At 41.5% G+C, this 123947-nt stretch overlaps 1 protein-coding gene across 1 annotated transcript; it reads left to right on the top strand.

The window, feature by feature from the left end:
- The first annotated feature begins 14848 nt into the window (after positions 1-14848).
- epha5 (EPH receptor A5) lies at positions 14849-121438 on the top strand. Its single transcript, XM_033646744.2, has 19 exons — positions 14849-15105; positions 22088-22152; positions 35630-36350; positions 63458-63613; positions 63737-64075; positions 81797-81921; positions 83861-83950; positions 84147-84216; positions 84361-84463; positions 90132-90199; positions 92980-93105; positions 93949-94134; positions 94653-94714; positions 100033-100100; positions 100192-100333; positions 103912-104061; positions 111259-111452; positions 113626-113790; positions 115720-121438. Exons 1-19 carry the CDS (start codon positions 15006-15008, stop codon positions 115829-115831), a joined length of 3042 nt encoding a protein of 1013 aa, XP_033502635.2. The 5' UTR covers positions 14849-15005; the 3' UTR covers positions 115832-121438.
- The last annotated feature ends 2509 nt before the right edge of the window (positions 121439-123947 follow it).

Raw genomic sequence — 123947 nt, forward strand, 5'->3', positions numbered from 1 at the left:
CACCATACTGTACGGTGTTCTCCTGAGAGACAATGCACAGATCTGCTTTGTCCTGTTTTGTTTTTCTCACTATACCTGGAAAACTGAAGCTGTGGGGGGTGTAAACGTGTTTGTTATATGTTTCAAATGGCTTATATTGCATTTCGGTGACAAGGTGACATGTTTGTCTTTTTTTTTTTTTTTCACCCAGAGACTGAGATGGACAGATAACAGATGGACAGAAATAGGGAAAGGAAAGAGAGATGCCAGCATTTTGCTATCACCATTGAACTGGACAAACAATTGACTGGATTGCCCTGGACCCCCAGGGCGTGTGTGTGTGTGTGTGTGTGTGCAGCCAACATAATGTGGAAGTTGTAGGTTAATAGGAAGAGGAAATACAGGCCTGTAGAACTGGGTGTACGTGTGTGTGTGTGTATGCCCTTCTGTTTACGAGGATGAAACATCCTCACAATGCTCAAACAGTGACGAATGTCCTCCAAGTTAAATGAAGACATCTAATTTTTTAATACTGCATGAGTTTTAGGTATCAGTACTATCAATTATGACTACATTTTGCAGAGACAGAGGTTTGGTAACACTGCTGCACAAAGAAATCCCTGGAGCAATACACCAGTTCTGAAGTAAGTTGAAACCTCTTGATCAAAACCAATGTAGACACTGCTTTCATCACATTTACTGAATTGGTGCATAACCTCAGCTGTGCTTGCAGAAAAAAAAGTAATGTATTGATACAAAAATGAAGAGATGGAGGAATGGCTGGGGGGCGCAGATGAGAAAGGTTAGCACAGGAGCTAAACAGACAAGCGACAGAGGGCAAGAATGTGCTGTATGTGTTATCTGCGAAAAAGCTGAGGGAGAGAAAAGCAAAGTGACAGAGAAGCGCAGGGATGGGTCGGCGGTGGGGGAGGAGGCAGATTGGAAAAGACAAAAAAGGATGAAACAGATAAAAAGGATGGGAGAGCGGGGCATGCCTTTGGGAAATGGAGGCAATCGATAGAAAAAGATGCCAAAGTGTTTGGGGGGGAAAGAGGAGGAGGGGTTGGTTGTGTTATATAACTCCAAAATGGCAGCTCTGAATCGCAGAGTAGTCTGTATTCTGGAGCAAGTCTCATCTCTCCATCAAGTTGACTTCTGTCTAATCAAACCACAGGCACTGTCTCCTGTGAATTGCCTGAACCTGAGGGTAAGAAGAAGCATTGTTTATGCATCCCGATATGTCACAAATAGCATGCCTGACAAGTCAAGATTCATAGACTGAGGGATTTTTGTGTGGTTGATCTGATCTCCAATTCAAATCAGGAGATGAAAGTTTGGATCTTTTTAAATTGTTCATACTTTGCTATTTAAAAATTGAACAAACAATGAGCTTAATTTTCAATGGACATGAACGTGCTCAACAATTTCCTTAAGGTGCTGTACTTTTACCGCATTATTTTAAAGTTTCATATCGTTATATGTCTGTTATATTGTGTTATCCCTTTTATAAAATATAGAAAATATTACAACAAATGTAATAAAACTGTAAAAAATAAAATGACGTATCCGTTTCCTTCGCCGCCTCTCGAAATCTAAATCAAAGCACTTTGTTTTTGAGTATTTATGCTATGGCTCAACTTGGACCCTCAGGCATTTTTTTCCCCCTCCACGGATTGCACTTAGAATATGTTATCCCACAGCCCCTACACACTCTTTTTCATATAAAGTATATATTCTGTAGGTCCTGAGTTGGGAGATAAAATGTGTGAAAATAGAGCTGTAGGATTTGGAGCAGCATGCAGAGGGGAGCAGCCAAAATAGAGAGAGAATATCAGCAGCGTTGCCTGCCAGCCTCACTGAGCTGCTAAGCAGGGCTTAACGATGCCCAGGGGGTTGTGTATGTGTGTGTGCGTGCATGTCCGTGTGAGTGTGTGTGTGGGTTTTTTTGTGCGCTTTCCTTCTTTATAAGCCCAAAACAAGAGCTCCATGTTTTGGGGTCAGATAGAGGCCAGAGAATATGAAATGCAGAACTTTAGTTTGGGGGTTGATAACTTGTCAAGCAGCGAGTAAACTATAGATGCAGGTTGTTTTAATTGCAGGGAGGTGATAGACGGGAGAGAAACTTTTATGATCCTCGATTTCTACCTGAATGGGAGTCCGCTTGTTGTGGTCCGTGGTGCCATAACAGATGTGAACGCTGACTGAGTCTTTTAGATAGCAGGGCCAGTGTTGTGTATGAGAACATGCACGTTTGCACCGAATGAACTCTTGCAGCAGTTTTTTATGGCACACCAGGAGTTACAGCCCACGGTATGCCAGTGTTGTGTCAAAGACGATTTCCTGTCTATGTGTGTGTGTTCCCCTCACCTAAATCTGAACCAAACCCTGTCTTTTACATACCCAGAGATGAGGCGCTGCACATTTCAACAGGAGAGAAACACACTTCATCAGAGGAACAGACTTTGACGCAACTTCTGTATGGCACATGCGATTCAGACAATGCAGCTACTGGTACCGTTATTGCTGAAGCAAGTTCGTAGGGATATTTGAAAGACTTTTGTGAACAACTCAGTACAGATTCCAACAGAAAAAAAACAAACCTATTTTTATGCAATTTTTGTCCTCTAGGTGTGAAAAAAACAAGTCTGAACATTAGCCACATCAGCAAATTTGATACAACCAGCCCGTTCTCATTTCCAACTAGTAGAACACTGCTGCTTCGTCACTGATGTCGTCGTCAGACATCGACACACAGAGGCACCTTTCATGGCAATATGATACTCACCAGGCACATCAGTTTTAGAGGCAGCGGACAACAACCCTACTCATCAAATAGCTGTGTTTTGTCAATGGATGTTGGTATCTGATATGGACGCACAGAAGCACTCTTCTCAGCGGTATGATACACAGCAGGCGGTGGCACTTTGTAAAGCTGCCAGCAGCTACCCAACACATTCTCACTTTGACCTTGTCACATATCGATGTTTGAACTTGGACTTTCCACGTCCAGATTCCACGTGAAAGGTACCCTGGGTGTGCTGGTTGTTGACATTCTGTCAAGTTGTACCTGTTACATGCATTGTCTTCTTTCAAAATACACTTCTGTTTTGACAGGAAATTTAACATTTACATACAGTCTCTTTCAAAATAAATGCATCACGTCTGTACAACACCACAAATTGATGTTTTGTTTTTTGTCCAACAACAAAAGCACATGGTTAGGTTTGGGAAAAAAAAAAAACAGGGTTTGGCTTTATAATCTTACAGGACACAAACACCACTCTCGCTGGTGAAAGTCGGTGTTTGTTGGGCCCAATCACCACCCCTCCCACCTGCCTTACTTGGACTTTCGGCGCCTTAACTCTCGTTGGTGTCCCGCCATGTTTCCCCATGATGCTGTTGAGCGCTGTTAAACTATAACAGCGACCGGCCGTGTATCATGCCGATGTTAAAGCATGGCTTTTTTCGTCAGTGTCCGACACGACAACTCACTGCCCAATCACCGGATTTCAACTACTTCAGAATGAGACCAGGTTGAACTACAGTAATATAAAAAGCGAGAAAGTCCATATAGGGAGGAAGGAGAGGTGGATGGGTCAAACAAACCCAAGATTTTCACTCGGGAGCCTACTGTTTGTTTCCAGTGTGAATTTTAAGCAAAACCATTATGATTTTGTCCAAACTTAACCACAGAGATTTGTTTGTTGCCTAAACCAAAGGAAATAAACCTGAAAAATTAAATGTTTTACCTATGTTTGAATTTTATTTTGAAAAAGACTGTATGCATGTAATGAGCAGAAACTGTACATTTCCATTGAAAATGGGAATGGATTTAAAAAGACACAATGCATGTGACATGCGTACATTGACAGGCCGTCCCTGAACATCCAAAACTGATGCAAAAGGCTCCCTAGTGCATCATATTTAAACGTGTAGGTCCACTGACAGAGTGGCTGTATTTGAGAAGTTTGGAGATATCTCTGAGTAAATGATGATCACAGGATTTTATTTTATTTCAAAAAATGAGTGAAAACTAGATCTTGTTTTTTGGACCGTGAAGTTCAAAATTCAATCTGTAACCATGAACGTGTACATAAGACTCTTGCTATAACATCCAGCAAAGCAGCTCATTCTTGCTGCAGAGTCATAATAGACTGACAGGAAAGAATTCAACCATTAGATGTGAGCAGATAATGAGGTTCACACTATCACCTAGAACACCTCTTGTCTCCTCAGTGATGCATCCACCTGACCAACCAGCAGGAGTAGCCAGTGCATCAGTCTGCGAATGAGCTCTCTCTCCCTTCCCACTCGTTTTTTTTCACAGCAGGTATTTTCACTCGCCTTGAAAAGCACAGGTGTAACTTACAACATGAATGATGGCTCTTTTTCATTTAAGTGCTCCAGTAAGCCATGCCAGTGAGCCGGCACGCACAATAGCCGGGCCCTGGAATTGGGATGGAAATGGAATGCAGCCACCATTCATGTTAGTAATTAGACACATGCTTTTCCTGCTATGAAATGCCAAAATGTCTGCCAATGAAAGAGTCCATCATCCTCTTTGGAACACCTCAAATCAGGTTTGTAAACGCTTTTTTTTCTGCTGCACCATACACCCAAACATCATTCAGTCAGGCACACGGGAGCAAAGCAGTGTTAGATTCAACTTGTTTCCAGTTGATTTAACTCGGGCTGTGAATTAAAACGTAAGCTCTGAACACTGACGGATGATTTCGGGAAATAAGTTGTCATCATTTTCAGCAAATTAAGAAATAATGAGGAAGAATAAGACGTGATGAGCAAAATGAACTGCACTTTTACAGTTTCAAGAACAACATGCTGATGGTTTCAGAGCCCCAAAGAGCCAGCATCTAAAAGCAGACGTTGCTCGGGAGGCGTCATGTGTTGCGATGTCTCACCACATATTGCCTTGGCGTTCTGGAAAATCTTAGAGTTCCTCGCAGCAGAGGCCAGCTGGTAAAGTCCCAAAGCTGATTATTTTGGGAATGGGGGTGCAATGCGTGTGTGTTTAGGGGTGTGGAACAGTTCCTCAACCAAAACTCAAGGGGTGTAGGGTTATTTAAATATCAGTTCATCACACTCCCCCAATTTTTACCTTTTTATATAGTTAGCAAAATACTGTTTGTCTAATGTCACCTGCCAAATCATATTAGTGCTAGTTTGTGCAGACATTGGGAAAGATTAGATATTATAATTCAAATTTCAAAATGCATTTTCACCTGCAATGTAAAATTGGAAGAATATGCTGTACACACTGAAAATCACACTGTCTGCAAATGACCATAACACTGCACTACCATTGTTGTACCAGTGTGTGTGTTTGCAAGTGTGTGTGTTCACGCGTGTTGCATGGGAAGTGAGATCCTCTCAGTCGGAGTACTGACTCAGTTTTGACTTCCTACTCCTGCAGCAGACAAAGGTGTCTTCACTGCCAAAAACAAGGTACTCCCTGCTACAAATGTGTGTGTGCGTCTGACTCACTCAGAGAGACTGGTGCGCGCGTGTGTGCTCCACTGACCCTGTCTGACCTTGCTTTCCCCCATTCCCTCCCCTACTGTCATGAGTGGGCAGACACAAAATCACAGCTGACTGTTCAGCCCCCAAGGTACCATCACATCTGATTGCACCAAACCATTGGTTTGGGAAAATGGCTGTGTGCTGGTGCTGTGTCCTGTGGTGGAAAAACAAAATCCAGCAGAAATGTTTTACCACCAAGGAAAGGAATACAAAATGGTTCACAATTCTGTTGCAGACATTTTACATCATATTATAGATGTTTAGTTTGTTGTGTATTTACTAGAGTGCACTACTTTAATTAAGGACATTAACATCATCAAATACAGTAGGAAGTAATTAAGTGGAGGTCTGGGTAGTAAAAGGGGGCACAGACATTCACAGCAGCTTCATAATCATGATATTTCACATTGTAATAAAATGGATCAAATGACTCCAGGTGACGAAGGGAAATCTGAAGAGATTTATCACCAGTCTGCTTTACAGCCTCTTTTAGCTCATTGTTTCAGTTTTCCGGCCCACAACTTTACTACTTGGGTTCACTCTCATTGTTCTTTAATTATTTTTGATCACAGCAGCAAAAAGTCTCTGACGTACCAGCTGTATGCTATTCGCTCGGCATCAAAGAGCAGACAGACAGGTAGTGTGTAGCTGGTGAACATTTAGTGGCTAAAGAGACAGATATTTTCAGTTGGTTGAGACCAAACCAGAGCTAAAAGGAGAGTGATTATTGGACGAATATTGGATTTCATATGAACGCTAATGTCAGAATCAGTATCAGAAATACTTTATTGAAGCCCAAGGGAAAATAATGATTTGTTACAGTCGCTCCAATGTAAAAAAATATAGAATTATAAGGAGTATGAATAGAGCTTGTAAGTCACGCCCCTTCTGGTAGATCTCCATCGGACCTCTAGGCTCGGAAAATATGAACGGGAGTCAGTGGAGAGAAAATTATTATTTTCTGGTTCCAGTCATTAAATGCCTTGGATTACACAAATGTTTTGTGTGGGTCTAAATAATATTTTTTCATGTTAAGAGTTTGACAGTTTATTGTATGATTCTTCAGTTAAAGGCTGTGGAAACAACGTAATGAGAAAGACTACATGTCGCCTATGTGACATCACGTCATCACACTTTCCCTCCACTTCTCAACTCACAGTGCTGCTGCTGCGTCCTCTGCCACGATCTATGGAGCTATCAGATTAAGATGCAGGTGTGTTTCATACCTGAAAGTCACCATTCCAACAAGAACAGACTTGTAGTGGTTTTCGCCACGCTTAAGGCTTTTGTCCTGTCCTTGGAAGAAGGCGGTGAAGTGTACCAGAGACACAGCCATGTTCCGAGTGCGAGTGGTGACGTATATCATACGCGTCGAGACCAGTGAAGAGCTGTAGTCCACAAAGCGCTCTCACACAAAACCTAACAGTATCAAACTTCTTCCCGCTAAATTGTAGCCGTCTTTGCACGAAAAAACATATTAAAAATTCACAAACAACATATGTGAAATTCATGGCACAATTCAAACGAGACCAGAAAATAATTTTCATCTAGCCATTGAAATACATTATAAGAAATCGATTTTTAAGGTCCCATGTACCGGAAACGGAAACACGCAACTTACGAGCTCTATAAGCTCTATATGAAATAGAAGTATGTAAATATAAAGCAATACATAAAATATAATAGAAATTAAACTGTTCATTAAAAATAAAAATAAAATGTGTATTATGCCAAAGTTATTAACACTATTACTTAAGATATAAAAAATATTAAAATAAAAAATATGTTGTCACTGTGCTGAGGCTGTAAGTGTGAAAAATTTAACTACAATATATACATTAATAGAATAAAGGGGGGTTCCCGCTTCCTGATTCGAGCCCTGGGGTGGGGTACCCCTTCTGTGCACAGTTTGCATGTTCTCCACGTGTCAGCCTGGGTTTCTCCAGGTACTCCAGCTTCCTCCCACAGTCCAAAGACATGCAGGTTAATTGGTGACTCTGAATTGTCCGTAGGTGTGAATGTGAGCGTTAATAGTTGTCTGTCTCTGTCTCTGAAGCAGGGCTGGACTGGACTGATGAGGCTAGTATTCATCATAAACCCACTACACTTGCAAATATAATTTAGACTGAATCAAATTAGGATTTGCCAGGAGATGTGATGCTGCTCATTAACATAAAAGTGGCTTGGAGTTAAAAGTAACTACTTAAATGTATTTGTCTTTTATACATAAATATCCTCTTTATTCTAGATATGTTGTGTTTTTATCTTATTGTTTTTTTACTGACTTGTAACAGCAAACTCTTGTGGACAATAATTACCTGTATTGTGTTTTTATTGTGGGCATGTTTCCATTCAATTTAAAATATCCCTTCACTTTTTAAAGGTTGCCATGTTGGAGGAAGTATTATGTGTTGCTGTGCTGTTTATTGATGTGGTGAGTACATAGTCTATGAAAATATTACTGAATCTGTCATTTATTCATTTTAATATTCATCAATGATCATGTCTCACCTCTGTTCCTCACTGTCCAATTTTCAGGATCCCATCATACGTTCATTGTTCAGGAGGTTCACTAGACCAAGCAGCCTTTTGGGTTCCTCTAAGTAAGTACTGTATAGAATAATGGGACTGGGAGGATGGTGTAGGTTTAAATTTATTAGACAAGTACATATACACCAACAAGACAGTGTACAAGCGGTGTCACAAGAAAGTTTGTTTTCATTCATAGGCTTCATTGTCTTTCCATCAATACTTGGTGGGCCGGACTAGGCTCAAAATGCCCGGGCCAATTTTTTGTCCCAGTCCAGCCCTGCTCTGAAGTCTGGCGACCTGTCCAGGGTGTACCCTGCCTCACCTAATGTCAGCTGGGATAGGCTCCAGCCACCCGCGACCCTTAACAGGATAAGCTGTTACGGAAAATGAATTAATGAATGAACAGAATAGATTACGGTGTGCACTGTATGTTGAATTAATATATACGTTCAAGAGGTGTTGGTGAGAATGCTTGTCTTATCTGCTAAAAGTGTCATATATACAGTACTGCCTGCTATACCAACTTAAAAAGGTCACAATATGGATGTGGTCTTCGCAGCCAAAACAACATTTTATTGTTGCTTTAACCAGATTTCAGGGGTCTTGTCCACCAAAGCTTTTGACTAAGGCCAGTGTATTTTTTGGAGCAATTGGAGCACTGCATATTTAGCCTACACTGTGCTACAAACGACAGCAGCGTGACGAGGCACTGAGCGTCTATTCTGTGCACATTTGGTGTTTTTTACTGGTCGCCAAAAGTTGGAAATGTTCAGCTTTGGGTGAAACACTGTGCTCATCCCTGTCACATTTTAATCACAGTGGAGGAAGGGCAGGACGAATACCACAAAGACCAACCATCAGATCCTACATGTACACCCGCTGAAGAACATCAACAATGGAGGAAAGACATGCTGTCGGCTATATATTAATACGTTTCCTCTCATGAGCCCTCCGCTCTCCCTTCATGCTTCAGTTTTCCATTCATATAGAGCAAGGACTAGAGGAAGTACTCTATCTTGTGCTGACATTTTTAAGTATGCGGATATTCAGTGTCATAGTAACCAGATGCAACCTCAGCTGAAAAAATGCTACGCCTCCAAAGCATTCTCAAGCGCTCCCAGCTGGGCGTTTCCTGAGGAGCCTGGCATTTTCAGCTGGAAAGAAAAAAAACCCTGTGGTGGACACTGCACCTTAGTTGTCTAACCATAACTTAGTTTCCACATGTGCATGTGGCGGGACTAACCAATTATAACTATTTGGGTGAGGACATTTTGCAGATGTATGTTCAGTGTGAACAGTGTGGTTGATTCATGGACAGATGTGAAACATTTACCCAGAATTCTGTCTTTTACCAGAGCAAAGTAGTAACATATGAAGAAGAATATGAGTGGTATCATCATCAGCCGCTTTCACCCTCTCAGAGGTCATTGGTTTTTGATGTTGAATGCATTTAGAGAAGATGATATGTTGCTGTTTGGTTTTCTGATGCATCCTACGCACATCCTGCATCATCTATTCCTAAGTGAGTTCACATATCTCCGAACTTCCTTAGACACAAATTTGCTACGAATACTATCTAAATGCATTATAGCAGATCTGGAAATATCAAAACTTTGCAAACACTCAAAGGAACAAGAAAGGTACATCACCAAAGGACGAAATTAGAAGCTGTATCACTGATAGCTGACTGTTAGGGGGGTGGTTCGAGGTTTTTTCTTGCACTTTCCTCGGCAGACATTTTATATAATTAAGCCGACGACACCTCCACGAGACAACAACAGTTCCTGGCATCCCAGAACCACCTCCACACCCGCTGTCAGTGCTGATCAGACCCCTACATGTCTACAATCCACCACCATCATCACCACCCCGGCATTACACCTACAGTTATGGATGTGCTTGGCAAACAATGTTCATCATTTACTGAAGAAAAGATGAGATCTGAAGATGATAAAATTAGTCACAAAAATAAGAGTTGGGGATTTGAGCATCTATCAGGGCTGCCATGAAAGATGGCAGTGGGGTCATTAAAGATCTGAATGTGGGTTTCTATCTTGTGTGATTGGGGAATTAATCAATGCATGCATGCTTGTACATATGTGTCTGTTTGCGTACAGGAGCGTGGGAGGTGTCAGCAGGGTGAGCCACAGGAATATCACCCAGAATCCGTCAGTGATCAAAGAATCTAATTGCACCATGGAGAGTGAAAAATAGGCAGGAAATAAATAGAAAGACAGACAGCAAAAACTGGAAGAGTGAGGGGAAGCCAAGTAGAGATGAAGACAGAGAGATGCTTATAGGTAACACTGAGAAAGCGAAAGAGACTCAGCTAGATGCAAAGAAATAAGTGACAAGGAAGATCGAAGAGAAATGGAGATCAAAGCCATCATCATCTCTCATTTTCATGATCCCATAAATATAAATTAATTAAACACACTCCGAAGAATCATGGTGATACAACACTCCTTTACAGCTTTAACTGAGCTGTAAAGGAAAGGATTTGTGGCGAGAATGTTTCACTTCAACACAACCAGAAAGCAGACAAACAACAAATTGTCATTCACAGCTACAGTGTTAAGAGTTGGCGGCGTGTATATATGTGTGTGTGTGTGTGTGTGTGTGTGTGTGTTTGTGCTGGGGGTGGGAGTGTATAGTTAATACATATTCACACTTCAAAGATACGAGCACCTACACTGCTCTGAGGGACTTATTTAAGAGGCCTTTATGGACACATGTAAGAGAAAACTGTTACTATTTAACCGTCTCTGTCTCGACTGTCCCACTTTGTCCTGGTGCAATGAATCAGCCGACAGTGATAAGCCCATATGGCCAAAAGACCACACTCAAGTCATGGAATTTAGCTTTATTTTGAAATAAAATTGCTTTAACCATTCCTATTCATAAAATTTATAATGCTTTGTTTAAATTGGTCATCTCAAATTACGCTTTAGTGAGAGTCTTTGAACCAGGCAGGAGGAAATTATCAGTGAAATCACACCCTGACAACCTGCAGACTCCGTTGCGATGGAACACAACTGAAAGCCACTGCAGCTGTAAATAAGTCAGTAAACGTTTACTTCTACAGCGCTTTATAAACTCAGGATTGCAAAGTGGTTCACTGTCATAAAATAACACTGCTTTGTCAGTGATTTCGGTTTCAGACACCTTTCATGGCTGAATGATACACCTTTAAGTTTTTAATGCAGCCCGGCGGCACATCATACCACAACAAAAGGTGCATCCGGTTGGCGTCAGTTTGAAAATGCCGCCAGTAACGACATAATATAAGGAGCTGGAAGTCCCGACAGGGTGGGAGAGAGGGGAGGGATGGCCACTGTTCACTTCTGGTGTGACTGTTGAGCCAAACCAACAATGTCTTTTTTCAACTAACCTAACCACATGCTTTTGCTGCACAAGGAAATAAACATGATTATGAGGTATTTTAAACTATTAACTTTAAACTGTGTATTTCCAATGAAAACCGAAGTGTATTTTGAAAAGACACAATGCATGTAGCAGGCTATCCTGGAACGTCAACATCAGACACAGGAGGATACCTAGCGCGTCCTGTGTCGATGTGAAAGTCCACTGACCAAGTGGCAATATTTAAGGGGTTGGGATGAGAACATGTTGACACCCAAAGGGAAAAAAAATATATAAAAACATGAGATGTAATACACTCAACTCAGATTACTGACCTGGCCTCCAGAGGGAGACTGCTCCATGACCTGAACCAGGGCAGCAAAAGCTCAGTCACCAGTCTTGAATAGAAAGATGATTATATGAGTGCCCTGGTGGCGAAGATACAAACCATATTGTCTCTTGTTTAATTCTGGCATGGAACCTCGTTGCATGTCATACCTCACAAATTTCCACTAAGTCCTCTAGACTATACACCCCAAGTTCACACCTTGAGTTGTCAGATAGCCTAAGATTGTCTGTAAAGCTCACAATAAGCAGTGAAACAAATATAGAGAAAGAGAACATGCTACCTGACTACAATATGAAAAGGAAATACTTGTGATTTTAACGTGTCGTGTGGCTTCACTTCACTTCCTTGTCATACCTCTTTCCCTTATTGCTAATGGTATGCTGCTTCATGGCCACGACACAGCACACCGCTGCCGAAAAGCAAATCAGATTTACATCAGCGGCTTTTTTTTACATGCCTATTAGACTTATGTATGGTGGCCATGAGAGCTCAATGTGCTGTAAATTAAGTAAGTGCATGTAAATAGACACAACACAGAGGAAATATCTTCACCAATGTGACAAAGCATGTGCAGCATTTGGAAAACCTCTTCACCAAAGTGCTGCAAGATCACAATATAACAGAAACAGTTTCCAGGGGACAATAAAAAGTGATGCACACAATGTCTGTTGGTTGTTGACTATCTGTCTGTGATGTTGGAAAATGACTTTCAATTTATTTATTTGGGCTCATTTTAACATTGTGGTCACAGAAATTATTGCAGAAATTTGCTGTTTTCCTAGCTTTTAGCTAGCCTTTTAGGGTGCGTTCCAAATTGCATACATTTTCTTTTAACTTCTAGTATATACTGCAGCTGCCCTTAAAACAGTATGTACTGTTGCATGCAGTACGCACACAATCGGGACATACTACTTTCTCATAACATTAAACCCTGAGCTTTGACCCTCTTGCATTTATATCTGTTACCTTGGAGATAAACAAACGCCATTCACCAATTTCGCCAGACACACAGAGCTCTGCTGTTATTACTTTGCAATGTGTGTAGCTCAACATAAAAGTTATAACTGCACAGATTGTAGATTCTGACATATTATATTTGCGACAGTTAAATTACGTCTGCAGTTCTCTGTCACTGTAATTTAATGTAATTTTCTGTTTGTAATATGAATTGTGGGTCAGAATATAGCCAGAAAAGCATGCTGGCAAAAAATCGGATCGGATGTAGTAGAACATCCTGGTATTTTTGGTATATTGCATTTCACCTGCTATGTATTGGGACATACTAAATAGTTTTCTGGCATACTATATAGTGTGGTAATGTGGGTGTCGCAGCCACGTGCATCACTTTTTTGGTCACCTGGAAACTGGAAAGAACTTCCTCTAAATGCTGCTCATGTGTCACTAAAATGATATTTTCCTTTGTTTTTAAGTTGGTGAAGGTGGTTTCTTATTTGCCTGTACTCGTACTCGTACTCGTACTCGTCGTCCTCCGCTTATCCGGGTCCGGGTCGCGGGGGCAGCAGCCTCAGCAAAGAAGCCCAGACAGTCCTCTCCCCAGCCACCTCTGTCAGCTCTTCCGCGGGAACCCTGAGGCGTTCCCAGGCCAGCTGGGTGATGTAATCCCTCCAGCGTGTCCTGGGGCGGCCCCAAGGTCTCCTCCCGGTTGGGCATGCCTGAAACACCTCCCAAGGGAGGTACTCCGAGTCCCTCCCGGATGTCCAAGCTCCTCACCCTATCCCTAAGGCTGAGCCCAGCCAACCTGCGAAGGAAACTCATTTCGGCCGCTTGTACTCGCGATCTCGTTCTTTCGGTCACTACCCAGAGCTTGTGACCATAGGTGAGGGTTGGAACGTAGATCGAGAGCTTCGCTTTCTGGCTAAGCTCCCTCTTCACCACAACGGACCGGTTAAGCATCCGCATCACTGCTGACGCCGCCCCAATCCGCCTGTCAATCTCTCGCTCCATCCTACCCTCACTCGTGAACAAGATCCTGAGATACTTAAACTCCTCCACCTGACGAAGGACCTCCCCCCCGAGCTGGTGTGGGCAATCCACCCTTTTCCAGCTGAGGACCATGGCCTCAGACTTGGAGGTGCTGATTCTCATCACAGCCGCTTCACACTCGGCTGCAAACTGTCCCAACAAGAGCTGGAGGTCACTGTTCGATGGAGCTAGACCACGTCATCCGCAAAAAGCAGGGACGAGATCCTCCACCACTCGGCTGCGCCTAGAAATTCTGTCCATTAAAGTTATGAACAGAACCCTCACCGTGAACAGGTCCGACTTACTGCCGGCCACGCGAACCAGACTCATGCTCCTTCGGTACAGGGACTGGATGGCCCTTAGCAAGGGGCCACCAACCCCATACTCCCGGAGCACCCCCCACAGGATGCCCCTGGGGACACGGACCTGCCTGTGTTTTGTCTATTTACATTTGCTTTCTTAATTTACAGTGTCTTGAGCTCCCTGGGCCACCATACCCATGTCTACTATTCTCACCTCTGTCTTTGCAGAGTACAGAATAATGCTCCCTACAGGGGAATCAGTTTTGCATTCACAGTCAGCCAATAATGCTCCTGGGATGGAGGTTACACTCCATCAGGATACTGGGGAATCATTTTAAAGTGATATTCAGATCACTGATTAAATATTAGGCTTCAAAGTAAACCCAGCGGTGGGCGCTGTGGCAGGTTTTAAATTTGGTTAATCTCTTTTAAATGTAAAACGCCTCTTAAATAATCCTAAAATTTACAATTCTGATTCATGTTGTGTGTGTGTAGCAGGGATCAGCATTACAAGTGTAAATGGGAGGTTTTTTAATGACCCGCTCACATAGAAAAAAGGTCTCCACTCTGTTCATAGTCAGAAATGCAACGTGTGAGAGAAGCTTCATAAAGTAATGACGTTACATTTTGGAGTGGTAACGAGCGCGGAGTAATCTGACTATCATGTGGAGCATCAGTGGGGTTCACCTGTGGAGGGTCTGTGATTGGAGAGGCTTGCGCTTCACCCCGCCCCCCCGGCGCGCTGCCCGCCTCCCCAAACCCAGAGCGCACACATCTCTTCACTTGCTTCTTCGACCCGCCGCATATTATGAGCTCCCTTCTCTCTGAGCGGACGCGTAACGATACAGATGGTTTCATTACGGCACCCCGCTTCATGCTGACCGAAACTGCTGCTGTTTAGGACAAATCTCCCCTACCCCCCCTCCTCCTGTTACCCGGTTGTGTTTTTTGGACGCGCCATGCAGATCCGCTGGTGGAGTTGTGGCATTCGGCTGGTGGCATGGACGTGGGTTTGGAGTCTGGCGGTGCTCGGAGCGTGGTGCATCCCCGCGAATGAAGGTAAAACGCGCACGGAGACACTTCGGGGGTTAATGACACCGCTGTGTGGTGGCATGACTGGGCTTTAATTGGCGCTGACAAGCGAGCGGTTAAAGGTCCGTGTTGTACCTCTGGTGCCTCAGACCTGTCGGTCTCCTCCAGGCTCGCCACACGGTTCCGTCGTCTCCTGAGGTCGCCTATAAAATAAATATGTACAGATAATGTTTATGACACCTGTGTCCCACAAATGTGTAAAGACTGTATGTTCCGAAACGGTAAAGGCTGAGATAAAAAAGGACCTTTGATCAGGACATACGTCTCTCCAGATAACCGGTCCTTGGAGGACTTGGCTGGCGGCGCCGACAGACGCACAGTGCGCTGCGAAAACCACTGTACACATCTTAAACACAATCATGTGCGGGGTGTAAGGTGCTCACACTGTTGGGCACTTTATATTGTTTATGATAAAATAAAATAAAATCACAAGATGAGGTCACATTTCATTGACTTGGCTTTGTGGCACAGTGAGCTTTAATTGACCTCAGGGTTTCCCCCTCCTATAATAAAAATGGGAACTTGCGGGCTTTTATTGCGATGGTTCTCTTTATTCCCCTTTGAGATTCTTTTGTCTTTAGGTATTCTGTATTTAAAGATGCTGACTGACTCAGTTCAACTTCTGAATCCTGTTAACATGTATGTCAGTGAGTTCACAGCTCGCACTTATCCTGTTGTTGATATGAACACTTTCATGATTCTGGCGCATTCATTTCCATATGCGCGCAGAGCAAACTGTCAACTAATCATTTTACATCTCAGCTGAACTAACGCACCTGCATTTCCCCCTGCTAGATATCAAATTTGGATGTGTGCAATGTGGATTAAAAAAACAAAGGGAAACACTGTATGAAACTCTGTCAAATATTGTTTCCCACGCTATTGTCCGCAGCCTGAGCAGCAGCATTTTAATAGCTGGAGATGAATGCCATTGTTTGGGGGGCTATTAGACAGCATCATCCGGGAAAGAAAGAAACATTCATCAACCTGCTTATTCTTCACATGGCAGATTTATTTGGGCAAAGTTTAGATTCACAAAAGTGGTTCCCCAAAGTGTGACCATGGGATGCTCTGGGATCCTGGAGCGGTTTGCAGGGCATATAGAATAGTTAAAGGTTAGCCAGAATGTGTAGGTTACCTCTTTGTGTCTGTGTCTGCTGAATTAGATTATCATGCCTGGGGTTTGGGCGTTTATATTTGAGCTCTATGGGATAAATGTTGCTTTATTTGCTGGTGCAAAGTGGCATATAAGTTCTACAGAGAAGTGAAAAGTTCTTTAAAATCACCTGAAAGACGAATTTTACTTTAAATCTATCCAACGCAATCTCTCATGAGGTTTGTTGTCTGCAGCAGCGATGCCTGTAGTTTGAAATACTTGCATTCCTGCCTTGTTAAAGCCGAGCTGTAGGCCCTGAGAATTGCGAATCAATGGGAGACTGGATCAGAAGTTTGTGTTTTGACTGCAGTGAATGAAAAGAGAAAGAAGTCGTGAAAAAACATCCACATCTGAGCTCTCGTAAAATTAGTCGTTTGTTATCACACCTGTCTTGTTTTGCTGTGCAGCATCACACATCGGTTCTGTTTTGTCTTTGTCAGATTTCACTGAACTTCTGCTCAACAAAACACATAAAATTCAACTGTTAAACACCTCACCCCTCAAGGAGTTTGAGCCAGAGGCTGCCATTCGACTCAAATTTTACATTCATTTGCTCCATATTTGCATTGCAGTGGATAATCAAACACTGCATGCATAATTGGAGAAAAGGGTGAATCCCATAATTAAAATAGCCGCTATTCTCTCATTGGGCTAATTTATTGTAATTGAAAAAGTAAGATTAAACCACTTTTTCAGCTCCTTTTAGACATCTTGGAGGAATCACTGGGGATTTTGGCCACTTACCCAATCTCAATTTTTGTCCTAATGGGAGAGTAACATTCTATCAGGCTACATGCTGATGTGTCCTCACATTACACAGCAGAATTACCTCATATGACTGTCTTTCACGTTTCATTTGCATATGTTTGTTGCCGGAATTGAAGTTAAACAAGTGATGAAACAAGTCCTGATCCTACATTTCGCAGTCAGGACATTTATCCTGAAGTGGAGCTCCACCACTCACGAATGATATCAAGGACACACCGTGCCACCTTGATTAATTTCCTTTCTTGCTAATCCATTCTTATTTAAATGGATCCATTTGAGAACATCCTGATGCAGAGCCAGATGCCTCACATCTGTTTTTAGAGATTCTCTTTGTTTTCGATTATTAATAATGTCTGAGTAATGAGGGGTGTGCGAGCTGACACTTCAAGGAGTTTAAAACCCACCACTTTGCCTTTTTGTTAGTTGTGGTGTTGACCGAATGATGATAATGACAGAAATACATGTCCACCTGCTTGCCCGTGCGTCAGTGTGTGAGAGTGAGTACAGGTGAGTCAGCCCAGTGCGATCCGAGCAAACGTATATGCCACAATCAAACATGAGGAGGCACAGAGAGGGAGAAAAGGACCAAAGAGGCAAATGTGTTGAGGAAATTACATGGTTTATACTTTAACCACTAGTCTCAGAAATAGAAGGTAAGAAGTGGTTTCAGACAAGATTGTATTAGGGATCACTGGGGTCGAGCTGGCACTTAAACTCACCACTTACGAGAGCGCTAAAAGTGTGCCGTTGGAGTTAAATAGCAACCCCGTCACTCTCGGTTCAGATTACCATTTAAAATGATTTTATAAATATTTTCCAGGCTGAAAAAATCCACTTACTCTTCAAGATATTTAAAATATTTTGAGTATCTTTAACATCCTTACAAGACTTTAAATCATTCACTCAATGGTGATGAGTTTTAATAATAAGTTGTGCAGATCGTCATGGCTGAGCTGTAACTTGTTAGGTGGTTTGATCCTCAGAGAGCGTGAGAGACGGAGTGAAAGAGGTAACGTATCCCTTATGATCTAGTTCAGCATCACTTATCTCTTCTTTATGGCCTAATTAGATGTCTAATCGCCTCCTAAGGACATCTTTTATTATTCTCTGCAGAGCAGTGGAGACAGTAAGACTAGTGTAGTGTGCGTGTGTGTGTGTGTGTGTGTGTGTGTGTGTGTGTGTGTGTGTTGGGAGGGGTTGCCGAGCGAGCGCGTCTCAGTTGGTGAACTAGCTTCCGCCTCATGTTTTGTTCAGCTTACTCCACCTTCTCACTGCAAATGTCTGTTCTTCTGTTGACACTAGGGTTAGGGTTGATCTGAGGATCGGCTGTTTTATAGCATGGCTTATCATAGTGCTGGACATATTGTACTCGACAGCTGCTTTAAGACGTGGATGGTATTTAGGAGATTAAACCTGTGGATGATTGATTGAATCTCTCTGCAGTATTGGTGTTTGCTCTGTATCAATGTTACTCTCCAGTCGAAGCTTCAAACGGCAGCAAGAAAGTCAGCAGGATTCTCACTGGGTTTTACCAACTTGGTGCTTTATTAGACACAAGGGAAGAAAGAGGAAAACACCTAGTAATGTGCAGCCCTGTGTATTTTATAATGAGCGCTCACACGCAATTTTAAAACACATTTTTTGTCGGTTCATGTAGGAAAAGCACTGATGCATCCATTCCCATAATGTCAGTTGTGTCAATGGTGTGAAATCCACACTCGTTGCCATAGATGGGGCATTGGTCAGGTGTCGCAGTCCTTTGACAGACTTATGTTTGTATGAAAAATGTTTTGAATATGCATTTGAATATTCTGGATTGTTGGGCACCTTTCTTGTAAGTGTGATCGCATTTTATCCCAGGATTTGTCAGCTTAGTGGGCCATGTTATGTCGACAGCTGTGATCGGACAGTGGTTAGAAACCCTTTATATCAGGGGAGAGTGCCTGAACCCTGTCCCTCAACTTCGCATACCATTAGAATAACCCAGAAGTGACAGCATGCTGTTGCTAATTAGAGTAAGACTACATCACATGAGTTGAGTGAGTTCACCATGGGTGATGTAGGTGTAGACAAACCTAAACAGCTTATAATACAGAGAAATGTCCGATCTTCTAAGGGTCCCCTGTTTAGTTCGGTTCAATCGAACTCAAGTTTGTTTGCCCCCTAAGTGTGTTTCATTTGGGCAGGTGTGAACACAGGAATCGCACTCGGGTGTGCACCAAAACAACCAGACCCAGACCTTCTTGAAGAGTGGTCTTGGACCGGTTACAAATGAACTCTGGTGCAGTTCGTTTGTGGTGAGAACATGTTCCGACCTCGATCTGAAATCCTCCTGTACTGCCTTAATATGCACATTCAGCACATCCAATGCATCAAAACATTGTTTTCTAGTTGGAGCCGCGCCTCGTTTTCAAACTGTATGGTTTGACTAAAATGAACAATGACAGCAATATAGTCCACAATGAGCAGCGCTAAAATCAACCTGCGTAGTTGTCCCTCCATTGTGACATTAGAAAGTGTCACATTTATTTTGCAAGTGTACTCTTCTTCAACATTTTGATTACTTCCTGGATTTTCCCCGCATGGAAATTCTGACCAATCAAGAGCAGCTTTCTCACGCAAGGCATTTGATCTGGTCCACTTGTAAATGCTGCCGTGAGAACATGAACCAACTATAGGCAATTATACAACTTTGTATCAAAATGCGTTCCTGATTCGGACCAAAGTAAGACAACTCTAGGTCTGAAAGCACCCTAAGAAGCGGTCATTTTCCATCACCTGGTTTGGTTTTAAATGTCTTGCTTGAAGCTCCCAACTAATTTGTATCCTTGTAAAATTGAAGTGAAGTTTGAAGTATGTAGCAAGGGAATAAAACAGCAAATGTATTTTATTCTAAAGGGAGATTTCTAAGACTACTTAGCATGCTACAGATACTACTTTGCTTCTATTAGTGATGTGCTCAAATGTCTCACTCCTTATCTTCTACCATTACGTGGAGACAAGCAGCTTGACAATGTGTCATTCACTTGGACTTTCTATTTTATTGTTTGAGTACACACTGTGTCAGACTCAGATCAAGCTTAACGTTATCACACTTGAGATAAAGAAAGCTGAACCCCGGCCTGACAAAACTTGAGTCATATTTATGACAGTGCACGTCATGTCAGGGCGAACTCAGACAAGTTTTGAAGCTGTTGCAAGACAGCCTAAAATGAGATACACCACATGTCCACTGATGCGATTTACTGTGTGCAGCGTCTGTGAAAATGCTATCAAGGAATTTGTCACTCTTTGTAACCTGCTGAAGAAATATCATCTGCTAACTGAACCACACTTTGGACTCGAGGCTTCATTCTGTGAAGCTTTAGTCCTGAGCCGCCAAAGAAACAGTTGCAGCCTGAGGACACGCTCGCTGCTTTGACTTTTAAAGTGTGGTAAACTGTCCAAAAACTCCTCTGGGAGCTCACAGTTGTCTCTCTGAGATGCACTTTTGACAACAACTTTGTGACTTTGTTGTAGAAGAAGCATTTGGACGCACTGTTAGGGAAGATAACGCAGAACTCCCGAGACTACCACTGTCACCAGTACTGGAAATATGTTTCCAGGAGTGTAGTGGTCAGGTCACTTGACAGTTTTCATCTGAAAGGCTGGGAAAGGAGGATTGTGGGGATCAGTTTGAGCTTAGACCATTGTTAAAGGTATATTCCACCCACAAAATGACAGTTTGTGTATCAGTTACCCCGTGTTACCTTGAATTCATGAGGTAAACTGTTTTTCGTGCATGCCTCATTCTTTGAACTCTGCTCAATGGAATGCACAAGCAGAGTTTAAAGGCACACACTTGCCATACTTGGTGCTACTCATATGCATATTTTTAAATAGTAAATGCATGTTTTTGGGAAGCACTGAGCACACGATTGAATAAGTAAGACTTAGATTATACTTTGTTAGATATTAGAAAAAGTAAAAAAAAAAAAAGAAGTGAAAATTAGCACAAAAAAATAAATAAATAAAAGTTAAACAAAAAAACAGGAAATGACCTGAAAGAAGGGCTAAAATAAAATAAAAATAATAATGAAAAATAATAAAATTATCATTCCAAACATACAGTGTGTATATTTTTTATTCATTTTAATTCTTATAAATATATTTAATTATAATAATTATACATAAAATTTCCTGGACATTTTTTTTTTTGTTATATAATTTACTAAATATTCTCTCTCTCTCTCTCTTTGCTAATTTCTTACACCTTTTCATAATTTCTTGCAATCTGCAGGATGTTTTATTCCAAATTGCTGATTGCTTTTTTTTTTTTTTTCTTAAAGAATTCAAACCATTTGCTCAGCGATCAAAAATACTTGTCAAAGGTGTCTGAAAGCAGCACAAGAAAAGTGATGTCACTCCGGGTTTCAAAGACTTGCTTGGAGTGTTGATTTGGGCAGCAGTTGTTTGTCAAAAAAAAAAGAGTGTACTTAGCTAAGAGCTGCCATTCTTAATAAAACACTCCATACCGTGTTATGTCAACTCTGACTCATGAAGTGGCATTTAAACTACTTTTGAGATTTCACACGCTTCATTTAAAACCAGTTTAGTATGTTATACAAGTAGAAAGTGCTCATTACTCTGTGGGGGAGAAATGGAATAGAAATTATTGTATGATACAGCACCTGTCTTAGACTTGGTCTGTGGAGCAGATCTGTACAGGTTAAAAGTAATATTTTTTAATTCTTAGTTTGTGGATAAGATTGTGTCAGTCCTCAAAACTACAAACTTCACATCAGTCAGCCTTTGTGATGCACCTCGAACAGTTTGACCTTCATTAGATGAATACTTGTTAGATTATGAAAGGTTTTATCTGAGTCTCATTTGTTGATGAGAAAAAAACATTGCTCAAAGTGCACTTCTATCATTTCAAGCTAGGTTACAGGTTAAAGAGGTCAGCTTCTCAGTACATTATTGATTTGATTTTCCTTTTTGTTTTGGTCTGTACTTAAGACTGTCTGTGTTTTTAATCTTTAACAGTGAACCTGCTGGATTCCCGCTCTGTGATTGGAGACCTAGGATGGGTGGCCTATCCCAAGAATGGGGTGAGTTTAACCATTTTACTTTACAGCCGTTGTGGTGACACCTTGATACTGTCATTTCTTGATTGGTTCTCTTTGTTTTAAGACACAGTTAATACATCTTTTAACAGTTGTACCCTCGTTCATGCTCAGTGGAGCAAGACAGCAAACTAGCTTGACGACATGGCCAAACGCAAGTATGGCGCTGAATATATTAAACTGTGTGGACCTGGAACTAATGACTAAGGAGAAATCTGGAAGCCGTGGTCGGACCAGTTGGGAATCACTGTCTTATGGCATGAAAGCGCACCAAAGCTACATAGTTCAAACATCTTTGCAGTCTTTGAGAATATTCATTAAACCCAGTAACCCCTTCAGCAATGATCAAAACTATGCAGACGCGCCCCAAAACTGTATCCACTATCCACTTGTAAGCACAGTTCAAGTAGTTTAAGTTGTATGCCCACTTTCTGTGTTTGATGAGAGACACCTGTGACACCCAAGTACAGGCTCTTCATTTGTTTTATCAAGGTTGCAGGTTGTGTCATTTCCAAGAACTCTCAGTTCATTATCAGGGTCAATTGAATTCATGAATAAGATATTGAAAGTCACCATGGAATATTATTATTCTCAAGCCAGGAATTGAGTTTCCATTTCCAAGTATTCCCATGGTGAAGGCTAATTAGAGAATGAGTTACACGAGTTGGTGCTATAAAGTGTATTTTAATGAAAGAGAACAGTTTTTAAGAAATGTATTAATGGACTTTCAACTCTACCTCGACGCATGAGACAGTTGTTGACAGACGAATTTGCCACCTTGCCTCGGAAAAATTAAATTCCCCAACCTCCAGGGGTTTGATAGTGCTGTGGCCATTTTAAACGGGAAATAATTTGTGCATCCATTCGATCCACATGGAAAAATCTCTCATATAATCCCGACTCCTGTTGGCAAATATGCAGCTATACACGCCGGACCAATAGTGCTGACCGTGGTGTTTTCTCAGCTCTGGGTATTCAAATCACGGCCCACTCCGTGGCTGTATGTAGATGGGAGCGATAGTGCTGACAAAAGCAGCTGTATGCGCAATCATATTAATGAAGATGTGATTATGGTGTGTGGTTTCTACAATGCAACTGCATAAATAACTGCATTCAGGGTGGACGGAGGGAGAGAAAAGAAAAGACGTGATAAGGCAATGTAAGGACCTCATAATGACATCCTGTCTTATTAGCTGTCATGTTTTTATTCAGCTACAGTTGGTGATTAAAATGTCTTTTTTTTCTCCTCTATTGAACTTGATGTGTGACACTGAAATGACATGTCTGACAAAAAATATACTTTTTTCCCTGTGTGGCATTTTCAATAACAGACGTTATCGTCGTCAGCCATTATAATTCCTATCATGTTTAGCATTTATACGACAGAACCCAATCTGCAGTATGCACTGGCACGCTCTCCCTGCACACTCACACTTGGCAGCAGCAGCAGTCTTCCATGGCTAAATAAGATGTTGAGGAGGCACGGAAGTTTCTATTTTTTTCTTTGTCTCATGTTCCAGATGGTTTGTTTCATCCCTTGTTTTCTCCTCCTCCACCCCTCCTCCATCCCCATCATCATCTCTCCTCTCATTCTTCACTTTTTTTTTCTGGCTCAGCTCCCATCCTTCCCTGTCCCCAAACATTCATTTTCCTCCTTATCCCCGTTTTCTTCTCATTCTTGTCATCTGCTTGTCTTTTTATCTCACCATCGTCTTTCCGCGGCTTTCCTCTCCCAAAGCTTCAGCGTGCTTTGAAAGTTCTTGAAACACGCATTTAAGCAAAAAGGAGATGGAGTAAAATAAGGGATTTAGAAAGTGTTTGAAATTTGATGGATGACCTTGAAATGTTGTGACACATTTCAATGAACAGCATGACGCTGACATAGTAGCTTGAATGTGAAGACTGTAGATTGTAAAACATGAATGTTTTGGTTTGAGAGCTTAAGTTGTCACTGGAAACCCTTCTCTCCTCATCTATGATGAGCTCCTTGAATTTTAGTATTTAGAGTTTCTCTCTATTTATACACAAATACAATATAAACTGAAATTATGAAGGCCTTAAGAAGTGGCCCGTTTATGCCTCTGCGCCAGTGACAGTCGTGGTCGGAGGCATTATGTTCACGAGTTGTCCTTCCCATTCTCATGAATTTAATAGCACAAGAACGCCTCGAGTGAATTGCCTTGAATTTGGCACAAACGTCCACTTGGACTCAAAGATCATCGGTCAAAGGTCACTGTGACCTCACAATACATGTTTTTGCCTTAATTTAAGAATTCATACGCTAATAATGACAACATTTCACACAAATATCTAACAGGATAAAATGGTGAAGTGGTAATATTTTAAATCCAAGAGGCCAATGGTCAACTGTGAAATCATAATGCTTCAATTATTATTATGATTTTTATTCAATGCCATAACTTTGTAAGAGAAGGGGAGACATTTGGTCAAATACCAAATTGGTGACCGTAATCTTGGGTGTCCACCTTATAACTATGCTGACTGTATAGAGCATTTTAATGTTAGTAAACAGTATGACCTTTTTTGGTGGGCGGGGCTTAGCTGGAGGCAAAATGGTTCTCCACAGACATTAGTTAGCGCTGGCTAGCAAGTTCTGTTGGCTTGCTTCAGACAATGGAGGAAGTTGATACAAGTGGCGCATTTGGAAATATTCATTCCAAGTGCCGGAGCACACTCTGGCACAAGCTGGACCATTCATAAATTTGGAGCGCTGTCAGAATGTACCGTTTTGTTATCCAAACTACCGCATTCTTAGAGCAGCAGAGCGCCTAGCGGAGTGAATGTGTGATTAACTTAACCGTTCGTTAATTCATATAGAAATATAACACTCCTTTTCTTCAACCAACAGGGCTCTCATTTTAGTGTAGAATGTCAGACCGAATTTACAAATGCTCCATGTCAGGTCACTCACTCTCTAGGGCCACAAGTGTTGAATAAGTAAACACTGACCAACAGTCCCAGACTGGCCGACCCGTATGCTCTCACTCAGTGGATGAATGATCTGACAGGATTGCTAAAGGTGGGATGGCCAGCTTTGTGGTTGATTACTATGCCAATCTTACAAAGGAGGACGACACTTGAACAGTTTCCTCCAGTTTGTTTTGCTATCGAAGCTAACGTTAGCTAATGCGCTAAAAAGTTAGTGTTACAGAGAAACTGAATATTCCTCTTAATACCTCTCCAGTGTCTGATTAGGGGGACATGATAACCCTTAATACACATAACATTATTCATCCCTACAACAGTAAATACTTTTCTCCTAACCTGATATGAAGTGTGTGTTGCACATGTGAGCATTTTTGATGATCACCTCCGTCCAGTCCTTTCGTCTTATCGCATTTAACCATAGTTGTCTTTGTTTTTGTTGATGGGCAGTGGCAGCTGGTATGTGATACATTTTCAAGCCATGACTGCCTCTATTCCAACACAATAAGATGACATTTTAAGACTCCAGTGTAGCCTACAGCCCTGTGGTGGCGAGTCATGTTTTGCCTCCAGCTAATAAAATGACGTCATTGTGACGTCAGCCCTAAAAGGGTCTATAGATCCTCTGTGCTGCAGAGTTGAAGATGTGTGTGAAGCATCCATGTTTTGGAATATGTAGCTTCTTTGCACCAACACCCATATTTGAAGCACTGTCTGCTGTCATGGTAACATATGAGTCTGGACAGACATAGATGTAAACTGCAACTTGAGCAGTTCACAGAAGCATACAGCCGCAAGGCGGTAACTCTAGTTTAAAATTTAATTCAGACGACTGTCTTGAAGTTATAGCTAGCAGGAGGCAGAAGTATATGTTTTGCCTTGAGGCCCTCTAGTAGGTTATTCTGGCCGTGTGGAGACAGGTGTGGTGTGAGACAGAGGTGGAGAGCGTTAAAGAGAGATGGAGAGCTGCAGACACTAAGTAACAGCTTCATGGACAAGGACTGTCAAAGAAGACTCGGAAGAAAAATCCCTGTGACCTCAAGAATAAAAGTCTCCTTGAATACAAGTTGTCATATGCAGCACGAAGACAATGATAAACTGCAGAAAGAGACAAGTATGTCAAAAGCAGAATTAGCTTTGTCTCCTTGCTATTTGTCATTGACAGCAGCAGAGCTGATTAAGTTGGTGAGGGTTTGGTGAGGGTTTAGGACGGAGACAAAAGAAAAGAGAGAAATAGTTGTGTACGGATTTTGATGCTATTAATTAGCACTTGGGTAGAGTTAGAATGTTGGTTAGTATTCGTAAGTTATTTCACTGATGCAGAGAAAAAAAAAGACGATTAGGAAGAAACTATCCACCAAAGTAAAAGACAGTTCCTTGAGGCTCTACATTTCTGTTGGTTAATTCAAGTTTGCATCCTTAGCATTAACATCAAGAGAGACAAAAACATGACAATTAAGGACAAATCAAGGACTATTTGACTGTGAACCCTTTGTCATGTAGTACCTCCATTACTTCCTGTTTCCACCGCATTGGAGGAGTGCTTGTTCATAGAATAAGTGGGCCGCTGATCATGTGCAATTTGGTGGATGCTTTTATCTGCTGCTACCTCAGGCATCTTCAGGGGACAAGAATATAGTAGGAAAAGCCAGGAAAGACGGTGCCATTAAAAGAATGAATCCCATGATATGGATTATTTTACTGTCCATTTATCTCCATTACCTTCCATTTGGCTCCGTCTTTTTCTGAGCATTAGCAGACAGTGTCCACTGAGCCTGTAAAGACCCTGACGTGGCCGAACTCAAAGAACTGAGCACTGACAAAGACTGACTGATGAAATGTGTTGTGTCACCTTTCGTCACCTCAGTTCTTCTGTCGAGAGCTTCATCAGAAGAAAACACAAAGACTGTGGCTGATGGCTAGCTGACGGCTCACATGCACCACGCTCCGAGTCTGCACGAGAGGAAAAAGTCCGTAGAAAACCTAGAGACTCAGCATTGTACAAAGACAGACAAGTACACACCACTGTGAATCTGTTAAAATGGGCTTGATACATGCTAAGAATATGAACTGAGAATATGTCTGTCCACAAGTTGACAATGGCACTGTGAATTTTTTTTGTTTTCGCTTTGCCTGCTTGCACTTTTCCCCAGGGCTGAGCGATTTGAGGAGACCATCTAATTGTGATTCCGTAAAATGTCAGGAAATAGTGAAAATTGTTTATCTCTATTTCCCAGAGTCCCAGGTGTCGTCTTCAAATGTCTTGTGTTGTCGAAGGAACAGTTCCAAAGATATTGTTCAGTTTACTGTTGTATAAAACAGAGAAAGGCAGCAAATCCTCACATTGGAGAAACTGCAACCAGGGAATAGTTTGTATTTCTGCTTTTAAAATATGACTTAAACAATAATTGATTATTGAAATTGCTGACAGTCTCTGATGACTAATGGAATAATCATTGCAGCTATAATTTACATGCCAAGCCTCTCGTTTTTCCCAGGTGACTCGCTTTTCATTGCCCTCCCTCGGTTTCTTCCAAGGGTCCCAATTCTATTGTATTTCTCCCATTTTATTACCAATTTTCACACATTTTTCTCTTCTTTTGTTAGCACACTATGTTTCTGGCAGTGTTTCCTCCTTGTTGGCACACAGCCAGCTGAAACTGCTCCAGGTTAGAATTCTTTCAGTGTTTATTGTTGAGAAGGTTTTTACAGGGAGCTGAGTTATCTGCAGAGAAACTGAATAAAGCAGTTTGACGTTACAAAACAATGTTTTTCCTACGCTGTTTGGCACCTCGCTGCTATCCCAGTGCCTACTTTTGTGTGCTCACCTTATTTCTGATCCAGACGTTCGGCAGATTTTTACCATGAGTGGAATTATCCACAGAGGTCTTATCCTCTCCACAACAAACACACCTGGTGATTTGAACTGGTAAAAACACTGAATAAAGCAGTTTCACGATCTTAAGTGCTATATCGTAGGCAGCTGGATTTGCCTGAGTTTCTTCAAGACCTTTCAACTCTCATCCAAGAGGCCTCCTTCCTTAGAACTGAAGAAACCTGAAGAAGACGAACTAAACCAGAACTGAAAAAGCCTCTTGGATGAGACGTGAAACACCTTTCAGAGACCCAAGCAAGTCCAGTTGCCTACAATAGAGCACCTAAGATTACCAAAACCCGGATGACTGAGAAAAACAAAAATGAATGCGTTTCTGAAGTTCTCGTTGAAGAGGGGCTGCGAACTACGGAGGCTGATGCCAAAACGTCAATGGCCCTTTCTAAAGCCAGTGCTGTACTGTACAGCAGTGGTTCCCAACTGGTGGGTCGTGGTCCAAAAGTGGGTCCTGGGTCCATAATCAGTGGACAGCATGGGACTAGCAAATGTGTCAAGTTTGTAAAAATACACTTTATTTTTAAGTACCATAAATTTCGAGCACAGAGCTTTTATTTTGAAGGCTGTTTTCTCCTGTAGAAGTGACTAACCGACAGCTACTTGACAGAGACCGCAAACAAGCTCAGCGACATGAAGCTGAATGTGTGAAACTGTGTGGACCTTGAACTAATGATGAAGGAGAAATCTGGACCCCGTGACTGGACCAGTTGGGAACCACTGCCGTACAGCACTGTAAGAACATGGTGGTGCAGCCTCCCTATGTAGATATAAACGGCTCGTTCTAAGGTGCCGAAAACACAATGATTCGTATTTTCGATTCAATTATACACTAAAGAAAACATACTTATTATAGTATACGCCATTTCTGCCAGTACATCTTCCTAAATCCTACACACTGGACCCTTAAGACGATGATGGATGATATGCTCAAACAACAATACCAAGTGTTGAACTGGGAGATTCTTACAACTCTATCTACCAGCTGTCTGTCTTCCACATTCGGCAAGTGCTGAGGTGCCTGGTGTAAGGTGATCAGCAAATCATTCAGCTCTACTTTCCACACGCTTTTTGGAAGAATAAAAAAAGAAGCAAAGCTAATAATAAGGTGAAATCACACTAAATCAGTGTGATTGGTTAGGCTGAGCAGCCATTCAGAAAGCTCTCTTTCATTGACCTTCCCTGATTCAGCACGTTCAGTTGCCAAAGTTTAAGGGCAAGCTAGTATCAAAGGTGCTGAACACGATACAAAAACTCTGGGCAGTGGTCAGCCACAGACACTCAACGATGGCCCAGTGACAGCTAACAGTTGGCTTGGTGTGTCAGGGCCCCTAACTGTCTGTCCCTAATGAGGAAGGGGAGCGGCTTAACAGTTTGAGCAGTGTTTGCTTAGAGATTTGTTGTGCTGCAGCTCATGTGCCATTTAGCAGACTTTTTCCCCCTCGTAGCACATTACAGTGCCATGCGAAAGAGAGACGAGGTGGGGGAAAAGGGACAGAAGAGGCGGAATACAAGGGAATGATGGGAATTAGCTGGAAAAGGTTTGAAAGGATGAAGAGGGGGGGAGGACAGAAGCAGAAATCGGGGACAAGGATGAAGACAGGAAGTCAGGAGCTGCAAATTGAGGGGGTTGATGGAGAAAGGGGGGAGCGGTCGAACAGTGTTTCTAGGTTAGACTTATGATTGGATAATTAAAGCAAGAATAGAGGACACACAGAGGGAAAATGATGATAGACATGGATGACATGAAAAGGCAGAGGAATGAGGCTCGAGGAGAGGGGTGTTGGATTGAATGAGATGGAGGGGGGGAGGGGAGGAAGAGGAGGGGTGTTCATGTATGGATAAGGAGCGAGAGGGACAGTTCTATCACAGTGTCATGACGGTCAGCGGTAATGGGTGGTAATAATAAGTTGGAGACAGCTTTATAGACTTAGAGCCGCGAGGGCACTCAGCACAGCCACGGGGAGTCTGCTGAGGGATGTGACACGCGGACACACACACGCACACCCACACACATTGTAGTCAACAAAACAAACACACACACTAATGAGGAGTTAGAAGGATGCCTGTAGGGACAGTTTAGTGCGGGGAGGGATGTGGAGAGGAGGTGATGCAGAGGTGAAAGAAAGGTTAGGACTGTGTGAGCACGTCTGAGAGGACTGAAATTAAGAGCCTCTGATTATAGGCCTCTGACCAAAACTCTTAATCTGTGGGCTTTTTGATTGCACACACGGAGGCCTCAATTCACCCAAATCATACTGACAAAATATATTGCTAGTGGTAAAAAGCCATTAGGGGTGCGAATCGCCAAAGGACTCACGATACGATATTATCACGATACTTAGGTATGATATCATTGTGATATGCTTAGTATTGCAATATTTAACGATTTATTACCTTTTTTTCCAACTGCAAATTATTTCTCCAAAGGAAAACTTTATCAGCATCAGTTTTACCTCATACGTTTTCAGTCTGTTCATCTGATTTTAATCATTTTTCTTGCAGCAAAATGTGACGCAAAGCAGACAGACTGACCAACACTTTCATAAAACCCATCATAAATGCTGCATATAGCTGACAAACTGAACTGTTGACAGATTTAACACACTTCACATGCAGGGATCCCACTAACTGAATGGCAACACCAATGTTAGTAGCACTGTCTGTTACAACCACAGTCCCCCATTATTGTTCTGGGTGTTGCAGAAGGTCTGCAATGGTTGCGACTTTCGTGCACTGCTCTAGTTTGAAGAATGTGAGACAGCAGTCGCCAGTCTTCGGTGAGATAATGTGTCGTTATAGTCACATATGAATCCACTGACCTTAAAATCCAGACGTCACAAGTTAATGCCAGCCCTTCTCAGCTTTATGCTTCACTTCTCTGTAGAGCTTGGGTACGGCTGTATCAGTGACAAGACATCAGGGCGGAGTCACATACCTGCGTTCCCAAACATGTAACAAAAGCCTTTGTTTTCGTACACTGTATGGGCGCAGATCTTTGCACATGAAGTAGGTGATGGACTGTGTTATTTTCTTCGCTCTCTCGGAGTTGGATGGTAAATTTGTCGAGCTATGTGTGTCCAGTGTTGGTTGTTTTTTTCACCAAAGTGGGTTTAGCGTTAGCTTGGCCGTCAGTGGTTAAGACTATCTTTGGATGGTGGAGTGTGAGGTGAGCCCATTTGTTCGTAGTATACCCAGAGGTTTTCATTCTCATATGACACTGCTTGCAAATTGCACGTGTCTTATCCAAGTCCTCCTTTCCTTCCATGTTAAAAAATCCCAAATAAGTCCAGACATTTGATTTATATGCAGACGATGCATTTCTGTTTTCCGTCTCGAACTTCATGCCAAATGCTGCTAACTGAGACCCTCGCCAGGGGGGGGAGGGGAAACAAAAACATCAGCACTGTCTAGTGGACCGGGAAAAAAATGTTTTTCTTATTCTAGTACAAAAAGTTGTATCAAAATGTGTATTCCCAAAAATGAGTAATGTATAGAATAAAAGATCGATACTTGGCGTCCGTGTATCGATACAATATCACCACGCAAAATACTGCAGTACTATGTTGTATCGATTTTCCCCCCACCCCTACTAGCAATGCAGGTAGATTTGGTTTTATGTGTCAATGAGTTGAGATATTCGCTTGTGAAAAATGCTGCGAAAATGTGAGCAAATGAAATTTAGTTCAAGTTGCTCAAAGCGTTTTAAAGACACCATTGTCCCGCTTACGGAGGATAATTCACATTCCTTGCCGTCAACGATTTACATAGCAGCTGCCCACAGCAAACTGTGCATTTTTTGAGTAACTGGGATATTATGGTAAATCCTAAAGTATCTGTATGGCTAGAAAGCACCAAGGATGACTGGAAATATGTGTTTTTCTTGGAATTTGGATTGCCATTTTAGACAGAGGTTGTGTTGTATTAAAGTGGCGTGGTCACACTGAAGGTGTCAATATCACATTTTTAAATAAAATAAACGGTACATTGCGCTACAGAATCATTGAGAGAAGAGGCAAAGCAGAGATAGATTAACTGTAACGAGAATGACTGCACAAGTAGTTATTAGGTATTAGTGCATGCTTTTGTTTCTAGTGTGTCACATTAGCATGGGTGGTCCTGACCCTGCAGTGTTACTATGTTGCTCTCTGCACTGAGCTTTGGGTTTGACCTCTGAGGCCACCTAATACCATGTACAGTACTTTTAAAGATCCCTTGGAATAAGCACTTGCAATAAAGCAGCTCATTCCTGGAAAACCCATGCTTAAAGTCAGCACAATCCTGTCTGCCCGTGCCTTCTGTACCAATCACTATTTTCTCTATTAATGATAGAACATATTTTATACTTCAGCGATCTCATTTCAAGCCTTGTTTTACAAGAAAATACATCAATAAAGTATGGATATCATTTCATGGATCCTTTAAAGTAAAGGTGTGAAACCGTTGCTAACTTTGATGTAAGTTAGCGCGTTTCATTGCTCTTTTCAAAGGGTGTTTACTACAGATTGCTCCTGTTTCATCATTGCTTGATGAAAGAGTTAGTTTAAGCAAGTGTCATGTCAATTTACATTAGTAGTCAAACACGGTTAGTGCAGTAGAGCTGCAGACAACCACACTTTATACACACATACTGAACCCATTTGGTTCCAGGCAAAACTAGAGAAGGTCGTCTTTTGAACTCCCTGCTGGGCTACCAGTAATGATTGGTGTGTGTGTGTGTGTGTGTGTGTGTGTGTGTGTGTGTGTGTGTGTGTGTGTATGTGTGTGTTAAGCTGTGTAAAGCTCGGAGCAGGCTGGTGGATCTGTGTGATCTAACCAGTAAGAGGCTTAATGTCTGCACTGGGACTGACTGGGCTGGGGTCTGGGAGAGATAGGGACTCAGTCACACACAAGCACCCATGGGATCTGTCTTTGCATCTGCATTGTGCTTGTAAGGACCCCCATTATGCATTGACTGTAACCCTCACCTAGTCTAACCTTAACTCTTAAACGAAGTGTCAACCCTCAAACAGCCTTTTGAAGAACTGAGGCAGGTTGTCCTTTCTCTCAAGGCCTGAAACTCAAAGTGGTCCTTTCAAAGCTCAAAGCACAAGAGTATAAACACACACTATGCTTTTTTTCATTCACAAAATGGCTCAGAAACTGTATGATAATACCCAGAAAACAAAAGAGGCAGACTAAAGCAGGGAGGGATTGGGGGGGGGGGAAATAGACAGATGGAGAAGATGACAGAGGGAAGAGAGAGTAAAGACAAAGACAGAAGGTTGTACACAACGGCTACAGCGAGGATTGATTAATATGGGCTATTAAGCTATAACACCAGATCATAGTCTGGTCCCTCTGGCCATATTACAGTGACATGATGAAGCGCCTGTATTAGCCATGGGAGAGTGCTAGTGATGCAGATAATAGCCACGTCCCACGAGACCTGCAGAGGGAATTAATGCTGCTGTCTGACACACACACAGGCATGGATGCAGATGCTCACACACATGCACACACACAAGCTTGAACACTGACAGGATCATTTACATATGTGCACACACACACACACAGGACTGGATACACACACACACACTTTATAGAGGTATGGCTATACAGTATGCACAGATGAGCACACCTTTAAGTGCACATTAATTCTTTTTTTTTGCTGACAAGAGTTCCTCCCCTCATTCATGGTAAGCGCATATATATCCCCTATAACACTATCTCATTCTTTTCTGTCTGTCGCAATAGGAGGAAACGAGGTGGAAGGGATGAGGATTATTCTGCTATCTATACCTAGCCACACACACACACACACACACACACACACACACACACACACACATACACACCCCTTCTAAAATTTCCTTGCCACTGTTAAGCCTTTTAAAAAAGGTTCATTTCTACATTGTCATGGTTCTTGATTCTCTATATATCTGGGTGCTATTTGAAATTTTCTGATACTAGCACGGATACCTTTGCCATACTTATCTATTCTGATCCCTAAATTGAGGAATGCTACAGCTTAAGCAGATGTTCTTCCTCAAACAAATGGAGTCAAAGCTCTCAAATGGTAAACAGTGTCTAAACAGCCAGTCTGAAATTCTGATTTTAATCTAAAATTGTCTGATCAAAGACTGTAAAGAATTCAAACTAGAGCAAATGGGAAGTTTGTCTTTTCATAAAACGTGGCTGTCTGTGCAGCAGAAAGATGCAAAAACTTTTGAAATTGGTGCTACATGACCAGAGAAAACAGAGGAAAAGGGATGTGACATTCACTTTTGCTCAAGAGGTAGAAAACCTACAATTTCTAGAATGCACTGCACCACACAGAACCAATTAACACTTCCTCTGGTGGATCACATAACGTGAGTTGCGTGACGGAAAACAACATGGCGGCTGGCTGGTAACAAATGATCATGTAATATAGCTTCCGATTTAACAATACAGGAAACAGTGTGGCCCCCACTGCCTGTTCATAAACTCTCACATTACAGCCAAACAGTGCACTAAAATATGCTTCTGAAGACATTTTAGGCAGGAAATAGGTAATGTTGTGTCTATTTCTGTAGTGTCCACTGCAAATCCACTGAATGTGTACAGTCTATGGGCAAAACATGTGAGAGACGTGTCGAGAAGTGCAGTGTAGGCAATCAGAGGCAGAGTAGGGCGGGTCTTGCCAAGAAAAGCCAATAGTGAAAGCAGCAAGCAGAATAAACTGAAGAATTAGTTTGCGATGTCATTCGGAAGTGCTTCGTGCCCGTCGTCTACATGCCTCGGTGTGGTGCTGGCGTCAGTCACATTACTTATCCTCAGTTTTATTATCCATAGACCGCAGAAAAAAAAGTCAGCTGCAGTTCCGAGCTTTTCCATGGGAGAAATAGCTTGTAACTTTTTTGGAACGCTACCACACTACTCTGTCAATTAATTAACTTCGCTCCTGAAAACCTATTTGACTCCGAAAGTAGTGACGTAAATTTGTAAATTTGTAGCGTTGCTACTTGTATTGACGCTACCACCCAATACTATATATTATCCACACTGCTATGCTACAAAGCTGGATGAAAATCGGCAGAGTATTCCTGTAAAGATTAAATCAGTGTTTCCAAACATCTAGGTGTCTCTAATGTGTTAGCAGTTCCACAAAAGAGACCTTTCCCCTTCAGAATTCTCAAACACTTTTATTTTACTAAATGTCTGACCCCTAGGTTTGGAAACGCTAGACTAAACTACCTAGGTGCATATAAAGTAGACAAACGTAGCTCCAACTGGACCAGCTCCTATATAAAGGCAAAATGCTGCTTATGCATGGAGGCATCAGTATTAACAATCTAATATAGTCAGGTATACTATATCAGTCCCAAAGGATGATACAGTGTAGAACAAGCACTTTTACTTTTGACACTTTAAGTACGATTTGCCACGTTTGTACTTTTACTTAAGAGGGATTTAGAATGCAGGAAGTTTACTTGTAATGGAGTATTTTTATGTTGTCATATTGGCTGTTTTACTAAGGTAAAGGAACTGTATACTTCTGCCAACTCTGTCTGTCAGCACCAAATAAAGTAATGAGTTTTATGATTCTGTTGTTTTACACTTCCCTCTTTTGTGCTCTCTCCTCATTAACCTCCCTCTCTGCCTCAGTGGGAAGAGATCGGGGAAGTAGACGAGGACTACGCTCCCATCCACACCTACCAGGTGTGCCGGGTCATGGAGCAGAACCAGAACAACTGGCTCCACACCAACTGGATCCTGACCGAGGGCGCCCAGCGGGTCTTCATCGAGCTCAAGTTCACCCTGAGAGACTGCAACAGCCTGCCCGGCGGGGTCGGGACCTGCAAGGAGACGTTTAACATGTATTACTATGAGACAGACGGGGCCGAGGAGGAAATGGAAGATGGAGAGATGAGCGATGGAACGGGGATGACGGAGGAGGAAGACAGGGCGTTGAAGGAGAGCAGATACATCAAAATTGACACCATAGCGGCTGATGAGAGCTTCACCGAGCTGGACCTGGGGGACCGGGTCATGAAGCTTAACACTGAAGTCCGTGATTTGGGTCCCTTGACTCAGAAGGGCGTCTACTTGGCGTTTCAGGATTTGGGGGCCTGTATTGCTTTGGTCTCAGTGAGGGTTTTCTACAAACGCTGCCCGTTTCTGGTGAAGAGTTTGGCCGAGTTTCCCGACACCATCCCGGGCTCAGAGGCCTCGCAGCTGGTGGAGGTTGTGGGCCGCTGCGTCAATAACTCCCTGCCTTTATACGAGCCTCCCAGGATGCATTGCAGCACAGAGGGAGAATGGCTGGTGCCCATTGGGAAGTGTGTGTGCCAGCCGGGGTTTGAGGAAATCAACGGATCCTGTCAAGGTAAGACTGAGGAGTGTGTGTACTGAGGAAAACAGTTAGTTGATCAGTTATTGAATCAATTGAAAATTAGTCTGATTAAAAAAAATAGATATCAAACAAAAGTGGTAAAACAATTCTTATATGTAAGAATTTCCCCCTTTTTCTATCATCATCTAGTGGTCATATTTTTGGTCTGTTCAGGCTGGTGAGTGCACATGCCTGTGTGTTTGCTCTGGGTTGCAATCTTCATCCTGTTTGTTTATTTTTATATCCATGCACATGTTTGTTTTTAGTATTGTGTGCCTGAGTGTGTGCACAGATCTGTTTTATTCTTCTGCAAAGAGTGTTTCTTGCTGTGTGTGTGTGTGTGTGTGTGTGTGTGTGTGTTTCTCCCTAGCTTAGTGGAGGGTATTCCCCCGAGCCCCCGCAGCACTTTGCTGCTCTCATACAGCCGCTGTTCTGCTCCGACTCAAGCCCAAACATTCCCACCGCCGACCTTAACTGCCATTTCCACGGGCACCCAGGGCCTCTCTATTTTTCTCTCCTTCACTCCTCTCCAATCTTCCCCTGCGCTGTCTTTAAATTACTCAATTTTCAGACTTGCACACTAGACTCTACTTGTGCAACCGAGAGCGGCTCTGAGTGGCATGGTGAAATTTCAGAAAAATTCCAGAGAACAGTTTTTCAGCGGCATACAGTTGTGTGGTACAGTGCTTTGAAATGTGTGATTATGTGGTGGCTCTCAGGTGTTTCATCTCTTCATACAATGGCCTGCAGATCAGGTGTCAGCCTTAAGCGATGAACTGAAAGATAGGCCTCGGATACTCAACTACAGACGGCCAACTGTTGAACACTGCATGCAGATATTAACTTCATTGTGTATGAGTGATCATGTACATGCAGTATAATACATCTGAATCCTATAATCTATTTAACAAAACAAGTCCTTGTCCTCTTCAGTTTCAACTGCGATCCTGCGTCCTCATATGAGGACATTACCGTTTGGGTTTGCTGCACCTTATACTTCATTCTGTCTGGTGTCCTCATTTATGGTCACTTTATTGTGCTAACTGCTGGAAGCAAAATTGGAATTTGTTAATTGGATTAAAAAACAAGATGGCAGCCATCACTGCCAAGTCAAGCGAAATTTATACTTCTGTGTTGAATTGACACCTACCTACAGCGTAGCCTGACGTGCACCTCCCCACAAACCGAACCACACATCCCGGCGTTGCACACTTCCTGTCTTGTTTTGTAAGCTGAAACCATTTCCCTCAGTGGAAATTAAACTTTTATTTACTTTAATTCCACAGATAAGAAACAATACATTGTGGAGACAATAAAACCCCCACAAGAGTAGCATTTTTGAGATTTTTCCTGGCTTCATAGGAGTAGAGGAAATCTCTGCTCGTTGCTAGGCTAATTTATACAATGTAAAATGCCATAGGCTTGTGCTAATAACGTTAGCATGTTATATTTGTTTGAAGAACGTGTTTAGTATAAGACAGTTGTTTTGTCAGTGAGCCTTGTGAGTTGTAATGGAGCCAAATTTTGTAACATTACCTTTGTTAAATGTTGCTGTTGTCCCTGGCGTCATGAGTAGAGAAAAAGTCTGCTAGCTGCTAGGCTAATTTATGCAATTTAAAATACCATAGGATTGTGCTAAAAATATTAGCATGTTGTATTTGTCCTACAGAAAGAAAGGACATTTCTAGCTATCGAGCAAGGAATTGTTGTAGATATTGTCTTGTAGATATGTTGCACTGTTTGCAATTTTGTTTTAGCGAAGCCTTGTTCAAGCATTAATATGAAAAGTTTTAAACAGTTTTAGACTTGAACAGTGACGCATCAAATGCTTGAGTTACAAAACACTGAACAAATGTTGCATTGTGTGTTATTTTCTTTCTACACAACAATGTTCAGGCATTGAAATGAGCAGTTCTGTACTTTATTACACACTAATGACTATTAAAAATAAACGCATTGTCCCCATATGACAAGACAGTGCTTAGTTTCTTTGCTTGTTTTGTTGTTGTTGTCGTTGTTGTTTTATACCTATCAGGTCCGACTAATCCCAAATAAGGAAGAGAAATTAAAAATGCATGCCAAACAAGAGCTCACATCTCAAAAGGCTTGTATTAATATACCAGCTATTGTGCCACAAAGCCTGTATGATTGCATAAACTGGACACTGGTTTTAATGTTAGTCTGGTTGGTAGTGTGTATGGCAGCAGTCGTTTCAGGGAGCACTCCTCAAATCTGATTTTCCAATGACTTCATCACGCACTGCCTCCAGAAGTAACTCTCAGCCTGTTAGAACCAGCACCTCTCTGCTTACTATCAGTTTATTATAATCAGATGGTAAAACATAGCAGCTGTGTAACAAAGTGCGCACTATCTCTAGCTTAACTTCGTCAGACACGGAGTCTCTGTGGGGAGATCATTAGGAAATAGCTGTCAGTGTGCCACTGGCCTGCCTGGAGTCATACTGCCACAGACTGTACAGTCACACACACTGTTACAGATCTGTGGCTGACGAGGCTAAAAAAAAAAAAGAAGGTGTTCTGGTGTTCAGCAGTAATACACGAGAGTTTACGCTTAACTGTGTGTGTCAGGGCTGCGTAACAACAGGGTGTAGTTATGAGTATTAAAAAACACCAACTAAAATTGGGCAGATAAGGAAAGGAGCATGTTTGAGGGTGTCATGCACGGTACATGAGACCACCACTGCATGAATACTTTATAGACTTGTACCTTTCTGTATTAGCATGCATAATGGCTCTGTAGCGACTGACAGGTGGCCTGTCACTCAGTCAGTTGGTCAGAACACCCACCATCTTTGTCTAAATTGAAATATCTCAACAACTATCCAAATGGATTGGCATGGAGTTTATACAGATGTTAAAGGAATACTTAACACCCAGATGACCATTTGTATATCAGTTACTCACCCTGTGTTACGATGGATTTGTTAAAAAAACAATGCTCTTCTTGCATGCCTCCAGTGAACAAAGAATCCAAAAACAGAAAAAAATTTTTTTGATGAATTGATGTCATAGGAGTCTGAATTTAACAACAGCGAAGCTATATCAAAACATCCCTTTACAAACCCTCACACAACTCGTGTAGTATAATTTATGTCTCATTTGTCCAGTGGTGCTCAGTATTTCTCAAACAAGACAGTCCTTTACATTTTTATGCTCTTTTCAAAGCCAGACTCCATTGACAAAAACAGTAATTTTACCTCGCTGAACATGGGAGCTGCTGGTCTACCACTGCTTTATTTTTAGTTTGTTTGTGTTATTGTGTGACTTTGGTGAATACGAACCAACACTTAAAAACACCAAAGTCACAAAATAACCCAAAACAAACTAACCAATTGAGGCAGTGGTAAAATTACTGTTTTTGTCAATGGAGTCTGGCTTTGAAGAGAACATAGGTAAGTTTTACCTTTAGTTCAGAAAGGGCTGCCTATTTAAGAATTACTGAGCATACAGCTGGATAAATGAGACTTTGATTACTCTGCACGAGTTGTGGGAGAGTTTGTAAACAGATGTTTTGATGTAGTTTTGCTGTTATCAAACATGGACCCCGTTAACTTTAATTCATTGAGAATTTTCTTTGTTTTTTGGATTCCTTTGTCACCAAAAGCATGCAAGAAAAACAAAATTTTCTAAACAAATTCAGCATAAAACAGGGTGAGTAATTGATATACAAATGGTCATTCTAGAGGGTGAAGCATTCCTTTAAAGCTCCCCAGAGGATGAATCCTAAAAGCGAATTTTGCTCTACCACCATGCCATGGGGCTGACGCTTGTGGTTCAGACTGAATTATCAATCTCTACATATCTGTAACTGCTGCGTATATCATCATGTTTTTTGGTACAGATAATCATGTCCTCCTTAGGATGATGATGATACCTTAACATTTAATGTAGCGCCATCTTCAGGTTGAAATTTTTATTTGTCCGATACTTCAATTCATGTGCAAGTACCTGCAAAGTTAATGACACTCCCATCACTGTTAGCTGTACTTTATGTTTCGTGCTAATTAGCAAACATGAGATGTTGAGATGATGGTGAACATGTTAAACATTACACCTGATAATTGTCATTGTGAGCTTTGGCACGCTGACATTAGCGTTAAGTAATAAGCACAGCCTCACAGAGCCGCCAGCAGGGCTGTAGACTCCAGTTATTCTTAAAAGCATGATTCTTTGAAGTAAAAGCAACATACTTTGATGGTGCCAACAGTAATACATTATTTACTGCGCATCAGCTTCATTTCTCCAGCAGCATGTAAGCTGCATGTGCTGTACTGCAGTTTTAGAAATGTGTGTTTGAGGAGCACTTCAAAAACCATGAAATCAAGCAGAGAGTATTAGTTCTCACAGGGAAGAGAGACATTGAACTGCATAGTTTATAACTTAATATTTTGTGTTTTCCCTTTTATAAATGTGGGTATATTGACAACTGAAAACAAATGCAACATGGAGGAAAACATTCTTCCAGTGTCCATGATGACAATGTGCTAAATACTGTTATTCACAATGTAGCAAGAAGCCTATAAAGTTGATTTGAAATGTGTTGAAACAGACTTGTTAGCATGTAGCAAAGCAGGTTTGTGCCAGTATGGAGATGGTGTTGACAGCAGCGAAAATCAAAACAGTATTTTTCCGACATGAGAATGAATTCAAAACACAGCTGAGTCCTTTCTGGTGCAGACCGGGCTGAAAAGAGACACCCAAAAAGTGTCAGCCCTATTCACAGAGGGGGGTGAAGGTATTATTTTGATGAGCATGTGATAAAAATCTGACCCTGCCACAATATATTACAAAAAGCTGACAGTCCGCCTCATGGCTTGTTTCACTCTCCTGTTTCAACGGAACAAAGTTGCAGGAAGTTCAACTGATTTTCATTTTAATGAGTTTCAGAGTGTTTTGCATTTCACCGAGATGAAATTGTATGATATGTAAATGCTCTCTACTGGTGAGACATTTTAGAATAAAAACATCTCCGGTGCTCGCGGTAAAACGGATTGATTTTAATTTCTTTTTGTATTGCGGACCATATGTAAAGGAAGTAAACAAACTTAACAGTGAGCTGTCAGAGTGGCACACAGTCCCAGCAATTAATGGAGCTCCAAGATGATTTTTTTCCGACTCACAGTTTCGTATGCAGATGAGACTGACGGCCTTTGAAACGGTCTACAGAGAGAAACATAGCAGGATTTCCTCTCTCGCGCTCAGCTTTGTAACCATATGTGTTCGCTGCAAACAGTTTTTCATGTGCGTTTCACTCACTCACATCAGAGCGTTAAGTGTTGAATTCTGTTTTTGAGACATTGAACAAGTGCCTGGACTCCATACTGCGAGGAGTTATGTATTCAGGGTTCTGAACATCTGCAGATCTGGATTTAAAGAACCCGCACTGGGTGTAGTGGTTTAATTTCCTCTCTCCTGTGTCTGTTTTGCCCTCTCGGTGAATGTCAGTGTGTTTTTTAAAAGGGTAGTTGTTTAAAAAAAAGACATGCAGCTTTGTTGATAACCACATTTTATTTTATAGCCTGTTCAGCCTTTTCAGTTAGCGCTTTGAGCACTGTGAATCAGTGGGTTGCAGGTCAGGGTACAGTACAGTGTGTGTGTATATGAGAGGCAAGTCTGTGTGGATCCTGGCTGTATTGGCTGCATGTGCTGCCTAGTAGAGCATGATTTAACGCAGCCTTTTGTGAATGTAGGACAGAACTCGTTACTGACAGCTCTTTCTTCCCCTCTTTGTCCTTCTCTCCCTCTCATTCTCACATCTCGCTCGTTGTCTCACTCATTTGCTTTCTGCCCATACATCAGTTTCTCCTTCTCCGCCGTCTTTCTCGCTCTTATTCCCCTCTTCCCCTTGTCTTTCTCTCTGTCTCACTTTCTCTTACTGCGACTGCTTATCACTCATTGCCTCTCCTCCGCTTCCTCTTTGTCTTCCTCTTTATTGCTGCCACCTACATCAGCACTCTCCTGTCTTTTACACTCTTGGCAGTTACCGCCACCAACCCCCCCCCCCCCCCCAAAGATCTGTCCATCTTTCTCTATCAGCAATCCAATTCTGTCTTATTTACTCCCCCTCTTTCTCTCGTACACACACACACCTATCTGAAAAGTACATCTGTATTTAAAGAGAACATTCAGCCACAACACACCAGCACCATGTGAGGGGTTTCCACAGTGAGGACACACTGGAGAACGCTGGATAAAACATGCACAGGGATGCATTGTTGCCTGTGCTTGATTATCTTATATGTATAAAAATATGCATAGGATTGATATGATCATGTCATATTTTCGTTACACATCACTGTAGCAAGAGTAAAAGATGCATAAAGTAAATATATTTACATGTTAAGCGTGTGGCGACCCTGTCTTGTTACACCAGAGATGTATGACACATCCAAATGTATTGTATGTGCTTGTGCGAGATGTATAGATGCATGCAAAACTTTAGCTGGGATAATTGGTGCTAGCCTGCAGCATTGTCAGCCCAGCGAGACTGAAAAGGAGGAGAGGGGTGGGGGGTATCCATGGGTAGATGGATGGATGGATAGACGGAAGGATGGGAGGATTACAGGGAGGAGAAGCGATGGCAAAACAAGGGGACACAAGATAAATTGAAGGTTTCTCACCGCAGGGTGTGAGGGCAGAGAGACAGAGAGATGGATGAGTGTTGTTTCAGCAGTGATTGCAATGGAGGAAGGATAACTGAGGATAGAAGTGGGCAGATGGATGAGGAGATAGATGGGGGGGGGGGGGGTATTGTAGATTGAGTTCAGCCTCGCAGATGTGACTTAGTCTGAATGAGCGCGAGAAAGAATGTGGGAATAATGGCTGAATGGAAAATTAAAATTACGTTTGAATTGAATGTGGTGTTCGTGGAATAAGAGCTGAATGAAATGCTTTGGATCACTTCCAGGATATGACACTTGAATGGAATGTTAGAAACCTGCCTATTTAGATCACTTTGTACATTATTCTCTTTCAGTTTCTGCTGTTTCTTTATCAACTGACTTCTCTGAATAGTTAAGGAAGAAGAAGCAAGTCTGTTGTCTGGCTGCCAGGGTGGCATTAAAGGAGTACTTCACCCACTAAATGATCATTTGTGTATTAGTGACACACTCCGTGAGTTGATGAAGAAAACATTGTTTTTCTTGCGTGCCTCCATGGTGAATGGAGAATCCAAAAGTGGTGAACATTCTTCATGCATTGCTGTAATCAAGATCCGCAAAACTATATCCAAACACCCACTTACAAACTCTCATACAACTTATACAACTCGTTATCCAAGTCTTATTCATCCAGCCATATGATTATACAGTGGTGGAAAAAAGTTTTCAGACACCCTTAAAATTTTATACAATCTCAAATATTATCATGAAATATTTGTGGAAAAATCTTTTTTGTGTTTCAAAAGGTGTGGCTGCATTAGACAGATACAAACAAATACAAATTATATTTTTTTGTTTATTGTTTACAAGAAAAACTAACAAAACTAAATTCTTGACAGTTTCAATATGTCAGTTCTCAACATTGTCGGTATCAAAGTCAACAAATAACAGAGAATGTGTTCAAAACTGAACAAAAAATAAATAAACCATCACATCATCAAATTAATATTTAGTAGTCCTGCCATTGGCACGTAGTAGAGCTCTAATCCTGGCTGGCATGTTCCCCACGAGCCTTTCACACTGTTGAGGGGTAATCTTGTCCCATTCTTCTTGAATTACTGCTTTTAATTCTTCTAAATTCTTTGGTTTATGCTTTGAAACAGACCTTTTGATAATCCACCACAGATTTTCAATGGGGCTCATGTCCGGGGATTGAGCTGGCCACTCTAAGACCTGGATACTGTGCTCCTGCAGCCAAGTTCTACTGGCCTTGGATGTGTGGCAAGGGCCATTATCTTGTTGAAACACCCAGTTTTTGCCTCGACGGAACAGTGCACGCGCAGAAGGGAGCATGTGGGTTTCGAGAATGGTACAATACTTGGTAGAGTTCAATGTGCCATCACAGACAGTGAGATGACCAACACCAGCAGCACTCATGCATCCCCAAACCATGATACTGCCTCCACCATACTTGACAGTAGGTACTGTACATGCTGGAGATAATGCTTCGCCTGGCCTTCTGCGTACCCTCACATTAGTAGGAGGAAGATAAAGCTGGAAACTGGACTCATCTGACCACAAAATCTTCTTCCAATTCCTGGCTGTCCAGTTCTTGTGTGCCTGGGCCCAACGACGCCGGGCTAACCTCTGTCTCTCATTGATCAGGGGCTTCTTGATAGCCTTGTAGGACCTTAAGCCATGATCTAAAAGTCGGCCACGTACAGTGCGGGTGGAACACTGGACACCAGTTTGGTTTGACCACTGCTGCTGAAGCTCCTGTGATGTCATTCGGTGGTTTTGCCTGCACATGCGGATCAGGATGCGGTCATTTCTTGCTGAAGAAACCCTTGGACGCCCAGATCTTGGTTTGTCTTCCAAGCTGTTGGTTCGTCTGTATTTCTGCAGAGTGTATCCAACTGCTGAAGGACTGCATCTGCACTTCCTGGCTATCTGGCGGCAGCTGTACCCTTCCTGGCTGAGAATCTTTATCTTCAGGCGTGTTTCCTGCATTAGGTTCCTTGTTTTAGCCATTTTTGTGTCTGAAGAACTTTCAAATGTGCTGGCTTTATGTAGACACGAAGCTTGGCAACAAAAATTGTGTCTTTCAATAAAAAGAATGACCTTCATCACTGGTACCAAAATGACCCAATACTCAAAATTTCTTATGTATTTTTATGGAACCAATCAATTTTAAGTTTTTAATGGCTTTTTTAGGATTTATTTAGTATTTTGGCTGTGACTGTACTAAAAGAAATTGCACTTGAAGACCTAAGAGTGATTCTTAATGCAATATTTCACAAATGCATGGGGTATCCGAAAACTTTTTTCCACCAATGTAACTTCTGAAACACGTTTGTTTTTGCTTGGGCTGGGTATCGCCACTGATTCCTGAATCAACCCAATTTCAATTCCGGTGTCCCAATTCGGTTCGATTCGATTTGATACAATATCGATTCGATTGCCGTCTTATTTCAGTTAGAATACCAATTTTTGCTAGTATGCGGAAGAGATTCTCACAGAACTAATGCTGAAAATTTTACAAGAAATTATTTTTTAAAAAGAATATGGTGTTTCTAGAGCAGCAACAGTAATATTCAAACAACTAAGTCACAATATAAACTTGGTATGTGTCTTCAAACAAATACAAAATGTCAAAAAAGTTCAAAAGTAAGCAAACAGTTACTGATAAAAGAGCCAGTAACGTCGGAGCCTCTGAATGCTACAGTCGTTAATAACTTGGTGCCGCCGCTCGTCAACTACCGGCAAGATTAACAGGGTAAAAGCTTCATACTGTAGGAAAGCGCGTATATTAACACATAGAGACAGACAACCATTCATGATCACATTCACACCTACGGACAATTTAGAGTCACCAATTAACCTGCATGTCTTTGGACTGTGGGAGGAAGCTGGAGTACCTGGAGAAAACCCACGATGACATGGGGAGAACATGCAAACTTCACACAGAAGGGCTCCCCCACCCGGGATCGAACCAGAAACCCATGATTGTGTGAGGCGACAGTGCTAACCACCACACCGCCGTGCCGCCTCCAATCGATATCAGGTCATTGAAATGAAGATCATTTTGAATTAGATGAATCGATTATTTTAACCCAGCCCTGGTTTTCACTAACACGTTACAATATAAAACACTTCAGTCTATGGTAAGTGAGCCCTGAGTGGTCCTGGGTGTGGGCGTGCATTTAAGATCTACTTGATCAGAGTTGAGCCACATGTGCTTGTCCAGGGACGCTATTCATCCCGGCAAGAGACTGTTTGAGTTTTTGTGAAAATGCTTGTGTTTGGGAAGCACTGAGCATACAACTGGATAAGTGAGCCTTGGATAATGCTGCAGGACTTGTGTACATAAGTGCTTCTTAACAGATGTTTTGATATAGTTTTGCAGTTGTCTAATACGGACACTGATTACTTCAACTATTTCCCATTTTGGATTCTCCGTTCACCATGGAGGCATGCGAGAAAAGCAAAGTCAATCCACAGCAAGCAAAGAAACAAACTTGTTCATACCTTTATCTCCAGTAGACTTGACGACTGTAATGCCTTGTTCTCAGAAATTTTTAAACAAAGTGCAGATGATCCAATTTGCAGCAGCACGTCTACTCACCAAGACAAAACGTCAAGAACACATTACTCCGGTTTTAAAGGCTCCTCATTGGCTTCCCTTTCATTTTAGAATTCATTTTAAAATTTTGCCTAACCCTAACCCTGAATGGATTGGCTCCTGACTATTTATCTGATATGTTGGTCAAATTCATTCGCTCCAGATCCCTATGATCCTCCACCTCTGGTCTGTTAAATTTCCCCCAGAGTAGAACTAAAAAGCACGGTGATGCTGCATTCTGTCATTGGCCCTCGTCTCTGGAACAGCCTTCCAGAGGACGTCGGACTCTTCAAATGAAATCTTAAAACCCGTCTTTTTAGACTTGCATTTTGGTAGCTGTTATTTAATTAATTGGTATCAAACCTAATTCGTATTTTAATGTATGTATGTGTGAGTGTGTGATCAATGTGTATTTTCTCATTTTATTTTGTAAAGCACTTTGAGTTCGAGGTAGTAGGCAGTAAGTGTTTGATATACAAATGGACATTTTGCAGAGGAAGTATTCCTTTCACAGTTATAGTACACCGCAACCATCGGTGTACACCGTTATCATTTCAACGTGATTACATCATTTAACATCATATTCTTTTAACTTTTTCATTCATGCTTTAGCATATTTTTACAGCCAGGGAAATTGAGTTAAGGATGTGCCAGCACTGTGCTGATCAGAAACCTGGATACAGTGTTTACATGGCACGCTATCTCGATGGTTGTCACGTTTCTAAACCAATAGTAGAATAAGTATGTAAAGAGTTGTTTTAAGGATGAAATTTCTGTTGGAAATAATGTTGTTTTAATGGAATATGGGATGAAAATCATGTTGAAAAGATAGATTAAATGTTGAATGAAGTGTTGGCTGGAATAGAGGTTCACTGAATGACAGAATAATGGTGTATGAGCTGAGTGAATTGTTGTAATGATAATAAAAAAGCTAAGTGGCATACTGGGATGATGGAAGAAGGACTTAAAGTGTTATAATGATGGAATAAGGGCTGGATTCAATGTTGGAATAATGGAATAAGGGCTAAATTGGATGTTGGAAAGATGGAGTAAGAGCTGAATGCCATGTTGGGAAGATGAAATAAAGACCGAATGGAATCCTGAGACTGACAGCTTTGTGGTGCTTGGATTTAGGCTGCAGTGAATTCAAGTGACAGAAGAAAAGACTAGAGGTATGAGACGGACAGCGAGGTCGGGGGAAGACGGGAGGGGAAGTTGATGGGAGCGTAGTAGTAGGCAGAGAAGAAAAGGCATGACAGAAGATAAGGAATGAAAATGAAAACGAGGACGACTGATGGTATCAATTAAAAGAATTGCGTGGAATAACCACCGCTCACTGCTGGAATAATAAAACCAAGATTTAGTAACGTGAGTGTTGTCTAAATGTGTCATGGGTAGAGCTGGATTCCCCCTGACAATACTTTGTTTCAGTGTCAGGACTCCCCTGATGTTCCTCTGTGTTTGCCTGCCTGTCAGACGTCACTGCAGCATATGTCAAACTCGATCTGGTCATGGTGGTGGTGCTGCCATCAGAAAGTGTCTCGCTGGCGCAGAAATGCGAGGAAGCTTTCTGCCTTCTCCCTTGAGGGAATTATGGGATAGCGAACGAGCAGCTCCCACTTGCAGTGAGGGGCTTGTGGTTGATGGTGACAAGGGTATTACAGTAGCTTGCATAACGCAGAGATACACACTTGATTGTGGCGACGTCTTCCATTTCAATATGAATACCACTTGTGCTGATAAGGATCTGACATCGGACACGTCTTGTATGTGGTTGCTTTATTTATGGTATTCTCTTCCTTATTTCATAATTTTTATTTTTGTGTGACATGAAACATGTAGGTAGGCACTGATTTATAGGCTGAACGTTGTTATCGGCCAATGTTTGCCTTGTCTGCCATCGGCCTATCGGTAAATAAGATGACATTCACCAATGGCAGTGGTCGTATTTCATGGTCGTATGTATTTCTGCTGTGTTACATCACTTTGGCGCTGACTAAAAAGCTGGGCCGCAGACTAACAGCATCCCAGGGATAATAGAAAACATATTTTTGGATGAGCAGACATCCTCCCTAGGGCACCTTTGGGACAAAAGGACACACTATCAACACGTCTGGGGACACACCTTATTTTTTCCCTAATAATGCTACATTGTGAACACTAAATCTTTGCTAGTTAAGGTTAGCAGTTAGGTGTTAGCTGTTGGCAGCTGGTGTCTGGAACCAACAGCTAACAGAGGTTGTATTGAGATACAGTACAGGCCAAAAGTTTGGACACACCTTCTCATTCAATGCGTTTTCTTTATTTTCATGACTATTTACATTGTAGATTCTCACTGAAGGCATCAAAACTATGAATGAACACATGTGGAGTTATGTACTTAACAAAAAAAGGTGAAATAACTGAAAACATGTTTTATATTCTAGTTTCTTCAAAATAGCCACCCTTTGCTCTGATTACTGCTTTGCACACTCTTGGCATTCTCACCATGAGCTTCAAGAGGTAGTCACCTGAAATGGTTTTCCAACAGTCTTGAAGGAGTTCCCAGAGGTGTTTAGCACTTGTTGGCCCCTTTGCCTTCACTCTGCGGTCCAGCTCACCCCAAACCATCTCGATTGGGTTCAGGTCCGGTGACTGTGGAGGCCAGGTCATCTGCCGCAGCACTCCATCACTCTCCTTCTTGGTCAAATAGCCCTTACACAGCCTGGAGGTGTGTTTGGGGTCATTGTCCTGTTGAAAAATAAATGATGGTCCAACTAAACGCAAACCGGATGGGATGGCATGTCGCTGCAGGATGCTGTGGTAGCCATGCTGGTTCAGTGTGCCTTCAATTTTGAATAAATCCCCAACAGTGTCACCAGCAAAACACCCCCACACCATCACACCTCCTCCTCCATGCTTCACAGTGGGAACCAGGCATGTGGAATCCATCCGTTCACCTTTTCTGCGTCTCACAAAGACACGGCGGTTGGAACCAAAGATCTCAAATTTGGACTCATCAGACCAAAGCACAGATTTCCACTGGTCTAATGTCCATTCCTTGTGTTTCTTGGCCCAAACAAATCTCTTCTGCTTGTTGCCTCTCCTTAGCAGTGGTTTCCTAGCAGCTATTTGACCATGAAGGCCTGATTGGCGCAGTCTCCTCTTAACAGTTGTTCTAGAGATGGGTCTGCTGCTAGAACTCTGTGTGGCATTCATCTGGCCTCTGATCTGAGCTGCTGTTAACTTGCGATTTCTGAGGCTGGTGACTCGGATGAACTTATTCTCAGAAGCAGAGGTGACTCTTGGTCTTCCTTTCCTGGGTCGGTCCTCATGTGTGCCAGTTTCGTTGTAGCGCTTGATGGTTTTTGCGACTCCACTTGGGGACACATTTAAAGTTTTTGCAATTTTCCGGACTGACTGACCTTCATTTCTTAAAGTAATGATGGCCACTGGTTTTTCTTTAGTTAGCTGATTGGTTCTTGCCATAATATGAATTTTAACAGTTGTCCAATAGGGCTGTCGGCTGTGTATTAACCTGACTTCTGCACAACACAACTGATGGTCCCAACCCCATTGATAAAGCAAGAAATTCCACTAATTAACCCTGATAAGGCACACCTGTGAAGTGGAAACCATTTCAGGTGACTACCTCTTGAAGCTCATGGAGAGAATGCCAAGAGTGTGCAAAGCAGTAATCAGAGCAAAGGGTGGCTATTTTGAAGAAACTAGAATATAAAACATGTTTTCAGTTATTTCACCTTTTTTTGTTAAGTACATAACTCCACGTGTTTATTCATAGTTTTGATGCCTTCAGTGAGAATCTACAATGTAAATAGTCATGAAAATACAGAAAACGCATTGAATGAGAAGGCGTGTCCAAACTTTTGGCCTGTACTGTACATTATGATGCGTTCAAGTTCTGTACAGTAAAAAACCACAACTTGGCGAAGGTAAATTCTAAAGTTATTGTGATGTGAATCTTGTAAAATGTAGTTTTTGGTGGGAAACTTGAATACTGTTCTTTAAAGGAGAAATTTTTGGATGTTTTCACCGCAATATAGATGTTAGAGAGGGAATTATGATAATCAGAAAACACAAAACAATGTTTTTCTGGGCATGAAAGAAGGTTATATTTAAGGTTGTTTCATAAATTTGTATGATAGAATTTGTGCTCATTCATAGGTAGTGTAATGAAGTGCTGAATGGCTTTAAAACTGTTCCGTTATTCATAATATTAGTATGTCAATAATGAAGATTCTTTGTTTCATTGGTACAAAAGGCGGGATAAATAAAACCAAAAACAAAATAATCAACAACAGCAAACTGTTTTCCAAAGTGTTATTTTAAACATAGTATCGGCCCAGAATTTTGATGCCTCCCTATCAACCCAGTCTCACTCCAAAGTTGCACCGATGAAAAAAGCCGTCCTTTAACATCGGCATGATCCGTGGCTGGTCACCGTTATAGTTTAACGGACAAGGCTATGAAAGTCCAAGTACGGCAGGTGGAAAGGGGGATGGACGGGTCCAACAACCACCGACTTTCACCCATGAGAGTGGTTTTAGCGTCCCGTAAGATTATAAAGCCAAACCCTGTTCAGTTTTCCTAAACCCAACCACGTGTGTTAGTTGTTGGAGGAAAAAAAAAACATCAATTTGTGGTGTTGTACCAATGTAGTGTGTTTATTTTGAAAGAGACTGTATGTAAATTGTACATTTCCTGTGGAAACGGAAGTGTATTTTGAAAGAAGACAATGCATGTAACAGGCAGAACTTGACACGGCATCCCAGAACGTCAACAACCAACACACCCAGGGTACCTTGCACGTCGCATCTAGACATGGAAATTCCATGACCTAATGTCGATATGTGGCAAGGTCAGAGTGAGAATGTGATGTCCCTAGAAACACTGGCCCATCTCACATGGGATTTACTGTTTTTACAGGTAAAAAACTAAAACCAAAAAGAAAACCAATCGATTTCTATGCCTTTGCCTTCTATAAAATTACAACATTTTGTTTATTTTCGTATTTTTTCTTATCATTTAACTATCTTTTATACTTATATGTTTTAAAAATCATTGTTAGCAAATCAATATTAGCCCCACTGCCATGGATGCAAGAGTGCAGCCTAAACTTGCAGATGGTAATTTTTGATCGCAACACACTGGACCTGAGTGTCATCACAACTCAGATATTTGCTCCCCTCTATCTATTGCAATGTGTCTTTTAAATTGTATCATTAGAGTTATCAGCATTCAGAAAAGCCTTACTCATCCCTGAGTTGCTCAAAAGACAGATCGGCATGATGAATGATAGCACAAAAATCCGCAAGTGGCAGGAAGCCTTTTTGTCCGTCATCTGCTGAAATATGAATCGACTGGATTTATTGAGTAAAGAGCTGCCATTCGTCTTTTTATATCCCGTTCAATTGGAAGCTGCTCCTGGCTTCTTTCACTCCACTGAGTCCTGCATCTCTCCCTGCTCCATCTTTCTCCCCAGCTCCCTCTCCATCACCCCATCATCTCAACGTGGCGATGCTGTCATGACAACTAAAGTGCTTCCTGAGTGCTTGTTGGGTAAACTGACTTTCCCAGAAGTGCTTCCTCCCTTTTACCCTTCCCCCTGCTAACGTGCACACACATTCACATGGATTTTTAATACTTGTGAGGACTCTAATTGACACGGTACATTGACGGCCCCTCTCTCCAGCTATGACCAGCATGACTAGGTGCCTAACCCTGTTTGCCCTAACCTTAACCTAAACCTAATTGTAACCCGTGAAACCAAATCTGATCCCTCAAACACCTCGTTGAAGAAATGTGGGCCAGCCAAAACGTCCTCACAAAGATAGAGCCCACACAAGCACACACATTCCTGAAGTTGGTGAAATATTAATAAAATGCCTCGTTCAGCAGAGCCAGCTTCTTTCCATGAAAGCCTGGTCATCTCCAGAGTCCCAGTCAGCAGTGGCTTGTAGGACTGGTTAGACTGGTAGTTCTGATGCATTTAGGTCAGGCGATGAGTTTCCCAAATGATACAGTTTACAAAACAATTGCAGTTTTACAGCAGTCACACATTGTTAACATTTATTTCCTTGCACCATCTCTAGACATCTGGAAAGAGGTGATTGTGAAGTTTAAATACATGCACAGTTGCAAATGCCATGAGATTAGGGAGAAGTGGGATTGAATTTGTATCTGAAGCTGTCTGTAATTCTGCAGATACTGAGATTAGCGAAACTGTGCATCTATACATATACATTTTGTAGCCCTTACTGGCACCTTTCTTACATTAGGAGAACACTGCATGCATTTACAAATTAGCAGGAATTTCACAACACCCATGATGACCTCCCTGTCTGACCTTGATGGTCTTCTGAAAATCTATCCCCATTGGCCACTGTGGCCTTGGTGACCTTACCTCTCTGCCGTCTCCTGTCAAGTCCGCCTTGGCAACAGAATGTTGTACTTGATTGGTCAATGGTTACATGCATTTGTAAATAGTCACTCTGAGCTTAAGAGTGACTCCGGCACAAACTGGATCGTCAGAAATTCAGAGCGATATTGGAATGTTGTTCTGTTATTCAGAGCACCACACTCTCAGAGCAGCAGAGTGACTCTGGTCGCACTGTCTGAAGGCAGATTTGTACTTGTGCGTCAGTTCCATGCAGAGCCTGTGGTGTAGCCTATTCAAATGGCCTACGCCGTTGTGAGCATTTGTGCGGTGGTGTGTCTGTGTCACTCTGCAGTTACACCTCCAAAACACTAATGGGCAGTGGGGTGTCTGTGAAGTGCTGTTAAGTTTAGTTGATTCAAAACACACATTAAACACACATTAAACATGACTTAATAGAGACAGTTTCAGTTTCAACTCAAGTACACAAATCAGCTTCACTATAACTCGCAGGATTCACAGACAAACACTTGTCTTTATCTGGCCACATTTTCCCCACAAATACAACATGCTAATGTTTTTAGCACAAGCCTATGGCATTTTACATTATATAAATTAGCCTAGCAGCTAGCAGATTTTTCCTCTCCTCATATGAAGCCAGGGATAACAGCAACATTTAACAAAGGTAACTTTACAAAATTCGGCTCCATTATAACTCACAAGGTTCACCTACAAAACAGCTGTCTCATAATAAACACTTTTCCAAACAAATACAACATGCTAACATTATTAGCACAAGCCTATGGCATTGGTCGCTGTTACATGGAGTTACATTTCTGGGGAGGTGCATGTCAACGATAAATCACCCTTGAGGCAGCAGAGCACCAAGTGCAGTGAAAGTAAAACAGTTCGTTAAATCGTGTAGAAATAAAATGCTCTATTTTTTTTATTTTTTATTTTAAATCTTCCTGTCATTTCAGTGTGGAGCATCATATTGACCAATATGTCCAATAAAAAAAATGCAAGTGGAAAGAGCTCTGGTTTGGAAGTTTCTGAAAGGCCATTACGTGCTGTGTTATGTGCAACTCTCAACAGAGATGAGGAGGAAGTAAGATGGCTTACTTGTTGGCTACTTCCAGCATTAGGTCTGGCAAAAATGATGTGTTAAATTCGTGAATGTATTCATTAAGATTTGTTAATGTCAGGGAACAATCCAATACATAAATCTGATACATGATAAAATATGTAAACTACATAACAATGTACAACTTTCCCACACATATATGTTCATAGATGTGATTAAAAAAAAATCTTCAACAAAATATACTGAAATAAATTAAACTTTTAATAATAAGTGTGTTTTTATTTCTCTAGAAATTTAAAAAAGGAAATAAATGCTTTTGGAAATGGATTTGTCTCTTAAAGTGAAAATGAATCACGCTTGACATTTTTGCACTCAAAAAATTGTTTTTTCATTTCGATGCTGATGCTGAAAAAATAAAACAAAGCAGGCAACATCTTGATTTATCATTTCTTGTAACATCAAGCAGATAACAAAACACATCAAAACAACTTATCCCTTAAATGTGCTTCAGGAAACACAAATGTTCTACATACTTGAATTTAAATGGCCCAAAAGAAATGTTAATCAATTCAAAACCACTTTAATGCACACACATTTGACACGTATGTCTGACCTGACAGCCCTCCACCTCTGTCACGTGTCCCAGGAGTATTGTAATGGCACTGAGACCCTGACCCTTGTACACCTAATCTGTGGGTGCTTGCAATTTGTGTTTGCAATTGCTGGTCCATTGCTGAGGAGTACATTTATCAAGTAAATGAAAATGCTGAAATAGTCATATAAAACGTAGGCTGGTGTCATTGCTATTCAGCATAACTTGACACTCGATTCAACATTATGATGTATTGCGGATGTTTAATCTCCCCAACTAGAATTTGGCTGGGGCGATAAATTGATTTATGTTAGAAAGCTATAGTGACCTGCTCGACCTCTTGGTTTGTGCCTGTGGCCTGAGAATAAATGGGCGCTGAACAATGACCTCCTCCGCCACCCAAACGACAGGAAAACCCCATTGACTTAATTGTATATTATTATAGTATTATCATCAGGCTCTGTTTGTGTTCACACAGAGGCACATACAAATATGAGCATGCATCGGCACATACACACGCGCACATGCAAAGGCGGGCACACAAACACAGCAATACAACAATAATGCATGAAGGTGTGACACCATCATTCATGCACACACACGAAAAGACACACAACGCGCTGTGTTTACGTTCCTTTAGGCCAGTAGCTCGCTGTGGGACAAATACAGGAAGAGGATATTTACTGTGTTTCCTTGCCTGGTTTATTGGTTCACAATAGTATCTATTAACAACAGAGGCATTGTATTGAAAGCCAGCCTCGCCATGTTTTGTGTGTCTTCTGCCAAAGTTTACTTTTATGTCAATCCTGCTGAATCTGTGTACAGTTGGAGAAGTGACAGGAAAGATGGAAATGTAAGTGGATGTAATGTGCGACAAAGAGTTTTAGCTATTTAGCTTTTTGTTTTTATTTGTCTGATTTTCTGTTTGGAATTTACTGGTGGCTCATTAGAAAAGTAAGAATAGTAGTAAAGTAAGTCAAGTAATTGAGTACAGTTTTGAGATACCTGTACTTTTCTTGGGTATGTCCATTTTATGCTACCTTATAATTTTGCTGCACTTAATGTCAGTCGAAATATTGTATTTTTTTACTCCACATTTATTGGACAACTATTAGTTGCACTTATTCTGCAGAGGCAGATTATAATATTGAGATTATTATAAAAAGATTATATTATTCATTACTTTCAATTAGACTACCCAACAGAATAGAAAATAGTTCAAATTAGCTCCGCTTTAGCTAGCTTCACTTCGCTGGTATGTTAATGCATTAAGTAATGAGCTAATGATGCACTGTATAATAATGCATACATAATGAGTACTTTTCATACATTAAAGGAATACTTCACATCCAACATTTTCATTTGTGTAGCAGTTCTTTACCCTGCGTTACAATGAATTTGTAAAGAAAACTTTGTTTTTCTCGCATGCTTCCACAGTAAACTAAGAATCCAAATTAGAGGAAATTCTTAATGAATTGAAGTCATAGGGGTCCACATTTAACAACAGCAAAACTGTCTCAAAACATCCATTTACAAACTCTCACACACATCTAGTGCAGTATAATCCAAGTTTATTCATCCACTTGTATGCTCAGTACTTCCCAAACAGACAGCCCTTTCCCTTTTGACAATATCTTTTTAACCAGACTCCATTAGCAAAAGCATTAATTTTACCTCACTAAACACAGGAGCTGCTGGTCAACCAATGCATCGGTTGGTAGTTTGTATGTGTCATGTTGTGACTTTGGTAAATACGTACTAACCATTTAGAGCACCAAAGTCACACAATAACACAAAAGAACTAACTGATTGAGGCAGTGGTTGAAAAACAGCTCCCATTTTCAGAGAGGTAAAATTATTTTTTGTCAATGGAGTTTGGCTTTGCAGAGAACATGGATACATTTCACTTTAAGTTCAGTTTTCCGTCGCAAAGGGCCGTTTGTTTGGGAACTACTAAGCATAGCAGGTGGCTAATGAGTCATGATGAGTTATGAGAGAGTTTGTCAACAGATGTTTTGACATTGTTTTGCTGTTGTTAGTTATGGACCCCAATGACTTAAATTCATCAAGAATTTTCTCTGTCTGTAGTTTTTGTTCATCAGAGGCATGGGAGAAAAATATGTTTTTCTTCACAAATTCAGTGGAACACATGGTGAATAATTGATATACAATTGATCATTTGGGAGGGTGAAGTATTCCTTTAAGTGTATCTTGCATCTGTAGGACTCTTTTATTGCTGCCTTTAATTTTGTTAACCAGCTGGCTCTACTCGTCTTCAGAATGTTTGTGAATATTGTTCCTGTTTTTTTTAAATATCTATTTTTTTAGGAATTTATTTCAATATTTGGATCCTAACTGTATCTACGTCCTTATAAATGAATTTACATCCAATATTCTGTTGATACACAGTATGGGGCCCTTAACTTTAACTTCTGTTTTATACCCCCCTCCCCCCCTTTCGAGTGTGCCTCTTTCCCTCGGCCTTAATCGCTTACTCCCTCTAATCCCACCAAACGACAGCCAGTCATATAAATCAACATGTTTACAATGAAATGTTTCCAATTAAAGAGGACGCTCATTAAGAAGCATCAACGGACACCGCTGGATCCTTAATTGCCTGGGATGCCAGTGTGTGATGCATATTAATTACGTATTAACCTCGCACACACACAAATGCACGCACACACACATGCATGAAGGCACATTAGTGTGTATTGCATATTAATTACCTATTACCCTTTGTGCTGTGCATTAAGAGCTGCGTGGCATCAGAAAGACAGCTTGCCCAAGGGCAACACTCTCACACACACACACACACACACACACACACACACACACACACATAAATGCACACACACTAATACCACCAACACCGTCTATTCACATTGCATTCACAATGAGGAATGAGCCATTTCAGTCAGCCAGCCATGACCATAACTAATCTCACCACAGCAAGTGTGTGCGTCTGTGCGTGTATGAGTGTGTATCCGGATATGAAGATGTATGTGTGAGTGGGAGTGTCCCTTTAAGACAATTTAACAAGCAGAGGACTGGATCCAGAGATCTAACGGCCTGCCTGTCCTTGCATTAGGGGACGTTTCATCAGAGGACATTTAACAAGATGAATAATGAGGAGATGATTCAATTAAAAGAAGAAAGTAGTTAAGGAAAAAATAGATAATTTTAATGTTTCACAGGAAGAGACAGTTAAAGTTGACATTTACAGCTTCGCTAACGGCTTCATTAGGGCTGTACTTTGTGTTTTTAGCAGAAGGCTAAAATCAGCATGCAGACAAAGGTCTACTCATGGTGACATGCTGATGTTTAGTAGGTAATGTTTACCCATAGAGGTATAATACTAACTAGATACTGTGCTCACCTGGCACATATGCTGGAAATGTTTTTAGCTTTTGGGTTTACTTCCAGGTCATGCTGCCAATTAGATATATGCAGTACTCTTTCACCTGCTGGCCCCGTCAATGGTTTTATATTTTAAATATAAAACCATTGATTTCACATTAGAAAGAGTCATAATTGACATTGTTTGCAGTTTTAGGTGTCCTGTATACAGTCTTACAGACATCTCTTTATAATGATGGTCAATGGGGAAAACGCTTTTTGGGCTGCAGGGGATTTTTTCGCTTTAATACCAGGAGTAGCCCCGTTTCCACCAAACACTTTCAGTATGGTACCTTTGGAACCAAAAGTAGCCCCTCAAACATGGTACCTAGACCCTGGGTCCGTTTAGTGTTTCCATTGCAAACAGTACTCTTAAATGTGGGCAGGGTTGTTGTCACTCACTGCTCCGTCCAACACTCACTGTATTTCCTCCTTTATTAGTCTGCACCTCATATATTGTCTGTAGAACAAGGTTGCATGCCGACATTTTTAGAGCAAATAGAAGAGGCTGCAGTGTAGCAGGTTTGTGGTTTTAGTCGTGTTCAGGCAAGGGCAGCCGGCCAGAGCCCACAGGAACAACAATCCACAATGCTTTTTTTTTTTTTTATCCAAGAAAGGATAAGAATACATGCTGTTCACATAATCCGGTTGAAATTGATGTACATAGGCTATATATATTTATTTTTAAACACTTGAAGATCCACTCCTTACCAAAACCTTATGTCAACCAAGAGAGAGAAATAAAAACTAGAATAATGGTTAAAGTCACCATATTGAAATTTAAGGTGTACTGATGGATTCATGTCGTCACCTCATGCATTGAGTAACATAACAAGTTAACGTCCCACCTTAAAAGTTGCCCAGTGAATTTAGTTTTTTTATTCTCCGACTCCAGCTGCTGCAAGAGGCAGCAAAACATCCTGTCATTTTATAGTTACAGTTTACTACTGTAAAACTTGCCACAGTTTAAACAGTGGTAACAAAACCAGCCACAACTTTATTTACCAATCAACAGACTGCAGTGTTCACAGCTCCACCTTTTAGTACCAGATCTGTGTGCTAGGCACCCCAACAGAGGGGGGACCAAAAATGGGGACGGTACGGAACGGTTCTATTGATACCATCCACAACTTTTCACAGTGGAAACAGAAAAAAAGCGTACCATATTGAACTGCACTGAACTGCTCTGTGGAAACGGGGCTTTAGTTTGGCATGATAGCATGTGGACCCTTGTTAATGAAGGACAAAGCACAGCTGAGGCTGATGGGAATGTATTGGGCATATGAGAATGTAGACATGATGGTGACTCGAGATGAAAAGTTATGGGATTACCAAAGCTACAACCACAATCCATAGAGCCATGTAAATAGCCCCTGAAATGGACAATAAATGGTCAAATATGTAACTCATAGTTTCCTTCACATTACTGTATGTGCATTGATTTCTTTGCTGATGATCATGTTGTAAGGGAATGTAGGTTTGTCATTTGTAGCATCAACATTCATTTCACCGTGGTGGTAAACAGTGCGTACATTTTAAATGAAAGCAATAATCACTAAGTCACATGTACAGTAATCCACTTGCCATTTAAGTGGCATTTAGCCAACTTTCATATTTCCCTCTTGTCCTGACAGCCACACCATGGGCTACCCCTCAGCTGTGGTTTGCTCTCAGATTCCACACTGAACATACATGTTCCTCTTCACCCTCTGTGGCATTTTAATCGCTTTATCCCAGTTTCAGCCTCCAGTTGCCTGCCCTGACCTTTATGCCCCCTCTTGCCTGCGTGTGGTAAATCCTTGGACACATAATTAAGCGACAACAGTCAAAAACGGAGCATGATTTAACCACATAGTCATCTGCACTCATGCCATCATGTATCATGTCATGTTTCACAATACATGCTCGCAGTTCATTTCCACACATGTTCTGCGTTCATTTTTTCCTGTAGACCGTGGATAATCTGTTTAGCCTAAATGGAAATGAGCTAGAATTAATGATAATAAATACCTTAACAACTACACTATTAGTCAGCTGGAATTGACTTTCATTAAAATGGCATGCGATGGATTTTTTTCTTCACAGCAATTTGCACATTTTAATTGCAAGTGTTTGTATCGTTCTCATAATCATTTGCAACTTTCAGAGGAAATAAATGCATTAGTTCAATTTAGTCAAAACGTGTCATATAATCTTTGACACCACATTATCAGCAGACATCTATCCGTCTATGCAAATGTGAACATCTATCTGGCTGTCTCTTTTTCTGTTTATTCAGCAGAAGCATTTTTTTTTTTTAAAGATTATTTTTTCTGGCTTTTGCCTTTAATGAACAGGACAGAGTGAAATGGGGTGACAGAGAGAGTGGGGGGTGACATGCAGCAAATGGTTGCAAGCCGGAGTCGAACCTGCGACCGTTGCAGCAAGGCATCGCCTCTGTACATGGGGCGCCAGCACTATCCACTACGCTACCGACACCCCAGCAGAAGCATTTTATAGCAAACATATGCAGTTTTAATTTGAGTCTTAACTCAAGAAAAATCCAGGATCATATAATGATATACACTCACTGGCCACTTTATTAGGTACACCTTCAGAACTTTTGCCTTCAGAACTGCCTTAATTCTTGGTGTCATAGATTCAACAAGGTGCTGGAAACATTCCTCAGAGATTTTGGTCCATATTGACATGATAGCATCACACAGTTGCTGCAGATTTGTCGGCTGCACATCCATGATGTGAATCTCCCGTTCCACCACATCCCAAAGGTGCTCTATTGGATTGAGATCTGGTGACTGTGGAGGCCATTGGAGTACAGTGAACTCATTGTCATGTTCAAGAAAGCAGTTTGAGATGATGTGAGCTTTGTGACATGGTGCGTTATCCTGCTGGAAGTAGCCATCAGAAGATGGGTACACTGTGGTCATAAAGGGATGGACACGGTCAGCAACAATACTCAGGTAGGCTGTGGTGTTTAAACCATGCTCAGTTGGTACTAAGGGGCCCAAAGTGTGCCAAGAAAATATCCCCCACACCATTAAACCACCACCACCAGCAGCCTAAAACAAAAAAGTTGTTTGTCTTTACAGTGACAGCCACTGTTGCCAAAAGACACAATAAATCTACAGATACTGATACCCTGATCAACAGGAAACCCAAGTATAGCACCACACTGCGCCCACGGCATGCCGTTTGATTGGCAGGTGATCTTTGGCGAGTGCAGCACAAACACACCAGGAGGTGAAAACTTGGCACCAAACACAAAAAAATAAAAATAATCATCATTATACTGGCATGATATGTGAACAAACCTCAAATTATTAATATGCACAAAGGCTTTTTTTATTCGTCAGTTCTTCTTCAGGCTGATATTTCTCAACCCTTCTTCACTCCACTTCGCTGCATGTGTGTCTGTCTATGTGAAATGAGCTGCCACCCCATTTTTTATTGATTCGGCCGTGGGGGTTTTGGAGGATGAAGTCAAGGAGAGCTAGACACCAGACGATGGCAATAAATCTGTATGCACCCATAAATGTGCGCGTGGCGACGGGCTGAAGCAGACAAAGGATCAGGTGCGTCCTACTGTCCTGAATGCCACAGCCCCCGTCTGTCGCTCACACCAACACACACTCACATAGAAGGTGATAAGGTTGGGCATCATTACTGGCCGCAGCAGAGAAAAATGAAGTAAATGGAAATGCAATACAGAATATTTATCTCTTTTTACAACAAAAAAAAAGCAGCAAAAATAAACCATCTTTTCACATCTGAATAAAATAAACCCGAAAGGCATACGTTATTGTCTTCACTCCGTTGAGCATGAATTATGTCATCAGCTGCATTACTATCTGCTCACTCAAAACTAGGCCAACTTCAGAAATGCCTCAAAAGCAATGTCTACCACCGCAACCCATAATTAGTGTGTGTGTGGCATCCTACATGCCAAGCACATGCCACACATACACTAAAGGCTTTGTGTGTGTGTGTGTGTGTGTGTGTGTGTGTGTGTGAAGCAGAGGTGAGACACAGAGCGATCCAGGGCAGAGGGGGAATTTTTCAGGCCTAATGTTCCATGACAGTGGACCAAGGTTCCGTCAAGGGGAATCAGAGGCATTGCCGCCTAACGCCCTAAACACACACACACGCACACAAATCTTCCCCTCCGCTCATCCTTTGTCTCATCCTCCCTTTTCTCTCCTCTCGACATCTCCCGTCGTAAACTCCGCTTTCTTCCCCCATCGTTCTCTTTTCTCTCCACTATTTTATTCCCTTTTTACCTTCCTGTGCTTCCTCCTCTCCCGTTCTTTATCCGCCTGTCCGTTTACCTGAAGTTTAATTATGTAGTTGTTAATCCCAGTTGCGGCCTGAATGGGCTTTACAACGGCCACATTAAGAAACAATGGGTGAGAACAACAGCTCCTCACCTTTAAGCCCTCAGAGGACAAACACAGATGAAACATCTCCCCTCTTTTGTCCTGCATGCGCTCCCCTCTCTGCTCTCCTCTCCTCGGCAATACATGAAACTGAACATTGTCACTGACACAATATACCATAATCTATAGAGCCCTGCTTATCAGAAGCCCAATATCCCATTATTGCATGTGTCTATTTGTATCTGTCTGGGCGCAACAGCAGAATCAGGAAGGGAAAAAAAAAATGATGCCGCGATAAGTCCGTGATTGGTTGGCTTGGGGGCGCAGCCATGGCGACAGAGGTTGATGATGTGTTCTTGCGTGTTAACATGCCGAGTGTGTCACCCCGCTGTCTACCTGCTCCACTTAGATCAACCGTCTGAGTGTGTGTTTGTGTGGGAGGACGGGAGATTATGTTCTCCGTGCTTGTTGTATTTGTTTGTGTGTGTGTTGCCTATGTGAGGCAGGGCGGGTGCAATATTGTGAGGTAGATGCACCAAATTCTTAATCAGGCGATGGTCACTGAAGTGAAGACTGACTGTGAATAAGAAGGGGAAGCCCCACAATGGGAAAAGAATAATCATTTTTGGTTGAGATAATAAAAGCTGGAGAACACAGCAGGGTTGCGCAGGTTGGATAAAAGAAATAATCCCGAGAAGGAAATAAGAATTCCTACATATTTTTACACCACAGAAGAAAACGTGACAACGGAAACTCGGAGGCAAATGCTTCTTTTAATTTTATCTCTGATGAAGAACCTCAAAACAACCACAACCACCCAGGGAAATTGTTTCTACCGTTTTGATGCTGACCTCCTTTTTTTCAAAGGAACTAACCACGCTGTCCTGCTTTTCCTCTTCCCCACTTTTTTTTTACCTCTCTCCCCATGACCCCTTTCCTTTTCCTATTTGTACGTCTCCTCTTATCATCTCATCTCTACTTTATCTAACCCCAAACACCCCATGGCGTCCACCCCCCTCCCTTCTTCGTCTTTCAGTCTGCAAAGTGGGGTTTTACCGCTCGCTGTTGGAGTCTTTGGCCTGCAGTAAATGCCCACCCCACAGTGTGGCCAGGCAGACAGGAGCCACTGCTTGCAGCTGCGAGGATGGGTACTACAAGATCGACTTGGACCCTCCCAATATGGCGTGCACACGTGAGGATATAAAACTTTTATATTTGCTTAATTACTTTTGTTTTTGGGTGTCATGTTGCTGTATTGCGATCACATTTTAAAAGTTGTTGTGTGACATTACTGGATCTATTTCTCTTCTCTCAGGCCCTCCTTCTGCTCCACGTAACGCCATCTCTAATGTCAACGAGACCAGCGTCTTCCTGGAGTGGTCGGTTCCCATGGAAACAGGTGGCAGGAAGGACGTGCGCTACAACATCTTGTGCAGACAGGTCTTGCCAGATGGAAGGGGCTTGGAGGAATGTGGCCCCAACGTACGCTTTTTGCCACGACGCGTCGGCCTGTCAAACACCTCGGTCATGGTGGCCGACCTGCAGTCACACACCAACTACAGCTTCCTGCTGGAGGCTGTCAACGGGGTGTCAGAGCTGGCCAAAGACCACGCCAAGCAGTATGTGTCACTCAACGTGACGACCAATCAGGCAGGTATGTCGCGCCGAATCTGTCCCGACTGTCAATACTTGCTTTTTTTGCCAGTCACAGCCTCGGCATGAGTCCTCCAATCAGCACCACAGCTGTCCTGTTTTCTTCCCCTCAGTATTCAAACTTGTTCTGAATTTCCCAAATCATCACCACTTGCCATGACTTTTTTTTTTTTTTTTTACCTCCTTATTGAGACTTCCACAGATAAACCTTTCGTGTGGGATCCGTGGCACGAATATCTTGGTTTGATAACAAAGGCACCAGATGATCAAATTATCACAGTATTTGTCCAACAAATCTGTCGCTGTATTCATTTTTTCCCGTGCACCATCCCTGCAGCGACTGAGGGAACATTGCACAGTGGAAAGCTTTTTTGTTTTTGCTTTTGCATCCAGATTTGTCATTGAAAAGGCAGCTTGGTCCCCTCAATTAGGCAGCACATTTCATCAACAAGATTTGCAGGAATCGGGGGCGTAATGAAAGCTCTTGATTTGCAGGCTTGTTTGTGTGTGGGGCGTCTTGTGTGGTAGCAGGTGTTATTCTGCATGCCTATCAAAAACGATGAATCAGGCTGATAACAGGCAGGTATAAATGTTATTTTTAGGCTGCAAAGTACATTTACCGATCAACTCTGAGCAAAAACAAAGAGAACTTCAGCTGCTATAATGTTTTGCACTTGTAGCTGCTGGGAATGTTTTATTATCTGTGATGCCAGAGCTTAGAAAATCTGTCTGACTATAAAGTATGCTTGAGCAAGGCACTAAACCAACAACACTTAAGTGAGCAGCACAGTGGCCAAACATAAAAGACCACTCTAATATTAGACAATGAAAGAGGCCGACTACTCCCCATAGCTGTAAATATTGGAGGCTTTGCTGGCTTTCCTTTTAAATGGAGATTAAAATTCATATGGGCTTCGGGAGCCCGTTTTTATGTTTACGGGAGGTATGTGCTTGTGTAGTTTATTTTATTTGCTTGTAATGAAATGGGTAGCACACGGCGTAATGAAATGAGAAAAATAGGAGATTAATGCTCTCCTTCCCAAGGCTTCCATCTGTAGGGAGGGCTAGAGGAAAAAAACTTTGAAGAAGTGCGTTTGTTCCTGTGTGTTGAACAAATGGTTCATTGGCAGTCAAGTAGTCGTAGGACGTACTGCCGTAGTAGCAGTGGGATGGATGTGAGTGTAAGAGATGGAATGAGAGAGAGAGGCAGATGGTTGTCTGACAGTCGAGAGTACCGACGGCCCTCTGACTGTGTTGTCGTTGTGGCTGTCAGCAGACTGAGTGGATTACACCCGACTACAGAGCCCACATTCAGTTTATTGGAGTTGTGGCTAGATTAAAGTTAGCCAGTCACTGGACCTGGTGGAGATTAGGGATTACATTAGATTACACACGGCTGGCACAGTCACAGACAGATAAAAATGTGCTGCTCTTTGGCATGGATGTGGTACAGGTTTGGCTAGGATGTGTTTGTATTTCTGTTGATTAGGGCTGCCCCTGATTAAAGATTTTCCCAGTCGACCAATAGTCATCATTTAGGGCCATTGGCGACTAGTTGCCCGCATGTTTACGATATTATTTAATTATTTAATTGTATATTTTGGGGGGGCAACACAATGGTTTGAGTTGAAGGTGTGAGAAAGAATAGTATCAGTAACATTGTTAACACTGTGCTACATTACAGAGAAATACAAAACCGTACTAATGAACCTTCATTAATATAGGCCTATATTTTATCTACAAGTGCACGTCACACACTGAGCGAGCCGCCTGTTAATGACACTCGGTGGGACAGATGTAAACCTCCGGGTAGCCCTGCACTGACATGATCAACTTTTCCATATTTATCAGTCCGCTGTGATTGGTTTGTGACGTGACTCCTGTCTGACTGCTGAGCATATCCTTTCAAATTAGTCCCACATGGTCCATTCATATAGGTTTTGCAGCTCCTAATAGAGCTCCATGTTTGTTTGTTTTAGTTTTCCTCCGACTAAGCGACCAATAAAATCTTGCAGAGTAATGACCTTTATGGTCAACAAACGTTTGGTTGACTATTAGGGGGCAGCCCTGCTGTTGCTATTAGATAAATATACTTTTCCTCTTAACTGTGGTGCTGTTCATCAGTCTAGATAGTTTTGGTGTGAGTTCCCGAGTGTTGGAGACGTCAGTCGTAGAGATGTCTGCCTTCTCTTGAATATAATGGAACTAGACGGCACTCAGCCTGTGGTGCTCAAGATGCCAATAAAACAATGTCTCTTTCTAGAAATCATGACTGGGTTGCTCAAGATAATCTGCATTGTCACAAGCACTAGCCTCTTGTCCATAGATGCACACTTCTTTCTGTGCAATGATACAGTTGGTGGGTGTAGTTCAGTAGCAAGAAAATATTTCTCAGATGAAACCACTCACAACAAGGTCTGTGGATTATCTTGAGTTACAACGTCATGGTTTCTGGAAAGAGACATCACTGTTGAGTTTTTCAAATGTATTTTTCGGCACTTTGAGCACCACAAGCTGAGTGCCATCTAGTTCCATTATATTCAAGAGAAGGCAGATTTCTCTACAGCCGATATCTCCAACACTGCAACTCACACCGAAATAATCTGGATTGATAAACAGCACTACAGGTAAGAGGAAAAACATGTGTATTTGATTTGGGGGGTGGACTGCCTTTCTAAGATTGAAATTACTGTTAGAAGCAGTCATTAGCACTGAGTTTGTACACTGATCAATAAACCAAATCAGGAAATCAAAACTTAATTTACGCCGTGGCTTTCGTACAGGTTAGTGCACTGATCAGATCAATATGGCATCACACATTTATTAAAAACAGTGAAACAGTGGCAGGCTGGTATTTTGTCTGCGTTCCAGAACAACTTATAAAGATAGAAAGTAGTTTAATTATATATCAAATTTCACATGGGTCTCACTGATTTTAAATCCCTTCTGTTGTCCCTGTGGTGATGCTGATTGGCTGAATATAGGTGGGAAATGGTCAGTATTTAATTCCAAAATTACATGAATTGAAAAATAACAGATGAGAAAATAACAGCAATTAAACCATATTGGTAAATCCAGCTGTTGTATGCACAGTAGTGAAGCAAATACATAATTGAGGATGATGCATTAATGCATAGAGAAACATTTATAGGATAATTAACCGGAAGCATTGGAAGACTGACAGATTTTGAACAGCTGTACCAATAGCGATGTTTAGCTGTTTCAAATGTCTGGAATACAGATTGCAGAACATATGTGCAAACATTTGCATCTGTGTGCTCACATGCAAATGTTTCAAGTGATCAGATGAACCATTTACAGTGAACTCTGAAAGCATATTTTGCCAAGCAGTAAATGTAGTAAAAGCAAAATACACAGCTGCATGTGTGTAAATCTACCACCTGTGGTATTACTCATTGGTTTAGGAAGTGCAGAGGGTTTGATTGTAAACTTTATATGAATATTATATTAATTTAATCATAGTAGCTTTGTTCAGACCAGTCAGTGCACTGAAATAATACATCAAGACCATGTGTCCTCTTTAGGGATGCACAGTATTGGATTTTTTGCACAATATGCCGATATGTAACAACTAATTAAGCCGATAACCAAGTCGATATATCCACTTTTTTCCCTCACCTAATTTTAGTGATCATCAAGTGTCTTCTGAAGTGGCATTAACATCATATTATGCATGCATACTTTGAGCTTTTCAATGTATGTCATATTCATTCATTGTGCAAAAAAGGAAAGAGCATGTTGACCAGTTCTGCTCATTTTAAAGCCAATATCGTCCGATACTGATTATGTGCTGATATTATCATCAAGTGGTTCCCAACCTGGGGGTCGTGACCTCTGCTAGGGTCACAAGATAAGTGTGATGAATAACAGTAAGGCTACTTAATTCATCATAACATTTTCATACTTATATATTTTTTTTTTTTTAAATATGCAGTCATTCTTTTTAAACCCGGCATTTCTGCATGTTTGCAGGTAAAGATCAGGCTCTATTTATCAAAGCTATTATCCTATCATACTTTACAATAAGACGCATGTGACCCAAAACTTTCCAGTAACTTCAAAGCTTTGTAAAATCCAAGTCAGATTTTTTTGAATGGAAGATGTAATAATTTCCGAAATTCAAAACATGTTTTGTCTCACAAACTATTCCGCTTCAGTCCATTTTAGTTGCCGTTTAGCATTTCAAAAACAACATTTGCACTGCGGTCAAAAAACGTTTCTTCTCACATGCTTGGCACAAAGGGAGGCAGGCACCTGTTTTATCAGGGTGGTCTAGCAGCAGTACCATAAATTACATAATGTTTAATGATTTTGTTTTGAAGGTGAAGACATCATAAAAGATACAGGCATTTGAAGCTTCAATAGAAAACTTCGATAGAAGCTTTGAATATAAGAAAATAAATCCAGTACAGCCCTTATTAACAGGAATAGAAGGAGGGGAAAAACACATTATGTCCCGTTTTGTCATTGGTTCTCTGTAGGCCTCCAAAAATGTGCAAATGAAACAGTCTGAGATGGAAAATCATTCTGCTCACCTTTCGCTGACATATGCAACATGTGATGATGTTGCATATGTCAGCCTGGTAAACGCGAGGTCGTGCTGGGTGCTGCTCATGTGCCTTTTCTGTGCCAGCTTTCAAGAGCATGACTGCAGGTTGCGTTTGACATTGTTAAGCAACCTTAACAAGCACTGTGTCATAGCCTGTTCACCTGAAATCCTGAGAGCAGAATCTTCTCTCAGTCGCTGGTTGTATGTAGGCCTGTTGTTCGTGAGACAGATGTAAAGCTCTGGCAGCCCTGCACTAAAATGATCAACTTCTTCTGCATATTTATGACAGACTGATATTTACAGATGAAGGGAAAGATTTCTGTTGGCTGTGATTGGTTGTTCCTCGCACATGACATGCACGGGGCAAATGTTGAACTCAGTTTATCTCAGGGCGCAGCCGTTGGACCCTGAAAAATAGGCACTCGGGAGCATGTGCATGTTGACATTTGAGCATGACTGCAGCGCGTCTACATTGAAAACAATGAATTTGAGGGAGCAAAAAACGTGGCACGTGTACGGCCCCTAAGGGGTCAGTGGCACTTACACTAGACTTTATTAGACTAAATTTACATGACCTGACTTCTGATCATGGCAACTGTTTCGCCCTTGTTTTCTTATGTAGCTTCTCTGTGTAACTTGTTTGCCCACAGCTGTTAATGTGAGTAAAGTCTTCTTAAATGGTTAATTAACTGACCTCCTCTGGTTGAAAGTTTGTTGTGTCGTGCACCTCTGACCACATCTAGCATCACATGGACACAGAATTTTAAGGCCCTGATCACACAGAAAGCGTTTTGGGGGTTGCAAAACACGAGGCACACTTTTTTTTTTTTTTTTTTTCTTAATTGAATGCCACTGGTGGAAAAAAAAGAAAAAAAAAGCTTGCTCGCCTTTGTGTCGTTGCCAGGCAACCACAGACTCACCTCCTTATTCTAACCTTCCCGTGTAATCAATCTATTTGTTTATTTACTTGCTGTAGCTCTGGTTGAGGGTGAGAGGCTGTCAGTTGGGCACAAGGAAACAGAGATCTGTGTGGGTACATGAGACCCTAAAAAAGAGGGTGGATCATGGGGAGTACCACCAGTTGGTCCAGGAGCTTTGTATCCATGATGGACGTTTCCAGGCATATTTTAGGATGACTCAGGGGCAGTTCGACAACCTGCTGTCTATCATAGCTCTGGGTATCCAGCAACCACTACCTCCATTGTTTACCAACTGTAAACTTGTTGTCGTGACCACCACAGAAGACCTGCCTCTCATATCATCTGATTGGACAATGGGGGGAAAAAAGATGACGAAAGAAGAGATGACATGATTTGATGTTTTCTCGACTCGAGGAAAAAACAGCAAGCGAAAAAGCTTTATTCGCATTAAAAACAATTACAAAAAGGCGCCTCCAGCTGCTTAAACGCTTTCTGCGTGATCAGGGCCTTACTGCACTTTAAACTGCACCCAACAGTGATGTCTAGGTGCATATTTCTACATCACTTCATTGGCATTAGGACTTCAACCAGTTGAGGTCTTTGTATCAAGTGATCTCCCATCAGAACAATCATGTCCACAATAATCCTGAAGCAATAACTGTAATGAACAGTTTAACACCCTGCCTCGCTTCTGTATCACAGATGTAATTACCCAATGAGGACTTTGATCAGCATTGTAAACATCTGTGGGGTTTTTTCAACGGTGCTTCTGCTCGTGAGGCTAAAAAGGCAAAAAACAAGATACCGCGACTGAGACGGGGGCGACAGGGGAGACTCAGACAGTACAGAGACGGAGAGAAAGAGTCAGAGGATCTGCCGTTTGATGTGCGGAAAGTGTCACACTCGATAAGGGATCCGTGAAATAGGTGATTTCACAGTGTCCCTGTGAAGCCCTGCTGAATAATAAAGTGTTGGTAGGACAGAACAACAGGATGGAGGTAGAGGTAAAAGAGGTAGAGGTGGAGGAGAAATGATGGAGAGGATGTGATAAGGAAAGAAACGGTGAGATTGCAGGAAGCGGTGAAGGAAGAGGAAATGGAAGGAGGCAAAGAGGAAAGGACAGAAACCGGAGAGGGTGGACATTAGCTGCGTGTATTCAAAAACACTCTGAGGTCTGGTGCAGCTTCACAATTTAAGAAATGGAAGTCATATATTTTGCTTTGATGTTTCCCTTCACACCAATACATAGTTGTGATAAGGTAGCGAGCTAGCAGCCACTATGAAGTTGGAGAAATTAATTTAAAAAAGAAAAATAAATCACCAAACTGAGTGCAGAACTGTCCCTGCGACCCAGCGGCGCTTCTAAGTGTCTATATTTTAGATATTCCTTCATGCCTTGTGAATAAATCTGTGAACGTTTGAGTGGCAGTAATGACTTAACTGTTCATTCTACACAAGGAGATGCCGTTCATGAATCCAAATCGTAAAACAAATACTCTAACCAGCTATTAATCGCCAGTATTCTCAGACAGTGCAGTCTTTTGTTTGCAGATAAGCCTGATGATTGCATTAAATGAGTTCCTGTGGTAGCTCGGCTCTGTAATGTCTTTGTTTCTGCCCATTTGTTTTTCATGTTGTTCGCAGTGTGGGAGCACTGTGTGGTAACTGCACACTAAATGCACTCATACATTGCTTTTGCTGTTGCTGGCTATTAATCAAATGAATCGTGATACATTACCATGTGGGTGGTAAAAATAAATGCACAGCCAGGTGCCCATGTGTCTTACTTTTATTTTTTTAGATAGAAAAAGAAAAGTAGTGAGGAAGCTGAGGTGTTTGCACTGAAACTTAAAGGAATAAATCTTGCAACAGGAAAAGATTAACCTCTTCAAAGCTGCTAATTTGTTAGCATTTTAGCTTTAACTGTTGAAATATATCACTTGTGACTCGTTTGAATATCTTTTGTGTTTACATTTGGAGTAGGGATAGGTGATATGGCCCTAAAATGATATCACGATTTGTAAAACTGTATAACTATATATAAATCAACAGATGATTTCCGTCTTTTAGCAAAATCCTAAATTAGTGCGTTGCTTTTTTCTCCACCTGGACCTTTATGCTCTGCCATTTCTCCTCTAATCATCACGCTGTAACCTGTGACAGGCTGTTATGATACCACAACTATCGTACATTCACATAAAACCCCACATATCACATTGTTTTTTGTCGAGCATCAAGTAGGTTTACATTACATCACAAGGTTTATGATCACTTGATGACACCGTCTCCCATGTGCGCATGGCGAGAGAGGAGAGGGAGAGACGCTGTGCTGCTGCCAGAGGAACCGCTGAATGAGTTCCCTCTGAGCGGTAACTCGTCAAAAGAGGCTGAGAAGTCCAGGGCTGTTCATAAAACATTCAGGACGCCACAGTTTATTCCGCACTACTGAAGCTGCTCCTCTTTTTGAAACCACCGCAGTGTCGCTTTCAGCCATGCTTGTTGTTGCCGTGGGTAACAGTATGACATCAATATGTCAACAAGTTGAAATACCTCAAGTATCATGATATGAATTTTTCATATGATATTAAAATTTTACCGGTATTATCATGAACAAGATGATACGGCACACCCTTAACTTGTCCTTTCTGGAGATCCACCTGTAGAGCTGTCATATATTGTTCTATCTTCAATTTGAGGAAGTATTTGTACTTTTACAAGAAACTTTCTTTTGGAGGAGGTTCTTTTGTGGTGTCCGTGTTGTGCACGTTCAACAGCAGTTCAGTTCACACTGATTAAAGTGAAATAGTTCACTGTCATAATTCGGATATCATTTTGAACTAAATTTTCAGTCCCACAAAATTTACTAGTTTATGTTCATTATTTCTATTTTGTTTGAAATAAATAAAATCTTGTGATCTTCATTCACTCGCAGATATTTCCCAAGACTGGACAGATGCCTTATCTCAGTGTGTCGCTTCAAATTTGTTTCCAATGTGGCTGCATTCCAACTTGTTTTTTTACTGACTTGGCAGGCATAATTTGCACAAAAATGTGAGGTCTTTTTTTTCCCCGTCGAAATCTGTACTGATTTATTTGTTAATTAAACTCTTTCAAACATTCATATTAACTGGCTTCAGCAGTTGCAGTAGCTGTGTTGTCTGGATTGCCAGTTGAATTGGCTATGAAGGTGTTGTGTTTAAGTCTGTTCCCCATCAAATAGTGCTGCTCTCCTGTTAAAGCACCGCTCACCATGGTTAGGTGTGGTACAGATTTAGGTTAGAGGAGACGATCTTCGACACAACACCAGCCTTAAATCCTCAGTTGCCGTACAACATAGTGTGTGAGCGTCATTCACTGTTGCAAGATGGAGTGACACTGAAGTTGCATGCGTATACATTCAGTCCATTCACACCATTCACCAGATATATGAGCCCGTTCAAAGAACACTGTCTGGCTTACTTGATTTATACTTATAGGCAGCGTGGTTCAGGAGCTGCAGCCATTTTAATTTTGCTTTGTCATTTTTGGTGTTAGACTGTTTGTTCTGCCAAACAGCAGTGGAGGGGACGATGTTAAATAGGATATATGCAACATTTGGTAGGTCAGAACAGAGAAGATATGGGATAGTAAGTTGGTAGAAAAGACGCTAGCCCATGAGGCACATGGTTGAGAGGTCGAGTGGGTCGTCCACTAATCGGATGATCGGTGGTACGATCCCCAGTTCCTCCGGCCTGCTTGTCGAAGTATCCTTAGGCAAGGCACTGAACCCCTAATTGCTCCCAATGGTTGTTCCATCGGTGTGTAAGAACATGTGAATGTTTACTGAGTAGCAGGTGGTACCATGTATGGTAGCCTCGGCCACCTGTGTGTGAATGGGTGAATGTGACGTAGTGTAAAAGCACTTTGGGTGGCCGAAAGACTAGAAAGGTGTTATACAAGTGCAGGTCCATTTACCATTACCTTCTCACTTTTAAGGAATTTTATTCCTCTACACACATATTTTTCATTTCTTTTCACTTGATAAGAAGATTGCCTTGCAACTGGTTGAGTTTGTGCATTATGTATTCATTTAAACATATTTTATGAATTTTATATCTTCATCAGTCAGATGACAATAGAGACATGACAGGAAATAAGGGAACAGAGATGGGGAATGACTTAGAGCAAAGGACTGCAGGTGGACACGAGCTGGAGACATTACAGTTCATGGTCAACACCTTAAACACCAGGCAGAGAAGGCGCCCTGTGCTTTCAGTATTCTTCCTCTCACAACCATCATGAATAGCTGAGTGACTGAAATGTACAAGTTTCAAGTGATAGGATTGCAATATGTTGCGTGACGGATCAGTTCTAGGCAGCCAAATGACTGTCGCTGTTGCAAATGCATGAAAAACATGAGAGTGGCGTGAGACAGAGCAGGTAGGCGGGGGGTTAAGTTGCAAACAAAAAAGATGAGAGCAGCTTTGGTACTTTACAACCTTAATAAAGCCATCTCTCTTTCTGTGTCTCCTATCTCTCTTCCATTCTGTCCCTGGGTCTCCCTCTCTGTCATTCTCTGAGGCTAGTTAAAGGATAATAAACCAGATAGTTGAAGGTCTGTATTGATTTCGGTGATGCTTCAGACAGATTGCGGTCTGAGAGCCTTATGTTCTGCACAGTGATAACGTTGCTCTTATCTGAGGCCAGAGTTGTTACACTGGAGGGCTGCACTTGCCTGCTGAATATAGCTTCAGAACCTTCTCTAACCTTCCTCTGCAGGAAATAGAAGCCACACATAGACGGAAAAAAACTGGAAATGGCATCACAGATATTTAGAGTTCATTTGTGTTCTGCGTTACTGTACTGTAGGTGCTCATTAGCAGATTAACACGCACTGGAAGTGTTTAAACCAGGAAGTGTGATTCCACTGTCTTCCCTGTTGCTAAAATGAAAGTGTTGCTGGGGCCCCGTCTACACGCCTTCACCATGTCTCCCCCTCCGTGTCTCAACTCACTTTTTTTTTTCCATTTTTTCGCTTGTTTTCCATCCCCTCCTTTTTCTCCTTTAGCACCCCCGCCCTCTCTTCCATCACCTCCCTTTCTCTCTCTGCATCAGCGTTTCTCTCGGCTCTGTCAGGTTTTAAAATGCTGGTTTGTTAAGTCTCAGTTGCTGAGTTGTGGCACTGAGAGGTGTCACATCGTGCAGCTTTTGTTGACTAAAACGCCGCTTCGGGTGTTATGGATGTTGTGCGTCTATGCTGTTTTTGGTATTTGGTTGGTAAAGGAAAGGTTGGGGCGTAGGAGGAACGACAGAAATTATCTATCTGATCAAAATTAGTTGTTTGTAAATGTGCTCCAAATATAAACAGAATTACTTTTACAATAAATGCAAAAAATAACAGCAGTCAATTACCATGAACATTTTAAACTTGCACATTTTGCAACTTGTAATTTCCTAAAGTAAAATACGCATATATCGAAATAAATTGGCAGTTTTAATTGGAGCTGAGGTTATAAATTAGTCAGTAAACAGAAAATTCAACAACTGAAATAACAGATGCATCATTTCAGTTATTTCTCAAACTGAAATCCCCAAACAGCTGCTGGTTCCAGCCTTTCAAATATGGGGATTTGCTGATTTTCTCTTTCTTTTTTATCACTGTGAAGGGAACACATTTGGGTTTTGGACTTTGAATCAGAAAAAAAAAGAAGGTGGTGATATTGTAACCCTAGTTCTATATGCAGAGGCTCCGCCATCTTCTGGACTCAATGGGTAATTCTCCTTCAATCAGGAGCACGCATTCACCCATTGAATACGCATATGTGCTGAGCCCACAGTATAAAGGAGGCATATGGTGCCTCAGCTATCCTACACCCTCCAGCAAGTGGCCTACGAGTGACAGGGCCCCTAGATAGAGGGTTCCTCCTGTGCAAATAGAACTAGGGTTACACTTTTGTAACCTTTGTTCATGTCACACAGGTTTCTCCCTCTTCTGCACTCCATGGGTACAGTGGCTGGAGCCTAAAAAATTAATGCCCTGTCATGACATATCGTCAAGCCAGCCACACTGATCCTGACCAGTTAAAGGTTAGTCGCCATAGTGTGGCTGGGTCAATGTTATGTCATGACAGGGCGTTCATTGGGCTCCACCCACTGTACCCAAAAAAAAGGGACAAAAGATGCTGTTACACACCTCCTTACATACTGTGGGCTTTGCACGTATTTGGGTAGACACGTTCTGAGTAGCTGGCTCCATTTATACAGATGTCAGTGGGCGAATGCGTGCTCGTGGTTAGAGGAGAGCATTATAGAGTCCAGTAGAGAACGGAGCCTGTGTAACTGTACGTTCACACCAAAAGCGACCAGAGCTTCCAAAGCGGCGGAAGTCATTCATTTTCAATGAGAGCCTGGCAACTTGAGTGACTGGGGCAACCTGGTCGTCAGCCGTGCCTCTTGGGCGACCAAAGTGACCATTTGGTTCCTACAGCACACCTATTCCGACAATGGATATTGAGGAGTTTATTACTTGCGTTCGCGCCCACTCAGTCCTTTATAATGTGTCGCTGTTCAGTTACAGAGACCAAAATAAAAAGAATGAGGCTTGGGGCTGCATCACAGACGTAGTCGGTTGGTCTGGTGAGTCTTAAAGTGTGTAATGTTAGTAATAGAAGAGAGAATTGCAGGCTAATGTTGCGACGTAGCATGCAAGTCTTCCTTGCTTGGTTTGAATGGGATGACATACATTTTCATTGACCAAACTAGTGTTGTTTTTGGCGGCCTGTTTTAATTTTAGTTTTAGTCTAGTCTTTGTGTTAAACTGTCATTTTAGTTTTTATTAGTTTTAGTCACGTTCATACTCTTTTTTTGTCTAGTCAAGTTTCAGTCAACTAAAAGTCTGAGCATTTTAGTCTTATTTTAGTCAGAATAATCCATGACTATTTTCGTCTTGTTTTAGTCGACGAAAACTGATGACATTTTAGTCTAGTTTTAGTCAATGAAAATTGTATTTTAGTCTCTTTTTAGCAATGCAATTCTGTTATACCCAGTCAATATAGTATAAGTACCTAGTATAATATAACCAAACCAAAAATTTCTTTTTTAAATTAACTCCTATAGTTAGAGCTAAATATATATTTATTTATACAACAGTTAGTTCCGACCGAGTAATTTGATTGGACGAGAGGCATTCCGTGAGTGCTAATATAGAGTATAACATCACTGGGACTTGTAACAGTAAAATCACTCCGCTCACAGGTGTTATAAGTAAGGGATAATGTATAATGAGCCGGTGAACACTGGGAAAATAACTCCCGACAGGAGAATAGAACCCCGACGCGCACCCTGCCCTGCCAGCAACGGCTGAATCTCCTTGTCAGGGCAGCGTCCCTAGCAACCCTGGGCTACATAGCAACGGTCATTACACCGTAATATCAGACCTCTGAATGCCGTGACTGACCAATCAGAATACAGCATTTAATAGAGCTGTGTAATAAATATAAATACAGCCGTTAATTAACCAGCTGTCACACTCGCTACATTGACGCAAACTGACACTAGCGTTACACCAAGAAGATGGATATTTTCCCAAAAATTATATTTGAATTAAATTATGAGTGGTCGTCAGGAGAGGACGAGGAAAAGGAAAGCCAGGACTCTTCTGTGCAGACCTCCAGGTGTGTTTGTGTAACATCAGCCGACCTCGACAAACTAGAGAGGAGCAAAAATGAAGCGAACGTGGTCAGGAATGATCAATGATCATCTGATGAGGTACTGATGAGGATGAGGGAGAGTGGAAGCTGAATCCGGCCGTGCCAACATCCAGGTTTGCCAACGTTTCATCAGCCGAACTGGACGAAGTTACACAGCTGCAGATCAATGTAAATACAAAGTAGCTTGTGAGTTCCTGGTGTGTGTTCCGCGTTGCCTGGCAGCAGACTGGGGGATCGCGGAGCTACATAACATACTTTTATTTCATCACCTTTTGTTAACATTTCCTTACTCAGCATTGCTGTTTAAGCTGTTGTTGAGCAGCCTAGGAAACAGAAATACTGCAAAATAATAATAATAATAACGCAACTAAACATTATAACATTATTTCATCTTGTCTCGTTTTGGTCAGCTAAAATGAAGAGACATTTTAGCAGAGGTTTTATTTTGTAAACCACATTTAGTCTCGTTTTTATTTGTCAACAATATTACATTATATATTTAATTATAGTTATCGTCACATGACCACCATTTACGTTGCGTCTCGTCTCGTTTTCGTCACGTGATAAAGGTTTGTTGACGACGATATTTAGTCATACTTTTTGTTGACGAAAGCAACACTAGACCAAACATAACTCTCTGTAGGCCAACTTTGAGCTTTTTGACAGCAACTACACTGCTTTCAAGTCAGTAGTCTGCTTTATGGCTCCTTTAAAGTTGACAAGCACAATCAAACTTTCAATGATTCACGTGATGAGCGACTAGAGCGACCAAAGCTGCCACAAATATTTTTGATACTTGTGCTTCTTGGGCGTCCGCGACAGACTTTGCCTCTTTGGAAGCTTCTGGTCTGAACGCACAGTAAGATGGAACAAAAAATGTGAAGACGCCAGTTTAGCCTCTGGTGTATTGGGATGGGTATTCTTTCACTATTTTATTACAATTTGTTTGTAGAAAAAACGTTTCACAAATAAAGACATTACAAAAGAAGAATTACGAGGTGCAGCTCTAGAAATAGGTATTTTATACTTGGAGTGTTACCTCAAGTTGATTTCTATAACCCAAAATCATAAGTTTCTATACCAGAGGGCTTTACAATCCGCACACCCTCATCTGACACCTTCTATTCAGAACTTTTGATTAAATATAGAATGGCAAACTGCATCCATTTTTGGAGGATTTAAACTTAGATTTGGGTGTATTGTTACCCGTTAAGCTGCTGGGAAAAGAAGCCCTCTCTCTCATCATCGCATCCCAGCATTTATACCATTTAAGCATTGAGTGTGTGTGTGTGTGTGTGTGTGTGTGTGTGTGTGTGATTCAGTTTCTGGTTTCAGGCTTTTAAGATGTTGCAGATAACACTTCTGTGCGACCATCCACTCAGGATACAGTTACTGTGTTTGTAGCGATGATTTATTCCCTGTGGAGTTCTGCTGAGGCTATTGAAACCTAAACAGTGTTTAGCGTTTGCAGTAGAGGCTTACACACACACACACACACAAGCACACACACACACAGACACACACACTATCAGGATGTTGCCTGAGGGAGCATTTTGCCTGGTGAAAAGCTCTTTATGTGTCAGAGACTCTCCAACTGTCCCTCTGAGAGATGGGCCAACAGTTCAGGTTACAACAGGATGGCTCGATGATTGATGCAAACACACACAACTGAGCTCACTTGACTTTTCAGAACTTACAGAATAAATTACCCCAAATCCTATAATGGAAATGGAAAGTTTGCAAAGAGCCAAAAAAAAAAAACAAGAAAAAACATCATAAGACCAAAGAAAGTTTTCTCCCGTGAATTCATTCAAATAAACACAAGAAGTTTGTGCTCTAAAAAAAAAAAAAAAAGGATCAGCACTCAGTGAATAATCCTCCTAAGCCCTACGATAAGCTATTATGGCAAGGCTTAACTGTACAGACCCATGAGCAGTGATAACTAACATGTCTTTGGGGTCATCGGGTGGGAACCTCCTTTCACCGGTGTTTCGTCTAGTTGGTCCCACGACACCTCCAGGAGGCTAGACAGTGATCTCTAGCGTCCCAGAGACACTCCCCTAATGCCAGGTCTCACTGCTCCCCACACTAACCGAACAACCTCCTTTACCTTACCTATACTACCACAGAGGAGGTAGACCCAGGGAAGGAAGCCTTGTTAGGCTATCACACTCCCCCGCCGGGTTAGGCTGTACAGTCTACCTCCCCAAGACGAGCCCTCACAACAATGACACCTCCAGGAGGCTGGACAGTGACCTCAGCCCAAACAGCACTGCCAACTTCAACCAAACCCAGGCTCCGTTTATGCGAGCTCCAGGCAGAAGCAATGCTGATACTACCTTTACTAGCACATTCACCATACTCTATTTCACACGCTACATAGCATAACTACAATGTAAGCTAAAGTTAAAGGAGATAAATGAGCTCACAGGATCAGCAAACACACTCACTTTGCAGCATGGTCTCAAACAAAATGGATTCAAATAGGCCACTCCCACACTTAAATAACCTTCCTCTTCCTGGATTTCTCCTGACAGGAAGTGGATCTCTCCACCTGATCTCAAGGAGTTATGTGCCCTTCTTAGTAGTTCCCCCTGCTGGCCCCCAGCTGACATTATTTCTTCTGTAATAGATAAACTGGCTGCATTTAATTGCTTCATCTGACATTTCCCTCACTGTCTTCCTCAAACTCTGTCCCCGCACTCCGAGTTCCCCCAGGAGTGAGACAGCTGATCTTGCTATGAATCCCCTACACCCCACTTCCACTGGACAAATCCTAGTCTTCCATCCTCGCTGCTCAGCTTCTGCTCCTAAGTCTGCATATCTAAGCTTTTTTCTTTCATAGGCTTCTTCCACTGAGTCTTCCCAAGGAACTGTCAGCTCAATGAAATAAACTATCTGTTGACTCACTGACCACAACACTAAGTCAGGCCTCTGCCTGGTACATACTATTTCCTGAGGATAATATTACTGCTTTTGACTGCCAAACTTGGTACACTAAAAGATGCGTGCCAGATGTGCAGAGTCATAGTTGACTTCAGGGATTTTTTGATTTTTTTGTTCACCCAGCATGACAGAAATATCACAACAGCAAAGACACATATACATTCACCAGCGACGCAATGCATTTAGGCATGTAGACATGGTCAAGACGACCTGCTAAAGTTCAAACTGAGCATCAGAATGGGGAAGAAAGGTGATTTAAGTGACTTTGAACGCAGCATGGTTGTTGGTGCCAGACGGGCTGGTCTGAGTATTTCAGACACTGCTGATCTACTGGGATTTTCACACAACCATCTCTAGGGTTTACAGAGGATGGTCCCAAAAAGAGAAAATAAATATACAGAAGACCATCTCTGAACCAACAACACGTCCAACCTTGAAGCAGATGGGCTACAGCAGCAGAAGACCACACCAGGTGTCACTCCTGTCAGCTAACAACAGGAGACTGAGGCTACAATTCACACAGGCTCACCAAAACTGGACAGTAGCAGATTGGAAAAACGTTGCCTGGTCTGATGAGTCTGGATTTCTGCTGCCACATTCAGATGGTAGGGTCAGAATTTGGTGTAAACAACATGAAAGCATGGATCCATCCTGCCTTGTATCAACGGTTCAGGCTGCTGGTGGTGGTGTAATGGTGTGGGGGATATTTTCTTGGCACACTTTGGGCCCCTTAGTACCAACTGAGCATGGTTTAAACACCACAGCCTACCTGAGTATTGTTGTTGACCGTGTCCATCCCTTTATGACCACAGTGTACCCATCTTCTGATGGCTACTTCCAGCAGGATAACACACCATGTCACAAAGCTCAAATCATCTCAAACTGCTTTCTTGAACATGACAATGAGTTCACTGTACTCCAATGGCCTCCACAGTCACCAGATCTCAATCCAATAGAGCACCTTTGGGATGTGGTGGAACGGGAGATTCACATCATGGATGTGCAGCCGACAAATCTGCAGCAACTGTGTGATGCTATCATGTCAATATGGACCAAAATCTCTGAGGAATGTTTCCAGCACCTTGTTGAATCTATAACACCAAGAATTAAGGCAGTTCTGAAGGCAAAAGGGGTCCAACCTGGTACTAGCAAGGTGTACCTAATAAAGTGGCCAGTGAGTGCACATCACACTGTAAATTCAAATGTAGTTAGCCCCTTCTTTTCACCATTTTTTGTGTTTTTTGATGTTTCATCTTCAGTTTAATATTTCATAACATACAACAATCACAGCAAGCATCACAAGTAGCTCTGCTCACGTAAACATCAAAGGATGAGGTGTCGTCAAAAGCAGGACGTCTAATAGTTGCTGATGGTACCCAACAGATTTTACATCCTCGGCTCCATTTCTCTTGTGTTTAATCACTGTTTATTAGGATGTTATACAAGTCATAAATACCAGAATTAAAAAGATCAGCTGGGTCGCATCATATTAAACTGCTGGATTTTTACTACTCAAGCAAATTAATGTTGGTGCTTGAAATTGTATTATGTCATTTTTGTGTGTGTGTGTGTGTGTGTGTGTACGTGTGTGTGTGCAGCACCGTCCCCTGTGAGTGTGGTGAGAAAAGGTCACACAGGGAAGAGCAGCATCGCTCTTTCTTGGGCAGAGCCTGACCGCCCCAATGGCATCATCCTGGAGTACGAGATCAAGTATTTTGAGAAGGTAAGAAAATGTATATATTGTTCTATTTTTAGCACCCTGTAGGACGCTATGTGTCTCAGTCTGCTGGCCTTTGGCTTCCTGTGGTTTCTGAGTACCTGCAGTCTGAGCACTCTTATGCTTAAGTGTAATTTATATAGAGTATTACCACACGTATTGACAATTAAGTAAGAATAATTTATCTTAATGATGTGTGAAGATTATAAGTGGTCTCTTGGGAAGCTGTTAATTATCACATAACTTGAGCTCCTTTTCACACCTAAAAGTCCAAAGTTACAGTGCATACATTTAATCCGGGTAGTTTTGGTTTCACCTTGCAATTATGTTAGCACACTGAATAACTTAACATGACGTACATACATACCTTTGTCCTGTCGTCATCACCTACGCAAGCTGCTCTGCCTTCCTTTCATATTGCCTCTTTCAGTGTCAGTTTTGTGAGTTTTTGCCTTCTGACTCTTCATAAAGTCGTCTCCTCCTCTCCCCATGTGCAACCGCGGCTCATTTTGTTATGCTAGGTTGTTCATGGACAAATTGAAACCTACACATTTACTACCACTTGACAGCTTTACTGCTAATTTCTCCTCTACTCCAGTCTCCAATACCTGTCTAACCCCCAACCAGGGGGTCTACAGGCCCTTAAAGAGTCCTAAATTCAGTGTACAACAATAAGGCCTTAAAAGTCATTAAACAGTCTTAAATTTGTGAGGTCTTAACTATCCATCCATCCATTTTCATAAACGTTTATCCTCTTGAGGGTCGCGGGGGGGCTGCAGCCTATCCCAGCTGACATTGGGCGAGAGGCAGGGTACACCCTGGACAGGTCGCCAGACTATCACAAGGCTGACACATAGAGACAGACAACCATTCACACTCACATTCACACCTACGAACAAGTTAGAGTCACTAATTAAACTGCATGTCTTTGCACTGTGGGAGGAAGCCGGAGTACCCTGAGAAAACCAGTGCTGACACAGGGAGAACATGCAAGCTCCACACAGAAGGGCTCCCTCCTGCGATCGAACCAGGAACCCTCTTGCTGTGAGGCGACAGTGCTAACCACCATATCACCGTGCCGCCCTAGGTCTTAACTACTACAAACCTTTTATCTAATTTCATTTATCCATTTTCTAATGTCTTTCTTTGAAAATGAGTGAAGCCTGTCTATGTAAAAGTCCAAATTTCTAATGTTACAAATCTTTAAAAAAAAACTATAATACTGTCATTTTACTTCATACTTAAACTTACCTGTTGGTAAAATGTAGATTTACTTAACTCAGTCTAATAACCATATTCCTACATAACACTGGACCAAACAAGGGCCTTCAACTAAATGCTGCATAAAACGTTTTATTATAAGATCTTATTATTTTTTATTACTTTACAGACCAACATTGTTCAAACTGACTCTCAGAAATACACATTCACACATTCAGTTTACCTTGAAAACCTTTACCTCAAAAAGACTCTTTCATGTGACAGCGCTATAGCTATGTGGGTTTTTTTCTCTTTCTTTTTTTTTTGGGCTTGTATAGAGACAGCAATTTGATGCTTCTATTCAGATCATTGTTCCTGTGCCCTTCCTCTTTTTTCTCTTTCATCCCCTAATGTCGTCTTTTCTGGGAAGGTCAGAATAAAGGTATACAGGAGAGCAGAGCGGCGTTTGTGGTCAGTGGTTAGCTAATGGCTTCTGGCTAATGGAGGGGGCATTTAGCTGTGTTTAAACCTGATGTGGTTACAGTTGGGAAACTGATCCTTACACACATGCACTTAAACACACTCGCACACATACTACAGGTTGCTCGGGCATAATAATGTGAGGAAGAATGGAGGGAAAAAACACGCAGGGAAGAAGATGCATAACATATAATCATCAAAGCTCCGAAAATGTATGTAAGGCGAGTAAATGAATTACAAAAACCTTCTCATCTTTCTCCCACAGGAGCAGGACTCCAGTTACACCATTATAAAATCCAAGGAGACAGAGATGGTGGTGGAAGGCCTGAAGCCCTCTTCAGCCTACATCTTTCAGGTCAGACATGGGTTCAAAGAAATAAAAAAAATGAAATAATACAGGCAGTTAAATAATAATGTGAGGACAAAAAGCACTCTATTGTTGTCTGAGATGAGAATAGGAGAATAAATAATTAGAAAGAAGTTGTTGAATCACAGTTACTTGTAACACATATGAATATATATTAAAAAAAATATGGTGTGTTGCATTGCAGGTGCGAGCCAGGACCTCAGCAGGCTATGGCGCATTTAGCCGACGTTTTGAATTCCAGACCAGCCCTTACTGTGAGTACACCCAGAGAGAGCACGAACATATGAGTTCAACTTGTACATGACTCCCACCTGCTTTTGGAGGCTGCGTAAACAACGGATGCCAGGTGTGTTTTTGTGTGTGTATTTATGTCTAATCCCACCTCTTTTCTCTGGCAGTGACTGCAACCAGCGAGCGTGCTCAGGCTTCGATAGTAGCAGTGGCCATCACGTTGGCTCTGGTCCTACTGGCGGTAGTCGCTGGATTTCTGCTCAGCGGACGGTAAGACATAAATACACACCTGATGGAACATAGACACAACCAGTAAAGCATGTATACAGTATGTGTGCAATTAGAAGAACATGCATGGGGCGTCAGTGGCTTAGTGGATAAAGCAGGCGCCCCATGTACAAGGCTGTTTCCGCAGCGGCCCGGGTTCGAGTCCAGCCTGTGGCCCTTTGCTTCATGTCATCCCCTCTCTCTCTCTCTCTCTCTCTCTCTCTCTCTCTCTCTCTCTCTCTCTCTCTCTCTCCCCCTTTCACACTTGGCTATCCTGTCCATTAAAGGGAAAATGCCCATAAAATATCTTACTTATATCTCACATATTTCTCCTGTGAGAACTCAGGTGATTAGGATATCTGCAACAGTGTTAAATGCAAGTATTTAGTGACGCCCCTCATCCCCTCATCTCAGTAGGTGATATTATTGGATGATGAGAGTAAACTTTACTGCCATTGCTAAAGATGAAGCGCAATTTTCTTGGCTGATTCTGATTTCCAACGTTTCTAAAAGTCTGAGCTGCCGATTCATTCTTTTTTTCTTTCTAAGAAGTATAATTGACAGCAAACACAAACATTTTTGTAACTTTTCTTTATTGGAAAACTAAATTGTACGTTCATAATAAAACAATGACTATTGAAACACTTCATTTCCTCAAAAAGTGCACCAATGTAAAGGACCTTCTCTCACGAAAACTCAAAATAAAAAGTGCTCCAAGTGACTGGACACTGCATAAAATCAAAACTTTCCCAAAAGGGAACAGGTGCAACAGATTCACACTCACATTCACACCTACGGGCAATTTAGAGTCACCAGTTAACCTGCATGTCTTTGAACTGTGGGAGGAAGCCGGAGTACCCAGAGAAAACCTACGCTGACACAGGGAGAACATGCAAACCCCGCACAGAAGGGCTCCCCGCCCCTGATTCAAACCAGGAACCCTCTAGCTGTGAGGCAACACTGCAGACCTATACACAGATCTATATATGCTCTAACAAAATATTTACATATCAAAGAAAATGTTATATATTGTGTATGTAGGCCAATTTAGAGTTAACCATTTATCATCTATCTATAACAATGTATTTATCTATTTAGTTGTACAAACTATATATGAATCAGTATCTCTTTACAAGAATGTAAGGGTGTGTGTATAGTGGGCAATATTAACTCCCACTGCCATAGCAAGCAACCTGTCCTGTCCAATACAGTGCAAAAAGTTCTCGTGTGAAAGAGAGAAAGATACGATACGATACGATACGATACAATACAATGAGATACGGTATACCTGGGATATATGCTAAGGACATGTAAGACCCAGCGCTGATGGCACATTCACAGTCATTGTGATTAATCTGAGCAGCATGCACGGGAAGGGTTTACTACTTTTTCCCTGATAGTCTGAATGAGTCGCTGAATTTGGCGCTAGTTGCATTCTAGAAATAGTCACTAAAAGCATCTGAGAAGCTGCTAATGAGGAGCATTACAAAGCATCAATATTTGACGACCTGGGAATGAGAACGGTTTGCAGCAGCTGTTAAAATAGTCGGTTAATGTCTGTGTTGCTGGGAATGCATGTAAATTTGACAGCACACGTTGGCTATATCTGAGACTGACCAACCAACACCAGTTACGGGTGATCAAGCTAAAAATCGGCCAAATCGAATAATGACATTCTGATGTTATTTATCCCCAACTTATTCAAACTGTGTGTGAGCTTAGTCAGAAGCTATCCCCCTGTCCTCCTCTGATCTACTGCTTACTAACGAAAATGACGAAATGTGACCAAATCTCATTTGTGACCCAGATATTTCGGTGTTGTCGAGCAGAATTATGGGATTAGATACAAGGCTTGAGGTTAGAGATTTGTAATAGGTCAGGATTAAGGGGTGCTTTTTAGGTTATAGCTTTGGGCTTGATGCGTACAAGCCAGTGGATACACCTCAAGTCTGGTGACCCAACTTTGCTCTGTTACGGATCCACATTTAGCACTCGATACATGACACGCTGAGTTAATGCTGTATCAGCCTCTGGTCTCGTATGACCTTCACTTAACCTTGTCTTCTGATATTATTTTCACACATACATGTGAACAAATCCAAATACTGTGTGGAGAAATTGGAGCTTTTAAAGACATGCAAAGCACGTAATCACTGAGAAGACATTGAGCCTTTTCTTCTCACGTGATCTTATGCCCATTTAAGTCCCTCAAACGCTTTTATTTGTCTGCAAAAGATCATTGAACCCTTGCCCTTTTTTGTCTGATTTCATCATCCTCACATTTTCTTGTGATGCCTATTGAATTAACTTAATTACCAACCATATACTGTATGATCACATGCCTTTACTGAACCATAATTAACAAAGCTAAGGGCCATTTTACAAAGCGAATGTTCCAATGGTTTGCTCATCCAGCCATCTCCCCATTCATGCATTTGTATTATTGATCTCACATCCATGTGTCCATGGATCTGTTCATTCATGTTTTTCACCCATGCATTCATTCTGATTCTCCTCCATTCATTGAACTGCCCGTCCCTTTTAACTCTAATTTATTCATCCTCACGCAATGATTTATTCAAAAAGATGGTGAATATGTAGTTATTAGACAAAATGATCAGATGGATGGACAGTGGGGGCTCTGGTGATGTTCGAGGATTAAAAAGCAAATCAGAAAGAAACAGTGGCAGTTTTTGGTTTTAGCCGAACGGGGATGAGAATCGCTCTGGTTTGGTGTGGGGGAGGAGAGATGGACGAATGCCAAATTTTCCAGTGATGGATTTGGGACACAAACACCACAACCCCCTCCAACCACTGTATCTCCACCTCCCCCCGCTCCTCCGTCTGCATGACCCTCCAGACTCTACACACATGTATAGACATCCTGCACACATGTGTAGACGCATACGCGCCGATGTATGCACTCATGGGTGAACACACACAGACGCACACATGGTGGAAGTTGCAGGGGGCTGGCTGGGCATGAGCGCGTTCAAACCCCTTGACTCAACAGATCCGGCAAACTAAACACCCTCGGGCACACACACATATGTACGAAACGCACAAACAGACACACAGACACACACACAGACTCCCCTCCCCCAGACTATACAGCTGCTCATATCAAACCCCTCCAGCCAAGCCTGGCTGTCCTACAGAGAGCCGAGATGGGAAAGACTTGGACATGACCCCTGTGTGTGTGTGTGTGTGTGTGTTGTCGATGTGTTCGTGCACTTGTTCGTCTTTAGAACTGAAAAATGAAGAAAACTCCAGCATCTAGACTCTTGGTTTTACAATCAGTATATTTATGCATATACCTCACAAATACACTATTTTGAATGTGACTGTCCGCTCTGTCAGTGTCATGTGTTTGTATGTGTGTGTGTGTGTGTGCGTGTGCGTGTGTGTGTGTGTGTGTGTGTGTTTGGACGTAGGATCAAGTTCAAAATCAATCCTCCTGTTTAATCTGGGTCATCTGTGATTATCTCTGATGCTGCTTGTCTAAATATTGAAACACAGAAGCTTTGAGCACACAGACCACACACACACATTTGTACAAAAGACAAATGATTACAGGTTTTGGCCTAAACATCAGGGGATACACAGATATGGGCGTAAGAGAAAAGGATACGATATGGCCGCAAACAAAAGCCTGTGATGTTAGGAATTTCTTTACTCTGCCCCTTTTCTTTCAGGCGACTTGACCAAAAATCTTATTTTCTAGATGGCTTTTATCGAAAAGAACGAGACTGCTTTCTACTCTGCCACAAGTCAGTGTTGATGTGTTGACAGGGGCATTCTTGGAAAAAGATATTATTTGAAAACTGCAGTCCTTTGCTAATGTCTAACAGGCTGGGAGTTTTCAGCATTTTCAGCAACCTTGAAATATAAGTTAGCAGAACCCATGTGGAAATAAAAGAAGCTTATGTTGCACTTAGATCCATGTGTGATCGTGTCATGTGTTGGCCTGGCTTTGCTTGTGTCTGAGGCATCTTTAAGGTATCTGTACTGTGATCTCTGTCTGTCAGCTTTTCGTCTTTTGAGTGTAAATGTCACTGTTTGCTCACTGTTTAGATATACAGTAGAGAAAATGCAGAAGGGTACACAGTATTTTGTGCTGCTTTACACTGGTATTACATGTAAAAATGCGGGTACTCTAAATAGACCTGCCAAAACAGAACTGCAGATATAATTTGTCAGTCAAAGTGAATGCTGCTAATTAGCATTCAACCCCATTTGTCCCACTTTGTTAGCAGTGTTGATTAAATTAATTACAAGTCCTTTTGCACAAGGTGTTCCCGATGTTTTGTTTACACTCTATAAATCATCAGTATTTTTCATTAATGTAAAGCCATGTTTCGACCAAGCAGTACGGTACAGTAGAGTTCAATTCGGTACCTTTTTTTCCACTGTGAAAAGTTGTGGATGGTACCAATGGAACCGTTTTGTATCGTCCCCATTTTTGGTCCCCCCTCTGTTGGGGTACCTAGCACACAGATCTGGTACAAAAAGTTGGAGCTGTGAACACTGCAGTCTGTTGATTGGTCAATAGAGGACGGTCACTCTGCTCAGGGCTGAGTTGTGGCTGGTTTTGAGGCTCATGTAACCACCGTTCATACTGTGGAGAGTTTTATTTATTTAAGTAAACTGTAACTATAAAATACTTGCAGCAGCTGGAGTTGGGGAAAAAAATAATTAAATTCACTGGGCCGACTGCCGGCGACTTTTAAGGTGGAACGTTAACTTGTAATGTTACTCAATGCTTAAATTTAACTGTGACAACTTTGACCATTTCATTAGTTTTTATATGACATACACTTTTAGTAATGAGTGAATCTTTAAGCGTTTATATATATTAATTTGGACCGGGTTATTTCGACTTCACATATTCTAAATCCTCACCCAGAGGGAAAAAAAGCATTGTGGAGCGTAGTTCCTGTGGGCTCCGGCAACACTAAACCCCTGAGCTTGCCTGAGAAGGACTAAATGCACAAACCTGGTATTTTTAAATATCCCATGGAGAGAGACTCTCACTGCAGCCTGTTTTATTTTGCTCTGAAAATGTTGATGTGCAACCTCGTTCTGTGGACGATAGACGAGGTGCAGACTTTCCTCTATGTCACCGGTAATGAGGAAATACAGTGAGTGACAACAACCACATTTAAGAGTACTGTTTGCAGTGGAAATGCTAGGGTCTAGGTACCATGTCTGAAGGGTTACTTTGGTTCCAAAGGTACCATACCGAAAGTCTTTGGTGGAAACAGGGCTGATGTCAGACATAACAAGCAATTGTAAGACTTTGAGCTTTAGGAAATTGAGACCAGCTGTTAAGACTTCATTACTTAAAATCATACTCCCCAGATTAATGGACGATGAAAATGATAATTAGACAGCTATTAACATAGACAAACATGCACAGTCTTACCCATGTGGTGTAAGCAGCATCTTCCAGGACTCCGGAGAGGCTGAAATCAGACACCAGGGTCTAGGTACCATGTCTGAAGGGTTACTGTTGGTTCCAAAGGTACCATACTGGAAGTGTTTGGTGGAAATGGGGCTTAAGTCTAAGTTTCTACAACAAAAAAAACACTAGTCAGTGCCTCTGCATGTTCACATAACACTCTTGGTGCATGACATTGATTCTGATGTGTTTATATGTCCTCCCTCTCAGGCGGTGTGGCTACAGCAAAGCAAAGCAGGATCCTGAAGAGGAAAAGATGCACTTCCACAACGGTCACAGTAAGTTTAGAAAGCCCACTCTGTTTATGTGTGTGTGTGCGAGTTCATCCAAAGTTTCCCACTACATGTACAGTATAGGGTTCAGACAGCGGTCATGTCTGTACGAGTTTGTTCATCCCTGTAAGGCCCACCCGTGTGTGTGTGTTACCAGTGCAGTTAACAATGTTTTGTACTGGGAGCTATTTTTTGAATGGCACAGCTTCAGACCAGCTCCATGGCAGCCATGTTGGCAGAGGACACACAAAGCTTTGGTGATTTATAGGCCGTGACAGCTTAATATATTTGGCCACATTTTTGGCATTGTATCCTGCCATCCATCTGCTGGCATCAGAGCCGAGCGTGACGGGTACATCAGCTCCGGAGAAGTCAGGAAAAAAAAAAACACTAGACTGCCAGTTTGTGTGGTACGCTGTCATATTGATTCATCCGATGAAAGAAAATATTTGAAAATGAATCTTAATTACTCAATATCTGCAGAAAAAATGATGAAAAGAGAGTCTTGTTTGTTGGATAATTAAAGGTGTATATGATTGTATTTTGTTAGGTAGTTTGACGAAGTACTTTAAGAAGAAGATAGCTGTGGCTGGAGGCATCATGTGTCTGTCCATCCAATTCCTCATAAACAAAATATCTCAAGAACACCTTGAGAGAATTTCTTTAAATTTGGCACAAATGTTCGCTTGGACTCAACGATGAACTAATCAGAGTTTGGTGGTCAAAGGTCACTGGTCTCCTTCTCATTGTCATGGGACAGCTGTGGATTAGAGGTAGTCGGAAGATCAGTGGTTCGATCCCCGGCTCCTCCGTCTGCATGTCAAAGTATCCTTGAGCAAGATACTAAACCCCCAAAAAAGTAAATGAGTGTGTTAAAAAGTGTGAGTAGCAGGTGGCACCCTGTATGGTAGCCTCAAGTGCAGGTCCATTTACCATTTACCATGTTCGATATATCAAGAACCCCTATATCAAGACATTCCTTGAGAGAATTTCTTTAAATTTGTCAAGGTCAAGGTCAAGGTCACTGTGACCTTCCATCCTTCTCATTTTTATGTATGCTAATCAAGAACACCTTAAGTGAAGGTTTGTGCCAAACACGAAGAAATCAGGTTTGGCACAAACCTTCACTTAAGCTCAAGAATGAACTGATTAGATTTTGGTTGTCCAACAAAGGTCAAGGTCACTGTTACCTCATAAAACGTTTTTGGCTGTAACTCAAGAATGAATATGCCAGTTATGACCACATTTTGCACAAATGTTTAACAGGATACAGTGATGAAGTGATGACATTTTATATTAGGTCAAAGGTCAATTTCAGTGTGATCAGAATGTTCTACAAAAACACTTTATGGCCATTATTCAGCGTTATGACGTTATGCGTGATGACACTAATCATGGCTGCTGACCTTGAAACTGTTTACATCTTCTGTACTGCAGGAGGAAGTGGTGTGTGAGGCATCCATGTTTTCACAGACATATACTGTATGTAAACTGTAAGTGCAACTTGACTGGTTCGCAGAGGAATACAGCAGCAAGTCATGTTTAATCTTAAGTGCTATATCGTAGGCAACTGGACTTGCTTGAGTTTTTTGAAGCAGTTTCACCTCTCATCCAAAAGGCTTCTTCAGTTCTAACAGACTGGTGCGCAGGCTTTAAACCCTGTGTGGGTGTGAACCCTTACAGAGTCGATGAGGTCACATGTGAGCTCTGAGTTTCAGAGGCGTGAAGGTCACATGTGAGTCGTTGACCTACCCGACCATCATGTGTGTCATTAGGGTTAGATGGGTCCAGGTGTGAGTGGATGTTAAGCCTTCTGGGGAGGGATCTCAAGACTGCATTGTAAGTGGGTGATAAGTGGTGTCAGAGGCCACCTCCTCTGGCAGTAATTCTAGTTTAAAAGCTAGAATTTAGAGCATGTACCAAATCAAATCACTACAAATCAAGATACTATGCAACATTGATGAAAAAAATGTATTAATAATATTAATGATACATTAATTTAAGCACCAGACACTTGACTTAAAAAAAATCTATAAAAATATATCTGACGGAATTAGGGATGGGCATGAGTACTCGTTTTGAACGTCAGTATTCATTACACATATTGAGATTTGAGAACTCGCATTTCATTGCGAATATGAATATGAATATGGTTTAAAAGGCTAGTTGAAGCCTGCGAAGTCTGTCTGAGTAGATGATCTTCTCCGTAGGGTTACTCGCCTCTCCCCCGCACCTGTGTGGACTTGTTAATTGTCTTAAACCGAAATGAATATATCCATCTCTTAAATTAATCAGGCCTAAGTTCAAAGTTATGGTTAATTTGTGAAAATTGTGTGATATTAGGCCGATTTTGTTATCTGTTGAACATGTAGGCTATTCACTGACGGCTCATGCTGTGTTGCTTCTCAATAGCCGTTTCTGGAGTTTATTGCAATATTGCGCAAAATGCAGTGACTTTAAATTGTAACATTTTTATGTTGAATGTACTGTTTAATAGGCTAATTGAAACCTGGCTGTTCAATAAACAAGCTTGAAATTGCACTTGAGTTCTGTTGTTGGTCTAAATGTGACCCTAGTCTAATGCTTTTTTTTTTTTTGCGAGTACTCGAGTACTCGTCAATAATTTAATGAGAGTACTCGAATATGGAAATTACTTAGAATGCCCATCCCTAGACGGAATACATATACCTTTTGTATGCATTGTATTGTGGATACTAACCTGGAAAAATGTAAATGATGGTAAATGACATCTACATGCTAATGATGTCATGCATGTGTGTCTGCAGTAAAGTTCCCGGGGGTACGCACCTACATTGACCCCCTCACTTATGAAGATCCCAACCAGGCAGTGCACGAATTTGCCCAGGAGATTGACGTCTCGTTCATCTCCATAGAGAGGATCATCGGAGCTGGTGAGTCAACTCTGTGCGCCTGCCAAGTGTGTGGGTGTGTGTGTGTGTGTGTGAGAGTGTACTTTACATATGCACTGATTCTTATTCTGAGCCTCAGTTTGGGGCTGATCTGGCCAGAATAATGTATCACAGAATATATTATTGCTCATACTGAAATAAACTTGTTCAGTCAAGCATGCTCAGGTAAAAACACTCTCATCCTGTAACAGCTTAACAATAGTGCATTAAAACACGCCGATGTACAGTAATAACAGTAATGAGTCTCGTTTGATTTCGTCATTATGGAATTTTATCATCACCTCTACAACAGGGGCTAATATTTTCTTCAACCTGCATAAACCTGACACATTCATAATTGCCCATCATTGTATAGACGCACCTTTAAAGACACTCAATTAAACCAAACAGTGGGCTGGAAAATGACAGCTCGTGCGGCTATAAATGGTGTTTGTGCCCTGCTGACTAACATGTTGATTTGCAGCATTTGTGAGGCTCACAAGCTTCTTAGCTGTGCAGCAGTTAAAGAGGCCCTTCAGATTAACACATCTTTTGGTTTCTAAGTTCCTGTCTGTTGTAATAATGAGCACTGTGTTTAGTGATGCTTGCCTGCTATTGGGTTACATTGTGACACAACATGATGAAGATCTGTTTTATTGACCTTTGTGTGGAAAAGAGGTCAAAGCATAGAGGAAAACATTTATTTTTGAAAGTGTCTGTAAACATATAGATGTGGCCTAAGGTTGAGGTTACTACAAAAGGTTTGTTTCACCCTTGGACAAGACTTGCAAGTCAAGGTGGGCTTAAATGCCAAGGCCACAGTCAAGCTCTGTCTCTCTGCCTCAGGGGAGTTTGGCGAGGTGTGCAGCGGACCGCTGAGGCTGCCCGGAAAAAGAGAGATCCAGGTCGCCATAAAGACCTTGAAAGCAGGCTACACAGAGCAGCAGAGACGCGACTTCCTGTGGGAGGCCTCAATCATGGGCCAGTTTAACCATCCAAACATCATCCGTCTGGAGGGTGTCGTCACCAAGAGTGAGTCATCAGCATGTCTGTTTCCAGTCAGACTTTACGCTACTTTTGCTTTGCTTTTCTGGTCGTGAGCCCAAAATTTGCCCTGCAGGATTTATGAAATATGTCACAATGCAGATTAACAGGACTTCTCATGTGGCAGTTGTGCTGTGAAGATGTTTAAGAAACTCAAGCTCAACTTGTCAGACTCTGCTCTGAATTCTTCAGTCTATAAGCTGCACTTTGTCAGGGTTTTTCAACATCCATGAGACTCAGCTGTTCTGCATCAGTCAGGTTCTGATGTGCTCTGACAGCTTCAACTGTGCTTTATCAAGCTCAGTTGTACTTTGAGTTGTAGTTTTGAATGACCTTTTTCTGACTCGTACATTCTGTTTATGTCATCAAGTCTCACCAAAATTAAATCTGATATATTTTAGAAAGCTTCAATTTTGCCCATCTGTGTCTGAAAAGAATACAAGCAAGCATGTTTTTATGTGTAACTGTTTTGGTAGTGAAGTATGTTCTCATATTTTGCTTCTCAGGCAAACCGGTGATGATCATCACTGAATACATGGAGAATGGATCGCTGGATACTTTCCTCAAGGTAGGACAGAGGGGGACAAGGATGCTTAAAGGAAATCTGTTATGCCCTTTTTCATATTTTCAGATCCATGCTTGTACTTAGGGTTTCTACTTGAACATGTTTACATGCTTTAATTGTCAAAAACACTTTATTTTCTCCATACTGTCTGTGCTGGAACACCTGTATTTACCCACTGTCTAAGACGCTCCATGTTAGTGCCTGTCTCTTTAAGCCCCCCTCTCAAAAAACTCCAGTCCGCCCTGATTAATCAGTGTTTGTGGGTCTTCAACATCTAACCTCATCTAGCCCTATCTGCACCATCACTGCAGCCAAGGAATGACTGCAACAGAGAAAAATGGCACTTTCTACTGTAAAAAAAAATCACCAATAAAAGCTAAATACAAACAGACTGTTCCAACAGAAGTATGAGCTGAAATCAGGGAGAAATTAACAACAGTGGCAACCAAAATTACATGTTTTTGTGACATTAGCATGTAGCTACATGTGACATTGTACTTGCAGCTGGGGAATGACTGCGTATCGTGGTTCTTTCTCCCATAAAAAAATACCAAATAAAGCTTCTAAACGCAATTGGACATGCTCAAGCAGGAATATTATCTGATATAGGGGAGAAAATTACAACAGCAACAAAGTTTCCCTGAAGTTAGCATGTAGCTACATGTAGCAGTGTACTTGCAGCCGAAGAATGACTGCATATAGCTGCGCTTTCTCTCATTAAAAATCATCAATAAAGGCTTCCTAAACAAAACCAGACATGTCTCAGCAGGTGTATGATCCAAAATTGGAAAGAAACTAGAGACATCGGCAGCCAAGATTACGTTTCCCTGACGTTAGCATGTAGCTACATGTAGCTGTGTACTTGCAGCCGGGAATGACTGTGTATAGTAGTACTTTCTCAAATTAAAAATCACCAAATAAAGCTCCCAATCACAACTGGACATGTTCCAGCAGGAATGTTATCTGATATCGGGGGGGGGGGATTACAACAGCAACACAGTCTGCATGTTTACTCTGCAGGTAGCCACATGTAGCAGTGCACGTAATGTCTGGAGCAGATGACCATATAGAGAAATCTGTCGCAATCTGACATCAGCTTCTTGCCAAGGTAGAGAAAACCATTTGTTTGCCTCATTATTTGAAACTTTGGCCGTGTTTAATATGAACGTCCGGCATTGTAACATGATATATGACAGAAAATAAGGAAAAACATTGTTTTCTAGTTGGAGCCGCGCCTCGTTTTCAGACTGTATGGTTTGACTAAAATGAACAATGACAGCAATATAGTCCATGATGAGCAGCACTAAAATCAACCTGCGTAGTTGTCCCTCCATTGTGACATTACAAAGTGTCACATTTATCTTGCAAGTGTACACTTCTTCAATGTTTTGTTTACTTCCTGGATTTTTCCCACATGGAAATTCTGACCAATCAAGAGCAGCTTTCTCGCACAAGGCATTTGATCTGGTCCACTTGTAAATGCTGCTGTGAGAACACGAACCAACTCAGGCAGTTATGCAACTTTGTGACAAAATTAGTCCCTGATTCAGACCAAAGCAAGACAACTCTAGGTCTGAAAGCACCCTATGGAGGAGGAGGTGTTGGATTATAAGGTGATAAGGAGGAAGAGTATGAGAAAGAGTAGGATGATAATTATAGGAAGGAGACCGTGGATAAAAAAGGGAGGATGATATGGAGTCAAAAAAGCAAACTGATGGGAAAGAAGAGGAGGAAGGTAAGTAAAAGTCACCACTGATTGTCGAGAATCAATCAAAAAGAAGTGTTTTAGCAGCATATGTGTGGTATATGGAAATGAAGTGGAGCTGGCTCTCAGACATAGATCAGTGGCAAACGTGCAGGGGTGGAGAGCCACTGCTTGCTGATATGCCAAATTGGGAGGACAATTACCACAGGGGTGGAAATAACGTTTAATCCCCTGGAAAGGAAAATACATTCATGAGAGCTGCTTGTAGTGGAGATACACCACTGTGGGAGAATATGTCCACGAAAGCTGTCATTATTCCAATTCAATACCTCATCATTCTACACATTCAAGCAGAAATTAACTAGAGAAGAATATGTGATAGTTGTAATCTTAGCCTGTGCCGTGTTGTGCAAAACTCCTGACTGTGAGCAGCACAGAGAGGGTAGTTAAAGTTGGCAGGTGTTCGACTGACGTCTTTCAAGGGCAAAGCAAAGTTACTTAATTGTGTATTCAGGTTGGCGTGAGTATTATTTCTCCCAAACATTTAGGAGAGCAACAATAAATAATACGGAATAATCACAGGAGCTCAGTGTCAGTCTGAGTGTGTCTACGTGGTGCAGATTTTAAACTTACTCTAAATGTTTACCAGTCCCGACTGAGACACAGATCACTTTGCCAGGAAATATGAAAGACATTTGAGCACTCAGGGCTGGAATCACGTCTGCACTGTCTAGACAATTTGGACTTCACTGAGTGGAGAAGGTGGACTGTAATGAAGGCTGGCAAACCTCTGAATTAAGTGATCCCTCTCCAGAGCACTTAAGTCTATTCACTGGTTACAATGGCAAGATGTTCAGTTGGCGGACAAGGCTAAATCCTGCATGAAAAAAGGGGTAAACCCCTGCAGCAGATGGCTGATGGGGAGATGAGAGAAATAAGGTCACACGATTGCATGATGGTAAAGGCATATTTCAGAGTAACAATTATGGAAATTTGAGGAAAAGATGAGGATGATATGATGGTATTTGAAGGTGTGCTTGTGCAGACTGGAATCATCAAAGACCTTTACCTGAACAAGATGTTCTCACCCAGTCTGTGGAATCGGAGAACGCCGTGAGACAAAAGATAGAGGAAGGATGTGCCACGGGGCTGTGGTCACTGGAAACTGCTGACTGCGTGTGCTTTGGGGAGTAATCCCGGATGGCAAAGGGAGGCAGAGGAGCTGGGAGACCAGCAGGCGCAGCAGCACAGACATCCCTGTGAAGTAATTACATGGATGGCTGGTGCACTGAGGCCGGTATAAATGACACAGCCATGAGAGAACCAGGGGCTGGACTGGCTCCTGGATTAAGGGGTCACAGCAATGGACAATGCAGTGTAAGGCTCATAACTCACATCTCTGGTTTAACATCTCATTTCACATGTAAGTGGGATGTTCTGCTGCTGTGGATGGATGAGGAAAGTAGTTGCAGTAGTGATGGAAACTGAGGTTTTTAAACCATGAGGAGAGAAGGAGAGCTACATGCCTGCTGTGGAAATACAGAGAAAGGATGAGGGGAAGATTGGATGGTTAAAGTTTGGACTGGAGGAAGCTGGGGCTTAAACTAACAGTTGGAGAGCTGTCATCATGAGTACGCTCTTGTCAGTTAGTATAAGTATGTTTCAGTAGAAACCCAAAATACATGTTCACATGCTGTAACAGTCAAAAAAACTAGGGCTGCCCCCGACTAAGAATTTACCTAGTCGAGCAATAGTCGTCATTTAGGGCCATTAGTCGACTAGTCACCCACATGTTTACGATATTAATGTAATTATTAAATGATATATTTTGGGCAGGGCAACACAATGGTTTGAGTTGAAGGTGTGAGAAAGAATAGTATCAGTAACATTGTTAACACTGTGCTACATTACAGAGAAATACAAAACCGTACTAATGAACCTTCATTAATATAGGCTTATATTTTGTCTACAAGTGCACATCACACACTGAGCGAGCCGCCTGTTAATGACGCTGTGGGCTAATGGGCATGTAGCTACTTCCATGTTTCAGATGATACGTCATGTTTGTAGTCGACCACCTTCTCAAAATGATCCCACACTTTGGATTTCCTGCCCGACATGTTATTAACTAGCCTGTGATTTACTTTGACGAGGCGCAGCTCCTAATAGAGTTTCACATTTGTTTGTTTTTTGTTTTTCCGCAACTAAGCGACCAATGAAATTTTGCCAACTAATGACCTTTCTGGTCGACTAATGTTTGGTCGACTATAACGGGGCAGCCCTACAAAAGAAACATTTTTTTAATACTGAGTGTGATGAAACACCTGTATTAATCTGATTTAGCACCTACCTTTTTAAGCCCCCGTCCCAAAAAAGCCTAGTCTATTCTGATTGGTTAACATTTTCTGTGTGTTTGCACCATCACTGCAGCCAGTAACATTGCAACGACTGTAACATGATTGTATAAAGAAACCTGTCCAACATGTCATAGGAGTGAGATGTAAATTCTTTCAGGGAGCAACCTCCTGACCGTTATGCAATAGTAGAGAGAAGCACATTCTGTCCTTGGCAAAAAGTTCTTTGCCCCATCATCATTTTGCCTTGGTTATTAAAAAGAGCTAATTACTAACATAAGGGTATGGAGATTTGGAAGGTCCCACAAGACAAGGTTAAGTCAGGGCTTGAATTGAGGAATGAGAAAGTGACCGTGACTCGCTCAAGGGAGATACTGCTCGGCTGGTGTCTGTACCAGAGGCAGCGATTTCATAAAACATGGTGTGACTCTGGACAGCAGAGAAGGGTTAGAGGAATCCTTAATCTTGGTTTGGGTCTACCTTTTGAGCAGGAGAGCCCAAGTACACATAATGATTAGATGGCTGTCATCAGTGCCGTCATTGAGATGTTGGAAATTATAATCATTAGAAATGGGTTATTCCAAATGAGAAGCATAAATGAGAATATGATGCAATAATGTGCGTGCCCTGAAAATCCTCCACCGCCATCAAACTGTGAGTTAAAGCTGAACGTGCAGAAGTGTGCCTTTCTTTGTTGTCATGCCATAACTTAGAGTAATTGCCTTTGTGGCATTAATGGCTGTGTGGCTTCCATGCTAGAAGGAAACTTGTAAGTGGCCATTACCAGAATGCTTAGCCATCATTTTGTTCATTGTAGAGGTCATATATGTCCATCTTTTGCCTCTCTCATGAAAGTTTTGTGGGCTACACATGGAAAAGAAATACAGAAAAATTATCTGCATCAAACCACTTTGTATCACTGAATTATTCGAGGAAACTTTTAATGTCAAACCACATGAAAACTCCATTTTCATTACAGAACACTAAGGGGAAAGACTGTGTTCACTATATGCCGCAAAGCACATTTTGGGCGTCCTGGGATTTGCCTTTTTTGTGTGTGTTTGCAGCATAGTGGATTTTATCTGGTTTTAACATTTGTCATGTGATGCTATCTTTCCCTTTTTTCTTCCACTCCCCTCTGAAGGCTGTCTGTTCACTGTTCTTATAGACTGTATACAGTGGTTGGAGATAAAGACGTGTAAGATAAGATACCAAAATCACCAAGATAAGCCTTTTTCCTGTTTTTCCCTTCTTTTCTTTAGAAAAACGACGGTCAGTTTACTGTAATCCAGCTGGTCGGTATGCTGCGTGGCATTGCGTCTGGCATGAGGTACACATAAACACAAATGCATTACTGTAGACATCCTCTGTACATAGTGTCAGTGTAGGTTTAATCCTCTTTGTTGTGTTGGTAAATGCAGGTACCTGTCCGACATGGGCTACGTCCACCGTGACCTTGCAGCTCGTAACATCCTGGTCAACAGTAACCTCGTGTGTAAAGTGTCTGATTTCGGCCTCTCCCGAGTCCTGGAAGATGATCCGGAGGCTGCGTATACAACACGGGTAAGACTGTGCATGTTTGTCTGTGTTAATAGCTGGCTAACTATTATTTTCATCGTCAATTAATCTGGGGAGTATGATTTTAAGTAATGAAGTCTAAACAGCTGGTCGCAATTTCCCAGAGCTTCAAGTCTTAAAATGGCTTGTTATGTTTGACGAACAGTCCAGAGCCCAAAGATATTTTTGACAATTTACCAAGACTTTTAAAAGATTGATAGTCAATAAGCAGATACACTGCACACAAGAGGGCTGAATTGCTTCTTCTTTTAATTTAGTCTTCATTTGAAGTGTTACAAGCAACATGTGACGTCCATGGCTTCATTCTGATGTTTCCTGCTATCACCTGCGCCGAGTCGTAAGGACTGACAGCGCTGTGCACGGGGCATGTGCTTTTGAATGAGACTTCTAAAAGCCTAAGGTCTGTCACCCTCTCACAAATAGACAATGTGAGGTTTTAGTGACAGACTAAAAGATTTTGCAAAGACTGCCGTTCTTGCAGGGTCACTATTTGCAGGACTACAACTAGATTCCTTTGACATAATTTCCCATCCTGCTCCTGCTGGAAAATATTAACACCAAGCTCCCTCTAACATGTATAACATATTAAGAATTCCCTATGTGTCTGCAAACACACATTACTCTAGAAACACAAGATAAAGGTAAATCATGTGTTGACAGAATCCCTATCAATTCAGTGTTAATATAATCCATAAAGATAAACTGTATTTACGTATAAACGTCCCACATTTAGTGGGAGGAGACAGTGGGAATGAGAGGCGAACTGTTTCAAAAATTGAGATTTCTCACTAAAATAAGTGGCTTCTGGTAGATCAGATACACGCTGATTTAAACACTCTTGTGAGAGCCGAAACTTGTTCACATTCTTGCGCCTCCCTTGATTCCCCTTTATGTTTACTGTCCACACAGTTTTGCGCTTCTTGTTTGGTGCTGGCGAGAACACACCTGCTGTCTATTGAAAATGTTCACGTCATTGAACTTGAGTATTTGCGTGAGCCAAGACTAAAAACCTCTGATAATATAAAATAGCTTTGTCACGATGCCGGAATTCCAGCAGTCGATACTAATACCAGTGAATTTCCACGATTCTCGATACTCATTCGATATCACGATAAAAATCAAAAAACAGAACTCATGTATTTCTAAATTCACTACTTTATTAAAACTGTTTCAAACTTTAACTTTAACTTAAACGCCTCATTTACACCGCAAGTGATCCACAAGTGTTGCAGCAGCACACGTGTATTCACACCAAAACTGAACAGACGTATCATCAGCGGCCGCTGCTGTCCCGTCAAAATACAAACCACACCCGAACAGTTGGTGGCGGTAGTGCACCGTGTTTGCAAATCTCCAATAAACCCCAAAGAAGAAGTGAGTTTGGACCCAAAGCCCATGGTGGACAGGTTCGTGTGCCCGTGATTATTCCAACACACGCAAACTCATGTTTTTTGTTGAATACCGCGACCATTCGCTCGCGACTCATGTGAATGCTCTAACCTGTTAACATGCTTGCCAAATTGAAAACGCAAGTAAACAGCGACCGTACGCGAATGTGTCGCTTGCGGTGTACATGAGACCCTCTCCACACATGATTCCTACTACCTGACTTTTCGACAAGCCGAGGTGTTGTGGCTCCAGCAGCACTCGTAGAAGCCATTGTTTCTAGCAAAGACAATGGAGAGCAGGCGTTCTTCTGAGGCGTTCGTCCTCGGCACAGACTGACACGTGTATACTGCCCCGTCAGTTCCGACAGGCATCGACACGGCCCGCTGAGGGCAAAGTTGTATCCAGTACTTATGGTTGAAAAAAAAAACAGGTACTGACGTAATTTTTGCGTGTTGGCATCGACTTGGTACCAAAGTATCGGTTCTCATGACAACCCTAATATGAAAGCTATTTTATTTTGTCGGAACGTCAAGTGAAAAAGACTGACTTAAGACAGAGCTAGTTATCGTTACCTCTACGCAGCCGGTGGTCACCATGTACAGCTCATGGAGTTTGCATTGATTTACATTGTGAAGCGTTCAAGCTCTGTACAGTAAAAATGAGTTCTCATGATGTGTTCAATGTAATTTTGTAAAATGTAGCTTTCGGTGGGAGACTTTAATAAATCCAGCTGTTTGAAGGAGAAATGTGTTTTCACAGCACTATAAAATAGATATTAGAGAGGGAATTATGATGTTTCATCGATAGTAAAAAGGCTTTTTGCTTATTTTTTTAAAAATGTTTTTCATGTGAAAGAAGGTGTATGTTAAAGATTGTTTCATAAATGTGTGCTCATTCAAAGGTAGTGTAATGAAGGATTGAATGACTTTAAAATTCTTTTTCACAGTGTAGATTTCTGTGTTTCCCTGAAACAAAATAACAATAATAACAACTAAAAAACAACTAAAAAACAAAAGAGACACCAATATTAAAACATACAAAATCGCCTAGGGCTCCAAATGTGCTCGGGCCGGCACTGGCAGGCTTTAAACAGTAAATCAATTGTCATCAGTTTTCTGCAGGTCGATAAATCGACTATCTGCTTCAGCACTAGCGTGACAGACGAAAGGTAAACTAGAGGGCACACTGTTGTATCTTTGAGGACATTTATATTTAATCCGGTGTGTATCTCTTGGTGTGTGCAGCATATTGTGGTGTATCAAACTTTGGATTAAGTTGAAAACTCCTACACAAGATTCTCGCTCAAACCGAATACGCATACTTGCATTCGCACACACATACACACACAGACACACACACACAGACAGCAGCAACGGGTTTTAAATTGAGCTGCGTGTCCCAGGCTGAGTGGCGTCCTGTCAGCCAGAGAGAGGCTGCTTCCTGCAGGAGGAGGGCCAATTAGTACTCAGCTCAGTCTCCGCAACACTCAATTAGCACCGAGTCTTGCTGCCTTAGCGCCAAATATCCTGTCACTCACCTCTCACTGCCAGGCTACATCTCTTCTCTCACTCTCCCTCTTTCTCTCTCCCTGACAGAGCAGTGAAAATAACATAATTCGCACCCTTCAAATAATCAGACCCTGAGATATCCCGCTGCTGTGTTCATCAATACTGCATCAAGCTAATTTCACTACTCATCAGCCGAAAACACATTTTCCTCTGGAACCCAGCAGTCATCCTGTGAACTTTTCTATCTTTGCAATGAAAGCACGATAATGAAGATGAGGAAGATGCGAGCGGAGGAATGTCAGACCACCCCCGACAGTTAGGACAGGGGATTTGTTGAAGAAAGTGAAACTTGGTATCATGAATGTGTTCCTTAATTGGTATTCATTAGCGTAATTGTGGGTCGGACCACATGCGGCAGAAGTGTCTCAATTAAGGTCTGTTCTTGGTTTCCGTCTTCGTTTAAGAAAACGTGGAAATTTGGAAAGCCTGCAGCTGCACTTATACACGGGAAGGTCGTTTGTGCAAGTGTGGCACTGAGCTGTTGTAGATGTAAACATATTAGGGTTATTTAAGCACCGCAACAGATGGAACATTGATTTTTAAATCTCCATTAAATCAAATGAGGGCTTTGCATAATGTGGTGAATGTTCTTGCGTGTTGTCACAGGGTGGGAAGATTCCAATTCGCTGGACGGCTCCGGAGGCGATCGCTTACAGGAAGTTCACCTCAGCCAGTGATGTGTGGAGTTATGGGATTGTCATGTGGGAAGTGATGTCATACGGAGAGAGGCCGTACTGGGAGATGTCCAATCAAGATGTAAGTTTGATGTGACCACTGTTATGGAAGGTGTTTGTGTGCATGATGTGTGTGTTTTGTTAGTTATAAGTTGTCTTGTTCTGAGCTGTTTACCCCACAATTGAGCTACCAAGTGGAAATATTTATCACCCAGATTGTACAATGGCAGTAAAATGGACAACAGTCTTGCCACAAGACCCATTTAGTAGCTGTTCTGCAGCCTTCACGAGTTGGCCCAGTTGTCACAGAATTATAAATGTCCTTGTCTTCACTAATTAACACAATATATGTTTGTTTAATCCATACAAAAGCCTAAGTGTTAAAACAAGAATTTGCTCTTTCATTGCTCGGACTGTTTCTTGGCCGCAACCAGTAACTTCCTGGAGTCTGGTTGCCTGGAAACCACCCAGAGCCAAGAAATAGTCTGGCATTTAACAAATGCGATATACCATGTTAATTAGTGACTTTTAGAGGCGCTGGTTGGCAGATTTGTTACCATTTGACAGAGCCAAGCTAGCTGTTTCCCCCCTCTGTCTCCTGGCTGTAGCTTTATATTTAAAAGACAGCTATGAGAGTGTTATTGATCTTGTCATCTAACACTCTGCCAGAAAACGAATAAGCGTATTTTCCAAAATGTCAGACTTTTGCTTGAAGGACCTTGGAAACAGCAGTTGAGAAAAACTGCTGTTTCAGCTGCTCGACAGCAGTTTCGAAGGTCAAGAAAGGATTTTTAACCTCAGCTTAGATAGTTTTCTCAACCTTAGCGTTAAGACCTAACAAAATATATTGTGAAAGGCAGTGTTGTAGTAGAGACCGGCTAAACTGAGACCAAGTCAAGACCAAGACCAGTGCCACACCGTCCCACACCGCATAAGACTTATCGTAAAATGTGGGACATGCAAACCATAGGCACTCCTCAAATTGATCTGAGAGATCCACATTCACATAAACATACACAGGAAACAAAGATTCTTTCATCTCTGTTATAGCCATATATGTAGGTATATGTTTGTATGTGTAAGTGTACCATGAGAAATGTCTTGATAGAATAATCAAAAGACATTGCAGAGGTTAATTTTGGGTGGTATTTCTATGAGAAAACAAATTCAAGCACACACTAAGAAGCTGAAATCAACTCATCCGGTCTTGAAATAAAATCCCGAACTCTTTTTGTCTGAGACCGAGACGAGACTGAGTAACTGTGATTGAGTCCGAGACGAGACCAAGGTTATTATAGTCAACTAAAATTTAACTAAAAGCTAAAGAGGTGGGGAAAAAATGTTCTCTAACTGAGATAAAAATAAAAACTAGGCTTTTGAAAAAAAGACGAAAACCAATTTAAGCACTATTATATACTACAGAACTGACTAAAATGAAATAAAATTATACAATAAATGTCTTTAGTTCTAGTCTTTGTCGATTTGGAAAAGTTTGTCAAAACAAGCATGAAGAGGAAGTGGTGCATATTGAGACTGGAATGATGTGTACAAGACTGTGAGTCAATTAGCTTCACACAGTGTTGTGTTTGTACAGTAATACCTATTCTGAACTTCTTAAATCTCACCCCCAATGCCCCCTCATAGTTTAATTTTGAAAAATAAATAAAACTAATATTAAAACAAATAAAATTTAACTAAAACCAAACATTTTCAAGCAATAACAATGAAACCTAAATGAGCAAAGACACCCTGGAAACTAACGTAAACTAAACTGACAGGTTGTCTATAGGTCCTTTAAAAAGTCGTAAAATATCTTGAATTAAGTTTTCTCAATATAAGGCCTTAAAAAGTCTTAAATTGTCTTATATTTAGATTCAATGGGTCTTAAATATTTGCTGTCCCATTACCATGAAAATCTCTCCAGCCCAATGACTGTTTACAATCATGAGACAGACTGACAATTTAATTATCTTATATGATTAAGGTGGTATTAAAAAGGTCTTAAAAAGTCTTAAATTTAACTCAGTTATATCTGTACACACCCTGACTGAATTTAATAAAATATATTTAAAAAAAAAAAAAACTGGTGCCGGTCACGTGGTCCAGATTTCTCCTTAGTCATTAGTTTAATGTCCACACAGATTAATACATTTGGCGTTATACTTGCATACTTGCTATAGTCTCTGAAGTCTGTCCACAGCTCTGGGGAAAAGCTGTTCCGTAGCCTGTTTGTGCATTTGATTGGGGTTTGCAGTCTGCCCGAGAGAAGGATGATGAAGAGGGGTCCGACCTTATGTTTGTAGCCCGTGTCACAAAGACGGTCTGAGTGGATGCCGCAAATATGTGGTAGGGGGAAGCCGATGATCCTCTCAGCCGTCTTGACAACCCCCTGCAGGACTTTCTTTCTTTCCAGAGTACCACATAGTACAGCAGTATGTTATTATGCTCTCAACTGTAGAGTGATAAAAGTGGATCAGAAGTTCCTGAGGAAGCCTGTTGCATTTCAGGGTCCTTAGGAAGAGTATCCTTTGCTGGGCTTTTTGGATGACTGCAGGTCAGGTCCTCAGCTACCAGGAACGTAAAGCCTATTATAATTTCTTTTGTTTTTAATTCTGCTAATACGAGTCACTTGCCATTCAGAATGGACCCAGGACCCACTTTTGGACCGCGACCAAGTAGTTGGGAACCACTGCGTCTTGTACAACTGAAGACGCTCACACTCACATACCTGAATAAATTACCATAAATTTTACAGACAAAATAAATATGTGATGTTAAGTTTATTTGAATGTGCCTGCACAGTATTTACGTCCATTAGAGTAAAAGAAAGTTGGCTCAAAGCCCACTGTATTGTTCCTTTGGGGCCTTGTGTTCAATAAAGACAGCGGTGGAGCCGTCCAGGGAGAGAAAGACATGCAGGTGAAATATACATGTTTCCTGTCAGGGGGCTGAAATAGGGGCTGCTGTGCGGGAACCTATTAGTATAAATCTATTACTGCAAAGTGTGGACAATGAGAATGAACAGCTTCAGTGGAAACACAAAGAGAGACATTGCGGGGTGTAAGGAAAGGTGTGTGTAAGCAGAAGAATGAAACAGGTGAATACGCATGGAGGTGCAGAGCTAAGCAGAAAAACACAGCGGGCAAAATAGCAGGCTGTACACTCAGTTAGGTTATCCATATATCTCCCATTAGTGCCGAAGCTTTGAGGATCGCTTGAAAACAAAATGCTGCAGTTTTAGAAATATTTGGCGAAATGACAATACATAACAAAAAAGTGGCAGCTAGCGGTTAGCGACACTCAGCAAGTGCTCAAACGACCTGCACGTGGGTGATGAAAAGAGGAGAGGGTAGCACCTTCATTATGGTGCAGCCCGGAGGTCATTTTAATGAGCCATCGTGTCACATGCCGATGAGTGAGAACGTAGCATATCAGACACCACACACACTCGCATTCCCCACCCACAGACACAGGCCACATATGCACGCACAGCCCTCCAGTGACCTCTTCATCCCCTGCTTCAGACCCCTCCCTCCTCCTTTTGGTTATTAGGCTGTCTGTCTCAGAGAAGTCTAGAGAGGGGGGAAGAGAGGAGAGGAGAGGAGAAGAAGATGTTTGATGTTTAATTGAAAGCGTTATGCTGGATTTTCTCTGATCTGCGCCAGAAAGTGCCGGCTCTCACATTCTCTTTCTCTAAGCTCCCCTCCTTCTGTTTCCCATTTCTACCCCTTTTCCTCCTCACCCCTTTCTCTCGTCCTCTCTTTTTGTCTCTCAAAAAACACAATCTGTCTGCATCCTTTCGTTCCCTCTCGTCCGTTTTCTCTCCCTTTTTCGCCCACCTCGGTCTCTCATTTCCCCCCCTCTCTCTGATCTTTCCTCCCTGCCAGTCAGCCTTGTGTAGCTCTTCTCCCTCTCAGCACGCAGCGATGATTTGATGCCGCGCTTCTCTCTTACGCTTTGGTGCGAGAGTACGTGCGCTTTCATGCATGCATGCGTATTGGAGTGCTATCACGTCTGTCTTTTGTGCGAATTTAACACAAGCAAAGGCTGTCGTGAACTCAACAAATCAATTCCCTCCAGTGTCTTGCACTGGCAGAACTAGGCTGAAAACTCCAGCCTGCTTTCCACTGCAGGGTCTAACAGAGAGCCAGGGTTTATTTATTATTCATCTAACTCAATTTCCCCTCCCAGAAAAAACATTTCTGTGATTCATTGCTGCATCTTGTTACTCGCGGAAATGATTAACCGGGTTTTGCAGCGTATCAAATACACAAATAATGTTTTTTATGATGTGTTGCTTTGTTGATCCTGGCAGGGGGTTCGTTTTTGCTTGCTAACTTCTTGGAGGTTTCAGTGTGGGGTCAGATAGAGAGCAGGAGCATCCCTGGAGCAAATATCAGGAGTCAGGATTTTGCTCGGGAGATTTCAAATTGGAAGTAAGATTACTTTTGCTGAAGTTTGTCGCGGTCCTGCTGTGAAAAGGTTATTACATATCAGGCATCGAACAAGTTGTGTCCTCTCCGTACCCTGGAAATGATTTGACTTCTTCAGACTTTGTCCAGGCAAACCCTCTTTCTGTCAGTCTATCTCTTCTTTGCACTTAACTTTTATTTTTTACATCCAGTCATATGTAATCATATACAAGTGAGCATACAAAAATGAATCATCACTGAACAAATGTCGACCTATTTTATTCAGATTCTGCTCACAGAGGCATCACAGACACAGGCACCCAAGTAACCTCGTTTTAATTGATATGCAGCCACCCATATGTTTAACTAGACACTTATGGGAGACTTTGGAGAGCGAAGAAAGGAAGGTCGGGGAAAAGCTCACGAGTCTGGGCCGTCCCAGATGAAAGATGACCATCTGCAATAATCCAAAAATCAATGGAAAAATCCCATAGGCTTTTTAAAGAGGTAACAGGTGTGATGCTGATTTTCATATTGGCACTCTACTGTCTATCTCTTTTAAAGGGCCAGTGTGTAATATTTGGCATGGTTTATTGTCAATCTGAATCTGAATCTGAATATTCTACCCATTAATATGTTTATACAAGTGTATAATCGCTATAAAATAAAATTCGTTTGGTTTTCGTAGCCTTATAATTATGCTTTTATATATATAGCAAGGGCCTTGCTTTAGAGAGGTCGCCATCTTGCGCCGCCATGTATGTACGGCAGACCGAGCGGACAATCCAGCCAGCCAGAGAACGCGTTTCGCGTGTATAAATGAATCAACGAAGACAGCGGAAGGAAGGAAGAAGGAGGAGGAAACAGCAGAGAGTGTTAGTAGTTCGTCGATAGAGAGTAGTGAAAAGTTTTTTTAGTTATAAAGTTAGCGAATGGACCACACTTAGCACGCAACAGGAGAGAATGAACCCGAACCGTCATCTGCGAGGAGAAGAAGACGCAACTTCACTCCTTGTGATGCACTCTCTGCGGCGCTTTTCCTCCTGATGATATATCTCCCCAACAATGGCAGCAGTAGCACCGAATCCCATTCTGTGCAGTAAAATGGGAGCAGAGGATTCAGCCTCTCTTCTCGCCCGCTCAGCATCCAAGTTCCTCATCTGTGTGCTCTGGCTCAAACAGGTATGGCTCTGGGTCTGTGTCCGCTACAAGAAACTCTTCAAAATCGTGTTCAAAGTCGTCCATTGCAGCTACTATAGTCCGGAGATATTGCTAGGCTAAATAAACAGCGGAGCTCTGTTTACAGGCTACGCTGTCAGTGTGCGGGCTGGAGATTGGTGGAGCAGAGAGGGGAGGGGGTCCCCACTTAGTATGGTAAACGAGTGTATATGGAGTGTGTCTGTTACGCTAGAAGAGTCAGAGTTTGGGACGGAGTCTTTTACCCCCTGGAGTGTTACCGGAGTTTTTGGAGTGCTCAAATAAACGGGCCTTTTTCCCGAACGCTCCTCTGGTCTCCTGCTCGTGAGAGATTCATTTCAATATCGTAACATGGCTTAGATTTCTAAATAAACATTCACCTCGTCGCTAGATAGACCTACTCCTGAAAAACTCTTGTCTGCACAAGGCTTTTTGTCCCTACGAGGCCACCGTCATTTACCAGATGGGAGGGGTGAGCGAGTGAGCCCTGCAATCTAGAATTTGACCACTGATGTCACTGTTTTCAACCCATTTTACACACTGGCCCTTTAAGGGAATAGCTCACCTAAAACAATATACATTTGTGTATAGCACTCACCTCCTACAGTTCTAGAAATGGTTTCCGAATCTCATTGAGGAGAGTGGAGCAGACCAACAGACTTTGACGGAGGCCAAACAAAAGAGAGCAAGAACATTGTAAGGCCCTGATCGCGTTTCTGCGCTCTCAGCACTTGGCATTTTTGCCGGAGCACTCTGAACTCCTTTAGCTGAAAGAACTTCAACTCAAAGTGGAAAAGCGCCCCAAGTCATCTCTTTCGTCATCTTTTTCCCCATTGTCCAATCGGGTGATTGGAGAGGTGGCGGGCCTTCTGTGGTGGTCACAACAACAAGTTTACAGTTGGTAAACAATGGAGGAGAAACTGGTGGTAGGGGTTACCCAGAGTTACACGGCCTGACAATAGACAGCAGGTTGTCAAACTGCCCCTGAGTCATCCTAAAATATGCCTGGAGCTGTCCATCATGGAGGGGAAGCTCCTGGACCAACTGGTGGTACTCCCCATGACCCACCCTCGTTATTAGGGTCTCATGTGCCCACACAGAGCTCTTTTTCTTTGTGCTCAACAAACTATTAACTGATAGCCTCTCACCCTCAACCAGAGCTACAGCAAGAACCCTCTGCCTGTGGAAGACTTTGTTGTGCTCATGCTTCCTGTTTGTGTTGATGCAGAGGACTTTTCATGTGAGCTTGTGCAGTGAGGTTTACCGAATATTTTGCATGCATTTGTAATAAGTTTGTTGTATTTTATTATGTTTTATGTTTAACTCTGTGGTCAAACTGTCTGCAAGGTAAAGTTCAGCTTGGGAACAGTTGAAAGTTAAAGTTGTTGGAGCTCCAAGCCATCTTTTCGGAGGGGAGGATTGAGACTCACATGGGGAGTTCACTGCTCTGACTCCACTCCACTAGCCCCAAAACCTTTTGTCCAGCCAGTTAAAACGGCATTACCCTCTCACTCTTTCCCTTCATTTCACTTCTTTTCTCAACTTCTGTATGGAGGAAAGTCATTAGTTAGCAAATCCTTTGTACTGTCCTGAAGTATTGTACCACTTCATGGCTTTTTAAAAACCTAACCTCTGTTTGACTTTCTCCATCCCCCCCTGTCTGTGTGCAGGTAATAAAGGCAGTGGAGGAGAGCTATAGGTTGCCAGGTCCTATGGACTGCCCTGAGGCTCTCTACCACCTAATGATGGACTGTTGGCAGCGAGAGCGAAGCAACCGCCCCAAGTTTGATGAGATTGTCTGTCTACTAGACAAACTCATTCGCAATCCCAGCTCATTAAAAAAACTGGTCAACTCCTCACACAGGTATGAATTCACACCACATCACAGCGAATCAAACACATCAAAAAGATATGTCCTTTATTTTGAAGAAAATCTATGTTAAGAATCAGATTTTTACTTTAAAGCCCAACACAAAAATTACAGTAAAACGGTACATGGCCGGTCACTGTATTGCTATCTGAATAAAAAAAGATATTTTAAGTCCTTTAATATTGAAGAGAATCTATGTTAAGAATCCCATGATTTTTATTTTGAAGCCCAGCATTAAAATTACAGTAAAAACACGAGATGACCAATCATTGTACTGATATATGAATAAGATATTTAGATTTTTAAATGTGAGTATTTTTGTTAAAAATTTGAATGTATTCAATACTTCTCAATATAATTCTCACACCTGCTTCAAGTAAAAGACTGGTAAACATATTTTTTTTAATAAGAGATACATGTCGGTTATTACTGACATTGTTTAAAAATCTTGAAAATGCATTATGCTATAATTTGCTTATTCAATTTAAAGTGACTTCAACCCAGCTCTGCGAGCTAATAGACTCATCACCGTACAGATTAAATGTAAATAAAGCCTTTAGCAATCCCAGCTCATTAAAAAAACTGGTCAGCTCCTCACACAGGTATGAATTCACACCAAATCACAGCGAATCAAACACATCAAAAAGATATGTTAATCCCTCTATTTGGGAGAAAATCTATGTAAAGAATCCATTGATTTTTATTTTGAGGCCCCACAGAGAAATTACAATAAAAACAGTAGACGGCCAATCATTGTACTGATACATGAATAAGATATTAATACTTTTAAATTTGAGTGTTTTTGTTAAATATTTGAATGTAGTCAATCCTTTAGGAAATAGTTCCCATATCACTCCTCACTCCTCAACTCCTGTATGAATACACACCACATCACAACGTATCAAAACACATCAAAAATATATTTTAAGTCCTTTAGTTTTGGAGAAAATCTATGTTAAGAATTCACTGAAAAACAATAGCTGGTAGATCATTGTATTGATATGTGGATAAGATATTAATATTTTTAAATTTAAGTATTTTTGCTATTTAATCCTTTAGGAAATAATTCTCACACCTGCTTCTACTGAAATACTACTAAACATAATTTATATATATATATATATTTTTAAGGAGAGTCATATGTTGGTTATTACAGACATTTTTTAAAAATCTTGAAAATGCATTATGCTTTAATTTGCTTATTCAATCTTAAGTGACTTCAACCCAGCTCTGCCAGCTAATAGACTCATCACCGTTCAGATGAAATGTAAATAGAGCCTTTATTGAAGGCTTGTGTAGCTGCATAATTAAATCAGGATGGACACAGTCTTTTACTGCCGCATGCCTGCAAAGAAGAGGAGATAAATAAATGAAAGTGGCTCGATTTCCTTAAAACTACACATTAGTGTGAATTGTATTCAGTGTGGTATTTTTTGATTATCCCAACACTTGGATATTCAGTTAGTATTCCTCCGCTATGTATATGCATTGCATTAGTGTTTAATGGCATGAAATGGCTATAAGTGCTCTCCGACATTTAGTCAGACACCCTCATTACCTTATTTTCCTTGCAGTGGTAATGAAATGATGTGAGAGCATTCTCTTTCCCACCTACACACAAACACTGACAAACACACACAGGAACAAAGTTAATAAATCAGTGGCGTATCTAACAGCCCTGTGCAATGACATATGACAGTTAGCCAGATTAAAGGAACGCCGGGCCTTGTTCCACACTGCACTCCTGTTCTCGCTACAGCATGGAGAACATTGTTAGCTGGCATGAACATTTCTGTGTGATAGCATGGAGAGCTGTGTTTGTTAGCACGGGGAGTGAGCTGAATGACAAAGAGTTTTGAGTAGGCAGCATTTTCAGCTTTGCGTGATGGTGCATAACTAGCATAACGAAGGCTCGCTGGTAACTGTCAGGATTCTTGAGCTCAGCCATGGGCTTCAAAATGGAGTTGATTGCACAGTGAAGCCCACTCTTTAATATCTATTATAATGATGTGAAACAGGGCTGGTGCCTGGAAAGTCCTTCCAGCTAAATCTATTTTACTACATTCTGACAATGGAAAGTGTCTGAAATAAGACATAAATTTTGTGCTTTAATTTGATCACTGTCTCACTCTGTCTTTTACACTGTCTTTATCTTCATACGTACCAGAGTTTCCAACCTGTTAGTGGAGCACGCCAGTGTAGAGGGGAGCTGCAGCGCTCGGAGCCAAACCGTGGGGGAATGGCTCGACTCCATCAAGATGGGTCGTTACACTGAGCTTTTCATGGAAGGAGGTTACTCTTCGCTGGAGACGGTGGCTCAGATGACATCAGAGTGAGGACACTTACCATACACACATACAAGCAAAAAGAAGTATCAAGACATCTAGCCATGCAGATAGTTTTGGTTTTATTCATTCAGGTTTAAGATATCTGGGTCTGATATTTCTTGGTAAAATAACATGATCCAGACTCAAACGACACCCATGAAATGTGCAATGCTTCATGTATGAAGCTGAACTCATTTTTCATTATCGCATTTTGCAATGGACATGGTCACAGTAGTGAAGTTTTGTGAAGCTTGAAACAAAATGAGAATGCAGGATCTGGTAGAAGGTTGCAAGCCTGTGAAAAAGTTCTAAAAAACCAGCACCCTTTATAGCTGCAGAAAATTCGTATGAATTATGAAGCATAACTCAGGGACCATCCAGAAACCACCATCATGGTGATTTTTGTAAATTGGTTAAATCAGGATATGTGCAAGATCTGAGCCTTGTGAGAATATTATATATTATCTTAATTGCAACAAGTTTGTGCCACAGCCAGGGTCTGAAATCAGCTTTTCACTACCTGCCACTGTAGCAGGCGAGTTTTTAGTTTGGTTTGTTGTTTTTTTGTTGTTGTTTCTGTTTTTGCCTGTCATAATTTTCATATAAAGAATGATGTCATTAACATGTATGAAAATAAGGAGGATATTTTCACTTTTGGTACTTCACTTCAGCATATTTTGATGCTTTACTTGAATAACATCTTGAATGCAGAATTGCTACTTGTAAGTTTTAACAGAGTATTTTTACACTGTTGTATTACTATTTCAATTTAAGTAAAAGATTTAAGTACGCCTTTCGCCGTTGGTTAATTCCAGCTAGGGGTGGGTGATATGACCCTAAAATAATATCACAATATTTCAGGGTATTTTTGCGATAAGGATATGACAAATCTATTCATATAAATCAACAGATTATTTCCTTGTCTTTTAGCAAATTGAGTTGTTTGTTTGTTTTTTCTACTCACATCACGCTGTAACCTGTGATAACTATTACACATTCACATATATGTAGTTTTTTGTCGAGCCGCGAGCAGGAAAGACGCTGTGCTGCCAGAGGAGCTGCTGAATGAGTTCCCTCTGAAAGTAACTCACTAAAAGAGTCTGAGAAGTCCGGGGCCGTTCATAAAACATTCAGGGTGCCACAGTTTATTCCGCACTACTGAAGCTGCTTTTCTTTTTGGAACCACTGCGGAGTTAGTAATAATTTTGCTTTCAGCTATGCTTGTTGTTGACTTGGGTAACAGTATGAAGTTGAAATATCTCAAGTGTCACGATACGAATTATTCGTATCATTTTAAAATTTAAACCAGTATTATCATTAATGAGACGACATGGCACACCCCTAATTCCTATGTTCAAATTACATCATACTTCTCGGGGAGCCATATTTTTGGGGGGTTGGAGGGTACTGTACACATGCACGTGCACACATAAACCCTCCCACCTATGTTGGGAAGCAAGACATGGGAACTTTACTTGGTTGTTGAGGAGCTAAAATTCATACATGAGGTATTAAGGTTGATAGATAACAAGTGAGCATGTACAGAATGTGTCTGCGCATCTTTTTATTGATGGTTACTGGTTAGAATTCAGAGAACTTTGACTGTCATTCAAAACAAATAAGGTTCTATGGCCAATAACAGTGCTTTTATATAGCAGTTGTCTTTCTGTTACGGCTTTTCTCCGTCCACCAAAGTGGTGGATCGCCTGATGATTTTACACATCACTGCCAACAATTTATCTGCATTTTGCGGGTGCTAATTTCAGACCCTGGCTCCAACTTCAATAAAAATGGCATCAGAATGCTTGTTGTCTAAAAAATACAAATAAATCTGTTGCAGAAAACATTTGAATAGAAGTGTTTTTATCATTTGCATAATACATTTATTTGTTGCCTAATAATTAAGGGCCTGTTGTTTGTGTGCTGTTTTTCAGGGATTTGAGAAGAGTAGGAGTGAACCTGGCTGGACATCAAAAAAAAATCATCACTAGTATTCAAGAGATGAGAGTCCATATGAACAACATCAACTCTACTGTAAACATCTGATGCATTTGTACAGGCACACACACACATACACAAATACACACATATGAACATACACAGTATATGGACCTAGTATGTGACAAAAAGACTCAATTTGCTGTTGGACCTAGAGCGGCTTAGCACTTTTTACGGACAAAGAAACCCGGTGTTTATGGATCTAAGCTGGAGGATCCACATTCTCGTGGTTCTTGTGTGTGGAGTTTGCTTGTGGTGTCATTGGGGATATCTGACATCGCAGCACTAAAACCAAACTGAACAGAACTGAGTGGTGCTACATGAAGGGAAGACTATGGGGAGCTAAACTGAACTGAAGTGAAGATTTCTCATTCTAATTATTCCATTTGTGTGAATCTTGGGGATTGTGAAATCTCTGTGCACTGTTTGGATTCTCTCAGATCAAACGTGAAACACAGACTGCAGATCTGGCTCCGAGAGCAACCAGCACCTTTTTTGGCTGTATCACAAATATGGAAGTTTCATGCAGCGGGCTCGAAGTGAACTTTTTCAGCCTGTCTCAGGTGATCTGGACCCAGTGGATCTGAACAGTACTGACTTTTTCTCTGGCTATTTTCTCTGGAAGTACAGTTCCATCACGAGTCATTGAACTGAACACCATTCTCAGGCGGGGGGGGGGAAGTAATAATGGACCAAGAGCAACGTCTTCATTAGTTTCAGTCTTTGCTTTGCCATGCTGATGTGCTTTCGATTTTGTTTTCCTGCTACGAGACTGCAGTTTTAATCCAGCTGTGGAGCTTACCAAAAGTCCAGACTCATATTCAGCATCATTTACTTCATTATTTTCCAAAGTGATGCAAGACAATAATACATAATACAGCCGTCATTGTTTAAAGAGGCTGAAAGTTAAAATACAACAAAGTCCATAACAAGAAAACCATCTGGGTCTGAGTTCGATCAGAATATTTCACATTTTATTGAACATACAAAAGTGTGAAAAGATACAAGGCTTTAGGGACACTCTCTACAACTGTTCCTTTGGCTGAATGTATAGCACTACACATAACACAACGCTCAATGGCAGCATTATGTTTGATAAATGCTGTTGAATAGGGGTCAAATGTAGCAATAGAACCAATCTGGTCCTCAAGAAGCTGTAGATTGTATTCAGCTTGCTTTCTGTCAAAATCACCACTAAGATCCTGGTGGATTCCTACAGAACTCCTTCAGCTATCATCTCCCAAACCATGCAGTTTCTAACTGGAAATGGATTAATATACTGGAGACTTCCTGCATGTTTTCGTGGAACGTTCGCTCTGATGCCAGGGAACCTTTGTGTAGGTTTTAGTAAACTCACACATTCAAGTCAGTGACCTTCATCCAGAGTCTAGAAGAACTGTTTACCTGTGCTCAAACACTAATGGATCCCTCACCCTAGCTTCTGATGAACCTTCATGGGCTCTGCAGTCGTTGGACATACAAAATGGAACAGTCATACAGCTTCTAATGGAATTGTCACGTCATGTTCAAATGCACCTTCAGTAGGATTCAGCCGGAACATTCAATCTAATGGAAATTTCATTCATGGAAATTCATGGAAAGTTCAGTCGATCCTGATAGAACATTTGCTCATGTAATAATGGAACTGCCAGTCAGATTCTCATGGACCGCTTCAACAAGATTCCAGTTGGACAGTACTGATAATCTAATGGAAACTTCGCTCAGATTCTAATGGAATCGCTGCAAGGATTCCAATGCAGCTTTCACTTACGAGTGCACTCAGATTTTCATGGAGCCTTCACTTAGAACCAACAACCTTCAGGTACCACAGAAAACCCTCAGCAATCTTTTCAGTTCACCGCGCCGTAGAGTCTCTCTCCACCACGTCTGCCACGCCACAATAAACCTCACTCTGACAGAACTGCTGAAAATAGGGAGGCAATATTGATCAACTTGATAATCATTTATTTATTTATACTTGTTTTAAAAAAAGAGCAAAATGATGTGGACAGTTTGTGTTTCATCATGATACTCTCTCTTGGACTACTGAGCAGCTCTGCCTACATGTATTTCATGTATATAATGTATTATATATTTAAAGCAGGGAGCATTGTTCTTCAGTCTATCATCATGTAGACAAGTCGGTATTGATCAAGCATCTCAGAGTAGTACACATTAGTAAATAGTGACAAATATTCTAAATCAGCATTCCTGCTACTTAGACCTGGGCCACTGTCAGATGGGGGCAACCAGCACATCTGTCCCCATGTAAGGGTGCCCAAAAGGGTATGCAGAATTATCAAATATCCATGTTATGTTGTTGGTGATTGTGTTTCATTTCAAGATTTGGTGCAAGACCTGGTCATATTTTCAGCGGCCCTAAATGAGACAGCAGTAAATACTCTGTTGTCTCTAAAAGCCGGAGAAGTGTGCGCAGGGATTGATATATGAACTTATGGTATGGTTAGGTATAAAATGATGTCAGTGATCAAGCCCTTGCTTTACTTCTCTTTGGTATGGTATGTTATACATTGCTACTCAGTGCTTTATTGCTGAAACTTGACCCTTTTCACCATTGTGTTCACCTAACCAGGAGCTGAGTTCTAACAGTATATATAAATATATATTCCTCTTTGCAGATGACATGCTAGTATTTTTCTTGGTTATACACAGTGTACTGCTAGTGCTGTGACGTAAGAGTGGAAACGAAATGAGATTGTAAAGCTAGTTTTATAAGAAGCAGTATCACTTGACTGTATGAAGAGCATAGAAAAGCACGCAAGAAGAATGTAAGGTTTTAAAGGGGTATTTCACTTTTTTAGAAGATATGCCTCACTTTTAAACACTCAAACCCCCCCCTGACTTAGAGATGAGTCAAAATATGATAACAGGCCTCAGTGGCAGAAGAACGCCTGCCTTCAAGATCATGTTTCTTGACTGGTTTCATATAAGAATATGAGTGGGGAATGGTCACATTGTTATTTAATATGGGTATGTGTTTTTAAAAGTCAAAATCTTCTACCAGAGTGAAAGTTTGCTTGGAAGATAAACATCTGCATAGTCTCTGTAGTTTACATTGGAGGATTACTTTGGAGGTTTAGCTTCAGCTTCTGTGTCAATATACTATATTGTAGTTTTAATGGTAGTGAACAAGAGCCATTTAGCAACATTAGATCTGTTGTTTGTACCATTTTTAAAATCACAGTATACTTTTTTCAAGCAGATCTTTTCAAAAATGCAACCAACCTTTTGGCGGTAAGACATGTACAGTGTGTAGACTACTGTGGCTATGCAGATTTTTAATGTTGTGGGGGAATGCATCTATAACATGGTGCATATTTTATATTAGACAATATAAGGCATGTACATTGAAAGTAATTGTGCTGGGTTGTCTCCTTAGTCTTTTGAATACCACAGGCGCTTGATGAAGTTTCACAGTGTTTTGATCCCACCCAAATTTCATGGTATTGGCTTTATACAACCACCTGTTCTAACTTAATTTCCAACATAAAACCTATGCCTGGGGCATGAACAATTGGTGAATTGTACACCCTTATAAGTGCCTCTCATCTTTCGAGCACCATTATTTCCTCCCCCACCAAAATGCTATGCCCCAATAGTGCCCCAATTTTCTATGTATTTACCTTTTGCCAACAGTATCTACAGGCAATAAGAAGAATGTCAGACAATGTGTATGTTGGAACTAATTTAATTTGCACTTTATGAGAAATCTGTTTTGTTTGACTAAAAATGTCTAACTGACTTTTTAGTGTCAAAGTTTTTCTTGATTATTTACTATATAATTCCGAGAACTACAGTGTTCCCTTACGCTGATTATATCACTCATATTCTCAATGCTTCTCGTAGTGTAATATTTGACAGTTAAGCACAAAGCATTGGTCATATTTTTTAAAACAAATCAAAGCTATATATGGAAAATTAAAGCATCATTGATGTAGAGCACCATTTTCTTGTGTATGGCACAATGATACACCTTCAGAACGTAAGCACAGGGTTTGACAGAAATCTTACAGGACAGTGAGTGGATGATACGACTTTGTACAAACGTCAATAGCACTAGCCCTTGATGTCAACAAACTTCAGCCAGACGTTTTATCTGAGCGTTTGCAGCATTTTAGCATTACCACTGCTAAGTACAAAAGTGTGAAAACAGGTATTGATCTGTCATTGCAAACAATACATATACAGTTTAGCTGATACGTGTTGCTGCGCGAATTGTCTTCATCATTTCAAATTATGTATTCTCAGCACTTTGGCAATGGCATGATTTTATCCCGGCAGTCTGTTGTTTAGCAATCCTCGTTTAGCAGGAAGAAACAAAGCACAGCAAACCAGCAGAGACTTGTAAAGATTTATTGATGTGTTGTTATTCTACAGTGACTGTCAGCTAGAACTCCCATCAACCATTGCAGCGAAGCGTTTATGCAGGAGCCAATTTTTTAGTGTCAAATTACATTATGTAACACGTCTGATGTTACATCTGAATCAACGACCTTGTTTGAGATTGACTTTCAGAAGAGGGTAATCAAATTTTTTTTCACATCAGTATACACATAAATTTCCATAACAAGTTCTTGCATTTGTACACAATGGAGTTTGTTGGAATTGGCTCCGTAATAAAGGCACTGCATAAACCACTGGATAGGAGGTTTGCCTGAATACTAGCAAATGTACAAAAGCAATATATTAACAGCAAAAAAAACATATTTGCATACACAAATGCGTGGGAATTTAACAACAATTTAAGGGTTACATCTGACTACATCTGACTGGTTTTAAGACATTTTATAATGATGAAAACCATAGTGTTGGCATCTTTGGAATAACTCAGAAATAAAGCAAAGAAGTGGGCTGGGTTATAAGTGGGCCACAGTTCTGGCTGTAACAGTCCTAATATTTTCCTTAGACAATATTACAGTTTTTGACAAGCTGTCTGAGCATTTTCCACACTTAGACGGTATGAAATTGCTCTCAGTTGAATCATCAGCTCCAAGCAATGAGCAACTGTGCAGCTAAAAAGTCAAGGGCACAAGACAGTGTACGTCAAGAGTCTTGTTCCTGGTTGCAAGGATGTTTGGAATAAGCTTGAACTGATTTCACATCTCTAGCTGACATCTTTGTCATGGCAACAGCTATTGACAAAAAATATGTGTCTCAAAGCTTTTGTGAGCTGAAACATTTGCAACTGATTTAATGGTATCAAAGACTCCAGAGTCTGTGTGTTGAGTAACATTGAGATTAAAGCTAAAAGTAAATTTTCAGATGCAAATTTGCAGTGGGAAAATACTTATGGCTCCACCCAGTTCACAAGTGTATAATTAACTTCTCAGGAAGTGGAAAATAGGTACATTTATTGGGTCATGTGCAGCTTTCACTGAAAGTATCAACATTCAAAAGCAGGTATGCAGTTATTAGGTTCCCCCAGGTCAAAGACGATGATCATCTTATCAGTAACTCACACACAAGGTTTTAAACAACTGAATAACTGTTTTGTGATTCTTTGAAAGCACAGTAAAGATACTATTGATGTGCTATTGGTTTGTCTTTGGGACTGTCATGTATTATGTTTGTGTTGATGTTTTTGTAGTGTGTTATCAAATTCTATATTTTTGCAATAAAACTTTTAAAAAATCATCTCGAGGTAGCTGTCGTTGTCTGAGCCTCACAGCCGGTGCCATTGCATTATTTAACACGTACTCACACATCCACAGATAGCAGTTTTAATTATTGCTTTACTGTATGTTTGTATGGCACCATTACTGCTGCAGCTTAGGTTGATCCAACAGTAAAAATCTGAGCTCTCATGTGCTCCTAATACCTGCTTAACAAACTTATCTACTACATGACATATTTAGCCATTTAGACATGCTTACTGTCACGGCCCTGGCTGTGTCACTAATTTCCCTGTTATTTCCTTGTCCTGTCTCTTTGTGTGTCTGTGCTATGGGTGTGGAATCTCCCCCACTCTCCTGGGTTCCTGATTACATTCATTCAACTCACCTGCTCCCTGCTGCTCACCTGAGATCCATCCAGTAATCAACCCTGCAGTATAAAACACCAGCTCTCCTCTCCAGTCCTTTCCAGATTGTTGTATCTACCAGTGTGGCACAGTCCCTGCTTTAGGCCTCTGTTGAGTTGTGAATTCAACTTAGACTTTTTGCTTGTGTATTTCCTCTGTCATAGGATCACCTTCATGGCAATCTTGGTCTATCCACACTTCAGACTAAAATATTTCTCGTTGGATTTCCATTCAGATTTGTACAGAAGTTCATGGTCTCCAGTGGAATCCCATTTTGTCTTTGGTGGTCCCCTGGCTTTTTATCAAGTTAGACTTTTCATTTTTCACTTAGCCAGTTAAGCATCTCAGCATCTACTTGGAACGACTAGATTGATTGGCATGGAATTTGGTTCAGACATCCATATGGTGAACTCTTAACATTCCAGCTATACTTTGGTTTATGACCAAATGGGCCTACCTGCAAAGCAACCAACATTATTTTTAACCACAGTTGAACTTTAGGCTCTTTGCCACTAGTTAGCAAATGTTACCATGCTAAAACAACAAAACTAAGATTGCTAACAATGGAGAACTGGATAAAGCATTGAACGCAGGGCCCCTTTCATTCCTATGAAAGTTGTCCAGTGGTGCATTAAGCCAAACAAGTTTGATTTATAGGTACAAAAGTACCTGGATATTCCACATTCATGGGCCCATAGAGCAAATGTGCAAGAGACTTCCGCTGGCCGAGCTGGCAACTAAGCAGAGATTCAGCCCTCTGTTAATGCGAATGGGGATAAAATGATTTAGATGTGCAGCTCTTCAAGACTATGGAAATGTTATTGAACCAAATGGTTTGAATTCTGATAGTGAAAGGAGTCATTTTGCAGGGGTTGTGATGCTCAAGAAATGTATCCACTGATTTATAGATGACTCTTTAACAGTGTAAGTCTATGGGAAAAAATTGGGCATGGTGTTACTTCAGGCAGGACACGATGTCAAGCTCAGCTCCCATCCCAGCTACATCAGCTGATCTCAAACAGCCCAATCAACTGATGGAGCAGCTGATTGATGGAAGGGAGTCAGCTGATAGATCACATGATTCCTTTCTATGCAACCAATTAGCAAATCTCATTCAGGGCGCCCTATTTAAACTGCTCTGGCCTGCCTACTGTTGCTGCTTCCTCTGCAAGCTGCTTTGTAACCCGCCTCCACCCCAGCTCCTCCTTTTCATGTTGTGTCTGACTTATCAACGTCAATTCTGTTTGTCATTGATGCTGCTCTGTTCTGTTCCCGGGGGGTCTTTGCTGCTGCTCTCCCTGCCTTAGGCTTTCAATGTAGGTGCATGGAAGGGCAGGGTGGTGTGCTCTCTCTGCCTCAGGCTTTCCTTGTTTGCAAGTGGAAGGGCAGAGAGGTGTGCTCTCTCCACCTTAGGCTTTCTGTGTAGGCCCAAGGCAAGCCATACTGCCAAATATAATACTGCAAATGGAAATAAAGTTTTCTTTGACTAAATTGGTCCAGACAGAATATTTGTATGATTTATACCAATGGCATCACATGATGGATCTGTATAGTTGTAAAACCACGGTTTGGCCACTATGGCAAATTGCCACAAAGACCAGTGCTGTTCCTGGAGGCTTGTGGCAAACATAATAAACACTTTCTGCTAAACATCAGCATGCTAGTGTTGTCATTGTGAGCATGTTAATATTAGCATTTAGGTCAAAGCATCACTGTACCAGCCTCAAAGTGCCTCGAGCATTGCTGTTGAATCTTAGTTCTGCTAAACAATGTCCCCAATGACAAAGTCATGCATGTCTTGAGTTTACCTCACGGCAAATGTCGGAAACACAAGCATTTTCTTTGCCAATTTTAGCTGGGAATGAGATTTAGATTTATTTAGAACATATTTTAATTAGTAATGAAATGTTTTATGGATGCAACTGTGCGCCGTAGCCTCTTACTGTTATTGCTGTTTATCTTCACCAGTTAATAGACCAAACAACAGGCTGTGAACTTTATTGTATTGTACTTTGTTAGGATTTGTGATCTGTTTTTGTCTGTTTTTACCTCCTTTGGTGGTTTCCATGTAATGAGCTATTTTAGCCAAACCATGTAATTGCTGAAAGATGTTAACCCAGCAAT

The sequence above is a fragment of the Epinephelus lanceolatus genome, chromosome 19, assembly GCF_041903045.1.
Source record: "Epinephelus lanceolatus isolate andai-2023 chromosome 19, ASM4190304v1, whole genome shotgun sequence".
Taxonomy (NCBI): Eukaryota; Metazoa; Chordata; class Actinopteri; order Perciformes; family Serranidae; genus Epinephelus; species Epinephelus lanceolatus.

Bases quoted from the DNA above. Each gene is read 5' to 3' on its own strand.
- epha5 (XM_033646744.2), top strand. From the start codon at position 15,006: ATGCAGATCCGCTGGTGGAGTTGTGGCATTCGGCTGGTGGCATGGACG. The intron at 94,715-100,032 runs GTAGGACAGAGG...TCTTTTCTTTAG, and splicing joins CGCTGGATACTTTCCTCAAG to AAAAACGACGGTCAGTTTAC. The intron at 111,453-113,625 runs GTATGAATTCAC...CATACGTACCAG, and splicing joins CTGGTCAACTCCTCACACAG to AGTTTCCAACCTGTTAGTGG.